General features: G+C 33.3%; 3 protein-coding genes across 3 annotated transcripts; 1 reads left to right on the top strand and 2 right to left on the bottom strand.

Moving 5' to 3' along the window:
• Positions 1–5,853: 5,853 nt before the first annotated feature.
• Positions 5,854–26,096, bottom strand: LOC129216683 (uncharacterized). The gene is made up of 3 exons (XM_054850899.1): positions 25,952–26,096; positions 21,455–21,493; positions 5,854–6,062 (listed from the first exon to the last, which is right to left on the bottom strand). The coding sequence occupies exons 1-3, from the start codon at positions 26,067–26,069 to the stop codon at positions 5,854–5,856; spliced, it is 366 nt and encodes a 121-aa protein (XP_054706874.1). The 5' UTR covers positions 26,070–26,096.
• Positions 26,097–77,117: 51,021 nt separating this feature from the next.
• LOC129216181 (atrial natriuretic peptide receptor 1-like) lies at positions 77,118–101,896 on the top strand. The gene is made up of 10 exons (XM_054850360.1): positions 77,118–77,243; positions 86,359–86,535; positions 87,816–87,984; positions 88,918–89,067; positions 91,627–91,750; positions 91,839–91,907; positions 96,110–96,284; positions 97,824–97,922; positions 99,246–99,337; positions 101,763–101,896. The coding sequence occupies exons 1-10, from the start codon at positions 77,207–77,209 to the stop codon at positions 101,820–101,822; spliced, it is 1,152 nt and encodes a 383-aa protein (XP_054706335.1). The 5' UTR covers positions 77,118–77,206; the 3' UTR covers positions 101,823–101,896.
• A 2,989-nt stretch (positions 101,897–104,885) lies between these two features.
• Positions 104,886–143,274, bottom strand: LOC129216180 (poly(A) RNA polymerase, mitochondrial-like). Its single transcript, XM_054850359.1, has 8 exons — positions 142,955–143,274; positions 131,004–131,200; positions 128,829–129,032; positions 120,507–120,713; positions 119,266–119,480; positions 114,198–114,424; positions 108,363–108,452; positions 104,886–105,314 (listed from the first exon to the last, which is right to left on the bottom strand). Exons 1-8 carry the CDS (start codon positions 143,190–143,192, stop codon positions 104,923–104,925), a joined length of 1,770 nt encoding a protein of 589 aa, XP_054706334.1. The 5' UTR covers positions 143,193–143,274; the 3' UTR covers positions 104,886–104,922.
• Positions 143,275–144,179: the final 905 nt, after the last annotated feature.

Here is a 144,179-nt window from a genome sequence, read left to right as displayed (position 1 = left end):
ATTCATTCTTACTGTCAAGTCCTTGTAAATCATTTTGAAACGGAACATCATCCAATCTTACACACGTTTCTGTCAATGTTTACGAAACGCAATATCATTCATTCTGACACTCGAGCTTCTGTCAATTATTCTGAAACACATCATGTACTCTCCCACTCCAGAGGTGCCCATCCCCCTAAAAGTAAGGGCGCACTCCCCTAAATATCGAGATCATTATTAGCGCTACACAACTATTTTGTACGCATGGACATAAGAACGTTTGCCACTCTGACCTCCGTTCGTGACACTCGTGTGGTAGGGCAGAATTATTCTCCCTCAATTCGCATGAAAACGGTACCAGTATACTCGATTATCAGTTTGTATGATGTTCAAGAAATTAAATGTCCTAAATCTATTTTTAGCATGCACTAGAAGTGTATAAAAGAACTTCTCTCAAGTAGCGATAACAGATTCATTCATTCTTTCAACAAGTGTGACTCATTCAGCAGCACTAGTTGCAATGAACTTGTGCGAGAAGCAATAACTTGAATAATTCATAATAATTTATCTCGCTCATCTTATTTACGAAAAGTAAAAGGAAAATCTACTTCAAATCACACACGTAAACGTTGGTATTCTAAAAGTTTAAAAATATTATTAAACTTTTATTTTTTAAACTCGGTTTGATTTTTGGAATAATCTGAAAAACAAATTTGAATACGGATCATAAAAGTACTGCTATAACGAGGGAGGGGAGAACCTTTATTTTCAACTACGTCTTCTAAAATGTAACTATCTCCAGATATTCCCTGCTTATGTGTTTTGTAGTCAGTGGCGGATTGGTTGAAAACATCGGCCCTGGCATTAGGAGATATAGCGGCCCCATAGCTCTTATAGATATTAAAATTTACCTAACGACTGGGATATCACTTAAATATGAGGAAATGATGCTTAACTACTAAATATGTTTTATTTAAACAAAATGTAACAGATAGGAACACTTCTGCGCTTTAATGGTGAATAAATTGATACAGTATTAGCAAAACCTTATTTTTGGGAAAAATTGTGATTGTAATTGTCCATTTAAGTATTTTTATAATGCCCGGAACTTGATTGAATATTTTCCGTAATGATAACACACTGCCTTGGCTAGTAGGTCCTTTTCTGCAGTCATAACAAGTAACTTAATTGCCCTGTTTATATGAAACTGATCTAGCGATGTTCATGGGTGAAAGACTAAGGCCGTCTTAGAATATGATGAGTCCCTCTACACAAACATACATAACTGGGCCCTGTCATAAACATTCCCTTTTTTATACTGCCATAATCTGACGACCCCCAGATTCGATGCGAGGTCAAAAACCTGGTCGGGTACGAGTTTAGAAGCCCCTTATTTTTTTTCAAACGCATGTATCAATACAAAAAGCGATGTGAGAGAGTGAACTTAGCTTTCTGGCTTTTGGGGAGTCATTAAAGTATTAGCAATATAAACTTAATTGAAAGATTAACATTGAGTCTGAAAATAGGGGGGGTCCGGGGGCCTCTCCCCCGGAAAATTTTCAAAATTGTAGCCTTAAAAATTCAATTTTAAACAATATTTGGTGATATTAGGGGGAGCGTAGGTTCAGGGTTTCTCCTGCTGCAATTTTTCAGAAGTGGAAATTCAAACAACAGAATCTTAAATTATCTTCGAGTACATGGTATGAAGAGCGGTTCCGGGGTCTCTCTTATGAAATTTTTAAAAATATATTAGCTCTGAAAACGCAGTTTTAGAAGATCTTTGGTGATTTTGAGTCGAGATAGGTTCCAAGGCCATCCATCAGAAAATTTTCAAATTGAAAGTCTTAAAATCCTTTTTTTCGGTAAAGACTAGGACACCGGCAGTTACTCGAAAATTCAGTTCCAAAAACGAAATTTTTGCTGACCTTCAGTGATGTTAGGAAAAGGAGTTTTCAGGAGGCTCACCCCGAAAATTTTTCGAAATTTGATGCACTAGAAACGAGATTTAAAACTTTCTTCATTGATGATGCCGAGAGAGAGGAGGAGACAGGGCACTTTCCCCAGAAAAATTTTTTAATACTGTTAATTTAAGAACACAGTTTTAGACCATCTTTGAGAATGTTAAAAAAAATGGGAAAGGTTCGAGTACTTTCCTCCAGCAAATTTTCGAAACTGGATGCTCCCTCAATGGTATTTTAAGATTGCATATTTTAAAATAATTTTACGGAAAAAAATATTTTTGTCACTTTTATTCCAATTGCCTGAAAACAGGGTCGCCGAGAGCAAAAGCGGATCCGGGAAAAAAATGACAAAGGTTCATTTTTTCACAAGCCTCCTTCTACACATTTCACCATTAGGATATTTTACCCTCTGCACGAGTTCAATTCCGAGCCGGGCCCCTATTCACCAACTAAGCTGACATGACCTCACGTCGGCCCTTGTTGTAAGTTGCATTTTATAGCAATTGTGAATTGTCATTTATAAATAAAAGCGTCAAAGAGACCAAAAATATTTTAACTTTTTTCAGCCAATAAGGTTTCCTTGTTTTTTTTTTTTTTTTTTTTTTTTTTAATTTATTCATTTATTTTTTATTACACCATTAAAACTATATTCGCAGCCCCAAGCCCGACTAACTAAAAGTGAGGCCCTAGGCCTACACTAATTTGGAGGACCCCTGAAGACTATGCAGTGTTTGATTTACATTTTTAAAGCACGAATGCGCTGTTGTAGGCCTCTTTGTCTAATCACACAACTATGTGCATTTATGAATCCCCTTTGGGCTCCCTCATAATCGTGACCAAGTATATTCGTTACTGGCAGAATGATTAAAAAATCCCCTTTTAAAGAAGTTTAATTTCCAATTAATAAGTCATTATTTTTTAAAAAATACATGTATTTTTCTAATACATGCCTAATTTTTTAAAAAATGTGGGGCTCCTTAAGAACATGGGGCCCCAGGCCTAGGCCTAGTCAGCCTGTGTGGTAATCAGGCCCTGGGCAGCCCCATTTCAGAACCCCCCACCCTCACCCTTTTGTGGTGACGGCCCTATCTCTCCCTCCACCCGCAAGCTTTAACCCATGCGTAAAGAGGAGCTGAGGCTGTGTTTTGCGAATTTTTGCGTTATTCTAAACACATGCGGGCAAAATTTACATTTTGCTGTTAGTTGACAGGCCCGAAAGACTTTGCTGTTAGTTGATCGGCCCCAAGCATGACCGGCCCCACCGGGCAGATGCCCGGTTGCCCGCCGGCTGTATCCGCCACTGTTTGTAGTCAAACGAAAATGCGTTGATAATAAAAACAAACATTGGAATTTCATTCCTTCACAAGGTTTTTTCTCCCTTTTTTGTTCTTTATTCGCAACTCCAGAGCTTGGATACGCTACCTTGCGGTGATTAACAATACTACCGAAAAAGGTAAAACATTCCATTCCACGTGTTTTCTTTCGGGTAAATTACAGGCTTCAGACAGTTTCTGGTGAAATGTAATTTCAGAAAAATAGAAAAGAAAGCTTCCCACAAACACGATAAAAAAATACTGTCATTCACAAAGCGTCAAAGCAAGTTATAAGTTACAGCATTTGTTTGTTTTACCTTTTTCCTCCGCCATTAGACAGTGGCTGCAGCGATCCCTATAGTTTATTGGAGTTGCGAATTGAATCAAATATGCTACAAAAGATATTTCTAGAATTTATATATGCTGCAAAAAATTTATATTGGTGAAAAGAACACATAATAACTTTGAATTCCATTTGAAACTTCTCCAACAGTTTTAAAAATAGAATTATTTTTTGAGTTAAAATCTAAAAAGAAATTGCATTGAATTTCAAAGTGAACAATTTGAACGAGATGTTATGAGAAGAATTTGATCGCTAATGCAAATGCATGTTGTAAACGAAGAAATCTTTTGAAAAACTGAAACTCACTTACTTGTTACAAAAAAGTACTGCATTACAAACTTGGCAGGGAGTGTCAATATTCCTAAAACTCAGTAAAGCATAAAAAAAAGAAAACGTTCCACCGCTGCCACTGTATGATATTTTTACGTAGTTGAATTCGCAAATCACAATACACAGAACTAACGCACGGAACATGAATTCAGATTGTTTATAATTATATTATAAAATGGCGGGAAAAAATTGTTACAACGCGTACGCACCACAAATCTACTGCAGTTGTTTTTGAGTGCGATACACTTGCTGCACATGCGCGTTGTCATGAAAGTTGTAAGTAATGCAGCTTCAAAGCAATCAGATTCGGAGTTTCGTCTATTTCTATAATATGGGTAGCTTTTTTGGAAACTGTTAAAGGATATGTTCCAGTAGAGTTGCCGGTCGACCGTGGTTGGTTGATCATATGACAGCTAATGAGGTCCGGAGTTAATAACCGGTTGGTCACTAACCGATTCTTTATGGAATACGTTTGGTTAATAAAGCGGTTACTTTGCGCAGACGAGTAATGAGCAGGTGAAAAATATACGTATATTATTGGTCAAAAATGGCACGTGATTCAATCAACTAGCTTAAATTGCAGTCAACCGTTGAAGCTATTGGCACAACTTCGGCAAAAACCAATTGACCGGTAGCTCTATAGGAACACTCCTGGTTAACCAAAGTCAACCGGTAGCTCTATTGGAACATACCCATTGACGTTAAGCGTAGCAGAATCTAATGGAGCTATGCGAAATTATTAAGGATATGGTTTGAGTCAGCAGAAAAATTACTTAACTAGTTCTTAATTTGTTTTTGAAAGGCCTTTTTTTTTAAATTTTATTACTAAATACAAAAGGGCTTAAATTTGTTTTTGTTTTTTTATTATTTACTTTTTTTTTTAAAGAAATACAAATTTGTGATAAGTCCTTCATAAATGGCATTCACATTTCGTTTCACAGTACTTATTTTTCATGTTAAACTGCAGCTAGAAAGGTATCTGACTTTTTTTGTTTAAGAAAACTAGATAGATATGAACTAATGGTGATTGCATAAGCTGACAGAGAACCTTTGTTCGCAAACGTGAATTTTTTAACGTCTGTCAATAGCGTCAGTCTCTGGCAAACAGAGTTTAACTGAATTAGAGTGTAGGACTCTCTTCAGATATTTTAATTTCAAGAAAAATGATGGAACGATTGGAGCAGTACTGCATCAAATTTTAACAAAAACTGGGTCACAATTAGGGGAAACGATTCAAAAGATGCTGACGGCTTTCGGTTACGATTTCTCAACACATTTCTCGCACGTTTATCGACGTTTTTTGCAAAATACCAGGCACCTGCAGTTCAATAAGCTCTTTACGTTCTTGATATGACCCCTTGCGACTTCTGGCTGTTCAACACTCAAGAAGCGATTGAAAGGTTGTGCTGTTCAAGTCATTTCGTCCTTTTACTTGAGTTTAAAAATTCTACTACATTTTACGTCAACTCCTTTTACCAGAAACTGACGCTATTACGCTATTCACCCATGCGCAGAAAAGATCAAAGTCGACTTATGCAAGCGAGCTTGTTTAATATTCGTCAGGTTTTCACACACACACTTAAAAAAAAACGGTCGGATGATTTTCTATCAGCCCTTGAATATGTTGGACTTTTCTTTAGCATGTTGGACTTTGAAATGAAGTACAGCCGTAAGTGATTTAGCTCAATATATATGTACGTATATAATTAATTATTTACAAAGTCCAAAATGATGCCAATGCAATACTACCATTAAATCAGAAATTTAAAATTTTTACTTATGACAGTACTGAACTGGATGTCAGAGGCATACAAATAAATGAAATAAAATTATACCACCACAAATTATAACAAGAAAACACATTTTTTTACTCTATGTTAAACCATTTAACGGTACATTTAAAATAATCTTTAACGATTTCGTCATTTCATTCAAAAATATTTTTTTCAATAACGTCTCTCTCCGAGTTCCAGTCGTTCGTCTGTTTGCTGGGATGTTCCCAGAAATCTCGATTCTCCATCATGGCATCTGTATCCGCATATGCTATATCGAGAGACTGTTTGGGCTGATGGGCCAGTTCACGAAGAAGGTACTTCATCAGACGAGATGGCTGGTTCTCTGATCTTTTCCCGTGGCCTGAAAAGCGAAATTTGTACGTAAGCCATAAAATACGTTAAAAAAATGCCATAATGATAAAAAATGAGCTGATGTGTGCATCACATGACTTCCTTTTACTCCACTTTAATGTCATTTCCCCACTACTGGCAAATTTAATGTGATTCAATAGTTTACTCTCTAAATATCACCAACAATGTGCAAATTGAAACAGATTTTTAAAAAAAAGAAAAATTGCCAAATTTGTCATCAAGTTGGCGACAAAACTTGGCGACCAAAAGAATGGCAATATATCCCCAAGTGTCCACCAAATCATAACATCACTTGAGTTCACATCGAAATTAACAATGATTTCCCCTCAAAAAGGGGCAAAAGAACCCTTTAGAAACAGCCGAATGCAGCCAAAAAGGGAGGTGCAGAATTAGATCCCACTAGAAGTCTACGTACCAAATTTCAACTTTCTAGGACTTACCGTTCTTGAGTTATGCGATATACATCCGCATATACGTACATACAGATGTCACGAGAAAATTTGCTGTAGTTAACTCTGGAATCATTATTTGGATATTTCGCGTGTCTATACGTTCTTAGGCACTTATCCACGCGTGGTCTAGTCGAAAAAAAAACTCAATATTCATTCGGGATTGAGTAAAATGGATATTAAGGTCGATTTTTGAGTGAAAATTTCTTCGCGAATACAATACTTCCTTTTGACTTCCTTTTACAAAAAAGGAAGTATTGTATTCGCGAAAAAAAATTCACAGAAAAATCGACCTTAATTTCCATTTTTCTCACGCCAGAATGAATGTTGAGTTTTTTTTTTTTTTTTTTCGAACCGACCACACGTGGATATATGCCTAGGAACCTACAGACATCCGAAACATCCTTTTTGACGACCCCCGAGTTAATTACAACACATTTTCTCGTGACGTCTGTATGTACGTATGTATGTGCGTATGTGTGTATGTGTGTATTTATCTCACATAACTCAAAAACGGTATGTCCTAGAAAGTTGAAATTTGGTACGAAGACTTCTAGTGGGGCTTAGTTGTGCGCTTTTTCTTTTCGTTGCATTCGGATGTTCCTAAGGGGATCTTTTGCCCCTTTCTGGGGGGAAATCATTGTTAATTTCGATTTAAACTCAAGTGGTGTTATAATTTGTCGGAAACTTGACGATATATCGCCAGTCTTTTGGTCGCCAAGTTTTTTTCGCAAAATTTTGGCGATGGTTTTTTTTTTTTTTTTTTTAATTCGGTTTCAATTTGGTCACTGTTGGTGATATTTAGAGAGTAAACAATTGAGTCACATTAAAATTGCCAATGATGGGGAAATTACATTAAATTGGAGTAAAAAGAAGTCATGTGATGCACACATCAGCTCGTTTGTAAAAGGAAGTAAAAAAGAATAAATTAAGAAACTACAAAAGGACAAAAAAAGTTAAGCAATGAAAAATAAAGCCATTCTGATGATACGTTCTGGTATGATGCGCAAAATTGCCGTCGGAAGGTATCTCCAAAAAAAAATTTTTTTTTTTTTTTTTTTTTTTTTTTCATCTATTGTACTTTTGGTTAAGTTGTGCAACCATGCTTGTTTGTCTTCCACTGAAAAGACAGTACTAAAAAAACGTCAAATTCTAGTATTTTTTTCCATTTTTAGTACGGAAACAAAACGCCTTTCTGCAAATATGTCAGAAACACATTTCTGCGGATACTGCCCTTACATTCCCACGTCGGTATATCAATAATCGTCAAGTTCAGTACATCTTTGGGAGCCCGTAGTCCGTAAAGTATTTTTTTAATAAACGAAAAATTATAAAGCATTCACACTGTAGCTGAGGCAAACCTAACCTGGCATTACTGTGAAGGCTACGACGCTGCCAGGTTAGTTTTCACCCAACTATAGTTGACTAAAGTTTATACATAAATGTTTCTACACATCTTTTTTTAATGTGTAATATTAAATATTTTAGACATCATACAGCACATCAACAAAAATGCAAAATACATACAAATCACAAAAAAGAAAAGAAAGATTAATGACAGTGATACTATGAACCAATAGTGGTTGCATCGCTCCCAAATAGGAATATTAAGAAAATCTGGTTATTTACATAGTTGAGACAAATCTACATATTTAAACAAACTACACAAGGGGCAAAGAGAATCAGGAACGACTTTATTCTATGGAGGTGTTTGTGCAAGCGAGATAAAAGACTAATTGAAATAATATGTAGAGATATTTAGTCACATTTTATAACTAATAAGAAACTTGTTATGTGGGTTGCTAGTCAGTTTTGCAATGGTGCATTAGTTTCAGAAGAACAAATATTTGTATAAAGAATCTACACTGTTTTTAAAAAATGCAAGCACTACCCAGTTACTAAATAAAATGAAAGCACAAGTAGCATCTGAAACTCGAGTTACCAATTCCAAAGAATTAATTACATGAATTTTACATAAAGTTTTCAGTGAAAAAATGCAATATTTTTCATCAAAATCTTTGCTTAATGTACGTGTATGCATATGGATCTACTTTGCATATTATTTCAGAATATAATATTCTAAGAGTAGTCCACGAGAAAACTCATAGATGTTTAAAATATGACAAAAGGGAACGCAAACTTGTTTGTTTAAAATTTCAGCTTAGGCCGACCGATTTTGGTAAAGAATTATCAGAGCCCTTGCCATCTTCTCCGGCAGCTCTTAGAAGAGAATGGAAATGGTGCATCGGAGATCTCAAGGGATGAAATGGCACATGAAATGAATGACGTCTCGGAGACGTCAGTTCACAATAGTGCTTGAAATTAATGGCATCTCGAAGACACCAAAGTCATCAATGGCGCATGAAAGAATAACGTCTCGAAGATGTCAGTTTACAATGGTGCTTGAAATTAATGGCACCTCGAAGACACCGAAATCTTCCATGGCGCAGGAAACGAATTAAGTCTCTGCGACGTTACTTTACAATAATGCTTGAAATTAATGGCATCTTGAAGACACCGAAGTTTTCAATGACATTACAGATTTCATTGTATGTCAAGAGCTTAAACTTACTGAAAAAATATCGCAAGTGGTTTAAATTTCACATTAGAACGCGGGTTGAAGCGGTTCCCGCAATATTTTCTAAAATATCGCTCAAAATAATTATCCATTTTAATGCTGTTCTAATATAATTGCCACTTAAAATTTAAGCCTAGGTTAAAAATCCCACCTTGGAATTTTCATTAACAAGAGCCCTAAATGACTTGATTTTATTTGTTTACTATGTGGTTAAAACCTGAGTATAGAAATCATTCATTATCTTTTGAAACAAATTTACTAATGTGTTTTTTCAAAGAGAATATCTGTATAGAAAAGGTTTCGAAGAATGAAACTGCCAATTATAGCATTAATAAATAATGATTATTTCAATAAAGTTACTTTTTTTGTTTTATAGGGTTGCTACTGGTAAAATTGAATCATCTAACGCTTCATTATAATTCAAAACACTTCTGAACGGATTACACCTCCCCCCCCCCCCCCGCTCCCCCACCAATGCCTGAACTCTAGCTAAAAGGAGTCGCAAACCCCTATTTAAGAAACGATACCATAATGTTTCAGTTTGATAAATTTCGAAAATTTATTGGGCTGCTTTAAAAGTCGAAAACTAATTCATATTACAATTGACTGTTAACAGAAAACCTGATTTGAACAAAGGGAGATTAAAAATTACTGCTGGAAAATGAGCTTGCATCTTTAAAAAGCTGTGAATGTGTACGGTTCTTTCAAAGTCATGTCTCATTTTCATCATTAAATACAATCGCAAAAATTAATACATATATGTATACTTTGCGAAAATAGGCAATTCAGTTGTGTTACTAAATTAGAAATGTTAACATAAAAGGTCTTACTTAGAAATATTTCTAAAATTTTAACTTTTAATTAGTGGATTGTGCTTGATTTAACTATTCAATTCAGCATTTTATGCATTTATTTCAGAACTCTATTAATATCTAAATGAAACAAATGCAAACACGATTCGTTGAGGGATGTTTGTTGAATAAATTTATAGATTTTAAATCATTTCCCGTAAACAAACACACAAATGGGCAAATATTATCCTACTGCAATTTCATTACCAAAAGTATGCAGTGTTAGTACGTAGCAATGCTACAAAATTCGGAGAGTAATTCATAAAATGCCTTAATTTAAAGTCACATGCTTTAAAGGAAACCTAATTCAAATTGAATAAAACTTCAAGATTTAGCTTTCAACCATAATACCTTAAAATTTGTCAGCAATTTTTGAAAGAATTTTAACTTAGAAAGATTATTCATTGTCCTAGAACTTAAAAAGTACTTCCTTTGAGTTTCGGGTTTTCTAATCACCGAGTATAATTTCATGTTTTCATATGGAAGGAAGGGGAAAGCAGTAAAAAAAAACGATATTTGTGTTACCCTTTGCTATCTAAAGTATTATACATTTTAACAACTTATGTCTGATGTTTTGAAAACGCAGTAAAAATTGTCTTTTATAACTTACGCAACAAATGTTCTCCGACCTGTCTTCTTTGTGCTACTGGACGGGACATGACTGCCTCGCACTAAGACGAATGCCCTGCTCTAAAGCTGACCACTGAGAGATGGCGATGACCTTGAAGCAGAAACATCATTGGCATCATTTGTAATAGGTTGTTTGGTTTTATTTTGTGATAGATAGGATCAGCGAGAACGCGCCCCTTACTACTTGGTGTTTTTTAAATGATTCTACCAATTACAAATGATACAAATGATGATACGCTTCAAGGTAATATGCCATCTCTCCGTGGTCAAATTTATCTGTTTTTTCCTCTCGTGTTTCTAAATACTGGAGAGCCCGTAGTCTAATATAGGGACGAAGTGATGTAAAACATACAGTTTCAATAATTTCAAAGAGGTAAAAAAAATAAGATGGATTAGATGTTTAACGAGTACATGTACACATATTTCAATTTTCAAACTTTAGTACTAGTTTTTAGTGTAGTTTTCTTCATATTTATAGTATTTCTTAATAGTAATTTTAATTACGTTCCGTTATCGTTTCTGTTTAAACTACTGACTAAACTTTTAAGAGTTTTAGATTTTCTTCCTATCTCTGGAAAAATCTTATAGAGAGACCAGACACATACAGTTCCTTACTACGTGTTCAACCAGTGGTGCCCAACCGTTTTTCATCCAAGGGTCGCACCTCATAAAGATGAATCTCGCGGGCTAGAACACATTTAAAATTAAAATACAGTGGACTCTCTCTATCTGAACGTTCCCTAATGTGAACATCCCGATATTCTGAACACATGTTGATGGTCCCGGTGAAACTCCATAGACTTAACATAGGCTGACCTCTCTGTATTCTGAACACCCCAGTAATATGGACGCTTTTTTTAAACTCTCTTTAATAGTTAACTCTCTATATACTAAACATTATCACAATCAGTACTTGGAAATTCCTATGATCCAAATTGGAAAACCTGAAATACCTTCACAACAATGATTGAAGATTATTAAGAAGATGAAGAGAAGAGGAAGAAAAATTATTCTTGCCGATATTGCTGCATTACATAATGTCATTCAGTTTATAAATATGAGCCTGAAGTTTCTGCCACTGAACTGCGTATTTCAAGAATCCAACCATTGTATAAAGTAGCATTCAAGACCTTTAAAGTACGATTACTTATAAGCGATATGCGACTGAGAGTCACCTGGAAACAATTAGATTTGAACACGCACCTTGCATGAGAATACATAATGCAAAAGCAAATTAAATTGCTCGTTTTTTTTTTTTTTTTTTACAGGTAGTGTACCGATAACTGTATTGTAATATTTTATAGCTAAATGGAACGTAAAATTTTTTAAATTAAGAAAGAAAGAAAAAAATGCAAGGTTTTAGATCCTACTGAGTTTAATTGGATATTGCACTTGCTGCCAATCTAAAATTCAACGCTTCTTTCTCAAAAACTGGTATAGCTCACTTGGCTAAGAGCTGAACATAGTCCACCAGAATACATATGCATGCATTTCTAGACTCCCTCTATAATGAACATCCCCATAATCTGAACACATTTGTTCGGTCCCATGAGTGCTCAGAATAGAGGGAGTTCACTGTAGTTTCAATAGTTTTTTTTATTCTATAGATAACATGGAAAAACACGAGAAAGAAGGAAAATTTCAATTTAAGAACTGTTATTATCATTACTACATGCTTATTTTGTTGATACGAAGTTTTCATCTGTTTCTTAAACTATATGACTTCAAACTTTCAACAATCATTCGTAAGTAATACCAAGTATTACTTACGAATACCAGTATACCAAATGAAAGATATCTGTTGTTTTGGAATGTTGCATAATCTATTTTTTGATTCGTTACATCGAAAATAACAACGACCTACAGAAATCGGCTTTGCGGACTACATCTGACCGTGGGTCGTAGGTTGGCCACCATTGTGTGAGACATATAACGGCTGCCATATGCAAGGCGTTCTCCCTACGTACAGGGTGATACCAAATGATCTCTGGATATCTGTCTCTCTGGATGTCTGTTACGCGCATAGCGCCTAGAGCGTTCGGCCGATTTTCTTGAAATTTGGCACAAAATTAGTTCGTAGCATAAGGGTGAGCACTTCGAAACGATTTTTCGAAAATTCGATTTTGTTCTTTTTCGATTCCAAATTTCAGAACATTTTAACGAGGAAATTATCATAACGTGGACGAGAAAATTACCATAACGTAAACAGGTAAATTACCATAACTTTGAAGAGAAAATTACTATAACATGGGCGAGCAAATGCAAATTGGCGAGAAATTTATCATCCATTATTTTTAAATATACAGGCGAGCCAAATGACCTTTTAATTTTCTACTACGGGAAAAGCCGTGCGGGGTACCACTAGTTAAAATAAAAAAAGGAAAAAATGGCTTCGTGTATCGTGTGGTAAGCTCTAGTGCAGACCTTTGCCCTTCAGTTACTACAGTGATACGGTTCTTCAGTTTATCACCACAGAAAAAATTAAATGGTGGTAAATCTAAACATACAGTGTTCAATCGCGTCTCCCTTGATGGCCTATCCAATGCTGAGGGAGTGTTGAGTTTGAAAAGGTGCGCTCCTAGAAATGCCAATAAGGTAGACATTGAAATTTTACAGGTTTCCCTTTTAGTAAAATTTCAGCAGAGAGCTTGAGGTTTAAAATTCTCGAATCAATAGCTGCATGGAACCCCAGCCATTCTTTCTGATTCACACGGTGTTTTATTTCTCCAACTTAATTTTCAGTTTTGCTTCTGATGCATCTACCTCAGTAATGGATTCCTTTACTGCCAGCAAATAAGGAACGGGGCAGACCCATTGAGAAGAGATAAAATGGAGGGAGTATTGACTTTCATTCGTGAAGCAAAGACCCCAAGTCACGTGATATATTTTAAATAAAAGCATTTAAAGAAATGAGTTTTCCTTCGCTAGCTTCACGCGAAACGTGTCAATCATTCGTCGTTATTGAGCCACGTGACTTGAGCTGTTTGCCCAAACTTTTGCTTAGGCAATGATTGAACTAGCTCTCTCCATTTACTAATTAATGTTTTAAGGGCAGACCTGTAACAAAGTTATTTTATAAGCTACGAGCCCCATAGCAGGAACCAAGGCAGAATTGTAGGCAAATGACGAACCTCTCGTTACATCATCCAGCTACGGCAGTTTCACTGCTGTTTGGGATTGTCAGTCTGTAATAGGTCTTATAGACGTGTTGCCGCATCTCGTTTGGAGACTTTTCGTAGACGTACTGAAAACCATTTTTCTACCAGTGGGAAGGTAATCGTAGGCTCTATGAGAGATCTTTTGCCTTCAGCTGTGTTGGGGCTATTCAAGACTGACGACCTGAGGCAAAGGTGAAACTGCCTTATCAGTATCTAGAACGAGCTGTTCAGTATTTGCTTGCTAAGTTGTTTGTATCAGATGAACATAAATGTTCGGTAAGACCATCAGAATAAAGAGACGTGAAGTTGTTGTCAAGGCTAGCAACAAATAAAACAGATCGAGTTTCATACATCTAAAGTAACAGCGGTACCGAATTTTCACAAGAAAGAAAATTGGAAGAGCTTAAAATAAAAATTAGTCAGGGAAATAGAAAAAAACACAGGTTCCAAATGGGGTTGTTTCCTTCAGTCAAAAGTAGTACTTTTTGTCACTGAAATTGATAGAATAAGCAAAAAAAATAACATGGACTCAGAAAATACTTTCATTTTCCAACAGTTATTTTTTTAATTAATCTTTTAAAATGTCCGATTCTTCAAACAAGGCGTGATCTTTATGACGTCACAAATCATGCACTATGGCGCATCTTTCTACCGCCTTTCCACGTTATGATAATCAAAAAGCGAATTACAATTGCGCTCTACACTTGCTATCTACCATATCGTTGGCAATACACGTGAGTAAAGATACGAAATAAATATTTTGGACCGTGAATGGCAACACTGATTGGCATTTCATCATTTGTGATGTCATCGGCAGAAGCGTTAAACGATGAAAGAGCAGCGATCTAAGTAATTTTTTAAAAATATTAAACTTAAAGAAATTATTTTAAAAAAAATGGTCAAATTCTATGTTTCTAAGCATGCGCTTTCAGAAAAAAATACTTTTAAAATTTTGGAAACGACCCCATTATTAGAAATGTTTATCCCACCAAAAACATTCTGTAAAAAACTAGCCAAGTCTCGATGGAGCTGTTTGTTTATCTCTAAAAAGTAATGAAATCTAGACAAAGTTATGACAAGTCGAAGGTTCCTTACTGCGATTTCTTTATTGTCATAGTTAATGTAGTGTGACTTGGCCGTTAAACATTCTTTATACGTTAGTGGGTACAGGTCAATTTTGTTTACACGTTTTCCAAGTGGCAATTTTCCATCGTCAATGGGTAGCGGTTCTGGCGACAGATTGGTGTAATCGTGTCATGGAGCACCTGGTTTTGTACCCTTGTGTACCCTTTAACGGCCAAGTCACACAACATTAACTATGACAATAAAGAAATCGCAGTAAGGAACCTTCGACTTGTCATAACTTTGTCTAGATTTCATTACTTTTTAGAGATAAACAAACAGCTCCATCGAGACTTGGCTAGTTTTTTACAGAATGTTTTTGGTGGGATTTCACTTCTTTTTGTAGAAACATTTAATTTGTGTAATATTCGAGTAGGCTAAAGTTAGGCTAAATTAAATTAGAAGATGTGTCCCACTACGCTGGACTTTTGCAATGACAGTCGATTTTTTTATGCACCAATAGTAGAAGGGGGCATTACCATATCTCTAATACAGCTGAGACCAGCTGAGGGTTCTTCATTAGATACTTCAGACTTTCGATTTTTGACATCAAATGAAGCGGCCAACCAAGTTGAATATTTTTTGTAAAGGCGGTATGTCGATCTCTAATAGTTTGGTCTAATAGCCAGATCTTCGATTATCCTAGTTTTTATAGTTTTCCCTTTATGTGCCCATTAAACCCTAACTCTGTACCAAATTTCACCTCTCTGAGTTTATGGGAAGTACTAGTTCTATTTTGATGATCATGAGTGAGTGAGTGTCATAAATGCGAAACTTTGCTTTCGCTTAACTTCGGAACTAAATGACCTACAGACTTGAAATTTCGGATTTTAAGTATGTGATTATAGCTTACTGGAAGACGAAAATTTCTGCGTTCTGGTCTCATCAGAAGGTTCTCAAATAGGGGCCTGAAAATGCGACGAAATGGTTCCAGTAAAGATGGTACGGCAGTGTTTGCTTCGCGCTCGACTTGGCGGGGGCACTGCCGTGCCCCCAAATAGATAAAAGACTTCTTCCAAATAAAGAAAAACATCTTCTGGCAGTGAGATAAAGGCAATCAAGAACTCCCATGTTTAGATAAATGTTGGATTAATTTATGCAACAATCCTTCAGTTATAAGTAAAGCTAACAAAATCGAAGGTAGAGTTAATTGCTATGCTCAAGAGCCCTCCAGCTATATTCAGATAAATTGTCACAACGAAATTAATACATTCACCTCTCATTTTCAGCTACTACTTATTTCCAGGTAAGAATAGAAACAAATCTATTTGCTCTAATTTCTCGCGTTATTATTTAATAAGCTTAAAAACATGTTTTAATGTCACTAGTATTCAACTCTTAGCTCATAACGTGTTTACAAATAAAATCCAAAATAAATGAAAATGAGAGAGGAAGAGTTTTGTTCGACAGAGGGTTCGAAAATAAATAATAAATCTAAAGCTTTTTCCTAGCGTTTAATTTCTCTTTGCTATCAAAACAAAACATCGTGTTCATCCAAATTGCTCAATTGTTTGTTTTCATTCCAATATTTTCTTCCCTGATTGTGTTTTAACTTTATAAAAATAACAACTGTTTGTCTAATACAATAAGCAAACACAGTATTTTGATTCAAAAGATATATTCGTAGGCGGAGGAATTTCTATTTAACTATTAAATGGAAACTATAATTGTATTGTGAAAGTAATGTTCAAAATTTGTGAATGTTAATTTTTTGCACTACTGAATTTTAAAATAAAAGCTAACTACCCGCAGAGTCAATCTTCAAGCCGGTCACTCCTGCATTGTTATTTTTATTATTTTTTTTCTAGAAAAAAGGAGTTTTTTCATTCACCTTTTTTCCTCCTAAAAGTCAATTCAGGAAGGGTGCAAACTTTTTTCCAAATTTAAAAGAGGACAAATCGAAGATTAGATTTTCATTTGATCATTTTTATGGTAAAAAAATTGGGGAGTGTGGGGCTAAGTGAAGTAGTTAAGTTAACTTTTTTAAATCAACAAATTGGAAACTATCTTGAAAATTACACAGTACATCAAGAAAAAATCATATCTTTTGTAATAAAATTTGCATTGAAATATTATTTTTCACTTTAGGTAGTAAATTAGTACCTTTGAAAAAATAAATAAAGATTATCAATTTGCCCCTATGTATGGGACAAAGCGATAAATAAAATATTTTTCTCTTGAAATATGTTCTATTTGAAATATGTCTCTATGATTCTATTTGCTGGATTTGTTTCCGACCTTGAATTGCGATGTGCTTTCAAATCGGCAAGTTTGAACAAATAGTTCTGGTACAGCGTGTATATGTTAACTAGCTGTAGTCTCCTTTAATACTGTAAAGTATTTGCCATTTTGAAATTATTTAATCTTCCAACAACAATCCGAACCTTTCGTTTTTGAACACTGTTCAGAAATCAAGCAGCTGCTTTGCCAAGAATTTACTGAATCTAAAATTGTTTATGCATGCAAAATGAATTTAATTCATAGATAAGTAGTAAATATAAGCATACAATTATCCAAGCACTGGCTGAATTCTTCATTCCATTCTTAAAACGAAATGCTTCTGGCATAGATGGCTATCCCTACACACTGAAATATTTGCATACTATTTCGATAAAACCAATCGATATTCCAATAAGAAAGGTAAAATTAGGCAAATTAATTAGTTTCTCTGCTTTTGAAATTTCATCTGCCTTCTTATCGACCAGTTTATGGATAAATCGAAAAATCTATAAATGGATAAGAGGGAAGTGAGTACTTTCATATCTCTTTGTGTCAGAAATTCGCAGCGTAAAGTCTCCATTACCAGGTCATAAACTGAAAATGACGCTGAATCTGAAAATTAAACAAAACGAATCAAGAAGTGGAATAACAGCAGACAGACAGTGGACAACATAACAGAAGTGGAATAAACAGACGACGTAATTACATTCATTTTTCAATAACATTGAAATGAATAAGAAACATTAAATAAATCAAGAAAATAAAATGTTTTGAATTAAATCTGAAAAAATAAATTGAAAAGAAGTCATCGAAGCAAGAAAAATATGATTTTACTTCTCGCTTCATGATAGTTTTTCTTATTCGTATTCGGCATAGTAAAATAAATTTCATTTTTGGAAGCAGGGATGGGTAAAGTTTTGGTATGGTGTTGCTTCGTGCGTGCTAGGTCTCGTGTTCAAATCTGCGCAGGTTGTATTCTTTTCAAATGTAAAATTCGTACTTTTCTCTTGAAATAAAAATGAGAGAATAATATATGAGATAGTAATTATTGTTAGGTATAATTATTATTATATGCAAATGCATTTGCGCATGCATTTGCTTATATTACTTTTTTTGACGTTAACGCATGCAGAAAACTGCAAAATTTCGAAACAAATGCATATTTCTGCGTTTTTCACTTTTTAGATTTTTTCGTGAAAGAAGGACTGCAAACAACTATTTGGTTCTTCATATAGAAGAAAAATCGTGCGACCTGTGGGTTTTCCATGGGTCGCCCGATTTTGTGAGCATACTATTAATGCGTATATTATTTTCTGAACGTATTATTTTCAGAAATTAAAATTTATCACCAAAGTATTTAAAAAATAAATGAATAGAGAGGCCGTTCGTGTTTTCATTTTTTTTTTGGGGGGGGGGGGGGCAATCACATTGCTTATTGTTTTCATTTGACCTTTGAATGGCGTTCCTATGATTTTATTCCCCCCCCCCGCCTCCCTCTGCAGCACCACCGTCGACCGGCCCCTCCCGATGCTCTACTGCTCTAGCGATCAGCGTCTCCAGGTTGCGTCCATATCCTACACACTCACGCATACATACACACACCTGCACACACACATACACACACACACTTATACCTGCACACACAAAAACACACACACACTCATGCCTGCACACAGACACAAAAACCCACGCGCATACATACGCACTCACGCATACATGCACACACCTGCACACACACATACACACACTTATGCCTGCACACAGACAAAAACACACACTCATGCCTGCACACAGACACAAAAACCCACGCGCATACATACGCACTCTTACATACACACACACACACGTGCATACAGACACAAACACGCACGCATACGTACACAAACACGCACGCATACATACACACACATACATACACCTGCACACACACATATACACACATACATACACCTGCACACACACATATACACACACACACTTATGCCTGCACACAGACAAAAACACACACACAAAAACACACACATGCCTGCACACAGACACAAAAACCCACGCGCATACATACGCACTCTTACATACACACACACACTCATGCCTGCATACAGACACAAACACGCACGCATAAATACACACACACACTCGTGATTGCGAAAAACATAATTTGAATTCAAGCAGCCCATAATTCAAATTAATTTATCTTTTTTTTTCCATTCTTTCCAATGGGGCTGTATAAGAGACTCACCTCAAGAGGAGTCTGGGCCATACCCAGACCTAGTGCGCTCCCCAACAATGCATCAGTCTTTCGTGTGTCACCATTAAGGCGCTGATGCATGACACAGTAGTGTTTTTGACGCCCAGTTTCCACCAGATGGAGGCACCTGGGCTCTCATTTGATGCGATTTGCACTAGGAATTTAATTTAGCCGAGGGATATTCTAAGCCAAACGAATATCCAAGAGATCTTTTACATGCCGCATAATCATACGACATGAGCGCTGAAGATTTTCTACAGCTCGAAAATCCACCGACTGGCCATCCAGGTCATGGACCTGGGTCCACAGGCGTAGAAGACCAGCGCCTAACCATCACGCCACCAGCCGGCTGTTCGTGTTTTCATTCAGATATGAAAACTGTTATTTGCGTGAATAGAAAAGTATAAGTGCATATTTTTTTAATTTTAGAGCATATTTTTTAATTTTAGTGCATATCTGCATGCATATTTTGTTGTGTTTTTTCGTACTTATAATCCGGGTTATTATTTATAAAAAGAATAATACGAAGGACTAAGAAGATCCCTACCCTGCTTCCTGTCGCTCGCCTATTCTCTAAGGATTAAGTTTAACCATAGTTTAACTCACTAAGAGCACGACAGGTTGATTGATCACTTGACGATAATGACGTCAGCGGTTACTAACCGGTTATTGACGAAACAATGCCTCATCAAACGCTTTCGGTTGATCACCGGTTATTTGCGCAGACATGGCGCGGACGAATAACACGCAAGTGAAAAATTCTTATAATTGGTCAAAAATGTCACGTGGTTCCATCAACCAATGAACCAGCTTAAGTTGCGATTGACCGGTAGATCAACCGGTAAGGCTCGTAGAACGACATCGGAAGCAACCAGTTAACCGGTAGCTCTCAAGAACGCTGCGGTTAGCTACCGGTTAGTCACCGGTCGACCGGTTGAGCTCGTCGAACGCAACCTAAGACGACTCATTTATACTGACAAGGATTTCAGGCGATAGTTGTTAATCTTTATTTAAATTTGTGTCCGCCAACAGGCGAAACATTTCTGTTAAGTAAAAGTTGTGTTTGTTCCAAATGACAGTTAAGAAATTCGTCAATGCAAATCAAACTACCCACCAAGTAAACAGAAGCGCAAAGATGAAATCAGAAAGCATTAAAAACCTTAAACACAGTAGTATATTTATTGCATATTTACTTCACTGTGTTCTTTACTGGAACACGATGAAATATTACACCAAGACTAAGCCAAAGCCGGATCTAGAGGGAGCAGGCCGAGGCCCGTGCCTCGAGCAGAAGCTTCCGATAATTCGCTCGATTTTTGGGGGATTCCCTTCGAGTTTCTTCGTTGGAACTCGATGAAAAAGTTGCAGAAAGATGGGTAGGGCGCCAGTTTCAAATTTTTGCACCGGCTCAGAAAAACTGAAGATCCAACACTGCACTACACAGATCTATGCCGAAGTAGATTTTAGAAAACATGATGCAGGAGATTGCTACAGGTATTTATGTAGAGACTGACACAAATAAGATATAAGAGGTCTGCTTCCTGTCTGAGTATTCAACATTAAAGAAAAAGGTAAGACAAAACCTTAAAAACTGACTTGATGTGGGCATTGCTGAATATCTAAAACCATACGCTTTTGGTCAAATGGAAGCATAAATGACTTAATAATGTGAATTCCAAGTAAGCATTAAAGTAATTTTTCACGCAAAACGTATTACTTATTACTTTGTTTTGTAAAACAAAGTAACTTATTACATAGTGTGTAATAAGTTAAGTATTATTATAAAGTGTACTTATTACTTTCCTTAAAATGTATTTATCTAGTGTACAAAGCATTATTTTTCTAAATTTTCAAATACAATTTCCTCGAAACTGCTACGTAATTGACAAAACGAATGACATTTGAACTCAGCGTACAAAAAAAAACATACAAGTCAATCGCTACTTTTGAAAAACTATTTGTTTACTGAAATTTTCGACTTTTTTGAAACACCTATGCTATACAAAACAAATAGCGTATTCAAACCTTTCAATCAGTGTTGATAAAATGTAAAACACTTACTTAAAACTAAAAACTATTACAATTTTCCTAATTATTTTTAAATATTAGAAAAAGAAATATTTACCTCCTAGGCAAGAGTGGCCATACTGCTTGCAAAGACTTGCTGGAGCATGAAATGAAAATAAAGTATTTTATTTTCAAACAGTAAACGAAAAATATCACTGCAAATAATTGAAAAGTTTTCAATTATCGTTTTTGTTATTTTATTCTAGTTTCCATTAATTTATTTATTTACATATTTGTTTTAAATTTATGACTCTGTTTACGACGTGGACGAACATCAGAGATTTGAAAAAAAAGTTAAATTTAGTTTTTGGAAATTCTTTACCAAATACAGGGCGTTTATAGACTTTCAGGGCACATAGAGTACACCTAGACGTTGGGAAAACACACAGCAATGCATGGTCGAAAACGCTTTCCTAGCGTAGTAGTGACAACACAAATCACCAAAAAGACAAGACACGAATTAGAGAAGAAAACCATGTTTATTATCCTTAGTACAGCAAAAGACTAAGAAAAAAGAACATGGAGGAGCCAACGATCGTCATCAAAGTAGGTGTTCGAAATTACGATCTCAATCCATGATGCATGCCTCACATCTCTGGCGGATTGGAGATCGAACGTCAAAGCGAGCGCGGCAACAAAAACCGCGTGTGCGCATGCACCGTCATCTGATGCTTCGGTTTACTTAACGACGTTTATCATGTACACCAGACAAAAACTTACCAACATTTTGTCTGAATTAAAAATAATTAACATGTTTTCTACTGTTTTTTGTTGTCTATCTTTCTTGTGATTTGTGTCATCACTATCGCGTCATAAAAGCGCTTCCGACCATACATTGCTATGTGATTTCCCGTCGTCTAGGTGTACTCTATCTGCCCTGAAAGTCTGTAAACGCTTTACTGATACATCCTGTATATTCTATCTAGAAGCTGGGTTTCATTACTCACCGCGAACAACAATATTTTTCAAAAACAAAACTCTGGAGAAAATCAAGGTTTTGTTCAATACTTGTGTTAAATTACTTATTCTCAAATACTGAAGCAGGTTGGTTTTTGTAGTCAACACTAATATATAGCTAAATTTTGAAATATGTTCTACAAACTTTTGAAATATTAGTGTTTTATCATTATTTATTGTGTTATATTCAGTAAATTACACTCATTAGCCAGGGCTAAAGCAGAAATACATGAAATACACCGCCAGCTCAGTCATTTCCAGCCGAGGACTGCAGTTTCGTGCTTATTAGCACTCTTCAGCCAAATTTACTGAATATACCATGCCTTGCCATCAATCTTCGAGTTGAACCGAACCATTGCTTCGGTCACTCGTCCGGTCTGTGCTAATTCTATTTTAGCTACCAGTTTGTTTGGCACTTTTGGCTTCCTTATGTGGTTTTCCATCTCCAGCTCAGTCACTTTCCTGAGCCGGGCTGATGAATTCTAATAAGCACGAAACTGCAGTCCTCGGCTGGAAATGAATGAGCTGGCGGTGTATTTCATGTATTTATTGTGTTGTTCATGCGCCACTACGCACCAGTTATGCAAACTGAGAGTTTTGTAGCTAGGAAGGATTTCGTTGCCAGAATTTAGACTTCAAATCAATAATTATTACTACTTTTTTTATTCAACCTAGAGAAGAAAAACTAAATATGGATAAAAACAACTCATTTTTATAATAAGAGAGCACGAGTAAAAACCTTTGTATAAACACCGGATAAATATTTTTACCCTCTCTTGTACAGCGATGACGTCAATCTGACTTTGAGTGGTACAGAATTTATACGCAATCTCTTAAAGCATTGAAACTGCCTTACAGTGCAATAGGAGATAAACGGAAGGAGGGAGACATAAATACATTTATGACGAAATAAAATATGAAAAACTATTTCTAACTTGCCCGGTAAATGTGATAGATTGAAACCAAGCAAGAGTCTAAAGCTGTTACATTCACTGAAAAAGTTAAAAATAAATTTTCACATTTTATTTTAGCATACGTGCAGCGCTGTTATATTATTTCCAATACTTCAAATGTATGACTGAGCTTTTGCTTAAAGGAAAAGAAATATAATTTAGAATATAATGCATCGGAAAAAAAGTAGAAATTTTCTATGAAAAATTTGTACACATATTTCAAAGAACCGCTTGCTCAATGTAAGAAACTGTAGCGATGCGATTACGGCTAATTTTTTCGCTTAAAGTTTCTTTGTCTTCCATTAAAGAACTCAGAGTAATCAATTTAATATGACAACATTTGCTTTAGTTGCAAAGGATACGTTCTACGAAGTTGAAGCAAATATAAAGGTTTTCTTTGTAAACAATTGTATATTTTTACTTCTTTTTCCTAAGATAATTCAACTAGAACATATTTTTTTTTAATTTTACTATTCCTAAAAACAATAAGTCTGAGATAAATAGGCAATATTTAGTTCATGAAACAAACAAAGAAATGTAGCATAGTTGGCACGGATGACCCTGTGATTTCAGATCATATTTAGTGTCTAGTCCAGTCAGTATTTTGCCAACTATAATACCTTCGACGCATCACAGAGCACTAATTCATCTGCTGGTTGGACTGATTAGTTGAAGAAGTGTTACTACAGTTGGTAGTGTTTCATCTGCGTAGCATTGAAAAGTTCGTTTTAAATTCAACACCACATGTTAAAGACGTGTATAAATATTGTAAAAGTATTTCCTGGTGATAAGGTTAGCAAACGTCTGGATTTTGTCCGAAGAATCCAAGTTTCAAGCCCTTTCCGGTTTGATGTTCAGATTTGAAAAATGTTCGGACTTGTAGATGATGTTTCAAAAAATGTGATTTTTTATATATATTTTTTTTAATTTTGCTGGAAAAATTTATTGTGTACTAAGGTGGAGGGAAAAAAAACGAAATTTTTTCGCTGAACCCTAATGCATGCTCTTGCTCACACCAGATGGCTAGATAAAAAAAAAGTATGATAAAAACCAAAAATATACATCCTGTGTAATGACTGCGCCCCCCCCCCTTTTTTTTGTTTATACTTTATATTGTAATCTGCCACGAATATTACACTTCACCTGTTTCTCAGTAAGCAAGAACTAATTAACAAGATCCACATTGTTCTAACGCTATACAGCAAACGAACTAACATGGAACACCGACCTATCAGAAAAAGAATTTTAATTTTCAAAGTACTGTCATTTCTCATCGCATTTTCAAAATTCAAACGCTACATATAATTTTTAAATTGTGTAAAATATAAAAATCGCAAATATTTTTTTAAGAGTATTTTCTTGAAATTTAATCAGATAACAAGTTACAGAAAAAATAGGAAAGAAATGTTGCAGTTTGAATTTTGCTTTAATAACTTCACTAATTGGAAAACTTCTAAAAAACACTTTCAATTTTTCCAACCCGTTTCTTTTTTTTCTTAAATCGTCAATAACGTGGGTATTACGCAGTCAGTATGACTTAAATCTGATTTCTGCGTAACTCGTAACCAACAAAACAAACCACAAAACTAGCTTTGGTGAATGTAGAATTAAATCCTTCGTAAAACTCACAAACGTCAAAGTCATAGCATTTTTAAACCTCAAAACTACTCATGTTTTATAATTTAAAACTTTTTAAATTTTAAAGCATTATCAGTTTACTGTATCTATAAGCATAACAGTTTCATTCGCTAATATTTCTCTAAATTAAGTATTTTACGCCAACTCACCTTTTTTACTTTTTAAGAAAAAGAAAAAACCAAAATTTTATCGTTTCGCAAAACCCAAATGCTACTTAATGTTCATTAGATTGAGATAACTAGAAAATACTGAACACAATACTGCATGAACGAATTGAAGGACATTTATTCCGTAGGCAGGTAAAGGGCAGCAAGTGCTTTCGGTGAGCAATCACATTGATTATTGCTCTTATTTGACTGTTTTTATGTCCTATGATTTTATTTTCCCCCCGCCTCCCTCAGCAGCACCACCCTCGACCGGCCTCACGATGCTGCTCCTCCAGCGAAAGCCGTCTCCAGGTCGCGTTCATATCCTACACACACACACGCATACATACACACATCTACACACACACATACATACATACACCTACACACACATACATACACACACCTACACACATACAGACACAAGCACACATGCCTACATACACACACACACACACACACACACTCGTGATTGCGCAAAATGTAATTTGAATTCAAAATGTCAAAATTCAAATTATTATTTTTTTTTCTTTTTTGTCATCTAGTGTACGGCAAGCTTGCTCATTTGGTTTAAGCTGGAAAAAAGCGCGAAATAAACGTCTAATTCCTACATTTCCCTATCATTAGTATTGAATTCAAAACGCATTTCTTCAAATACCTTGAAATCGCATTTCTGCAGATACTGCCGTTTACCGGCCCACGGAAGATTTTGCTTTTAAATTAAGAATGCAACTGAAGATTTTTTTTTTTTTTTTTTTGAGCAAACAACGGATTAAAAGGAATAAAATGTTATTTATTTACGTAATTAAATAGAGAGATTTATCACGTTCACAGTAAAATCAAGTGGTAAAAGGAACTTACCAGTGGCCAATGGACAAGCGTGCAAGAGATGAATCCCGAGGATGACAGCTACCAGCGCGAGGGAGACCATCTTCGAGGACATAATCCGCATTGGAAATGTGGATCGGAGTTGCCTCATTTGGACTATTTAAGGATATCTCCTTAATGAGCGGTGACCACCCTTTAAATCAACCACCGATCGCCAAATGCTAACAAAAGGTGGGTTCTTTTGATACCCTGAAGCGATTGGACGGAAGATTAATGAGGGGGCTGACTCCATTCTGCGAATGTTTCAGGTTTAGGGGTTTTGATCGGTTTTCTAATGAAGAGTCAAAGAAATATGCGAAAATTATCGATTATATTTTTCCTTAAAACAAAGAAAATATTGATTGTACATCATTTACTTCTACCTAAAGCTTAACAACGGATGAGTTTAAATTTCTAATAGTATTTCTCAGATCAACAAAATCAATTTTAAGTTTTCCAAATTACAAATTAAGTTACACCGTAGAAGAAACAAGGATAGCAATCAGACTCCAGTCTCGTCATCCATATAAATGATTTTCCGGAGATTAATTGTGAATACGTAATGGATTACCTTTACAAAACTACATTTGAGACAGTATTTACCCTATTAATATCTTGTGCGCGTCTGTGTGTGTCTGTATCCTGCTCTCCTCCAGACTGGCTATGTCTACCAGGTCAATACTGGTACCGTTGAATGCAGGACAACTAGGGAAAGACTCCACCCTGTATCAATGTTCTAAACCTTAAAGGGCAGGACAACCATGGGTAAAAATTATTAAAAATTATCAATTGTCACTCTCCGCAGGCGGATTTAAGTCACCACAATTAGCAAACGGGGGTTGGCGAGCAAAATGAACAAGGGATGGAGTCTCCTGGTACCTCGTAACTTCTTAGCTTTTCGATAACTTAGCTAGATGGTTGAATTAATAAGACATTATCTTTACTAATAATAAAGCGGAAAGTCTCTCTGTTTGAATGTCTGGATGTCTGTAGAATGTCTGTAGGATGTCTGTGACGCGCTTAGCGCCTTGACCGTTCGGCCGATTTTCGTGAAATTTGGCACAAAGTTAGTTTGTAGCATAAGGCTGTGCACCTCGAAGCAATTTTTCGAAAAATCCATTTAATTCTTTTTCTATTTCAATTTTAAGAGCATTTTCCGGAGAAAAATTATCGTAAGATGGACGAGTAAATTACGAAATTACCATGACGTGGAATGGGAGAGCGAATGAACATAGCCAATTGGCGAGAAATTCGTCATCCTTTATTTGTAAATATACAGGCGAACCGAATGACCTTTTAATTTTCAACTACGAGCAAAGTTCGGGTACCACTAGTTGTAAAAATATGTGACTAAATGAACGCATAATTTGTTGGCATAACTGGAAAAGATGATATTTCCCGCGCCGTTCACGTTTGAGCCCCGGCAAAGATAAAGATGTCAGTGATGTATTCCGATTGTATTTTAACGGTCCCGATCCTACTTTAAGCTACCCCTAAAATACTATGTAGGGGAGTGTAGACAAAGTGAAACGGCTAAGATGAATGAGTTTTTTTCAAAATGAATAAACCGGAAACTTGATTTGAAAATTACAGTACATAAATAAAAAACATTGTATTTTATAATAAAACTTGCGTTGAAGCAGTACTTTTCATTTTTGGCACTAAATTTGGAAAAGGTAGAATTTTTTCACTTTTTTATGGGGCTAAGTGAAAAAAATATTTTTTTTTTCTAATGAAATATTTTCTATTCGATTATAAAACATACTTTTGATCAGAAGAATCAGTTACTAAAAGGTTTAATGAATAAATGAAAAGATAATGAAACAATAAACGAATAATAAAATGAATAAATCAATTAATATATATGAAGAAAATTAATTAAGCGAGTAAAAGAATAAATGAATAAGAAAATAAGTGAATGAATGAATAAATAAGTCAATTTCTAAATGAAGGAATGTAAATGAATTAATTAATAATTGAAAACGTAAGTGGTTTATATAAAATGATTGAGTGACTAAATGAAACAAACTATTTCACTTTGCCCCATCCGCTTTGCCCCGTATGTACTTGACTAATTGTTCAATTTATTTAAAACACAAATAAACTTAATATTAATTAAATTAATACTGCATTGAATATTAGAAAACCTCAATTAATATAAAAAATATTAAAAACAAGAACTTTGTCATTTTATAACAAAAATAATTTTTGACTTACAAAAAAATATTACAGTATGAATATCAATTTTTTAAAATTTCCTGTAGTACCAAATGCTTTAATCTCAGGCGGTATTTTTTTTCCTGGCTGGAATAGACTACATATAGTACTACTGAGTTAAAATAATACCAGATAAGTGGATCTAAAAGCAGAGTAAATATTTCACCATTTGACTTTGCCCCGCCATTTCATTTTGCCCCATGTTGCCCTACTTTGTTCGTTGAACTTTTAATAAAATATTAGTGCACAATGATGGTCATGGCACCAAATATCACGGCCCTGCTCATCACTCGTGACTCGAAAAGATTATTGGTTGAATGAGAAACAGGAGAATAAGAGAGATACCTTTTCGGAATTTGATATATTTTTTTCAACTAAAGAGAAGAGCCACATGAAATAGAACACGCATACCACAGGTGAAATCTTCTTTTTAGAAAAAAGAAGTACAGAAACAAATTTTCAAAGTAAAAAAGTAGAAAACGATAACATTGAAAAATGAACCTAAAAAATCAATTATGCGATCAAAAGGAAAAATAATACGCAATTCATGTATAATAATTGTAGTTACATAAAAATAAAAAATATGCAATAATTTCAGCTCTGATTTTTAAACTTTCACGGGATTCACATTCCACCTTGTTGATCGAGAGAGTTTGGTGCCTAGGGTTCATTTAAAGTATCATACACTTTCGTCAGTTTTTGAACCAAGCTACCTAAATAGAAAACTTAATATGCGAATAAATTGCAATAATGTATTTAATAATCCGACGAGGAAAAGTGTAAATTAAACTGAAAAACTTTCATAGATCTTTCGAAAATCTTGCATCAACAAAATACCTTTTAAGCGTTAACACATTGTAATTCCTTAAAACTAGTAGAAAAATAATCGCTACCTGCATGAAAATGTGTTTAAAATGCATTTTGCAATTCATTCCTGTGTTTTCATTGACGCCAATTAGGTTTTTTACGTATGAATCAAATGCCTGTAGAGCAGATATCATTATTGTTTATTCTTTTTTTTTTTTTTTTTTGGATCTTTCTTGAAATTATCTCCATTTTTATCCCCCCTTTCGTTTAAGTTTCAAAAGACCTTTGGATTTCGTCTGTCTTCTTCGATCAGACAATGAAAGATTGAAAATAACAAAAGACAGCTGCTTCAGGCCGTATGTAATGCTTTAAATTACCAGGTCTGCCACAGATGTCATGTTTGATATTAGACTCTATCAGTAAGGCAATACTGATGCAATTCAATGTCAATATTATTAAAAAAAATTCTCTTAATACTTGCTGAGAAATAGTTGCTGAAAAATTTGAGGGATAAAATGTTTTGCCAAGATTAGAATTCACACTTTAAAATATTGATACGGTAGAATCTGAAACAAGTTTCGTTTCTGGAAAATATACCTATCTTGAATAAAGTTATTTTCTCTTCATTATAAATTCAAATCTGATTTCATTTCTTTGCAGATATCAAAGATGTCAAGAATTTTCTTTCAATATTGAATCAATAACTGTGGTGTATTGAATAAATTCCAAATTCTGGATTCACATATTTCAATTTTAAGCACTTGAACAACTTTTTGTGCAGATCCAATACGAAGATAAAAACTTGTATCTTCAATTATTTTACAGTGTGGATGCTAGATTTACTAAATCTAAATTGTTTTAAAAAAAAGCTGAGGAATGTGCCAGGTTATTACTTATATTGCACTAATTTTAACTAAAACTCATATTGTTAAAATAAATATAGAAAAAAATCACAAAACTGTTCGTAAAATATCAACTAAGATAAAACATATCGTACTAAATGTTCCCTATCTCAATTTGGCGAAAGTCCCCAAGATTCATCATGAAACCACGCCTGCTGGTGATTGACCACGACCATTACCTGCTTTGCTGGGTACTCTAACAAATTTTGCTTAATCGAAAAAACTACTTGTATTATCATTTGTCTAAAGAACAACTGGCCATCTAAATGACAAAGAATATTTTTCTGACAGGAGCTACGCCTTTGTTGAACAAATATTCAAATTTCCGCAATGCAATCAATTTGTGTCATGGCTGTTTTCTTTCAGTTGGTAACATAATACCACGATTCCCAAGCTGTAATTAGTGATTCCATGCTCCAGTTGTCAATAAAATTATGAAGAACTAAAAGCTCTTTTCTTATCTTTTTAAAGAGTCGTAAATTAGATTTGCGTCTCACTGACAGCGCAAAATCTTGATCTTTGTCCTAAAAATATTTTTATTGCAAAGATGAAAGCTGATGAGATGTTATGGTTAAAAATTGTCTTGTTCCCAAAGAATTTAGAAAAATCAATAAAGCTATTTTATCTCGCTTTAGTAATTTCATCAGTCAATAAATCCATTTTAATAACTGTAGTTCTTAAAACCAGCTTGTTATAAAAATGTTGTATTTGATTCATCAATAAAACTGCAAACACAACTTTGTTTTAAATTAAAGCCACTCTTAGGTATAACCTTTTAGAATTAAAAAAGAAAAACTATTCCTAGTCTCTATATTTTAAGAAAGGGCAAAATCTTTCCTGGTATTAAATGACTAAGAGATTTTATATCATTTTTAATAGCTTTGTAAAGAAGAACAAAGAAATAGTTCAAAGGTCAAAGTGGAATCCAAGAAAGTTTTTCTTCTTTAATTAGTTTATTTCAGCATTATGTTGCTTTACTGATTAGTGCCCGTCAATTATATTAGAATGTACAGAACTTTTTTCAGGACTGAGAAACAACTAGGTCATCAGTACTGAATATAGCGTACCTTTTATTTTTGCCACTTACAACTGCTATAATTAAGAAAGAAATTGCAATATAGAACGTAAAATTTAATTCAGGATTCTAGGATGAAGATCATTTTAGAACCGTAATCAATAACGACTTAAATTTAGCTATCAATTTAAATTCTTTCTATTGTTTTACTTTTAAAAACATCATAAAAAATTAAGAAGAGCATAAAAAGTTTTAAAAAAATGTGTTTTTTTTTTAAACCCTTCTGTTAGTATATATTAGACTTTAACATATAAGAAAGTCACGTAACTGGTTCTGACCATTGACCAATCAAAAAGACAATAGAAATAGGCACGGTGCACGGCGATTAAAAATCAGGTTAACTGGGGTAAGTGCTGCAGTAGTCGGCCACAGGGACATAAAACTGCTTATAAATATTCTGTATATGACTCAAAATCGGGTATGATGCATTCCCTCATTCCTTTACCTACCCCCAATTATCATCCAACATCAGTGAAGTAGTGGGTACTTCTTTTTACATAGTAAGGAGTCATTTTATTTTAAATGATGTGCCCATCATCCAAGTTTACGATTCTACTTATTTCATTGTTAAGAAGACTCATCATCTTTAAATATTAAGTACCCTTATTTTCTTCGTTCTACTGTAAATTTGATTTTACTTATGTTTTAATGGATTGTACAACATAACGTTTCCATTAAAAAATAAACTCCACTCAGACTCAAATATTTTTAGACGGGTGGCCGACCACTGGGTACAGAATTCTTATGCATTTCCAGTAGTCGGCCATGGCAGATTGACAACAGGTTCTATACTGTTCGATCGATTTACAGAGTAGTCGACTGCGTACTTAATATGCATTTTCTAAGTTCATCTAATAATAATTAAAATAAAGTATTGACAAAGCGGCAATTTATCTGTTTTGAGTAAAAATTCCCTTCATAACGTTATTTCTTTAAAAGAAAATATTTAAACTTTGTGTCTTAACTTTTTTTGAAAAAAGATCCATTTCGTCATTTTATTGCTTCTACTATTGATTTTAATGTAGAATTCTCAAAAACAGGTTTTTAAATGCAGTCCATCGTTGCGTTTAGACTAAAAGTTATATACTCAACATGTCATTACCAAATGGTGATTAATCATTTTTCTTATCAAACCATCTAACGTTGGTGATTTGATTTTCTAAGGCTAATTATTTCAAATATTAATACCACTTCTTATTACTGCTTCTATAACCAAATATTTAATTCCTTCGGCTTTATTTCCCTAAGAAATCAAAATTTATTTTTTGTTCAAAATAATGCTGACTTTGCTTCAAAATTGCATTACGTAGATACAAATTCCATTTTACTTTATTCATCGATTACTAACATTCTTGTTGAAAGCTGTATGATTATCTGCATGAGACCGCCCCCCCCCCCCCTTTCACAATTTACCTACATACAACCCCGTCATTTGGGCAATCAACGGGGGGAGGCAATTTACCCCTCTGGATTTTCAAAACATAATGAAGTTACTCATTTTGCTTTTTTCCTGTAAAATACATTGAACTCATACCCTCGGTCCTTCCCCCTTCACCCCGAGAAACTTTGAAAACACGGACGAACCTATATCACGGGACGCGGGGAGCGTCCCGCACCGCCAAGGAAACCAAACGTCAGCAGCCAACAGAAGCAAAGCCACCGCCAAAGACGAAAGAAAATACGACCAAGAACAAGATTACACGACAGATAAGTTGGGGTTTTTTTGGGTTTTTCTCCCCTCTGTATCTCAGCCCCATGAAGATCCCCAGAGTTTACTTTTGGTACACTCAATCTCTAGTGGCCCCTGACGCCGTAAACCAAAATACAATCCCCTGGAACGTCAGGGGGAGGAGGTATTAAAGTTATAAAATCGCTGTTCAAAAAAGTTTTTGCTTTCTTTGACAGGGCTACAGCCCAGGCGAAAAAAGGAATCAAGCTGAAATTTCGCACACACATTCCTTGTGCCCTACTGATGTGCCTTTTGTGCCAGTTGACCCCCCTCCCCTTCCCTCCTCATTTTTACCCCCCAAATTGTACCTTCCCGGGGTTCTATCACAGCCCCCCGGGGGGGCTACGGTAATGATTTTTTGTATACATATTCTTGGGGGGTCATTGAGTACATATACAAAAATTCAACCCCTAGGGACATCATGGGCCGGAGTAATTGAAGTTTGAAAATCACTAATTTTCCCTAAATTCTTATGTACTTACTCTCAGCTCATAGGGTTGTTTATCTCGGACTGCAATTGCAAGGTTAGAACAGATCTAACAGTTATTCCAAAGTTGTCTTAGGAAATGAAATTCAATCAAGACTAAAACATATCCAACAGATGCAACTAGACGTTAATTCGCGGATATCACAAATTTGCCACAGCGTCTGCGCATGCGCGCAGACTTAGCTCATTGGGCATTCTGTTTTAAGAGTCTATGTTGTTTGTTTACATTTAAGCAGAGAAGTATTAATGAATTAGATTAGAATGTAGTCCCCCCCCTCCCCCAGTTTCACCGATACGAATTTTCTTCCCTTCCTCTTTTTCAGTTTTGATATATTTAAGGGGGAAGAAATTTTAAATGTCGGCGAAACTGGTGTTAAACCATGAAACATTTTGCGTGACATATTATATGTAACTCTACGCATATGTATATGATACATCTAACTTTATAATTGAGAGCGAAGAATAGCACTTATTTATTGGTTTGCTTATTTTCTAAATTAATACATTTTTCACAAATATAACACATTATGAATTGAAATATATGATATATGTGTGTGGATATCCGTGTTTTGCAGTAATTTGTTAACAGACAAAATTTTTGCAATTAATTTAAGCAAGACTTTTAATGAGCTTAGACCGCGCGCAACATGCGCATTCGCTATGGCAAATTTGGGATATCCGCGATTTGACATCGAGTAAAGTTGTATAGTCTTCTGACACATTCAAATTTAAAATATTTAATGACTTAGTTTTTTTTTTTTTTTTTTTTTTTTTTTTTTTTTTGCTTGCTGATAACATGCGTTATTTCGTTTTTTAAATGAACTTTTAAACAAAACTAGGTATTAAAAAAGACAAAGGCTTCTATCAAGAAAAAGATCAATCACCAAACATTTAAAATTATACCATAAAACGTAAAATAATCCACAGTTTAAGAAAAAATGTAATTAAACAAAAAGTGAAAAGCTAGATTAAAATAGCCCTCAAGCTGTAAAACATTTAAAGAAACCTTCATGAAAATGTTGAATAATCTGTCAAATAAAGAAACTGTAATAGAATTTATTGCAAAGTTGTAAAATACTCGAAAACAATATAATTTAAAATATAGTATTTTGTTATCCAAGAAGTTTTCTTTGCAACAGAGAGGATACAAGAGTTGCAATAAAATTTAAACCGCCCAATTCTCGCAAAATGAACATAGAATCTTAATAATCAGAAAATAACTTGACGTAAAATTAGGCTAGCCATTATTGTTCCTTAAAAACACAAAACAGCGTTGTTTCAATTGAAAATTTTCTGACTTGAAGTTCTCAATTCTAAAAATACAGACAAAGTAATAATATCAATGCAAAAAGATGTGATATCTCATCAAAAACAACCCTGCTGTAAAAAATTCCCCTATATTCCCATGTGACCATAAAATCTAATTTCATTTTTTGTTTTAATTTTTATTTTAGGTATCTGATATAACCTAACACCTCCTTTGACATTTTTCTGCGACCTCCTAGAGTACCTCCCTGCCTCCCCCCCCCCCAGGTTAAGAACCGCTGATGTAATATTACAAGATAAATAATAAAAAAGAATATTACATGTTGCATTTGATGCATATTCAAATTGGTTAATTTGAAAGATAATAAAAAGATAAACGTTACAAAGACATCAAGAGGGCTAAATTCTTTCATAATTACTGGAATAATTAGTTTTGTAAATACACTGTTGTGCTGTAAGTTTCGCATTCAATTTTGTTTAAATTTATTCACTCATACCCATAAGAGTAAAATCCCATAAGTGAAAATGAAACGACCGACTACTGGCTCATGCATGGCCGAACACTGGATTTCTAGGACCGAGTACTGGAGCATTTTCTCGTATTAGCAATAGCTTGGCTTTTAAAATAAAAATGTTTCTGTTCCAGAAACAACTTAGTGAATCATTATCAAAAAGGTATAGCCTAAAGTCTTACAATGTTTTCATTGTTGTATTGATTGCTGAAATTTGTAGGTTGACAAAAATCAACAACCGATCTCTTAAATAGCCGACTACTGGAGCTTTTACCCTATATCAATAAACAATCTTTATTGCTCAATAAAAGAGCTGTTAGATAAAGTGGTATTACAGATGCTGCTCAGCTAACAAACGTGACATCAAAAAGAAAACTTTTGGTTCCTTAATATAGGCCTTAATTTAACACAGAAATTAATAATTTTAACAACGTCGTCCATGTTTGAAAAGTCATGAACTGTCGCGAAACTTGGCGACATCCGGCAATGTTTCGTCAAATTTAGCATCAAAAAAGTCGCCAAAACGGATTCCTACTTGTTGATATCGCTTCACTTTCTTGTCAAACTTCATTAAAGAACGCAGTAAGTGTAATTAATAAAACTTTATGTGTGAAATAATAGCTTAAAACATTTTAAGCCACGCCCTTCCTGTAAAGAAGAGCAAATTTCAACTTTAGAAATGTCAAGTAAATTGGGACATTCAGCAATTGAACATTTATGTATCAATAATAATAAGCTCAGTTCTGCAGTGTTTCTATCTTCCACCTACCAGTTTCTGTATTTCGTTAAATGCTGTAACAATAATAAATTTTAAGATGTGCTTTGACTTTCTTATATAGTTTATCTTTAATTTCTCTAAGTTAGAGGACACATAAATTAAATTAATTTCAGCTTATTTTTACACTTCTTATATCAATTTCAACTTTATATCGTGAATATAAAATAAAAGAAAACAGCTACCAAATTATCTTTACATTTCTACGTTAAACACCGAAATATCTAAAGTTTTTATGTTTTAACTGCAATTTTGCGTGTCACAGGAAAAAATAAATTTTCGAAACAAAAGATTTCTTTTCGACTCTCCAAGTAGAACAAAGAGATTATAACTATCTTCATCACGCCACTCAATGATGTCCGTGTTCAAAGCATTTTTAGCATTTACTTTGGCATTACATACGGCTTAATAATTTTATAAATCTAAAATTTGAGCACTTTGGTACTTTTCCAATGAAATTGAGCCGCTTTTACTGAAATTTTTTATCGAATAGGGTCATACAAAAGAGTCAATTTCAGCGGTGATTGCGGTGAAAATAAATGAAACGGTATAGTCTGACAGTTCAGACTGCCAACAGAAATAAAATCAAAACTCTTTTTTTTTTCATATTGGTTGAAGAATTACTATAAATAGTTTTTTTTAATTTGTAAATTCAAAATATTAACATTACCGTCAAGTGTACCCACTTTATATTAGCACATTTTCCAAATTTTTTGAGGTAACAGAATGGAAATTTTATCGTTCATATAGCAACACATAGCAGAAATATAGTAAAGTGGCTGAAAATATCCTGGTAGGAAGGACAGAGGCAAAAGAATTACCCTCAAAAGGGGCAAATGAGATTTTCTGCGGGTAAAAAATAAGTTCAAGAATTGAGTCATTGTTTGGTCACAAAAGAAAAATTATTAAAATACATGTGTACCAGAACTCAGTAATGGTTTTTTAATAAAGGCTTGAAGCTCGACTTACGATGTAAGTTAGCTGAAACCACAATCTTCTTCACTAATAATAAAGCTGAAAGTCTTTCTGGATGTCTGGATCTCTGAGACGCGCATAGTTCCCAAACCGTTCTACCGATTTTCATGAACTTTGGCACAAAATTAGTTTGTAGCATGGGGGTGTCCACCTCGCAGCGATTTTTCGAAAATTCGATTTTGTTCTTTTTCTATTCTAATTTTAAGAACATTTTACAGAGCAAAATATCATAACATGGACGAGCAAATTAACATAGCGAATTGGCGGGAAATTCATCATCCATTATTTAAATATACAGGCGAACCAAATAACCTTTTAATTTTCTACTACGAGCAAAGCCGTGCGGGTACCACTAGTCACCCGCGTTAGTTTACTTAGTTATTATTAGTAAACTAAACAATAAGTGACAAACTAGTGATATTAAACAATATCAACTGTCTCATTGACTACAACTCGATTTAATCACAAATTACTAAGAAATGGGTATTTTCTTTGACTGAATGATTAAAACTAATTAAAATATATTTTATTGTATGTAGTTAGAAAAATAACAATGCAATATCTAATTGTTTTTAAGACTGAACTTTTTTTTGGAGGGGGGATTGCTAATACACTACCCGCGTTTTGGGTGTAAATAACCCTAAAAAGATTGGGCACAGCTGGGATTGGGTTACCCTCCATCTTCGTATTATTTCCTCCTTTGGTGTTTAAACGCGTCAGATGAAAATGCTTAAAACCGAAAAATTATGTCGTACGTGAAAACAACGAGAACTATTAAAATAATAGAGTTGAGTTATGAAAACGGGTGGTACAAAATTGTTGTTTGTCACACACTAACATAGCATTTCTGTAACACATAAACAAAACAAAATGTGCAATCAGCGATTCGAGGAACACTACACTATAGAGTGTCTCCAGTGTATGAGGTGCATTAGACCGTTTGCACTTTTTGCTTCCCTCACAGCCGTTTCTCCTGTCGAGAAATTAATGAATTGAATCTCAAAACGATAATGTTACCAAAATGAAGTTTTCTAGGAGCTTTTTGCAGTTTCTTTTCACTCTTTCTTCTGTTTTTTTTTTTTTTTTTTTTTTTCCTTTTTGAAAGCATTCGTGATTTTTTTTCCTTGACTTTTTGTGATTTAATAAAGGCGGTCACTGAGCAACACGAAGGTGAGTGGTGTTTAGTTATACGGATAGGAGAAATCTTATCCACATAACTAAACACTATTCACTTTTTTCGGCATAAATTGAAACTTTCGTTTGGCACAGTATATCTTTTTATGGCGTTTGCGCAATTAAAACCAATTTAGCCTACTAGAGCCACTACATTAATATATACGTACATATATTAGAACCAAAAAAACGGGCAGTAATTTTCATTAATCATTGTTGTCTTTTGAAATTCTGCTACTGCAACAATATTTTTATACTCCGTGAATACTCGAACATCTATTTGTAACGATGACGGGACTTATATATACCTATCTTTTTCTTTGTCTTGCTTCGCTCTTCTACCTCGAAGCTAAACTATCGTTTTACATTGGATATCAAGATGTAGCTGGATTCTTTTTCTGACTCTCGACCTTATTTTTTTCTTTACGCTTTAGACTGTGAAAGGAAATACGTCAAAGTACTTTACACAAAGCCGGTGGAGAATAAAATATGCGTGGCCCCACAAATAAATGTGCAGCAATGCCTGACAATAGTTAATATATGCATGCTAAACTACAACAAAAACAATGTAGCCACTCAAACTCCACCTCAAAAACTGCCGCGAAAGCCTGCGGCTACCCAAAATATAATTTTGAAAGAGCTTGCAGTTTCTGATAAAACAACTTGCACACACAGCTCTGGTTACCATATAACTGTAAAAATTAACATTTGCGACTGTATATAGTGCACATAGATTTATTTGGCGATGGCTGTACATATTTATTTTTAATTAGTTGTTACCGATTCATATTAATTTACCAAAAATGGATTTTTTTCGAAAAATGCGATTAATTTTTAATGCTGACGATGACTGTTTACTACGTGACTATTGATGGCTCACCAAAAATGTTTACTGGACCAGTAATCATGACTATGTATAAAGTGTTTTTGCTTATTTCGTTATGAATAATTTTTTGAAAAATGTGATTGGCTTTTAATGCTACTTGATAAAACGATGACTATTTACTGCATGACTTTTGACGGCTCACCAAAAGGTTCAAGAGACCAATAATTATGTGTACATAGTGTTTTTACTTATTACGTTATGGATATTTTTTTTTTTTTTTTTTTGTAAAATGTGATTGACTATTGATACTGCTTGATGAAACGATGACTGTTTACTACGTGATTATTGACAGCTCACCAAAATATTCAATGTACCACTCATTATGACTGTATATGTAGTGCTTTTAATTATTTCGTTACGGATAATTTTATGTAAAATGTGATTTATTTTTATTGCTGGTTGATGAAACGTTGACTGTTTACTACGCGACTATTGACGACTCACCAAATGGTTCAATGGACCAATAATTATGACTGTGTATACAGTGCTTTTACTTTTTGTGTTCTGGATAATTTTTTGCAAAATGAGATTGATTTTTAATGCTGCTAGATAAAGAAATGACAGTTTACTATGTAACTGTGGACGGCTCACAGAAAAGTTCAATGGACCATTAATACGGACAGTAAGCCACTTCAAAAACAAAATAATGTTTGACCAGTCACCCACTGAAGACGACCTGTCACCCAAGATGAAAAATTCCCGATTTTTAAAAATTCATTATGACGAGAATGACGAATATTCACTATTGATGACGTGTTATGCTCACTGTTGATGTTGATGAGGATTACTATCGGTTAATTTGATGGGTAGTCGGTTACCCATTGTTGGACGGAAGTTCTATTGCTTCTCTCCGTGTCTTCAAAGTTCTTTCTTTCTTTTACCTAGTTCTACATTTCTTGCTAAATTTTGGTGAAAAAGATCATCCTTAACTCTGGACTAGCTCCAAATATATCTCAAAAAAAAATAAATAAATAAATAAATCAACGAAACGAAAAAAAAAAAAAAGCTTTATTTAAAGTGAATTTTAACACATTATGTGATTGCACTACCATATCAAAACTGCTGTGTTCCAAAAAAAATTATTTAATATATATTCAAAGCAAATTTTAGTATTTTTATCAATAATTTTATTAGAAAGTAATGCGAATAAAATAATTTTTTAGGCCAAGATTTGTCTTGTTTACGAGTATGTGTCTTATTCTCATGGAAAATAAACTTAATTGCTACATTTCAGCGTAGAATCTACCAGGTGGGAACATTCTCCACTGTGAAATTTTCTAGAGGTTCAAAAAGCTGTTCCTAGGGATTTTTTTCTCACTTTTTTGTGGGGTCTCGTTCGTAGTGTGCGGGTGGGGGACATTAGTCTTGCGATGGGCATCCCTGTAAGTTACAATTATTAAGATTTTTTAATTGGGGCTCCGCAAAACCTAGGGTCGCCACTGGGATTGGGGTTCGGAGCCAATTGCGGTTAAAATGAACGACATATGAAATTTCGAGAATTTCAAGTGTTGCATTGGTTTAACACAGAAGAGTCATAAATTGTCAAGGCCCGTAAGAATAAAGTGGGGGCATGAACAGTGTTAACACTGCATTCGCATTGTCCCATTACGTAAGAGCAAGAGCCCAAAAATTAGCTATTCTTATTTCTGTCTCATACGATCCATTTCATGTACTAGAATTCATGGAAGTTGCTTTTATACATGAGTGCCAATCTTTAGTACCTTGAAAAAATCCAAAGGATCGTACTTATCTCCGGCCAGAAAGGCTTAGAACTTCCCCTCCTTGTTTAAAGACAATACACGTCGAGAGTTTGGTTTTGTTGCCCAAAATCGCTCACACAGTCCATAATTTTCTGACCAATTTTCTCTCCGCAAAGAAAGAAATAATTCCGTAAAACTTGTTTTTCTGCCGAAAAAGTGTCAACACAGGGAAAGCAACCTGTCATCGCTGCAATGTATTTTATTAATACATTGTGCTGTTTTTTCCCCTTTCCTTTTACAACTCCCCTACTTGTATGAGAAAAAATTTCTTATCCAAGTGGGACAAAGAGAAAAAATTAAGATAACTTGGGTTTTTTTTAAATGAAAAAATTGGAAATTTGGTTTGAAAATTACAGTGGATAAAGAAAGAACAATATATTAGCTAAAACTTGCACACTGAAACGTTACTTTTACGTTATTTGCGGGTGTGACTTTACAGTTTCAATCGCAACACACATAAATCTTTTCTTTTTTTTAATTACAAAAAAGAAAGATGAAAAGTTGATACTTTATATTATAATACCACGGTTCCTTGTACTCAAATATATGGAAATTAAAAGCCAAAGATTAAAATTTGGGGAATTAAGTGCAAATGAGAAGGAGAACAAATTTTATTCATCCAGATGGATGTAACATCTTATACTCGTACATATTTTGCTTTCATCAAGCCGGTTTAAATGACGTATTTAAAGTAAGGAAAAAGTAGCCATATTTCGTCCTCATTTCCAATTCCGTCCCCCTAAGTTTTTCTGATCTGACACAAGGTGTCGGCACCGGTGGTATTCTTTCTGGTTGCGGTCAATAACACTATTTATTTGTGGAGGTTTCATGAGTCTATTCCGCTGCATTGCCGTTTAGGAGTATTTATTCTGAATTTTAAACACTCAAGTTATAAAATTTGCTCAAGTTAATACTATTTGTAAATGCGCTTCTTGATTTATTAGAAAGTGTTTATTGTATTTGATACATTTCCTTAGGGTAAACTGTAAACTGAATAATCTGAGAATTTTGCTATGTTAGTTTTACTTCACGTAAAGCAGAAACACACCATATTGGCAAATGGGTCATTCCATACGAAATGAGCAAAATTCGCAAAAAAGTGGTGGCCGCATGGTAACAGATTTTTATGAAATTTGGTATACAGGTTCCTTTTATGTCTATATAAAAATATCTAAAATATTTTTGCTTAAGATTTTTTATTTGAATAGTTACATGCGATTGAAAATTGGTCAAATTGAACAGCATTCTCATAAATGCTAAATGTTGCATTTTTGAAGGCTTGTATCTTATTAACTATTTAATGAAAACATAAAAGTTATATGTTGTTGCAATCTATGGAGTAGGGTAATTAATCTGATGTCAGTAAAATTTTCAAAGTTATTATAGTTAACTTTTAACCGAGTTTCAAACACTGAAAATATTTCAATTTTCTCATAATTAAGCATTTTATTTTTTAATCTCAATCTTTAAGGAATGCATTAGCTTTGATGAAATTAATACCCAATAACGTGCTAAAGTATCATAAAAGAAATACCTTACTTTTGAAGTTGTATTTTAACTCCTTTGTCTTCAAAATCAGTTTTAAACTTAGTGCCATTTTGTAAAATGATGATTTTCCCCTTCACATACACACAAAAATTCAAATGAAGGAAAACTCAGACTACTTCAAAATTTTACAAGAATATAGAGCTGTGTTTCTACTATTTGCTTGAAGAAACTCGAAATTGGTTTTTGATTTCCAAACGTAAAATAAAATTCAGAAAAGTAGCATTTTCTTTGTGTTTTATGGGTCAATCCATACAGGTTCGATGGATTTGTGCGCTCAACCATTTTTAATTATTTTGAAATTCATATCCCTAAAAGCTGGATATGAAAAATGTTTAAAACCACTTTTATTTTTTCTCTCAACTGGACCTTTGATTTTTTAGAGGTCATCAAAAGTGATTTGTCGTAGTTAAAATGGTACTTTTAGATCTTTGCATTTTGGCCAAAATCTATTTGAATTACATTTATGACAATTAATTTAACGCTTTGATGTTAAAGTTCATAAATTGATAGTCTTACATGCTGAGTTACGTAGCTGTAAGTTAATAATTAAAATAACGGCAACAGGTTAAAGTTCAGGGTCTAATGTAAAAATTTTGCTCATTTCAAAGGGAGATAACTCGCGTAGGGGACGGAAACACAAAATGAAATACGGCAAAAACTAATCACTGGAACCATGCTAAAAAGAATATGTAACTGTTGTTGTGTGTTTGTGCACCCTTTATAGATTACAGTCCCTCAAAAATCGGAAAAATGACAAAAACGACATTTTTAGATCCCTGTAAACCAAAAGGGGATGGAATTAAAAATTAAATTTCAAGCCAATTAAATATTCCATTCAAGTACTATGCATGTTATGCATATTGTTTTTCGTATTTGGTTTGTAAAAAAGATACAGGTCTTTGAAATTGAGCAATTTTGCTAGTCAATTCACACACTAAAACAGAAATAAAAAGTGTGAAAACTTCATTGCACCTTCTTAAATTACGTATATTGTGCCCTATATAATACATTATACTGAAAAAACATATTGTAATTTTCAAAATAATTATTTTAATTTTATAACTTAGAACTATTTGAACATGAATGAATAGTTTATACTGTATGGAACCTGTATGGATTGACTCTTATGTGAAGTTACGAGAATTCAAAACACTAGATACACGACTCAATGATGCAAAAGCAAGTATATCTAACATTTATTTCGATTTTAAAAAAATGTACATTTTAGCAAATACTTCATAAACATGCTTTTGAGAAAATGAAACACGAAAGAAATGTTAGTTTTGCTAAACTTACAATAAAAAGAACTAACTAATGAAATTTTGCCTAAGTTCAAATTACTCTAGTAACAAAAATACGCTGATACCAATGATTAAAATTTAATAGCATCTAAAAGACACTTCAATATATTATGTAAAAAAAATTGAGTAAATCTAGAGCATTCCCTCATCTTCAAAAAAACATCTGAAATAGAGGAAAAAATGAAATTTTCGACTTTTTAAAGTACGATTTCGTCATCAAGAAATCCATAAAAAATAACTAAATTAGAGCAGATAGTTAGTTATAGATAGTTTTTCAATCTGAATCATTTTTACTCTTATATTTTCATTAAAAGAGCTAGAAGAGTGATTTGAAATCTGAAGTAAATTGGCAAAATTTCAATATTTGTTAATATCTCAGATTCAAAAAAAGATCCGAATAAATTTTACTTTGCTTTTTCCCAATAGACGTCCGTATGTACGTATGTATGTGCGTATGTGTGTATGTGTGTATGTATCTCTCATAACTCAAAAACGGGATGTCCTAGAAAATTGAAATTTTGTACGTGGACTCCTAGTGGGGTCTAGTTGTGCACCTTTAATTTTGGTTGCATTCGGATGTTCCTAAGGGGGTCTTTTGCCCTTTTTTGGGGGGAAATCATTGTTAATTTTGATGTAAACTCAAGTTGTGTTATAATTTGTCGGACACTTGCCGATATATCACCAGTCTTTTGGTCGCCAACTTTTGTTGCCAACTTGGCGACAAATTTGGAGATTTTTTTTTTACTTTTATTTTTTTTTTAATTTGGTTTTAGTTTGGCCAATGTTGGTGATATTTAGAGAGTAAACAATTTAATCACATTAAAATTGCCAATAATGGGGAAATGACATTAAATTGGAGTAAAAGGAAGTCATTTGATGCACACATCAGCTCGTTTGGTAAAGTAATAGAAATATGTAGAACAATCAGGTTAACTTTTAGCGTCATTTAATAGTCACCAAAAATATCTCAGCTTTTGGAGACTATCTCTTTAACGAAAAGGAGTGACAGACCGCTTTTCAAAGCAGTGGGGGGGGGGCGGGCATTTTCCAAAATATCCCAACACAATTACCCCGAATTTGGTATCAATTTCAATCGCACCAAGAAGCCACAATAATTCAAGTTTCCTAAAATAATTAAAGCAAGTATTGGTCAATTACGGACGGCAACAATTGTTTTAACTGGTTGTACCACAATAACCATATAGAGAAGATTTTAGACGCTATGTTCAAAAAAATAATAATAATAATTAACAGATGAATCTTCTTAAACAAGTGAAGTAACAAGTGAGGGTGAGGGTGATACAACTTTTTTTCGTTCATATAGATAAAATTCATTCATTTGATTATCTATGAGATATGTGGCATGAACAAGCACCCGGGTAACGACGGGTAGTAAACTAGTTTAAAGATAATTACTCAGAGTTTGAGTTAAACACACGAAGTTTAAAGTATTGCTTAGCTTACAAAGTAGCAGCATAATCATAAAGGACCTGCCTCATTTAGAGGAAATCCCCAAAAGCTTCAACGATTATTTGAGTTTTCCAAAAATTAAGTTCAATCTTTGTTTCTATACCCTTAATCGCAAAACGGCTCGTTAAACCGTATGGAAGTATACTTTGATTTATTTCATCCAAACTTTTGAGCCATCAAGAACTTCTGAGCGTTTCAACCATTAGATCCTCGCTTCCTTTCCTCCGTCACGCGAGAGGTACAATCTCACGCCATCTGCGAAAGAATTGAATATCCTTGCGTTCTCAAAGTAGCATTTGGAGAACTTGGGGGTGATGCGATGAAGGAAACTTATTACTCTGAGCGATATCCAAATGGTGAAGGATTTTAATTCCTTTAACTGTTCCTCGCCATCGGACGAAAGAAACATTTTCCTTGAAACTTACTTTAAATCTGCGAATTCCTGGAAAACTATTTTTACCGTATCTTGAAATATCCAAATTGCTGAGTTTCTGTATTATTAGGTAGCATAATTTAAGTGTCTCTATTAATAATTATTATTAATATACTACTTCCTTAAATATAGTAACACTTCAATAAAGTTCACTGCGCCTAACTTATTTTCTTTATAATTGTACTAATTGCATTTTCTAATTTTTTCCAGTGATGTGAAGTACGCTAGCGGAAAAGAAGAAAACATTTTTAAGTAACTAAAATCAAAATTGAGTTAGTTCGTGCTAGTTTTGAAAAGAGCAATTTTTGCAAGAATAAAATTATTCTTGTTGTTGAATATACGACCTTCTTTAAACATGTCTTAGTTATATAGCTTTTTCTTTCAATAAACATCATAAATGTAGTTTGTGGAAAAATCAGTCATAATACTGAAAGGCTAATTGCCAAGTTTTTGAAGACCTTTTATCTATAATTAGAGCTCTCTAATAATCTCTAGCCACCTTAAACCATAGTCTCGAACTTAATGCCAGTTACCTATATATCATAATAAAAAAATTCAATTGATATTTTTTGTGTAATTAAAAATTTTCCAAAGGTTTTTTTATCCTTTACTTTAAGTCGGAATTAAAATCATGCTTTTCTTTGCCACCATTCCGAAAACTGTTCTTTACCTTGCCGTGTCCTTTCTGCCGACGTGTCATTCGCAGTCAAACTCGACTTATGACTACGAGGCAGATATCGTGGCAATTTTTTCCTCGGAGCCAGAACTTCAATTAAATGTAGTGTCTTTGCAAGCGGCCGTCTGGCTGGGTGTCGCGGAAGTCAATAAGAAATACCCCAACATAAAATTCAACCTGAAGTTCATCAATGATTCTAAGAGCTGCTTCGGGAACCAGGCAGGAGTATTAGCAGCTGAAGAATTCTACACGAAAAGAGTAACTGCTTTTGTAGGTCCGGCATGCAGTCAAGCACTGGATCCGGTAAGCCGGATGGCTGCCTATTGGAACGTCCCTATCTACACAGCAGGAGGTCTGGATACATTGTTTTCTATGAAGAGTATTTTTACAACTTTAACGAGGCTTTCTTTCTCATTGGACCAAGCCTGTAGGTTTTTATTGAAAGTAAGTTCTCGTTTTTAGTTCAAAATTGAAATTTTGCTTGTAGTAAAATATATTTTACCGTGAATGTGATATTTTGTATTGTATTAGACAACTCTCATTTATCGCATTTTGTCCCAGGACAGTTTTATCTTGAATCAGAAATTTACAGCGGATCTCTTTTTAAGGTTTTAGTCTTGTTTTTCAGATTTTTTGCTTATTTCCATGTCAATCGTTTTTTTCCCTCTTTCTCTTTCAATTCGCCCTTTTATTTTAGAAACTGAATGGCAAATGTAATAATTTGAGAAAGTATTAATTTTTCAGTATCTATGCGAATGTATTTAACTACATCAACTGAAGAAAGTAATACTTTTTTTTCGAAAAAAATATAAAAAAAGCCATAACTGACAAATTGTGTTCATTTATGCTACTATCAACTCAAATTCTTTGGTTATTAAAATTATAAACAAATGTGATTAGAGAACAAATTTCATTTGCTGGAATGGATAAGAATTTTTATTCCTTAGAAGGTTAAATAAAAATTAGTTTGAAAAATCAACATAATATTTGCAACTACATTGGAATAAAAACAATACAAAAATAATTGAATTATTCGCCTTATTACTATGAAAACACTTACATTAAATGATCATGTCGTATTAGTTATCTACTGTACTGTACCTCAATTCAAAAAAAAAAAAAAAAAAAAATAGAGCTTTTAGGAAGAAAATATTCCCGATGAAACTGATACCTTTGAGTTTTATATCATCATTATTTTAAAACGCATACGTTGTGATTATATTGTCATCATAAGAATCAACATGATATTCATTGAAATTCGTTTAAAGCGGTCGTTCACATATAACGTATGCTTTGAAGGGTTCGTGAAATTTAGAGTTTGTGACAGCGGGAAATAAGGAGGTTACAAGAAGTGTGATAGCGCACATTTTCTATAACAATATGTTCATAAAACATTGCGTGACATTGACGTGTGGCAAAGGGAAGAAAGAAAGGGCACAAGGTGAAGTGTGACACTTTGGACTAAAGTGAGGATATGAGCTTATAGATGAAAAGACATCCGACAAAATCCGCTTTTGTCGGATGTCTTTTCATCTATAAGCTCATTATTTTTTGCATTGAAAAAGGCGTTTCCTGTAACGCCGAAACACGAGTCTGCTGTAATTTGCAAATTTGTGCTTCTTCTAACGTTGTTTTGTCTTACTTTAAATTTCTAGTTTCTTCATTTTGAAAACAGAATGAATTAATCTTAACTATTTCACTTTGCCCCACATTCCCCTACATAACATTTCAGCCAAATAGCTTTTCATAGGTATTAATGGAATTTGAATGGCAACACGTGGCTCTTTTCGTGGACGAATCAGAGACTTCTGAAGTTCTTCTTCGGCAAAGCTTCTCAAAGATTATCAAAGAAACCAATTACACCATCTACCCATCATACAAAGAATTCAACTCTGGTGTAAACCCAAAATACGTTAGAATGCTTTCGGAAGCGAGTAAAGGAGCTCGAGGTGAGTAAATGTTTCACATTTTAAGAAATGCTTTCATCATCTATTGTGTAATGTGATTTTATGAAATAACGGACATCCTCACATTAGAAAAACACATTTTCATGCATCATACGAATCGAGAGTTATCCAAAACAGATGTAAGCAGTATGCTTAACCCTTTCAGATGGAATTTTGAAATGCTTAACCAAAAATGTTTTTATTTGGTAGACAGTGTACTACGGTAAAGAGTATCTTATATGAAAATTTTAAGCTTGTGGATGAAAATTTAGAAGAGTTATGATGTGTCCAATATTCCGAATATACATTTTTGAAGTACATATTTAAGATTAACAATTAAATTTAAACATAAAACAAACTGAACCAAACAAAATGAGATAGGCGGACAAAAACCTGGGAACTTTTCTGCAAGTTTTGTTTTTCGAGTAAACACTAACTTTATTATTCAAAATACATTTTGGTTCAGAAAAAAAAATTTAAACAATAAATAAGGTAAAATAGGTTTCGTTTTTCGAGTAAATGCTAATTTTATGGTTTAAAATAAACTTGTTAAAAAGACAACATTGATTTTATTTATATTTTCATTTATTGGAAATTAGGTTATTTCATTGCAAATCCCATTTGTTTTCAGTGTTTTTACTGTTTGCGTGTGGAAGAGTGGTACGAGAACTACTGTTGACAGCATACGACTTGAACATGGGAAGCGGAGACTACACATTCCTGTCTTTTGAGCTCCTCAAGAACAATATCGAAGATAAGGAATTCTCTTGGTTCAAAATGGGAGATAAACGAAATAAGGTATGACAAATTGATCGTTAAAACAATAAGAGGTTTTGATCATAGATTCTTCATTTCATTTTTATTTCGAGAAATTTCCTAGTTAGTTGATTCCCTGTGATTGTAAACCAAATGTTACTGAGAATCTGTTTTCCCGAAGGTTACCAAGCAGATGTAAATGTATGTGGGGGCCTGAAAAAAAGCATAACCTTTTCTTAAATCAGGAGGTTTATTTGAAACTTTTTTAATTGATTTTTTTTTTTTTTTTTGGAAGTTAGTTTAGGTTTTATCTCTTCATTTCAATTTTGCTTTTTTATCTTTCCGCTTATTGTGTCATATTTCTCAAGAAGTACAATGTAAGTTACATCCCCCCAAGCCACACACCCCTCCCCTCAAGCTAAGGCAGAACCACATGCAATATACTAGACAGCCTGGATATCACATCCAGAGACTGCAGTTCTGGTTAAGGCCAATGTATATACGAGCCGACGCATCAGCTTAAGATTAGCCATTTTGGATCGGAGCGCGTGTTTGAATGGTTGTCTTTTCTGGCGAGTTATCGCATTGCTGATTCATCACTGCGAGCGATTATTAGCGGCACGTGAATTGTTTATTAAATTAAATATTATTTTCGTCAAATTTGACGAAATCCAAAACTTTGCTCTGGTAACCCTAACACTGCAACAATTAAAAATCTGATCCAAAATGGCTAAACTTAAGCTGATGCGTCGGCCTATCTATATAGCGGCTCTAGTTCTGGAGAGATAAATTTACTTTATCTACCAATTTGTTGGAGCTCTTAGCTTCAAGGAGATAAAGGAATTTTTAGCATATTAGACTATTTACACCACCATATTAATTTTTTTAAGTACGTGTATAAGTTCTGAAGAATAATAGCTTTCCTGCATTTTTAAATTCCTACCATTAGTTCACACTTCCCTATTCGCAACTCCAACGAACTATAGGGGGCACTGCAGTCACTGTCTAATTGCCGACTTAAAAACTAAAACAAACGCATGTGGTAACGAAGAAAATGCTAAAAGTGTTGTGATTTTTGTTCGTATGTATGATTTTTTTATTTTATCCTTTTTAAATCAATATTTTAAGTCCTGGGGATATTTTGGCCCAAGTAGAAAGAGATTAGAATTCAAGAAGCATTACTTAACGTCAAACATTAATGCAAACTACGTAGTTCGTAGTTCTAAGCAGCCATTTTCACGACGTTGAATTCGATATTTATCAATTCTTGATAAAACTAAATAATAATTGTGGCCTGACAAGAGCAACAATTAATGCTAGAAAATTCAATATGACATTACAAATTATTATCGAAAGAAGATGATACTTCTTTGCCTTGCTTGGCTAGCGCTTATTGTGTTGCATTTGTTGCTGAGTTATTTCTCTCGAATTCCCGAATCGGTTAATTAAAAATTTTTCTGTTTCGATTTTTCTAATTTCTGAGTTACGATTTAATTATGTCAAGTTATGCAAATCATCTACAGAATTCTTACGGATATATGGTGGTAGTTTTCTTTTCAGTTGATTGACCATTATTTCTTTTTACTTATCGAATTCTGTAATCTTACTACCATTTTATTCCACTCATGATAAAAATTAAAAATGGTTTAACTAAAAACGCGAAATCTCGCCAAGGCTACTTTGCTCGCACAATACTAAAACTATAATCCTAAACAAATTTGGTGAAACCTTTCAACTGAGAATAAAAGGAATAAAGTAAATTCTTTCTCGGTGAAACATTTTTCATTTTGTTCTACGATAATATATTCAAGAAAATATTTTGCATACCGTCCATTCCAACTAAATGCTGCTGTAAAAGATGGTTAGTGAAATTAATTTAAGATTAAAATAAAAATTAATTTGAATTTTTGGCATCTTGAATTCAAATTATGTTTTTCGCAATCACGAGCGTGTGTGTTTGTGTAGGCGCATGTGTGTGGGTGCGTGGGTGCGTAAGTGTATGTATGCATGTGTGTGAGTGAGTGTTGTGTACGTGCGTGTGCGTGTAGGTGTTCGTGTGTGTGTGTGTGTGTGTGTAGGCGTTCGTGTTGTGTCTGTGTAGGCGTTCGTGTGTGTGTGTGTAGGCGTTCGTGTGTGTGTGTGTAGGCGTTCGGGTGTGTGTGTGTAGGCGATCGTGTGTGTGTGTGTGTAGGCGTTCGTGTGTGTGTGTGTGTGTAGGCGTTCATGTGTGTGTGGGATATAGACGCCACCGCCCAGCAAAAGTGGATTTCGGGGGACAGTGCTCAAGACCAGCCGCGCCGCCGCCGGTGGACGGTGGTGCTGCAGGCCTGGTCCAAGCTGAAAAAGGCACGGACGCCAAAAACGGTCAAGTGAGAACAATAAGCAATTGTGATTGCTCAAAAAACTCATATTCTTACAAATTCATACAAAACAATAAAATTTTTTACCTTGTATAACGTTATCCAAGTTTGTTAATCCAGTTTTCGCTTTCACCATTTTCAATCAACTCATATTTTAGAAGGAAATTAGGAAAACTAACATTATTTTGAGAAGCTCGAGAATACTACTAAGGGACAAATTAATTTCTGTAGCTGAAAGCAAACTAAGACTCATCGATTGCGTTAATAAATACTCAGAACAAACTGCCTGTGTTTACGTCAACAGACACACGTGGAACGCAACGTGGCAATGTTTTAGTTTCATCGGCAATTTTGTAAATCACCGCAAGGTAGCGTATTCGAGCGCTGGAGTTCCGAATATATATTTATGTATCGTGTTTCAGATTTTCAGTCGTTAATAAAATACTAGCTGCGTCGTCCAGCTTTGCACGGTCTACCTCGAAAATAAAAGTTATATCAAGTGACGCGTGTTCAACAATCAGGCTTGAACAAAAATAAATAAATAAATGTTTAAAACATCAGTTAAAATTTGCGGCAGATTGCGGAAAATAACCAAAAAGGAAACATTTTAAATCCCCCGATTCAGGAAAAGCCTTAAAACAAAAGCCAGAAATTTATTCGAGAAAAAAATGGCAACATATCTTTCTTCTCAATAATTTTCTTCACCCTACAAATTTTAATAAAAACATTGTTACGGAAAGTTGAGTTGAAGCTCTGAATAATAATTTGAATGGAGGAAATAAGCCTTCGAAAATTAGGGCTTTTATGTCAAAATCCAAGTATCACAATTAATAGTTATTAATTGATATCTCCGCTAATCATTATCGGAGGATTATGTTAAATATCCAAACATAAAGACGAGAAAATTACGAATCTATCGATACCAAGTTCGATGGTCAGTTCACTGGCGTTCGGGAGAAGTAACTCGGACATAAATACATAGGTACATACACTCAGTTTTTAATTATATAACGTTTTTCATTCGTCCACTCAAGTTCAAATACATTTTTTTAAACTTGTAGTAGATGATACTTGACGGTAATGCACTTTTTTTTCAAATATTCATTCACTAATTAAGTTTAATTAATTAATTTTAGCTTTATATGGAAGAAAAAAAATTGTCTTATGTGAGAAATTTAGATTGATAAGACTTGCGTAGGAATTGACTTTAAAAAATATTCTATGTTTCGTGTTAAAAGACATTGATACCTGGCTGACGATAATGAATAATAGAGTATGACGAAGAATAGGTCACAGCATAATACTGCCATGAGAAGATAAAGAGCAGTAACTGCAAAATTTGTCATTTTTCGTCTTTTTGCATTTCTATCATTTACTGTACTGAAGCTTTATTTTAAAAGCTTGCTTACTTGTTTTCGCTGAAAATAAATCGCAAAAACATGTCGGATTCCATTATTTCCCTATTGTTAGTATGGAATCCAAAACTCGTTTCTTCAAATGTCTCAAAAACTCATTTATAGAACGTTGAACATCTGTATTATTGATAATATCTGAATCTTTGACCGGTTTGCTAAGTTTACTATCAGAAAAACGAACACTGCTAACAACGGCTCGAAAAGTGAAATTTAAGCCTATTAGACACGTATTCAAAAACAAAAACCTTAACAACAACAAAAAGAAAAATCCCACAGCTTCTTTTTTTGTTTCTAACCAGAATTTTAAAAGTATGAGAGCTTTTTTAAACTGCCTATTCAGCAAAGTATCATGATGATCACAAGAGAAATGATTTATTCATAGAAAAATGTTAAATAATCTAAGTTCTAAGTTAAAACCTCAATTTTCTTAGATCCAAAAAGCATTAAAAATAATTCTGCTGTAATATATTTAATACATTCAGCTTTAAAAATCTTTACTTATGAATAATCTAGGAAATTATTGGAAAAAGAAGTCATTAAAAATTATTTTGATAATCCCATAATTCGTGTATGGATTAAACCTTTAAAAAAAATATCAGTTTAGTCAGAAATAAGACAAAAAGATTTTTTTCTTTTGTAGTTCAGCGTGTTGTATCTCGTAAAAAAAATTATTATTGATTCACACTATCCATGCCGATTTTCATTACTTTTACGATATTTTTTATTGAATTGAACGCTCAGAAAATATATTGTACAAAATGAAATTGAGATACGTTTGAGATGGATTTATTAGTTCTTTGCTCTTGCAGGATGCCCGTAGAATGTATGAGTCTATGATGATAATTTCTGTCCGTGTCCCAGTCGGACCTGAGTATCAGCTCTTTGTAAAAAATCTACAAGACGTTGCAAAAGATAAATTCTCCATAGCCCTTGAATCTTCTGCAGTAAGTGTTGAGAACCAGATGAAAGATGATTGTACCATACTTGTTTTGTTGATATTTTACTCATAAATTAATTGGATTACAAAACAGCAATGTGAGACTTTTTCATTTTTTTTAATGTCTTGATTTGCACTTACTAAAGCATTTTTGCCCCTAAAACTGTAGTGTTGAGTCAGACAAAAAGTTTTGATTTATTGTTAAAAACGCACTTTTTCCAGTTAATTATGATGATCAGCATTTGTGTAAGTGTTACCGTGAAAGACCGAAATTGGAAAATCTCGTCTTTCATCGGTGATTCATAGGAAATATTCGGTCCTTCGCCGATATCTTTGGTAGGTGAATGTTAATGTTCACCGGTCGACATTTACCAGTTTTTGGACTTTCGTAACATACACTTGAAAAATATTACTCACTTCATTCAATGTTCTATAAGTGTCCTTAAACTTAGCATTCGATCATTGAATACAAATAATTGTTAATGCTCCTTACTTAGCCAGAGGCTATGCTGAAAGAAAACGTGCCATTTTCAGTGCTTGCGGCGTTTGTCTCATTCAAATTTCCCGCATTCTAATTGTGATAATACATTAAAGTGGTTTGGGGTAAGACGTCATATTATACAAAATGCTGTCAAACGTGGTTCACCCCCAAGCATGAACAAAAAGAGATTGCTGGTCAGTTGGTACCAAAACGCATGCGCGTCCAGAGTACACAAATAATGTTAACTGATTAATAACTGTTTGTTAATTGGTTAAGTTTAAGTGGTAGTTTTAGATAATTTTGTCATCGCGAGTTCTCTGGAGAGTACCCGAAATCATATCTCCACATTATTTACATACATAGTCATGCTAGCCGTTGTTTTTGGTAGTAGAGAAAACTCGGTTAGTTTTAATGAGTTTGAAGTATGGACTTCCTATAGATCGCCTAATGGGGTGCGCCTGCATCTTCTGCCGCGGCACTAGGTGAACCGGCATCTTGTCCAATACTTTGGTGACGGTGACAAATATTTTTTCGGGCATAAGATGCCCGTAGTTTTTGGACACGTTCTAGAGATTGAAATGATCCTACTGCAAAACAAAGTTCCGGGGGGGGGGGGGTATATAATTAGATAGATTACACTGCATGCATCTAATGGCACCAAGAAGGGTTCTATACTTGAAAATAAATGTGGAGTCTGTAGAAGGGCGAAAATATTACTGAAATGAAAAATGGAGCACTAAACAGTGATGTAACTTGGATGTACAATGTAATATTTTCACTAATGTTTTTCATTTTAATAGATTGAAATCGATTTAATAACACTGTGCATTAATTTTCATGCGACATCTTAGCTCAAGGTATTGGTTATCTTCCCATAGGATTGGGGTAATGTGCCGAAATGCAGACTTTTACAAATTATCAATGTTTTCTGGTAAAAAGTGGTCTTTCAAATGGAAAAATATTTTTTTAACGCGAACTAGACCACGCAACGCTCAACTAAAAAATAATATTTTTTACATGATATGGTAATGTTCTGAGCATTACGTCATAAAAGTAATTCTGTGACGAAATGAACATTTGTACCTGTTTTAGATCAATCCTGTTGTGAGCTCATTCTACGATTGCGTACTTTTGTATGCTTATTCACTAAACAAAACGCTGGCTGAAAAAGAGAATCCAGACTCAGGCGGCCTCGTAGCACGAAAAATTTGGAATTCAACCTTCTATGGTGGTAATACTTTAAGTAAATATTATTATAATCTTTGCTTTCTATAATTATAGCGTAAATATTATTATAATGTTTGCACTCTATAATTATAGCGAAAATATTATTATAATCTTTGCACTTTATAATTATAGCACTACTATTTCGATTCAATGTTGCTGAAAATGATTTAAGTAAGTGTGGTCAAACTCGCGACCCACCCATTCATTTTAATTGTTTCCAGTCCTTCTTATAGGAAAAATATTTTAACTTAACGTTTGCAGAAAAAAATCTTTTACTTAAGATTTTTTCAATGTTTACGTTAGCAGGATCTAACAACCTCCCTCCGCCTCTTTCACGACCATTCATAAATTTACAGAAGTTAATATTGGAGCTCAATCTGCATTTCATTTTTTACTGATATCATTTTCCAATCAATCAATCAATTCACTTGCCAAACTTAAATGTGACTTCAATAAAACTCGGGACCTCCGTGACTCTGTGGTAGAAGCTTCGTCTTCTAAGCCAGAGGTTGTGGGTTTGATTCCCGCCGGTGCCCTGGGTGTTATTTCCTTCTCTTGTATTGTACATCTTTCCTTTATATATCCGGAGGCAAGACGCCTGGCACGCACTCCTCTATGTATGCGAAGCTGTTTATCTTCTAAATAAATAAATAAATAAATAAACAATAAAACTTACCAACAGATGTACAAGTAAATACCAAAGAACGATGATGAACTGAAAATGTATGTTTTTTTTTTTCAAACGCTCAAAACCTAAGTAACAAACAAGCAAAATACCACCTGTCCGGTTAGAACATCCAGAGACTGCAGTTTCGTTCCTTTTTATGAACTCATCAGTCTTTAATAGCCAATAACCCGAGCGGGAGGCTCATACGATGTCCTCTCATTGAAGCCGAGATTATCTAGCAGACAAAATTAATTTACCAAAACCAGGGGGTGGTTCAACTCCAATATCGAAAGTAAAAGCATAGGTAATATGAAATAAGTTTTTGCCCGTTAGCTAGGGCAAAGGCAAAACTGCATCTGAAATAGTCAATAACCGAGTTAAAAGCAGATGTCCTCTCCAAACTGGTAGATAAAATTAATTTACGAAACTAGCAAACGTCCGCAAATAATAGAGCGGTTCAACTCGAAGATTGAAGGCAAAAGCTTAATTAATTATGCAGTTAGTTGCCGCCCGCAAGCCAGGGGAAACTAACCAGGGGGCCTAACTACATATCTACAAAGGAGAATCTGCCTTTGCCCTGGCTTATTGGCGGCTCCCATATAACTTACTGGATGTAAGTAACTAACGTTAGTAAAAACTAAAAAATATTAATTTGTGGGGAAAAACAACATAAATCGAAAAATTGGGATAAAGAGAAGTTCTTGCAAATACAAATTAGAAAATAAAAATAATAAAGCAATGCAAATCACAACAACAAAACCGACTTCAAGTAAATAAACAGAAAACAGTTTGATGATCAAAAGCGTTTGAGAAATTCTTAATACAATGATAGAATTATAAAGATCTATGTTGACCAGAAGCCAACCAAAACCAAGCTGTCTGGCCTTGCTTATCACATATAAAGCCCACAGTACCATTAGGGCCAGAAACATGATACCAAGGATGGGATAGCGAGTGTTTCCAGGCGGAGAAAATCTCACAGAATGACAAAAGGGGTCATCAGGACATTGCGGCAAGAATGATCCCTTCTAAGCCAGTCCCATCGACAACATGGGCTTTATACTTTATACTCGGCATTATACTTTAAGTTAAATTGGGATGGTACGCATTTGAACTAAGATAGAGGACTTTGACTAAACCTTGAGATTTTCAAAAACAGATTCTCCTCTAGTCTCCAATATTCCTCCAGCAAACGAGTCCACTGTGGAGAATCTGCCCTATTGTGTTGCCTAGTCGCATGAGGACGCACCACTGGATAGACCTGGTCTGGTGTTGGAGGGATTGAGGTAGAATGAACTCATTATGACCTGATCTGATTTCAAATCAGTGAGAATTAGCACGAAGACAAGCATTTGAAAATATCAGCGTCTATTTTAATGTTTATTATGACGTTAACGTAAGAAAAACTGTAACACATCTTTTAGGCTCTCTCTCTAAAAAAAAAAACCACGGAAGCATTGCAACATTACTTTATATAAAATAAAAAAATAAATAACACGCCAAAAGTGTATTACTAGGTTTTTAAAGCATAATATATAAAGTGATACTTTTTGATTGAAATGTTTAAATAACTCTATTTCATTTTGCTGAATATACTTCTTACGATTTTAGGACTATCTGGCGAAATTTACCATTAATGAAAATGGTGATCGCGAAGCAGATTACACATTGAACGACTTAGATCCAGAAACAGGTCTCATGGTGGTAAGAAGAAATCTTTTTTAATTGCATCAATTTTCGTATTTTTTCAGTGCTCAAATAATATGCCTTATTCAGCCCGTAGCTACGTACTTTGGCAGCAGAAAAGTCTATGACAAGATTTCGAACAGGGAGATAAAGTGGCCAGAAAACAAGGGACCTCCTCTCGATGAACCAATCTGCGGATTTTCCGGGAATGATCCCGTATGCAGATCTACATGTAAGTACATCATCCTCATTTATATAATAGCGAACTCACTGATCGAGTAACAGTTTGACGTCATCAACAATGAAACTCTCACCATAGCATGATAATTTGATAATATTTTTTGGTAATGTTTGACATGCAGGAAAATGCTTTATTTTGACAAGGCTGAATTGGATCGGTAACTCAACTGGTTTACTGGTAAAACTGTCGTTTTAGGAGAATGAAGAAACGAAAAAGTGATCAACAATTAACGCTATCAACTGGAATTTAGGGTTAGTCTACAGGAGTTAAGATTAAAATTTCAACTATCAAAATATCACCTAACAGGCAGTTGCTTCGTTCAATTGTAGAAGCAATTTTCACGCGTCATAGTTTGACGGGCGATTTTCTAGTTTTAATTAATGGAGAGATTGCAAAGAATTGTATGCAAAATAAAAATACAATAAAATGTCATTAAATCAGCTGCAAACATTTTCAAAGCATAAAACATGCACACTTCGTCTGAAATTTCGTAAGGAAGAAAAGAGCTTTATCAAACGCTTCCTTCAAAAGATTCCTTGCTTGGAGAACATAAAAAGTCCACAAAAAACTACCTCCTATGTTTCGTAATAAAAATATATATCCGATAAAAAAAAGCTAGAGAAAAGAATTACGTCGTATCGGATGTACGATGAAAAGCCTTAATAGAAACATGAACTATTTGCATAAGTTGACGTAGAAAGATCTTCAGAACATCCATTGCTCATGTGGAACAGACTTAACGCGTTTTTTTCTTGCATCGGATGTGACGTCATACTGTTCGCTCGCATTGTTTGAGCAATCTCGAATTGCTTATTATCCTTACTTGACCAAAGTTGATATTGCTCCGATTGTTCAGATTGCCCTGACAATGGTTTTTTTAATATTTATTTAGAGAGTGAAATATTCATCGTCATAGTTACAATTCATCTGCGGTTTGATTTCATTTATATTTTTTTCAGGGCTTAACTCAAGCAGACTTTACATTAAAAAGAGGTTTTTTGTGTAAAATTACGTTTGTTCAGGAAAAAATACCTATAGAGATGAACTTAAACAGCAAAACTTCATCTTCATAAAAAAAATTCCAGATTACTAATTCCCATGATTTAAGATTGATAAGGAATAAAAATACATAAATTTTAACGCTGTAAATAATATTTATGATAAGTGTACTGGTGGATGTCGGTCATAAAATCTTTATCTTTATTACTGCATCCTAATCACGATTAATAGAAAATCACCAGTCATAATATTATGGGTTTAAACTTCTTGGGCATTTCCATTCCATTCCATTTGTAGAAACAAGAAACCCAACGAGGAGAGTCCTATCACAATTTTTGACTGCGAAAAACATAATTTGTATTCAAAACGAAAAATTCAAATAAATGCTGGATTTTTTATTTTTTTTAATCTGTTTCAATTTGGCCACTGTCCTTTCAGAGTTTATCCGGTGTTAATGAAGTATTTTACATACATAAAACAGAGAGTCTGGATGAGTGCGTGTGTTTGTTAGTTGTCTTCTTAGCTGAAAAAGTCTTGAAGTACGAAATCTTGATTGCAGAGCAATTTTGGGTCATGTCGAAAAGGTGACGCCTTGCACAAGAAAAAAAAAAATTACCATGAAACATAGGGACGCGTTCCACTCTGAGGTGCATAAAAGAGGAATTTCCACCTCAACTAAAATAATGTTTGGAAAGCGAGTAAGCATTACTTAAAACTACAGACCGATTTATTCTTCGGAGATAAACTCAAAACAAGTGCTCAAAATGTTGGCCAAGCGTCTTATGCTACACAGTTCACATCAGCAAATGGAAGATTTGCTCTGATTTGCTTTCTACAAACTTCTTAGAAAACTACTTCTTACTTCTTTGAAAAACCCAAAAACTGCTTATTTTTACTGGAAAACGGTAGACGACTGATTTTCTTGCTCAACAGACCTGCTACGTTGTATCTCATGGTAATTAGGGACTACCAGTTCTCTTTTTTTTAGACTAGTCCTGAAAAAACAAAGAATGATATTTACCTACTTTTATTTCTCTTCTTTCCTTTTAGATTTCTTTTCTATCGAAGGAGTTGCACTCAGTGCTGTAACTGTTATGCTGCTCATAGGCTCAGTTATTGGGTACATTATCTACAGGTAATATAACAGAGCTCCAATTCGTCTTTCTTTCAATCTCATATTTACATACGCCAAAGAAAATTGTTCTTCGGAAAAATACTTGGATTATTACGCTTGAGATTACAGCATTTTAAATTTGCTTTTCGCTACATTATCAGCTTGGAAAGAAAAAAAAAGCATATTAAGGTTGTTCGCAAAATTTAACCCTTTATGATCTGACGAGACTCGAAAATTCTAGAAAAAAATGCCTAAATTTTCAGTAATTAAGACTTTTTCATGTCCTAAGAATCTCACCTTAAATTTATTTCTCAGCTCCCATTTTTTAATTAAAAAAATTTAATGAAGCGTTTCTAACGCATAAGGATATGCAAAACATAAGTTTCGAACTCTTTTTTTCAATGTTAATTTCAAATATAAAGGAGTTTGGGTTATAAAGGGTTAAGGCATTTTGGTCTTAGTTTTAACACATCCTGCTCTCAAAGAAGTTATTTTCCATATTTTAAAATCCTTTTACTTCCGTGTACGAATAAAAGAATTAATTGTAATAACGAATTCGATTCTCTTATTAAAAATGCTCTTATTCTCTCTCGAAAGTTCTCTTATTAAAGTTTTAGCTTGGATTTAAATTTTACTCACCCACGAATGAATTTTGACTAGTCTTTTTCGGCACAGACAACTGAACTATTGCTTTTGGGCATTCCCAAGTTAATCATCACGAATTTTCTCGTGACGACTGTATGTACGTATGTATGTGCGTTTCTCTTAAGATAAAAAATGGTAGGTTGTAGAAGGTTGAAATTTGACTTTCAGGCTCTGTATAAAATTTAGTATTTCACCTCCTACTTTGGTCGCAATAGGATGCCCTAAAAGAGCTTTTTACTCATTTTTTATGGTAAGTCAATATTGATTTCAAAATATAAAGGAATTTGGGTTATGAAGGGTTAAGGCATGTTGGTTTTAGCTTTAACACTTCATGCTCTCAAAGAAGTTATTTTCCATATTTTATAATCCTTTTACTTCCATGTACGAATAAAAGAATTAATTGTATTAACGAATTCGAATCTCTTATTAAAAATGCTCTTATTCTCTATCGAAAATTCTCTTATTAAAGTTTTAGCTTGGATTTAAATTTTACTCACCCACGAAAGAATATTGACTAGTCTTTTTCGGCACAGACAACTGAACTATTGCTTTTGGGCATTTCCAAGTTAATCATCACGAATTTTCTCGTCACTTCTGTATGAACGTATGTACGTACGTTTCTCTTAAGATAAAAAATGATAGGTTGTAGAAGGTTGAAGTTTGCTTTCAGGGCTCTGTATAAAATTTAGTATTTCACCTCCTTATTTGGTCGCAATAGGATGCCCTAAAAGAGCTTTTTACTCATTTTTTATGTTAAGTCAATATTGATTTCAAAATATAAAGGAATTTGGGTTATGAAGGGTTAAGGCATGTTGGTTTTAGCTTTAACACTTCATGCTCTCAAAGAAGTTATTTTCCATATTTTATAATCCTTTTACTTCCGTGTACGAATGAAAGAATTAATTGTAATAACGAATTCGATTCTCTTATTAAAAATTCTCTTATTCTCTCTCGAAAATTCTCTTATTAAAGTTTCAGCTTGGATTTAAATTTTACTCACCCACGAATGAATTTTGACTAGTCTTTTTCGGCACAGACAACTGAACTATTGCTTTTGGGCATTCCCAATTTAATCATCACGAATTTTCTCGTGACGACTCTATGTACGTATGTATGTGCGTTTCTCTTAAGATAAAAAATGGTAGGTTGTAGAAGGTTGAAATTTGACTTTCAGGCTCTGTATAAAATTTAGTATTTCACCTCCTTCTTTGGTCGCAATAGGATGCCCTAAAAGAGCTTTTTACTCATTTTTTATGGTAAGTCAATATTGATTTCAAAATATAAAGGAATTTGGGTTATGAAGGGTTAAGGCATGTTGGTTTTAGCTTTAACACTTCATGCTCTCAAAGAAGTTATTTTCCATATTTTATAATCCTTTTACTTCCATGTACGAATAAAAGAATTAATTGTATTAACGAATTCGATTCTCTTATTAAAAATGCTCTTATTCTCTCTCGAAAATTCTCTTATTAAAGTTTCAGCTTGGATTTAAATTTTACTCACCCACGAATGAATTTTGACTAGTCATTTTCGGCACACACAACTCAACGATTGCTTTTGGACATTCCCATGTTAATCATCACGAATTTTCTCGTCACGTCTGTATGCACGTATGTACGTACGTTTCTCTTAAGATAAAAAATGGTAGGTTGTAGAAGGTTGAAATTTGACTTTCAAGCTCTGTATAAAATTTAGTATTTCACCTCCTTCTTTGGTCGCAATAGGATGCCCTAAAAGAGCTTTTTACTCATTTTTTATGTTAAGTCAATATTGATTTCAAAATATAAAGGAATTTGGGTTATGAAGGGTTAAGGCATGTTGGTTTTAGCTTTAACACTTCATGCTCTCAAAGAAGTTATTTTCCATATTTTATAATCCTTTTACTTCCGTGTACGAATAAAAGAATTAATTGTAATAACGAATTCGATTCTCTTATTAAAAATGCTCTTATTCTCTCTCGAAAATTCTCTTATTAAAGTTTCAGCTTGGATTTAAATTTTACTCACCCACGAATGAATTTTGACTAGTCATTTTCGGCCCAGACAACTGAACTATTGCTTTTGGACATTCCCATGTTAATCATCACGAATTTTCTCGTCACGTCTGTATGCACGTATGTACGTACGTTTCTCTTAAGATAAAAAATGGTAGGTTGTAGAAGGTTGAAATTTGACTTTCAGGCTCTGTATAAAATTTAGTATTTCACCTCCTACTTTGGTCGCAATAGGATACCCTAAATGAGCTTTTCACTCATTTTTTATGGTAAGTCAATGTTAATTTCAATGCAAACTGAAGTGTGAAGTAACGTTATCAGTTATCGACAACTTGTCGATATATCGCCACGTTTCGATACCAAGTTTTTGTAAAAAGTAATCATGTATAATAGTAGAAGCATGACATGATTAATGCAGATGTATTTAATTTAATATGCTTTCAAAACTGTTATTTTTTTGAACACTTTTTCCTGGATATCATTAAGAGGGATATTTCAACAACATGGGAAAAATATAAGGTTCAAGTTATATGTATTCAATAACTTAAAAATAAATTTTGATCTTAGGGGACACATATGAGGCGGAGAGAAGCAAAGATGTGCAAGTGCCGAAGTTAAAATTTTCGAGATAACCTGATCAAATGGTAGGAGAACCTCTCCTCTGTGTTGGTGAAAGTAGCCCTGGTAGGATCTGCCATACATGATGGTTTAGAAAAAAATTTCAATGAAAGACTACTAGGACAGGAACTTCAAACGCGTTTTACTCAAAACTTTAAAATGTCCACTGACATCCCTTTGCTTCTCACTGCCTCATATACGTTGTATGGTCTTTAAAAGGATAACTGCACTGTTCCTAGCAAAACATAACTGCGTTTAATAATTGCTCTTCATCAAAGAATCAAAAATCCAAGAGACTAATCGAACTAGAACTTCTGACGAAGTTGTATTTATTGTTGAATGTTCGACCATTTCAGTTTCAAATATAGTTGAATTTTTCTTGTATTTTTTAGAAAAATCGCTTTTGAAAGTAAACTGGCTGACATGTGGTGGAAGGTCGATTATTCAGAGATTGAGTTCCTAGAGCCTAATCACTTGGGGTCTTCTACCAGCTTTCCGAAGAGTCATCACAGCAAGTCTACGGTATAATTTTGGATAGTTCATAGCTTTCGTGGTGAAAAGAGCTAAGCCACATTTTTGGGTAAAATGAGTAGCTGTAGCACGTCGACCAAACGTTTTTAAAAAACGGTTAAAAAATGCAGTGGAGAAGAAAGTTAACTGATTCTTTGGCTGTGTAACATCGAATTCCAGTAAAGTACGATGGAATTGAAAAATAAAAACAAAAACTTGGTACATTTTCTGTAAACAGTAGTTTTATGGTTTAGCTCACTTTTCCACCACGACAACGATTTTTTTCTTTTGTACCTTATCTGTATAACTGATAGCTGTACCGTACAAGAAAAAATATTTTTCAGTCGTTATACGACCAAGGGAAATTTTTTACATTCTTTGAACAATGTTTCGCAAATGCTTGGTATGTAAAAAGAAACCATTATTTTATTTTATTTATTCATTTTTTTAAAGCAACCCAACTGTACATAAAGCACTGATACCGTCAAGCACTGCCGAATATTTGATTTTTTTCGTGCCTTGAAACTGCCGCCCTTGAATGCCGCTTCGAGTCAAACCGGAACCCTTGTCATTATGGTTACCGGGATCTTTTCCCATAAAACTTATAAAATTGATTCTACTTGGGCTGTCTAGTTTCCGACTAGGCTGACATGGTTTCTCGTTGGCCCGGCCACCCTTTCTATATCTTCCTTCAAGCTTTTATATCAAATTTCAGCGAAAAAACGCAGAAAGAGGGTGAACTTGTCATCCTCTTCCCCAAGAGGTTGCCACCCAGGGCAAGGAAACTGGCCTGTTCCCCCTATATCTGGTACTGTTGCTAAGCTGTGGCTTGGAGAGATTTTTTGATTCATACATAGTGAGCCACTATTTCTTCATGTGGCGAGTAAACTTTATCTGAGGCGAAGTAATGTAGCAGTTGGGAGTTGTGAGTGGGGTTTCCGTCGACTGATTTATCTGTTCATCTTACAGTTCTGGCCAAATTATTAGACTAAGACTGTTTTAAAAGCAAATTCTTTATTGATTACATAACTATAGACACATTAACGAACAGTGAAATGATTATCTAACATTTAGTATGCATTCCCTTGTTCTTGATGAGCATTTTAAGTCTTTTTGGCATATTTTTCACAAGGTTTACACCATTTCTTAACTTTTTAAAAAATTGTTTATACTCACTATTATATATACTCACATACACATACTCACTAATTACCTAAAACGTAACTTTAAATATAACAGAACACACTAATAAAAAGAACTAATGAACTGTTTAAGCTGATGGAAGTTATGTTCCTGGCAGGTAGATAAACAAAGAACATAAACAAAGCAGACAGTGCTGCCAACTGCAAACATTAAATTATGCTAAAATAACGTAATAATCAGTGCACAGTATGTACTGTACTTAAACAGTAAAATAAATAGTATTTTAGTACAAATAGTGTACAAAAAAAAGCAAAAAAAAAATCTCTTTAGTCTAATAATTTAGCCAGCAGTTTTTTTTTTTTTTTTGAGTGAGTGTGTGTGTGGTGTGTGTGAGAGAGAGAGTAAATGTTAGTTAGAAACGCTTTGATAAAGTTTATAGAAGATTTAAAAAGACGCTGTTTTATATTACGCATAAAAGATTGTTTAATTACTTATTTTTATTACCATTTTGTTTATTATGTTTAATTTTATGTGCTTTGATTTTCACCAATTTTATACCCACTTTTAGAAAAAGTCTTCAATGGGAGATAGTGTAATTGTCCTACCGTCAGGAATGGTCGTCGGGATGCATAAGGTATGCTGTAGATTCCTATATGCTTCCTCTCATCCATAATGTTAAACGAAATGTTTCGTGCTGTTTTGCACTTCGAAATAAAAGAATTTTTTGTATTTTGAAAAAACAGCACAAGAGACTTTTACTTTGACTGCAAATTTAATGAAGGATATTGTACTCTTGTATACTAACACCATTTGAGTTCGCTATTCATTTCCTTTTTTAGCCTATTTTTCCATCAAAGTTTTTTTAAGTGTAAAATAATACTTAAATGTATCGTAAAAATGTCACTAGGAACAAAAATAAACCATAATTTAAATAAAGAAACAAATATTGAAAAAATGAAACAAGTTTTTGGCGATGGGAAATGTGTGTCTGTAAAAAAAATTTAATGTTAGCATCTAAGGGAAAAATTAAGGTACTGTAATACCAAAACTAAGAGGCGTCTTTTCTTGGAACGAACTTTGCAGGAAAAATGCTCTTGACGAAGAACATATGAGGTAGTGAGAAGCAAAAGGATGCAAGTGGCAAAATTAAAATTTGGAGATAACGTAAGAAAATGGTAGGTGAACCCCTCCTCTGTCTTGGGGCAAGAGATAGTACTAGTAGCCCTGGTAGGTACTGCTGTATAGCATGATTTAGAAAAAAAATTCAGTGAAAGCCTACTTAGGACGTAATCTTTATGCGCGTTTTACTCAAAACTTGAAAATGTTCACTTGCATCCCTTTGCTTTTCACTGCCTCACATGCACTTTCTTTTTTGAGGGGAGGGATTTTAAGATTTGTTTTTGAAATCACACTGCGGATTGAAAGTTATGTTTGGAAAAAATGTGCTTGGGTTGTTCTTGACAGATGCTATTTTGAGAATCCACTGACGGTTTCCTGGAATATCGTTTACAAATTTGATAGTGACAATACAAGACACACCTGCCCATTACTGGGTTGAGGGCCCATAACTTGCCATTTATCTTATTAATAAGAATTTGCCTAAATAGTATTGCTAAGTTTTAGTCTCAAAAGTCATCACTTATTATTTTTTCTTTACTTCTTGCGAAAAGTATTAGGCGAATTCCAGCGGTAACGGAAGGACGGTTTTTACAAAAAAAAATCGATCGATTTCTGTCTGTGAGCATATCAAAATACATATTTTTTCAAAAACTGATGCATAAACTTTTATACACATCATAGTAAGTTGCTAAAAAAGCCAAAGCCAAATTTTTTTTAAAACCAAACTTAACGAGCTGATGTGTGCATCACATGACTTCCTTTTACTCCAATTTAAAGTCATTTCCCCATTACTGGCAATGTTAATGTGATTCATTAGTTTACTTTAGAGATGTACCGAGTAGCACTTTGGCCGAGTAGCCGAGTACGGAGTACTCGGACTTTCACTACTCGGCCGAGTACCGAGTTACTGAGTACTCGGCCTTTCACTACTCGGCCGAGTTACCAAGTACCAATTATGTTTTAAGAAGAACCACCGACACACATCCGATGAATTTTGAACTTATTGGAATAGTAGTATAGATCTTCTTGTCCATATAATAGTTTTTAAAACTAAATTCCTGCTGAAATTCAATTAAGCATTATATAAACAATTTTGTTTGTGTCAAAAATTTTACAAAAAAATTTTTTTTTAATTAATAAAAAAATTTTGAAAAAAAAATAGAACCGACTTCAAAATTGCTCTAAAAAGTGAAAAATAATTTTATTCTTTAAACACCATCGATAATACTTTTAAACATAATTTTTGAAGTTGGCGCAAAAACGATCGATAAAACCATTCACAGCCATAACTCAACTACAAGTATAAATTTAACCAGGTCCAGTTTCTTCACTACCACATGCATTACGCATTGATGACAGCATATTTGAGTAACGATATAAATGTTTCGTTCCTAAGTTTGGATGATTTTTTGATAAAAATATGAACGAAGCATGGTTACAATGGATTTTACTTTTTGTTTTTGCGCCAACTTCAAAAATTATGTTTAAAAGTATTATCGATGGTGTTTAAAGAATAAAATTATTTTTCACTTTTTAGAGCAATTTTGAAGTCGGTTCTATTTTTTTTTTCAAAATTTTTTTATTTCATTCTTTTTAGTGTAAATGTAGATATTTCAGTAAAAGTAAGAAGTTACCTAGTAAGAAGTGCGGCTCTATATCACTGTATTGCTTTAGAAAAGCCTTTATTCAAAATTATCATTACAATTACTATTAATGTTACCGTTATATGGCACCAAACTTTTATAACTATGAGTTTCATATTGTCGCGTAGATGAAGATAGCGAAGACAATGTGAAAGCCAAATGAAGCGAATACTCGTTAGTCTCAACTCGAGATCTTAATTCAGAACCACGAATGAACGTTACATCTCCTTATATACAACTTGAAAAAGTGCTGGAACTTTCCAGACTTGGAAAGATACAGAAATTAATAGAACATTCGAGAAAATACGGAAAACAGTAGAAACGAAATAAATTTTAGTAAAATTCACTTTGTCCGAGTCGGGATTTGAACCCAGGTTGCTCGTGTGGGAGACGAGAATTCTACCACTGAGCCACCGTTATCCACGGATGACAGGTGCGAACTTTGCTACAATATCATTTTAATCATTTAATAGGGAAATTTACTGTTTTTTGCCCATAACTTTTTTTCTAAAGAACAAATATGGTCAAACAAAGTAATGGGACCTAAGTTGAGCCATCCTCTATCCATTAAAAAAAGAATCATCAAAATCGGTTCACTAGGTGAGACGCTATGAGTGGACAAACAAAAAAAAAACATACATACGGTATGAACTGATAACCGCCTCCTTTTTGAAGTCGGTTAAAAATAAATAAATAAAAGGTATGATTAATCAAGTTGGAATTAAAACAAATTTATACTAATCATAGTTTTAGCCTAACATAAATAATTTTAATACAACAAATGTGCATTGAAAAAGGAATTCCCTGTAACGCCAAAACACGTGTCTGCAGTGTTCCTGCACTGTGCTTTTAACGTTGTTGTATTTCATTTTATTTTTTAAGCAAAGGTATTTTTATATTTTTATACCTAATTTTTGTTTGTAGCAAAAATCCATCCTTAATATTAAAATTCCATAATTTCTATACTTAACTGTTTTGCATAATTTTTAATAAATAAGTTTTATTAACTTTGGGGACATTAAAATAAAGGTTTATTCCATTGAAGCATTCATTACAAACTTCATTATTCTCAAAATTTAAATTTGATTTATAAATTTTAATTGTAAATGATTGCAGAATATAATGCTTGCTTTTATTTTATAAATTTTAGTATCTGCCTTGGACAATATTCATTTTTTTGCAACTACTCGGTACTGGCCGAGTATCTAACCAGAATTCGGCCGAGTACCGAGTACTCGGCAAATTGGCCGAGTAGGCCGAGTACCGAGTAGTTACCGAGTACTCGGTACGTCTCTAGTTTACTCTGTAAATATCACCAACAGTGGCCAAATTGAAATAGATTTAAAAAAAAAAAAAAAAAATTGCCAAATTTGTCGCCAAGTTGGCGACAAAACGTTTCGACAAAAAGACTGGCGATATATCACCAAGTGTCTGCCAAAATATATCACCACTTGAGTTTACATCGAAATTAACAATGATTTCCCCCCAAAAAGGGGCAAAAGACCCCCTTTTGAGCATCCGAATGCAACCAAAAAGGAAAGTGCACAACTAGACCCCACTAGGAGTCTACGTACCAAATTTCAACTTTCTAGGATATACCATTTTTGAGTTATGCGACATACATACACACATACGCACATACATACGTACATACAAACGTCACGAGAAAACTCGTTGTAATTAACTCGGGGATCGTCAAAATGGATATTTTGGGTGTCTGTACGCTCTTAGGCACTTATCCACGTGTGGTCGAGTCAGAAAAAAACTCAACATCATTCAGGAGTGAGCAAAGTGGAAAATAAGGTCGATTTTTGAGTGAAAATTTTTTCGCGAATACAATACTTCCTTTTTTGTAAAAGGAAGCAAAAAGCGGTAATGGAACGACATTTTTGCGACATGATTTTCACGCTACCATGTTCTCCCCAAAAGTTCAGCTAAACTATAAAAGGGAAAATTGTATAAAAATTAGAGCACATACGGGAGTGTTCAATCATTACAATTTCACCTCTAGTTTTAAAAAATAATTGTTTTAAGCATATAAATTATGCATTTGTTAAGGGTAACGGGAGAACAAGAAATCCAAAGCAATTAAATTTGGTAAATTTCAACTATAAACATTTATTCAGCTAATACAACAGTCTGAAACAAGGATATCTAATGAATGACCCATCTGTTACAATTCTGAATCTTTTAAATACTCAATAACTTTATCAGAATCTATAGAACATTTATCTTCTTTCTCAGGAAATACAAAGATTATTCCCACAATATTATGCATTCTCAAACAAACTACTTTTATTCCTTTATCTTCTATATGAAGTACCTATCCAATATTTATCTTTGTTAGTTTCTTTCCCCTCCATCCAACTAACAAAACTTGTCCAAACGTTAATGAATCATTGGCATATTCTTTATGATTTGGTGCTTTTGATTCAGCTGTATCTTCATTTTTAACATTATTTATAACTGTCTGCAGACTTTGAAGTCAAATCTCCTTCGATTTGTTGAAGTACATACTTACTACTTCAATAACATGTTACAGGGCTTAAATAGTGCATATTTTGTGTGTCAGGATGAGAATGAATATTACTCCATCTTTGTGAAAGTTGATCTTTGAATTTACTGATTTCTTCGTAGTACGTTTAACAGTTAAACCAGTGCTTTCAACAGTCTTTTCCTGTGACTTCTGGCAACAAATATGAGAGCAAATTCAATACTGTATTGTTCCAATATAAATTTCAAGTTTGTAAACAAAGGTTTCTGCTTGAATTGGCTTGTCATATTACAAACATGTCATACCAAAATGATTTTCACATACTTAGGAACTTTTAAGTGTAGTTTTCATGATTTTCATCACATAAAATTAAAAAAATAAAATCGCAAAACATATTTTTTTAAGTTTAAATAAAAGTTTATTTTTTAAATAAAAGCACTTATAATATTTGTTCAAATATTACTTATATATGTTTTAAATGTGACTACTTACTTTAAACAATAGTTTGTTTTCTACTAGCATTCGTAAATATTACCCTGTATCAGCTTATAGATAAATGTCATTCCGTTACCATTAAAAACCATATAAATGAAACATCTATTAAAATTTTAACTATGCCTCCTTGACAAGAGACAAATTTCTTCTTTGTATAAAAAAACATTAGTTTCTATACCCCATAGGTTCTTGGTGAACTAATTGAGATATAGTATTTCGGTAATGGAAGGACATCAAATTGTCACCTCAGTAATGGGCCTACTTCATGGTTGAAATAAAAGAAATTTGAAATTACTTACCGAAAAGTTTAACTAGACATTCAAAAGATAAAAGTTAACCTAAATATTATTTGCTGAGATAATAAGTTTATTCAAAGTACAGTATGTAACAAAACAGAGATTTTTTGCTCTGTAAAAACATAAAGAGAAAATTTGATTTTGCATTTGATTTTCTGAAGGCCATCAAACTATTTGGGAAAATCAGGTTAAGATTCGAGAAATTCATTTATTTCTGAAGAGAATGTTATATGGCAAATGGCAGAATATTAATTTTTAAAATTCAAGTGTCATGTCTCCTTTTTCCTGGAATTTACATTAATTCAATTCATGTAAAAAAAAAAAGCTTTGTCGACAAATTCACTGGGAGGTTGTGTCTTAACACCAGGAATCGTCGTCAGATTACATAGGATTAGCTGTTCTTCAGACCCTTACCACAACATCTGCTGCTCATTTTTAGAAATAAAAAAAATAATAATAAATTCTCATGGCCAGCTTAAATTTTTTCATAGCCTCCATTGAGTGAAAGGAATCAAAATGACGACACATGAAGTGTAATGTTTCTGAAATCGAGGATATATTTTTCCTGATTTATGTTTTCATGCTGAATTAAAATAAGCTCAGTGCGCAACAGCCCATGGGAGCCAAGGTCTACTCTGCCGTGCTAAGCACAAAAGTCGCAACTGAAAATGAACTCAAAATGAGAAACTGCTTTTTAAAGTTTTACGCCTCCATGTATTTGATTTAGATTACACTTTTTCAGAATTTTTTGAAAAATATTTCCCTTTTATAAATGACTATAAAACATTATATATAGGTAAAATATGTTATAAAGAACCACCTCGTGACAATCACTCAATTTTGGTAAAAAATGCAAATACGACTTTTGTGCACAGCACAACAGTATAATACCCATCGCAGTTATTCCAAGATGAATTGCATTGTCATACTCTCAGTTGATATTTTAGCAGTAATTTTTAAGTAATTATGATTCATGAAAATAATTTTACGATTTTTTAGGGAGTTAAGGTAGCAGTAAAGCAACTCAACATGAATAAAGTTGATATTTCCCGAGTTTTACTTCTGGAATTGAAACTAGTAAGTTCATAGTATTAATTTTCATAAAAATGCATTTTTTATTTACTTTTTTTTTATTGTGCATGTTTTAACTCTGGTATTATAGTAACAAAACAACATTTATTGATCGACATAGTCGAATAGCGAATATCCTACTTACCTTTCCTTTCTACTGACTAATGTGGAGTACTGTAGTGGGCAGGTAAAGAGCAGTAACTGCATTTTTTTTCATTTTTTGGCATTTTTGTCATCTATTGTACTCTAGCTTTATTGAACAAACTTGCTTCTTTGGTTTCCATCCACTGAAAAAAAGGCGCGAAAAACACATCCAATTCCAACATTTTCCTATTGTTAACATTGAGTCCAAAACTCGTTTCTTCAAATGTCTCAAAAACTCATTTCTGCAGATACTGCTATTTATCTTCCATGGCAGAGGATAGAAAATACGCTTCAGGGTTCCATAATACACATATTACTGCAAGTAACAGTCAATCTTTAAACAGGTAGCTAAAAATATTTTTCACAACAGTGAAAAGTCTGCTTTTGTGCAACTTGTAGCAATACTTGAAACTTTTTTGCAAAGATACTTGATTTTGCTGGGAAATAGTCGAAATCCCGAAACGTTCCAAGGAAATAATCAGTGACGTTACGGATTTTTTTTATAGTGTATGTACTGAAATTATAGATGGAAGATATGGGTAACTTGGATTGAAATGTAGAAAATAGGTACTAAAAATTTTAATTTTTCTGAAAATGTCCCGTAATGCAGGGAGTGACGAAAATTCACCTCATCCTCACTCCATTTTTAATTGTGCATCAGTTGCTTAGCTGTGATTTGTAAAATGTGATCTTAAGGTAGATGAGCCAAACGTGTCCAGTGTTTCTAAGGTAGACCACTCCTAAAAAGTAGAATTAATTTTATATTCCAAAACGATGATACTGCACTTACTGCAGAAAACATGTATCTGCTGCGCGAATGGCCGAATTTAAGGAGATTATACCTCCAGTTGCAACTGTGTGCAGTGCTTTCAATTTTGAGGAAAAGTAGTTCTGATTTCCAGGACGGAATATATTTTAAAACGTACGCGTGTTTAATTGTTTAATTTCTGAAACTATGTATATATATATATATATATATATATATATATATATATATATATATATATATATATATATATATATATATATTAAATGCCTTTTGAAAACTGACTTTTTCCAAACTGTCACACATTCCATTAAAACTAGCACCATCGGGAAATACATTGCAAAAACGTTTTTTAACAAAATGTAATTAAGTTATCATCTTCATTTATTGGCTCTTATTCGGAGACATTAACTTAATTAAACCTGGATCATAAACCGCAATAAAACATTAAACTGAGATCATAAAGTGCATTAAGGCATTAAATCGAGATCATAAAATTGTACTTACGCTGGAGTATTGTGCTGTTACAATTGTCCAAGTGCAGCAGAGAGTAATTCAACTTCCAGAAGTGTTTCATTTTAGTAAAATTAGAAATGAGCGAATGAACGAAATCGATTTAGTTGTAACCACGAATCGCGGAGCATTAATTTTATTGGCATAGGCTAGATTATAAAATAGGTAATCATCTTGTTTGACTCAATTATGGCGAACGTATAAGTTTACTAAATCATAAAATGGAATATTTTAAGGCGGAAATTTATAACTTTGAATATGTATACTACAATGAAATATGTTTTATATGTATTTTGCCTTTTTATTTCTCATTGTTAGGGTTTTTTTTTTTTTTTTTTTTTTTTTTTTGATTCAAGATGCACTATTTGCATTTTTTATATTAATATTAAACTTTAGACTGAAAATTGCTCCGTTCGTAAAAGGGATCACGTTAGAAAAACACTAATTATACATTCAAATATATGCCCCAGCAACAACATCCGGAGATGACAGTTTTGTCCTTGTACTGGACTTGTCAGTCTGGAATAGTCATAACCAAACTGGAGGCAGATATCTCATTAGCCGCTTTCACAACACTCTTTCGTACCTCGCAAATCCCCGCTCCGGCTCCGAAAAAAAACCGGTTGAAAAATTCCCCGTTTACGTGTAAAAAGAGGTTGTCCATAGTACCAGAGAAAGTGGTTTTTATCCAGCATCCTTAGCGGCTACTCCCAGCAAGTGGACGAACTTGTTTTGCGTAATGAATTCTTGGCAAAACTCTGCATTTACTCCAGAAGGAAGCAGGAGGGGAAAAAATCCACATTTCACCAGTAAATAACCATGAAGCGGTGAAAAGTAGGTTATTTGCGGAGTCGAAACTGTCCATGTAAACGCGGCTATTGAAGCTGAGCTTACTTTCAAACTATAGTTGGGACAAACCTAACCTGGCAGCGTCGTAAGGCTATAATTAGGATCTGTATATTCAAAATGCTGCCGCATTAGGTTTTCCCGATTATAGGACCAAAAATTAATTTTGCACACCTAAAATTAGTTTTCCCCCCAGCTCGGTTTGTGACTATTTTAGACTGATGAGTCCATAACAAGGAAGAAACAGCAGTCTCTGAATGTCGTAACTAGGCTATCGGTAAATGCCGGTAGTTTTGCTTTATCCCCGACATGAGGGAAGTAACTTGCAACTAATAAAATTTACATTATTTTTCATTTAGTATCTTTGACCTTCTGGCGTCTGTTCTCCAGTTAGTGCTTTTACTAACAAATTTATAATCGAGCCTTATTTCACACAAGACTTTTTCTAGGTCAAACACAAGAAAGTTACTTCAAAATTTTTCTTTGGGAAGATTCATCAACTATTGATAGAAAACTCGTGAGGTTTTTGAAAAAAAAAAAATTCTTTTTCACCTCAAAATTGAGTGAATTTGCATTAGATAAAGTACCAAATTTTGAACTGTTCATCACTTGATATTGTTTTTTTAATTCATATTTATTTACCTTACAGATGCGAGAAATAACACATGAGAACTTACTGAGATTTGTGGGACTGTGTGTGACAAGTCCCAACTTCGCCATTGTGACAGATTTTGCGACAAGAGGAACTTTATCGGTAATACTTTCAAGAATTAGTTTGTATACAGTGTACACCGTTCTTAAATGGAGTCAACGCAATAACGACCGTAAATTTAACTCAGCCTCCATTCTGAAACACCTGACTCTAATATCAAACTGCAAAGTCAGTTGAGTCGTTGCCTTGCAGTTAATGTCCATTATTGTTCATTGATTTTATCTATTACATTTCTCCTGAACAACGACAAATGGATCATCAAATGAGGCAGTGAGAAGGAAAGGAATGTGAGTGGAGTTTTTAAAATTTCGAGTAAAACGCTTTTAATGTTCAGATCCTATAGCTGCCATTGAAATTTTTTTTCTGGCACTTGCATACTATTTATTGAAAGGCCCAACTAACTAAAATTGAGCCCTAGGCCCACAAAAATTTGGAGGCCCCATGAAGACTCTATGGCGGAATGCAGTGGTCGATTTACAGGTTTGGGACCTTTTTGTCCATCAAACTATGTGAAACATATATCATGTGAATTTATGAATCCCCTACGAATTATTGTGATATGATAAATTCGCTATTGATTTAGAATAAATAAAAATTCTCCTTTAAGGAAGTTTTTTTTTTCTCTCAAATTAAAAAGCTATGCACAAATTATTATTTCAAGAATACATGTATTCTTTATATAGTTGTGATGCTATGCATGATTCTTTAAGTAATTTGGGCGCCCTTAGGAAGATGGGGCCCGAAGCCCAGGCCTAGTTGGCCTGTGCGTTAATCAGGCCCTGTCCCTTTGCTTCTCATTGCCTCAATTACAGTTTTGAAGGCTCGTTAAAAAACGCATCATTGCCAGGGGTGCCCCCCGCCAAGAGTAAGGGCGCACCCCTCCCTTCTATCAAACATCGCAAAGACCTCCCAAAATCAAGAGATTCCCGTCCCCTCTCCCCCCCCCCCCAAAAAAAGAGAGAAACACCCCTCGAAACACCTTCCCCTAAAAGTTCAATGGCTCAGTCTGCGCATGACCCCCTTCAAGGCAGGCACCCTTGTCATTGCTTAACTTTTTGCAAGTCATTGTCTTCAGAATGCCATCCTCTCAAAGATTTTTTTTTATTTCCTTTGTGATGAGTTTCATTTTTATTTATATATTTTGTTTATTTATTTATTGTGTTTTTCACAGTTTGCTTGTATTTATAGAACATACTTGATCAATCTCATGATTGAACAGACAAGAGAAAAACAATTTTTATCGATAATTAAAAATTTCGCACATCAATATATAAATTGGCTCAGCACTAAGGACTTTTCGGCTGCTTGCTGAAAACTCTTCGAAACTTATGTGATTCTCAACATCTGAATTGGCAAAAAGGAATCGTTAGAGAATACGCATCATCGCGATGAATACGTAGAAAAGACGTTTCACTGAAAAAGAGTTATGTATCTGAAACACACAGAAAAGATTCAAAATGTAATTTACCATTTTCTCAATGGATTGCAACTTTTAACTTCTCCACTTCTTTGTATTTTTCTCTCAGAACCAGATTTTGTTGCAGGACATGCTGTCGAATGAAGCCGTGAATATCGACTGGATGTTCACTTGCTCAATTATCACAGACATAGCTGAAGTAAGCAGAGACTCTATAATGAAATATGTTCTGGTTTTATAATTTCATGTCCCTATTTGTATTATGTCCAACAAAAAGTGATAACGAAAGTAAACATAAACGGCTGCTATTTCATTGCCAGCATTGCCACATTTGTGTCTTTCTCGCTGAATGGGTGGTTCTGTTCGTATTGAACAAGTATTTTAGGCGAGTATTTTACTACTTTGAAGGTAAATTGCAATTCAGCCAAAATAGAAAGACATGAAATTTGCAAAAAAAAAAAAAAAAAAAAAAGCTTAACTCTTTCTTCTTTTAGACACTACAAAAAAATTTTTATTTATTTATTTATTTATTTTTTAACTTTTTTATTTTTTTTTAATGTTTTTTCCAAAGAAAACACTACAATCGAAAATATTTTATACTTTCAAAGTTTTGCATTCAAAGTGTCTTTGCTCATTATCTGTACAGCGCTAAACAGACAAAGGTCCAAACTAGTTTAACATGATTTTGTTTACTTTTGCTATCATTCCTGTAGGACATACAGTTATAAGAGATCAATTCTCTACAACACTTTCTCTCTTGTTCAATACAAACAATAACAATGTATTTGATCTCATATCTTTACCGATGACGAAAAAGTTAAACAAGAAATTTCATAATTACAGTTTCATCTGAAAATCTGCTAAGCGTCTTGAGATTATTTTTCAGGGAATGAATTTCATTCATGGAAGTAAACTGGAGTATCATGGAAATCTGAAGTCCGACAATTGCTTAATTGATGGTCGATTTGTTGTTAAGTTGAGCGGTTATGGACTCCACGACTTAATGAGACAAGTTACGCCACCTGACGCTGAGGATGCATGTAAATAATTTTTTTTGTTGAATCTTTTGTCTTAGTAGCAACGCCAAAAGAATAAAATTAAATAGGTCATTAAAAAATATATTTTTGGATCGCATTTCTGTATACTTGCTCAAGTAAAGATTGTCGATTATTTTTTCCTCCTATTACATTACTCACTTTTCTAACTTTCAGCGTCGGTATTGAAATATTTTTAAATGCAGTTTTTCTTTTTTCTAATGTAGCAGCAATTCATTTTTTTAAAAAAATATAATTCTTGGAACAATGTCGAATTGTACACACTGTTGAAGGTTAAAATATGGTGCACATAATTTGAAACATCAGTTTATATTTCTTTCTAATGTTTATATTTTATTTAGTGTAAAAGAATATATTAAAACCATTTAAACTCAGAACCATCCATCACATTCATACAATTAGAGGAATTATCGTAAGAAATAATGAATTTGATCTCTTTCTCTGCAAAGTTCTTCCCAGGGAACCTCACGACTTCAGTAATTATGGAAAAAGTTCAAAATGGTCGCATTCGAAAGAGCATATTTAGCCATTTTTCTGACCTGTAAACTGTGTGCCCTCGTCTTTTCGTTTTCGAGATAAAGGGGGCTTAAATTCGGCCGAAATATCAAGAAAAATCGCCAGATTTAAAGACTTGGCAAGAAATTTAAAACACCGCGCGATTTCATTCGTCTGCATCTTACAAGACATCTCATTGCCATTTTGGGTCATATGCTAAGCGTGTGAAAGATGTCTTGCATTAATCCCTTACTTGTGCGTGTTAAGTTAAAGAAATCACCATCAAGCCTATGAAGTGAAAAGTAGTAAACTTTATCCAGAGGACTAGAGGAACGGCAACTTTACAATGAAATTAAACATAAATTGTATCATTTCATTCGTGATAATAATACATTTCAGAATTTTTCTGTATTGTAAGTGTATTTAACTTAACTTATTTAAGTGTTGATTCTTATTCATAAAATATGTTGTAAGTACTTCTTAATAATCTGGAAGAATTAATATGAATAAGTACAAAAAGCAAACTAGGTCGAACTCAAATACAGATAATGAAACGAATAATCTTTGATGTTGAAACAAAATGGTCATGGATTATGGTATCAGTTTTTATTTTATTTTTATGTGATAATTAATACATGAAGTTTTATTGTTTGACCACTGTGAGGACTTAGTTTTTAATTTAAAACAGAAAAAAAATTCTAAAAAGAAAACAACGGATAAAAAAGGTTAATAATCTGCGCTTCAAAATTATCGATATCGGAAATTACATCATGGATGGAGAGAAATAGTTATTTTTGTTCCTAAAAACTGGTAATATAATCGACGTTCATTACAACAACCTCTGATATCCGAACAAAATCTGCCACTACAGCTAAGAGTGGGTATAAAGTAAATGCATAACATATTGCATGTTTTTTATTCATTTTCAAAAATACTGGAATAACTTTTACAAGTTATGTTTCAATCAAACAATAACCACTTATTCATTTCCAGATTATTACAACCACAATACTCGGACATGATACTATATGATTGCTATAAGTCTGGGTAATTGAAAACTCGACTATCTCCATTTTAAACACCTTTGCAATTTTGCATTTCGGGGGAATTTGACGGTTGAAATATCTGTACACAGATTAAATTCATGACATGCTTCTTTACAGGGTTAGTACTCCATTTCGGAAATAAAATGAAGGCGTTTTGGAGGAGTTTTGAAGGAGTAAAATTAGATTTTAAAGGAGTACTAATGGGCTGTCATTATAAATGATGTCGGGTCATTCCATAGAAATGTCAACCTCAACCTCCGTAATTTTTTTCCCACAAAGCCTTAATTGTGACCTATCATTTCATTCAGCATACTTTCTAGTACATAAATCCAATAACAGTTTGCAAAAATTTCATTCGGTTTTTTTCTTCTGGCTCTAAACGTGCGAGGTTGTAGAAAAGGCTTAGCATGTGCAAAAAACATGCGTCTACGTTTTCTTGTGTAATGTAAAATATTTTACAAATTTTTGAAAGAACTATGTTTATTCTAAATGAATAGATGTTGGCCCAATAAAATTGACAGTTCTTTTTGCATACATTATAAGATAAGTCTTTTAATTAGTTTGGTTTTTTCAATGAAAATATTTACGTTACGTTAGTCACGAAAATGTACTAATTTCTGCTTAAAAACTAAACCAGATGATTGAACCAAACAGAACTTTTTATTTTCTTACATCTGTGTCATATCTACTTAAAAAGTGCAAAATATTTATTTTAGTATCAGTAGATATAAAATAATTAGTGTGACTAACGTAACATTTGAGCTGTGACTAACGTAACAGTTTGCCTGTGACTAATGTAACATTTTAAAAATGACTGCTAATATTTAAAACTTATTTAATTTAATGTAAATTTTCATGGGCAATTTTGAATATGTAGGCATTCTATATTGATTAAAAATATAAAGGGTGAAAAATACCAGTAATATTACATTGTAGACCTTCTGTTTACTTAGAAAAATACTTTTTTAAAGGTCGTTATAAAGATGCTTCCAATTTAAAGAATTATTAAAAAAGAAAAAAAGTGAGTAAAGCAAAATGAGTACTCTGCTGAATGTGCACTCAACACAAGAATCCAAGTTTAAGAAGTAAGATAATAGAAATACAGTCTTAACAAAGGAGAACGTCTCTATTTTTTAGAAAATACATCTCCACCTATTATTAAAATGAAGTAACGGCTGCTCGTTGGAAAACATTTAAAGATGTTACATGATACAGTGACGAGACAGATAAGCGCTGCTGCCATATATTTCAGAAAATACAAGAATGATCATTTAAAAATTCAAACATTTGCGGTGATATCTGGAATTAAAATGCATTCTGCAAAAACGTTCGAATATTTTTTTTCTCAATATTACATTTTAATTCAAAAGGATGCACAACACTATTCGTTCGATGAATCAGTAAACCTTAAAAAATAATATGCCATTGAAAAGTACTACGGAGTTTCTTATAACGATAACTAGTACATCAGCAGAAAACTAGAATTCAGTGAAACTACCAACTTGCAAAAAGTTAATTTTTTAAAAGATAGATATTTAGGATTTAATTAGTCCAAGAATGATGTTATTTAGTTTGTAATTTTTTTTTTTATTTGTTTATTTTTTTTCGCACATTCAAATTACGTTAATTAAACTGAATTCTTCCATTCAATTTTTTACACTAATATAGGAAAAAAGTAAAGAAAGAACCATAATACAACACAAAGAAAGTTCCTAAAAAGTATAAAAGTAATATAAGAGCAAGAAATTAATTATAAAAAGTTTTTTATATGCATTCATTGCTTGCTATTCGATGGTTACGTTAGTCACGTTACGTTAGTCACACACAGTTTTTCGGAAAAGTACCATTTAGGGCCAAAAAAGATTCGTCTGTAACAAATCTGTAGTACGATTTAAAAAATAGATTGTTTACCTCTTACAAATATATCGGCCAATTTTAAATGTCTGCGTAAGTTTCAGAAAAATTTGCCTCGTAACATAAGCATTGTTTCTCAGGGTTGCAAAAATGTTACGTTAGTCACGATGCCTTTTTTGGTGAAAAAACACCTGCCAGCGCTTATTTTGCTTCAAATTCTTGGTAGAAATGAAAAATAGTCACCTTGTACATTTTAAATCTGTATATTAAACGAAAACACATTTATTTTTACTCCCGATGTAAGTAAAAAGAGTTTGAAAATCAGCTGCGAATGTTACGTTAGTCACTATGGAATGTCCCTGTCGCACTTTTTTTCAACATATTTGACTCCCTTCCCCTTTTGTCACACTTCATCTTACTCCAAGGGCGCCCATATAGGGGCAAGGGGGTGCTCAAGCCCCCCCCCCCTCCCTTGAAATTAGAACTTCCATGCTATTAGTACTTTTTTCTTTGCAAAAATGTAAAAACATTTCTTCTCCAGCCATTAATGATTAAGTTATTTAAAATGTCAAATTTTAATGACTAATTTGCCCTGAAATCAGGTTCCACGGGGAAAATATCCAGCTAAACTACGGGGAAAATATTTGAGCCCCCCCCCCCCCTTGCAACTTTGCATATGGGCGCCCATGCCTTACTCCTCCTCTTGTCACGTCGTATTTTTCATAATCATATTGATATAATAACTGCGGGATGTCACTTTTTGAAACCCTCTCTCTTCCCCATGTCAGATTTTCATGAACTTGTCTCCGCCTCACTTGTGGATGACCCTGTTTACAATGTCGGAACTGCGATTTACTAAACAGTTGTTTTTTTAATACAGTCACTTAATATGGCACATCTTATGTATTTTTAAATAGTTAAAAATAATAACTAGACAAATTGACTTTTGCTGCTGAGAGTATAATGGAGGGAAAAGCAATAATAATAAAACTTGGAAAAATAACCAAGCACCATTTAAGCATGTTTTACTTCATTTATGAAATGCCTTAGTTATCTAATAATATTTTCACCTTCAACTTTTACATCTTCTATGCTCAATTTGTAAATCACATCTTTGTGAAAAAAAAAAATATATATATATATATACGAAATTACTACATCAAAACCGTCCTTATACCTTTGTCCTTGTGACGATGTTAAGTTGTCGATTCAAGTATTTTACGTCACTGTCATAGACATAGAGGAAAATTATGTAGTCTTGAACTAAAAAAGAAGGAATTTTGAAGGAGTTAAAACCATACTGAAGGAGTTTGAAGAGCCTTTCAAAAAAATTTCCTAATTGAATTAGAGTCGGAGGAGTTTTGAAGGAGCGTACGAATCCTATCTAGTGCCACAATTTTCTATCTTTTAATCATTATTTTGTTCAGTATCATATTTGTCAGAATCAGTAGCATATTTTTTTTTCCTTTCAACAGACTTCTTTAATTTTTATTTTACTATACATCTTATTTCTATTTAACATCCATCTGCTAATTGAAATTTCTGAATTAGAATTTTTTTTCATTTATATTTCCTTAAGTATACAAATTAACTTATTAATTCATTGCTATTTTACTTTAGCTCTTGTCTGTATTTAAATTAATCTGTTGATTAAAATTTCTGAATTAGAGGTTTTTTAATAATGTATATTTAATTGCCTAATTAGCTTTGCACAGAATCTAAAAGAAATACTCATAATTAATACTTGTCAGAACTATAATAAGAAATACTTAAAATATATTATTATATCAATAATATTTTAATTAACACTTAAAGTACTAAAGTAAAATCTACTTAAAACCTATTAAAATTCAAAAATATACTTTTATCCGGCTCGTCTCTTCGAAATTTTACTGGGGAAAAGGTCAATTCTACCGTGGGAAGTTAAAACGCAGTATCTGCAGAAATGGTTTTTTAAGATATTTGAAGAAAATCGTTTTTTGGATTCTAAAAAGGGAAACGTTTGAATATGACGTTCTTTTCGTGCTTCATTTTCAGCAGAAACCAAGTAAGCAATTTTTTACACTAAAGCTAAGGCAGAGGTGGCCCAACTCCCCCCCCCCCCCTAAAGGCAAGGGCGCACCCCAAAATATCACGAAGACCCCCCCCCCCCCCCCCCCAAAGCAAGAGCCTTCCCCAAAATAAGAAAATACCCCTCAAAACATCCCCCTAAAAATTTCAATGGTTCAGTCTGCCCTACGGCACCCTCCCCCCTCCCTCCCCTAATTGGCACCCCTGGCTAAAGTACAGAATGTGGCAAAAAAGCAAAAAAAGAAAAGTTTGCTTATAATACGCTTTGCTTACACACACAAGTAAAGCAGGGGTGCCTATTTCCTCCCCCAAGAGCTTTAATGCCACCAGCAAAACTGCACGAAAGTTTCAAACACCCCAGAAAAGCATGGAAATATGCATACTAGGTTTACTCCGAAGTAGAGACGTAAAATTTCCGGAAATTTTGAAATGGTGGGAAAAAAACCGGTTTTTTTCCGGAAAAATTGGAAAAAATGGAAAATTTGATTTTTTTATGAATAAAATTAGGGTTTCTTAATAGCTCTGTGTTTCTTGGAACATATAAAAGGTTAAGTATTAAGAAATATATAATATCCACATATCTGCTTGACAGAAATACACATAAAGGTAAGATTAATTAGAAAAAAAAAATTTTTATAACAGAGCTTTAATGATCAAACACCAGAAATAAGTCAAGTCGTCATTCAACCAATAATATTGGGTAATGTGTGTCTAATCGTAACAATTACGTTTTCTATTTTAGATTGCCTTTGAAACTTGAAGTATTAATTGAAATTTTCGACTTTCAAGCATGATTTTTTTTTTTTTTTTTGAAAGAAAAATAAAATAATGTAACTTTACAGTCTGAAAATGAAAACTATTGAGTTTTGATTTTTTTCCAATCCAGTCTCAAACCAAATCAAAATTAAATTGGTGTTTCTTAAGCTGAACCAAAACTTAAACTAGTTTCAATTGATTCACACGGCCGTGCTAAACACAGTAGTAAAAGTCATACCAGCACTTTTAAACAAATTTGAGTTATTATAACCAAGTTGTTCTCTGTTTTGTATTTTACTTAATAAATAAAATGTTTTAGGGTCATTTGATTAAGAACAATTGTTTTGAAAAATTAAAAAAAAAAAAAGACATTTGATTCAGATATATGGAAGAGCCACACTTTAAAATACAATATCTCAGCTTGAGCCCAACTGCAAATTCCCCTTTTTTGCTTAGCACGGCAGTATACAGGGTGCGGCAAAAAAAAATATCGGACAAAAATTGTATCATCCATTGGAAGAAAGGTAATTTCATTTTAATGAGTGCCTAATTTATTTTTGTTTCTCACTTCATTAGAAAATAATTTACAATATATTATTTAGCTTATGTTTTGTTTTTCGGTTTTCTTACAATTTTAAGCAAAATACCTGTTATTTAAAGTTGTTTAACCAAGTAGAACGACAGTTCGTTTGCTTCTTGACCCTCGACAAACAGTATTTGAAACGGAATGCCGTTTCAAGTGGCTTGGAATTGATAGTCGGGAATGTGTACAAAAACGAACAGTGAACATTTCAGTTAATCATCAGGTCATCCAAAACTGAGTTCAATGAAATCCTTGGGTTTCCACAAGAGAAGTCCTTCGTAAGATTTAAATTTGTGACCGATAAGTGGGACTAAGGTAAAAAGCAGCTCAAACAGAAGTTTTAAGAGTTCCAAAAAGTTCAGTCATTCGTATGCTCCAAAGATGCCAGAAACGTTTGAGACGGGCCGCAAGTCTACGCTGGAAGAGATACCTTTCACTGATTTACCGTTCAACCGGCTCACATATCCCAGAACCATAGGATTTGGTCTGTAGACACTCCAAGCACCTTAGAAAGGGTTAGATATCGCCAAAATCCGAAGTCAGGCTTGGTCTGAGATAGAATCGGCAGAAGCGACAAAAAATCTGGTAGTTTTTTTGTGGATGAGGGCCGTAAAATGAATCAAAAAGTGAACCAGAAGGACATTTTAGAGGTTATTGTACTTCTGTGGGCCTAAGAGCACCTCAGCATTGTAGAGACTGGACATTTTCCTTTAACTCCACACCGATTCATACGGCCAAAAAGACGAGTGGTGCAAAACGCATTTTTTTTGACATGATATCATTTTTCGAGTGCACGTTCTACTCGCTCAACCTCAATCCCATTTATTACACTGTATGGCCTTTTTTGGAGTCAAAGGTCTACCCTAAACACACATAAAATTGAACTCTCTAAACCAATTGCTTTATAGGGAATAGCAAGGATTTTTCATAGGATTGATTACAGGACTCTTGCTGCTATTGAATGAAAATTTCAATAAGCAGTTGCATCTCGTATTACTACAAAAGGCTGCTAGTTTGAAACCAATTAAATTTATTGATTGCTAAAGGACTTCTCATATTATTTTTTGTGTTTTGTTAGTTTATTTGTTTTCAATAGAGTTTCTTGAGAAATTGCTTGCCCGTTTTTTTTTTTTTTTTTTTTTTTTTTTTTTTTTTTTTGCTGCACCCTGTACATTTGGTTCGCACAGTCAGCAGAAACATAGTTTTGTGATTAAAGTTATGCTAGTTTGTTTTATGAAGAAGGAAAATAAATTCTTCACTAAGGTTATTGGTTTAAGCTATTTTGCAAAAAGTATTATTAAACATTTTTTGATCTATATGCAAATTATATTGCCATACAACAACTTGCATTAATGTTAGACAGTATTTTCATAAAACGGGGGGGGAGAGGAAATTGCACCAGAATTTAGGCGTGAGAAATTTCTAATCGCTTTTTGCTAAAAATTTCAATTAAAACCCTAAAAAGTTGAAAGAATTAATTAATTTATTTATTTTTTTTTTTCAATTTTTCCGAAGTGGAAATTTACTCCTTCGGAAAAAAAACGGTTTTTTCCGTTTTTTTTCGGAAATTTTCTGGTTTTTTTCCGACTGTTTTCATCTCTACTCCGAAGAGACAAAAACCAGAACATTTCCAGAAGGACAGATGATAGAAGGACAACCAAAATCCTATACTGGATATCAATAGGTAAGAAAACTCCGGGGAGAAGATTACGGCGGGTGTAGTTGGAGAAGTGAGATTGTGAAGTTTTTAAGAGTAAAGCGTTGAATTGCAGAAAATAGAGCAAATTGGAAGCATTTAGGAGAGGCCTTCATCTTGCAGTGGATGGCTAAAGATTTGAAATAATGATGATGATGACAAACAAAAATCAATTTTGACTTCAAACAAAGAAAATCGTACAAAGCTTCACAATTTTCTAATTTGATTGCCTATAATTTGAAAGTGAGATCACAAAAAGGAATCTGAGTATTAGTTGAATACTACCTGTTCCGTGTAAAATATCTTACGAATCTCCTGTTTTAAACATTCAGCAATTTTTTTAAGCATTAAAAAACCTAACGAATTTTGCATTTGTTCTGAATTTAAAAGAACATAAGAGGTCCATAGAAATATGCACAGTTAACAAAGTAAAGTAAAATGATGAAAGTTGGCAATGACAATATTCATGATACATTCTATTGTTAAGCTATGTGGATCTAGAGAAGTGTTACCTTTATCTTCACTTTCAAAAACTCTTGTAATAAACTCCTAAAATACTTCAGTTTTGAAAATTTTACTTTGTGTCAAAATTATTTTTAGATTCTTTCCTGTGGACGGCTCCAGAACACTTGCGGCGAAAAGATCCCAGACTAGTTGGTTCTAAAAAGGGAGATGTGTATTCTTTTGCCATCGTGCTGCAAGAAATCGTCACACGAAGGCCCCCCTTCGAGGAAAAGGAACGAAGTGGCTACCATCCCACTTGTGTCAGCACAGAAGGCATGTATGTTTATATTAAACACACAAACAGCAATGCATACCTTTAGTAGTAAAATATGCAGAAGTAGACCATTAATACAGACATACTAGGATAATTTATACAACAATGTGAAAGATAAATCATATTAAAATGACTCGAGAAAGTCGCTCACGGCCTAAATTAACATCAATATAACACTAAGTTGGAAACAAATTTCACAATAACAATATGTTTTAAAAATACTAAGCACTTATCATAATACATTCAAAAGGATGAAACAACTTTTCTGGGTCAGAAAGGACAATTTAAGTATTCCTGTAGTTTTCAATTAGTCATAGAAAAAGACTTCACAAAAGAAGAAAAGTGCGGCTCAAGTCATGTAGAGAATGCTTTATCATTACCTAACTTTCAATCATAAATTTGAGCGTTGAAGCATGCATATTTTTCTTAACACGAAAGTTCGGCTTGAAATGACTTGAGCGCATTTCTCTGTTTGTGAAGTCTTTTTCTTGGAATAATTGAAAACTACAGGAATACTTAAATTGTCCTTTCTGATCCAGAAAAGTTATTTTATCCTTTTGAGTGCATTGTGATAAGTGCTTAGTTTTTTTTTTTAAACATTCTGTTATTTTAAAGTTTTTCGTTTTCAAACAAAATTTTATTTTAGATTTTCATTTTTTAGTGTTAATTTTCTTATGGTTTAATAACATTTTCCAGTAAATGAATATTTACATACAATTATATTTTATCAACATTAAAATTATAGTTCTTAAAGCTTATTTTCAAGAAAAACCTAAACTAAATCACAAGAAGCATCATCAACAATTCAACAGAAGTTCTTGAAAACATATGAACAAGAAAAGAGCTGTTGGGACAGGTGGCAGATTATTTTAATGAACAGTAGGGGATTTTTATTCTTGAATGCCACCTTAAGACAGAAAAAATAATTCGCTAAATAATTTCTGATTTTCAACGTATTACGTCGAATAAATATTTTCTATATTATTGTCGATTGTCGGTAGGATGAAACATAAATTACCTCAGTCACTAGTTACTCTTCAGTGTCTCCTAAAGGAAAAGGTTTACCAAATTGCAATTGGTGCCAAGAGGCATAAAAATCCTACTGTAAAAAGCGGGAGTAAAGCAATTTATGCTAACTCACACAGTATTGTTCAATAAAAAAGCTAACTGGTTACAATCAAGCTATGTATAATACTTGCATGTATATATTTATTAATATTCTTTTACCAATTTTCAGTTAACAACTAACGCATTATTATTTTCCTTCTTAATTAAACAGATATATTAGATCGAATTCGGATGGGCACTAGGCCACCCTTTCGGCCTGAAATTGGTTCTGATGAATGTCCAGCCGACATGCTTGATCTCATACGACAATGCTGGGAAGAGAATCCTGAATACAGACCCACTTTTCCAGAAATTAAGCAGAAGTTAAAAAGAATTACCAAGTATGAAAATTCGTGCTCTTTTTGGGCAATTGTTTATGCATATTACCATTAATGTGTTATTTATTTTTAATTAAAACTGCCATTAATAACGTACTAATGGTAGTGATTATAGGCACTAATTTAGAGCAAAGCAGAGGAAACGGCAGAATGAATGAAAGAAGAAACGCATTTTTTTTTTCTTTTTTGAATTGAATACTGCTAATCCTCCTCCCTTCCCCACTTCTCAAGGAGTAAAAATACTTCTTGACGTTTTCCAGTGGAATGATATTAATTTTGTAGGGGTGAAATATACCGAAATTTTAACGACAGTAGTTATTAATTCAATCTCAAAAAAGAAAAAAAAACTGGGCTTTCTAAGGATAAAAGGAAAAGACCGCATGTAAATTTGACATTTTAGTATTTAGAAAAATAACAAAACATTAAAGTGAAATGTTTTTCAAACGTACGTACAACGGTGAGTACACAAAAAACGAAACTTATAGGGTTGTAAAATCGTTTTCAAATAAAAATCTGAAATTTCTTGAAGTGAAACTACTATTTTTATCGTAACAAAACGACTCAAATTCATTAAAATGAAAACGGCTGAATCTTTGCTTAATTTCTTTACTAAACAAATTATGCTCTTGATGCAACAAGTTATCAAATTTCTTATGATTAGTGAAGAAAATTTAATTTAGCTCTTATAAGTCAAGGTTTGGCACTTAAATGAGAGAATTATCAATAATTATTCCGTATCGTTTTAAATGTACATCATTAACCAATGAGCAGTGTGTACAATACCACTTCAATATACGTATGTCATTAATACATTACACGAAACATACTGAAATGGTACCGAGCGCTTTAGAAATGTATTGTAATTTGAAAAATCACTTAAAACATCCCCGGTCAGTTACACTTTATAACTTAATTGATTTTCTTTACTCACCTCAGGGGAATGTCCAGTAAAAACTTTTTGGACAACCTTTTGAACCGAATGGAACAATATGCGAACGATTTGGAGAGCTTAGTAGACGAAAAAACGCAGTCTTTATACGATGAAAAGAAGAAAACTGATGAACTTTTATATCAGATGATTCCCAAGTAAGGAAATTTACTTTCTCATTGCACGTTGCTATATCAAATACAGTGCTGTTAAAAAAAAAAATTGCATCCCCCTCGTACTTTCACAACAATGGGATTGTGTGAGAAGTTTTGGTCGACCGATTAACGATGAATGTATGTGAAATTTTGCAAGACTTATGAAATAAACATTTAACAGCAGGGATCCGATAAATGTTTACATAGATCGGCGCTGTTTCCGGGTCAAGGCAAACTGCTGACCCCATGCTCATTTTTCTATTTCTGAACCTGCGTGTGAGTTTAGAGAAAAAAAAAATTTAACCCCACGTTCAGTTTAAGTCTAATGGCAGGATAAAGGTTTTTAAGTTGTTACTTACCAGTTTTGTCCTATGGCACGGAGCAGAATCATCCTGGAAAATGACGTTTGGAACGGAAGTAAAGTGATCCTGGATAGTAGGAAGCAATTTCTCCTCCAAATTGCCATTATACAGCTGAGCGTTTACTGTTCCTTGCACAAAGTGAAGCCCACCAATTCCTTAATCAGAATTACATCCCCAAATCATCTGGGATACGGGATGCTTGACTGTGCGTTGAAAGCAGTCGGGATGATATTCCTATCCTTTGCCGCGCGGGTGATGCATTTTTCTTTTTACCACCACTGTACATCATATATTGATAACATTTGCATGAACGAATTCAAAACCTTTCATTTCCGGGAAGGAATAAGTTACTATTGAGAATTTATTTCCATATAAGGCTATTAGGATAAAAAATGTATTGTATAAGAACCATATTCAAATGTACTTTCTTTCGGCCGAAACTTTCTTGTACGAGAAAGCTTCGGCCGGACATCGTGAAACCCGACCCTTATGAGATAAATAAATACCTTTGTGCTGAATAGTAAAGTCAGAACAAACAACGTAAGTAGAAGCACAAATTTGTAAATTACAGCAGACACGTGTTTCGGCGTTACAGGGAACGCCTTTTTCAATGCAAAAAATAATGATGTCTTTTCATCCATAAGCTCATTATTTTTTGCATTGAAAAAGGCGTTCCCTGTAACGCCGAAACACGTGTCTGCTGTAATTTACAAATTTGTGCTTCTACTTACGTTGTTTGTTCTGACTTTACCGACCCTTATGGCTGATCTCAAAATTAAGATGAACTTCGCGGGTCAGAACACGCATAAAATTTAAATACAGTCAATTTTTTTTTTCTAGATGAAATGGGAAGCACGGAAAAGAAAAGCCAATCACATCTAATGAAATTTGTTAGTCGCAAAAGCAGACTTAAGAGGAAAAATCCTTTTAAAAACTTTTCTTATATGTTGAAATGTATTTTAAAATGTTATAACTCAAGTTCTATATAATTTTGAAATTCCAGACTGGAATTAACAGTGGAATTTTGAAATTCCACTGTAAGCGGAAAAACTCGTTCTTTCTATTGGTACTAATTTATTAAATGTTCGAGTATGTTTCCACAACCAAAATTGAGAGAAAACGATAATTTTCCAGGTTTCTTACTAATATTTTTGGTAATTAAAAACACACAAAACCGATACCTAGCTAAGAACACTCTCGATTAAGTCTTCTGTAAGATAGAACTATCAAAATCGGTTCATCCGTTTAGGAGCAACAGGGCCGCAAACAGATTACACACATACACATACAAGTCTAACTTATCTCATCAGAAACAACCCTGTTGTAAAACTTTCCCCGGCAAAAAAAAAACCTTTAACTCTTCTCCAAAAAAAAGAAGGCCTTCATCCTAAACCCCAAAACCCTCATCCTTAAAAAGTTATGATATCTAGTTTGTCCGCCAAGTATCTGCCAAACTATCATCCTCCCTATTTTCCTCTTTTATCACACCTACTTCCGTTAGAAACTTCTCCTACCTTCAACGCCTCAGAAATATGGATAGATCCTTTAAATAGTTTGTCCTGTTTGCGGGAAGCTTTTACAAGGTTGCTTGGTGAGCAAAAAGCTTCCCTTCTCACTCTTTTTTGTTGGGAAGAGTTAAACATGTTCTTGTCGGGGACATTTTTACAACAGGGTTGTTTTTGATGAGATATCACATCTTTTTACATTGATAATATTACTTTGTCTGTATTTTTAGAATTGAGAATTTCAAGTCATAAATTTTCAATTGAAACAACGTATTCTGCGTTTCTAAAGAACAATAATGGCAAACTTAATTTAACGTCATGTTATCTTCGGACAGTAAGATTTTATGTTAGTAAGATTTTATGTTCGTTTGGCAGAATTGGGCCGCTTAAATTTTATTGCAATCCTTGTATCATCTCTGTTGCAAAGAAAAATGCTTGGACAATAAAATAATATATTTTAATTATTTTGTGTTCGAGTATTTTATAACGTGGCACCCGTGATAAACCCTTTCCTTGTTGCTCTATGGGGCTAAAAAAATATGTAAGCCAACTTCTAACACGCTAGGTTTCGAATAAAAAAGTTTCGGGTGATGGAGGTTCTACTGTAATTGATGCAGGACACAAAAGGTTTGACATAAGGGATAGTTACAGAATGTCTGATGCCAATTTAAAGAAGAAAATCATTTTATTTCCAGATATGTGGCAGAAGAACTTAAGAAGGGCTGTCATGTAAAGCCTGAGATTTTCGATTCCGTGACAATTTTCTTCAGTGATATTGTCGGCTTCACTTCACTTTCTGCTGAAAGCACGCCACTCCAGGTAAAGTGTAAAAAATAGCAAACAATATAAATTCCTTCATAAAGTTTTTATTTTTATCTTACGATGTTTCTTCAATGTTTATCTACAGGTAGTTGATTTCTTGAATGATCTATACTCTTGTTTCGATTCCATCATCGAAAACTTTGATGTCTACAAAGTAATTATCCTTTGATTTTAGTATTTTATTCTTTCGAATACTTTCACATCATTTTTCATTAAATTAAATTCAAAAGTGTGTTGTGGAAAACCACTGCAAAACTTTCGTTTTAGAAATGGTGTCAAAAGTATTCTTGAATCAACGGGAAGAGTTGAAAGGCAAGTATGGGACACTAATTTTGCTTCAAAAATGACATTGACCAATTAGCTAACAAGCTCGGTGTCAACAATAAAGTAACATTGTGTTCTTGAAATCATCGTGACGGCGACGAAATACACCAGCCTAAACGTGGGGAGAAAGAAATAATCCGCTGATGTCAGCCGGTAAGGGGAGCAACCAGTTAAAACAACAAAACTGAAAATAAACACTTCATTGTTTTTAAGTCACGTCATGTTCATATGACTTGTGAGCCATATTTCATCATTGTTGGTTCGACAAATTTGTTAAGATCATACAGACACAGAGAAAGCTGTATAATCCTCATATATACAATAGCCAATGATCGAGTAACATGAGTGTTTCAACAATGAAACTCGCGCCACGGTCTGATAATTCGATAATACGTTTTGGTAATGTTTAACATGCAGGGAAAGGCTTTATAGTGACAAGGCTGAACTCGATCCGGTAACTTCACTGTTTTACTGGTAAGACCGTGTCATTTCAGGGGAATGAAGAAACGAAAAAATGGCCAACAATGAACGCTACCTACTGGAGTTTAGGGTTAATCCACTGGAGTAGGGTTACCATTTCAACTATCAAAATATCACCAAACAGACAATGGCTTCGTTTAAATGTAAAAGCAATTTTCACCCGTCATACCTTAACGGCGACTTTTTAGTTATTTAATAAACAGGATTACAAACAATGTTGGCTCATTGTTCTGAAAATACCAAAAACACCTAATTGATAGAGAGATTTTATTCGAAGTTGAACTTGATGTGAACTTTTGAAAGATAAAGATTTTTTAAATTTTTATAACGTCACAATCGATAAAACTTGGTCCAGATACAAAATGAAAGCCAAAGCTCGTTGAAAAAAACTCCTGATGAAATGAACTTGAATTAATAAAGGATTATGATAGTATCCAAAAATAAAAGGCATTTCTTTATAGTATTCATTTACTGCCGATGCTTTATGCAAAAAAAAAATTGAAAAAAAAAAAAAAAATAGAACCGACTTCAAAATTGCTCAAAAAAGTGAAAAATAATTTTATTCTTTAAAAACCATCGATAATGCTTTTAAACATAATTTTTGAAGTTGGCACAAAAACAGAACGTAAAATCCAGTGTAACCATGCTTCGTTCATATTTTTTTCAGAAAAGCATCCAAAGTTACGAACGAAACATTTATATCGTTATTCAAATATGTTGTCATCAATGCATAATTTATGTGATAGTGAAGAAACTGGGCCTGGTTAAATTTATAGTTGTAGTTGAGTTGTTGCTGTGAATGATTTTATCTATCGTTTTTACGCCAACTTCAAAAATAATGTTTAAAAGCATTATCGATGGTGTTTAAAGAATAAAATTATTTTTCACTTTTTAGAGCAATTTTGAAGTCGGTTCTATTTTATTTTATTTTTTTTTTTTTTTTTCAAAATTTTTTTATTTCATTCTTTTTAGTATAAATGTAGGTATTTCAGAAATAGTAAGAAGTTACCATCACGAAACTTCACCTTGTTTTTTTTCATAAAAATGCTCCATACTAAAAAAAAAAACCTATAAACACGCTTTAAACTTTAAGCGATTGGCACTAAAAACTTATCTTTGTTCCTCTTTGGAATTAATGTGTAGTTAATTTAATTATAACCATTTAAGTATTACGTTTTTCCTAACTAATTTACATTTCACAGCATTTAAGTTGCTCATGATGCAATTCTGTATTTTCCTTACTTAGCTCCCATCATTTGTTATTGGCATAGATAACGAAAAAAAATACTACTGTGTAGTCAGGGGCGGCACTTCAGCATTTCATTTGGGGGGTCGAGTTTCTTAAATATGAGTTACCTCAGTATGGTAGGGTACAAAACACACACTAACAAGAGGTGGTCATAAAATGGGTCTAATATTAACAAAAAATAATGTTTAAAAAACATGATAACTTATAAAATGAATTAAAATTTATGACAAAATTTTAATTCGTTTTTTATGAAACACCTTGATACAACAGTTTTTACCTTTTAGTGAATTTTTACTGCATACTTTTCAGAATTCAGAAGAACAGGATAACATGCACTAATCCATCATGCCATGCTCCTTTGCCATTAGAGATAAGATAAAAAACATTTTGACCCATGGTGCTTCGAAAGTAATTCTCTAAGCACCTGAGACATAAAAATGATCTTGCTCAACTAGCGGAGCTGGTTGGAATGGTTAAGCAAATAATTGAGGGAACAAAGTTATGCTTAAAAATATACTTTTCAGATCTTATTCTTCAAAACCACCCAGGCAACTTTAAAAATTGTAAGGGGGTTCATTTTTCATCATTCAAAAACTTTCCACGCTATAAATAAATTAAATAAAATTTAAACGCAGCCATTTATGTTTAGAGGGCACCACCTTTCTCACCACTGAAAGAATCGTTTTGCAATAATTCTGCCAGGCGTCAAATCACTGCTTTGAAATTGTCGAGAAATACTTTATGGTTTAACTATTGAAGTCACAATCAATAACTATTGAAGTCACAGTTTCACTCAAGTCACAGTTAAAGAACCCCAGAAGAGAAATTTTTTGATGCGCGATATTTTTTTTTTTTTTTTCAAAAATAGCATGTATTTTTAGAAGTTTCTGCAAAAGAAGGCTATACGTTGAGTAGCTGTAATGTTTCTACTTGAAGAAAGCAATACATACTCAATAAATAAACATACACTTAAAATATAAGGGTAACAATCAATGTGAAGTCCCAAAGAATTTTCATTTGAAAATCATGCATACCACTTACTTGCACGAGCCGCTCATACTGTACATACCATCGGTCCAGATCCAGGCCCGGATCTGCGTTCCCATAGATCCCGCAACGAGGGGTGGGGCAAGTCCTTAAGGGGCCCAACGGCCCAAGATATTGAAAAAAAAAGAAAAGAAAAGAAACTAACACTAAGGCTTATTAACGTTGCAAATATACACTGATGGCCTTTGGGGAGAGCCCCTACAGATTTTATTGCAGGGGATCCGAAATTTATAGATCCGGGCCTGATGGGTGTTTTGTGTATCCCATTGGACACACAAAATGAAGAATTTAGCCTATATATAGGAAAATTACTTCTTTAGTTAAAGCTCACCATGGTTCTACGTCAGTTTTTCTGTGCTGAAAAGGCCAGAAAGTGCTCCATGAATTCAACGGAGAACACATGCTTGTGCCTGGAAATGTGTCAAGTTTCATCAACTACTACTGAGAACGAGAGAGATTTTTTTTTAATGAACGTTGATTTGGAATTTATAAAGATTGAATTTACCTATTTTTTATCATTCTGCTCAAACAATTTGGGGGTGCGATCGCCCCCTCTTGCCCCCCCTATTTGCCGCCCCTGTGTGTAGTTGAGGCAAAATTTATGGTAGCATTGTGAAGGCTAAGCAGATCCTAATCACTGCATCACTTCGCTTCCAGGTTAGGTTTACCCCCACTATGGAGCAATAGCACTGAAGAAGGGAAGATTTCGATAATTCACATAGGGTTCTATAAATCAGCAAGGTTACCAAAATAAAATTATTTACGCCAAAAATGAGACGACAGCGCCAGATTCCCGATTATTATCGAAATATCCCCCTGAAGAAACTTGATGCTTGCTTCAGAGAAGCCTTCATTCAAAATTATCATTACAATTACTATTAATGTTACTGCCGTATGGCACCAAACTTTCATAAACTTTTGGGGCAACAATGGGCTTTAAATTTAATCATTTAATAGGGAAATTGCATGAAATTTATTGTTTTTTGCCCATAACTTTTTTTCTAAAGGACAAATATGGTCAAAGTAATGGGACCTAAGTTGAGCCATCCCCTATCCATTAAAAAAAGAATCATCAAAATCGATTCACTAGGTGAGACGCTGTGAGTGGACAAACAAAAACAAAAAAAAAAAAAAAAAAACATACATACGGTATGAACTAATAACCGCCTCCTTTTTGAAGTCGGTTAAAAATATAATTCAAAATAAAATACATTTTTTCGAAAACCGTTATTTCGTTAACTAATGGGCTTTTTCAGGTGGAAACTATTGGCGATGCTTACATGGTTGCATCAGGATTGCCTATACGAAATGGGAACGAGCATGCTCGTGAGATCGCCCGACTTGCCCTGCGACTTCTGACTGCCCTCGGTGGTTTCCGAATTCGGCACAAACCGGACAGGAAGCTCAAGTTACGAATAGGAATCCATTCTGGTGCGGATAAGTTTGACACTTATATTGACACACACGTTTGGTAATAGCTGCTAGAATGGTTTCTAAAGTGCTGAAGTTGCACTTAGGAAACCATTCTTAACACGAACTTTATTGGGAGACTTCGAATAAATTAATTAGTTTGACGCTTTTACAAAGCCACAAAATTAAATGTGCACTTCGAAATCCATTTTAATACAAACCATAAAAGAAAGCTGTGATCTGTGATGCAGCAAATTAATAGGAAGTTGCACATTGGAATCCATTCTGGTACGGGTAAGAATCCTTCCGAGTTTGACACTTTTAACAACATAACGTTGCTGAACTTGGAAATCCATTTTAGTTCTGACACGACTTCGACCTAAGGAATGAATTTGACGTTTTTACCGAGCTACATAATAAAAAAGGAAGCAAAATAAGCGGATTGCTTAATATAATAAGGAAGTTTCGCATTGAAATGCATTTTGAACGGAAAAGAATCTTATCGAATTTGACACTTTTGCAACGTAACGTAGCTGAAATTGCAATTTGAAAAGAGTTCCGGTCCTGGCACAAACCTCATTGGAAGACTTTTAGCAGAGAAACAAATTAGGCATTTTTACAAATCCACACAAATGATGCTTTGGAATCCATTTTAATGCAAACATGAATTTAACCAGGAGGCTGTGATGTAACAAATAAAGTGGATCGTTGCATATAGTAGCGAATTGCGCATTGGAATCCGTTTTGATACAAAGAGGAACCTTACTAGGAAATTTCGACCTAACAAATTTATTAAATGTTTCATAATATCACATATAATATCATTGGGCAAATAAAACTTTTAACTATGTCTAAAAGGTAATAACTTTTTCAAAACAAAACATGACCACTTTTAATTCTATATATGTCATATTCAAAGCAATTTTCAGAATAGTAATAATTTTTTTTAATATCTGCAAACGTGTTATCCAAATCATATTTTCTGCTTAAGAAACGTTGCACAATGGATGCATCAAAAGTTCTGAGCTTCATTTTTTACAGCAATAAAACTAACTCCTTCTGAAGCAAAAACCATGCAAGAACACAAACAAAATAAAACGACTTTAATCATTTTATTTGCAAAATTATTGCATTGTGGTGATATATTTTGCAAGAATAAAGAAAAGAAAGCGCAACTGATTTTTTTAAACCAATTCTGTGCATTCTGAAACAAATGAGATATCAAAGTGTACTTTTTAAATATCTGAAAAGAAAACGAAACTAGAGCATGATCCAAACAGTGATGTGATAACTCTGACTCTCACTTCAATTTCCAACATTCCCAACAAATCTAAAATTATTCTCAATGTTTTACAACCCCATTATTTTTATCCTTAATATTATATTTCATCCTTACCCAACATTATTACTCCAAGACTCAAAATTTGAGGGGTACTTCAAGTAAACTAGGAGCAGTTAAAGCAACTTTTATACATTCTGAAAAGAGTATTTTGAATTGAGGAGAATGCACACCATTGCAACAAAAATAGTTTTTGGCTTAAGAGTCCCGTTTTATTACAGGTCCATGTGTTGCTGGAGTGGTCGGTTTAAAGATGCCTCGCTACTGTTTATTCGGAGATACTGTTAACACCGCTTCAAGAATGGAATCAACTAGTGAAGGTAGGGGAAAAAAATAACCCTCCAGGACTCTCGCCGTGAGCATAATAATAACGTTAAGAAAAAATGAAACTTTTTATTTAATTTTGACTTATCATATATTTCCTTTGTTTCATCAGATGTATCATTTTTTACAACACTTGGTGCTTAGAATGAATAGTAAATGAAGTATTTTCAACTAAAAATATTTTTTGAGGGTGCGAAAAAAAATTTTGCACGCAAGTACTCGGGTCACTTATTTTGATGCGAGTACTGGAGGGTTGAAGAAAGTTTTATTTTGTGGTGCATTGTTTGAACCTTTTGAATTGTACCTTAAGTTTCCTTAGAAAACCATAGAACTACATACCAATTACGCCAATTTTAAACTTTAAGTATCGTAGTCAAAATAAAGAATCAACGTACCAAGATAAAAGATAATATTTTAAACAAATTCAAAACATGTAAAATGAATGTTCATACCAAAATCCAATTTGTCTCATAGAAATAATATTTGTAATATTTTGAGATAATTTTAACAACATCAACCATTTTACGAGCAATATGTAGTTCTGCCTGAACCCTGGCTTAGGGGCAGTAACTTACTGCTAAATCAACTATTTTATTAACTTCTTTCGAAAAAAAAATCAACCATTAATATTGAAAAGCTCTTAACTCTTAGTCTATGCTGTATCGAAAGGGGGAGACGCCGTTTCCCGAAACAATTGGTTTGCGATTGTAAAAACAGTGCAAATTTTTAATGTAAATTGGTTTCAAACATTTTTTCTTTCTTTTCTTTTTTTTTTAATAATATCAGCTTTTTGATTTGAAACTAGCTAAGTGACCTATACCGACCTTTTTTGACGTAACAAAGAACTGTCAACCAGGACATCTACTCTTTGGAAAATCGACTTAACCCAATTACCCAACTACAGCATTACTCTGAGTCGGTCATTTCGTTCCTAACGATGAGGAGGGGTGGGGGTAGAAAACATTTAAAGAGGGAGATTGAGATTAATTTGAGAAATAAAACTCGTTTAAATCACAAAGTAAAATTAATTGCCCAACCTCATTCCTTGGGGCGAGTATGCTTTCCGCATTTAAAAATTGAAGTATACTTGGCGTAATATTTTCAACAGCCCAATTTGCCACAACCAATCTAAAATTAGCTTGCTATGAACATACGATCATGTTCCCAAAAAGCGGCCTGTTCATGTGTTAGCCTTAAATATAGTTATGTTCAATCTAAATGATAGCTGCAGTATAGATCATTAATATGAAAAATTAACAAGAACGCACTGTTACACTTAAGGGTACTTACTTTGTGATCATTTCTTTTACTTTGTGTAGCTCTGAAGATTCATGTGAGTCATCAAACCAAGACCATACTGGAAGAATTTGGTACTTTTGTTATTGTGCTCAGAGGCGAAATCGAAGTAAAAGTAAGAAATCAAGTTAAAAATTTGGCTTATAATTTTAAATTAAAAACTAATTCATAAATGGGCTCCGTATTACATAGTACTAGAAAATTGCTTATTAAGTATGATGGGTTCTACATTCGAACCAAGCAATTGCCTGTTTGGTGATATTTTGATAGTTGACAGTTTAAACCCAACACCAAACTCCAGTAGATAGCGTTCATTATTAATCACTTTTTCGTTTCTTCATTCTCCTAAAATTAGTCTTGCAAGTGAAACAGTTAGCTATTGGATCCAAAGGGTGGTTTGGGAGCTCGCCAACGATTTTTTTTTTCTAATTGTAGCTCTAAAAATGCAGTTTTAGAAGATATTTGATGATGTTAAAGGGACACAGTGGCGGATCCAGACGATCCTGTTAGGAGGGACGAATGAGTAATATCTTATGGGGGGTGGACTAATGAAAATAAAGTTTTCAAACATTTTAAGAACTAAACATGTTTTTTTTTTTTTCCTTGAATGATGTGTATCATTCAAAGAATTTGAATGAAAATTTCAAGTGTTTTGGGTACCAAAAATAAAAAAAATTGAAAAAAAAGGGGGGGGGGAGTTTCTACAAATATTTTGGATTCATGATTCAAATTAAACCCTTCAATTTTTGATTCGTTTGAGGACTTGTGAAGCATTTTCAGTAGCCATATTGTACTTTGGACCGTGGTAGCCCGATCGGTAGAGTGTCGGATTCCGGGCCGGAGGGTCCTGAGTTCGAACCTCGATGGTTGAAGATTCACCGTCGTCATTCATTAAAGGGGACTGGGCGACGTTAAATATGCTCGTGCTCTCAATGTCCTCCAAGTGAAACGATATCTCTGGGGGTGCTAGCACCAGGTAGCTATTAGCTCCTGAACTAGTTCTAAATTCTCATTAACTGTACAATACGGTGATGGTGCTGCCATCTATCGGTATAAAAAATAATAGAGGCAAGGCACTTAGTATGCAGTCCTTGACATAAATACAGTTGTAGTCAGCTCGGAATCGGAATATTGTACTTTTCTCCTTGTAAAAGAAAGGTTGCAGCATCAAGATGGCATCTTTTTTACCAGTTTTCGTAACGACAATAGTGAAATACAAAAATTCCATTTGTAAATCAAATTTGAAGATACTTCTAGATTTGTTTGTTTATTGAGTTGTTTAAAACTCGCGCATAAATAAGAGTGTTTGCGGGTTCTCCCCCGAAAATTTTTGTTAGGAATGTATTTTTAGACTCTTTGGTAGTTAATAGGAGAAAAGGAGGCTTGAAGGTCTCTCTCCAGAAAATTTTTGAATTTTAAGGTAATATTTTCGAAAACACAATTGTTTGCAATCTTTTGTAGTTTGAAGGGAGAGGATGAGATTCAGGAATTCTCCCCAGTTGTTTTTTGATATTAAAGCTTCAAAAAGGCAATTTTAGATATTTTTAGTGATGCCAAAAACCAAGGGCTTTGTGAGGGCTTTCCCCCCGAACAACATTTCAGAATCAAAGTCCTAAAAACGCAATTGTAGGCCCTTTGATAATGTAGCATAACACATGGAGTTCAGAATTTTTCAGAATTTTAAGTCAATCTTCAATGACGTTGGCGAGTGGGGAGAGGGCGGAGAGACATTCCTCTGACAAATATTTGAAATTAGCTTTTAAGACGATCTTCGGTAATGTTAGTGGAAGGAGAGGTTTGAGGACCCTTTTTCAGTAATCTTTGGGGTGCTCCAACGGAATTTTTTTCGAAATTGAAGCCCTAAAAACGAAAGTTTAGATGATCTTTGGTGATATTGCGGGAAGGGGGGACACATTTAATTTTTTCCGAATTGCTGTCCGAAAAACGAATTTTTTGACCGTTTTTTGTGGTATGTAAAACTTGAACATTTTGGGTCTGGGTTTCTGCCCTCCCCCCCCCCCTCTGGCTAGCTATGGCATTGCCTCACTGCAATAAAGAATGAAATGTGGATTATTAGTTAGCTGATCCGTTGAAGCAAACATTGTTTCTAATTTAATTTTGCTCTATGTCACAAAATAACTCAAAACCAAAAGACATTTAAAATGTTGACTAACATAAATTTCATTTAGAAAAATATAAGGCTTTTTTCAAAGAAATATTCAACATCCTCTCATCAAAGCAATTATGGCTGCATCATTTGAACACAATAGGACTTGCGCAGAGTTATGATAGAAGGTGCTGAAGGGGGGGGGGGGAGAGAGAGAGAAAAAAAATATGTTTCTACCAAAGACAACTTTTTTTTCTTTCTTTTTTGCATACTTTGTAATCCACAGAGTAAGAGTTAGTATCGCTAATTTCCTGATATTGAGAAATATGATGCCTAGAACACTTCAACGTATTATTAAATCTTAAAATTATTGAGAATGTTGATCATGTTTGGCAACTAAAAATATCATTAATTTTTCATTTTTTCTTTTCAGGGAAAGGGAATGATGAAGACATACTGGCTGGAAGACGAAATCGACAAGCCAGATTTGTAATCCATCAAATCCTGTTGCTTTTGAAAAGTAACTGCCAGCTTCAATGTACAATTTGTCGAAAATTTCCAGGTATCAATCTTGTTAAATGGTGTTGAAATGCACCCTGTAGCAATGAAAAGCATTTTAGAAAAACATGTGCCCACTAACCAGAAATAAAATTAATATAAAAAAAAAACTGAATCTTTAGGAATATCATAGTTCACTTGTCTCTGATAGAAAAATGGATCAATCATTGTAAATAAATTATTATAGAACTGATTGAAATGAAGAAAAAAATGCAAATAAAGCAGTAATTGTAAAAAATATATAGCATATAGCTCTTTCAAGGTTACAATGAAGCCTCTTTATCAGTGCAAAAATGTTCAAAAGTGTTCAAAATCAAAAAAAAATCACCAGAGAACATACTTCCACTAAAAGACACTAGTATATGCACCACACGAGTCAGGTTCAATTGGTATTTACACCAGTGCCTTTTGCAAATAGGATTATAAACGTTAAGCGGTAAGCAGCATTTACCTTTGGAAAAAACACCCCAACCCTTCAGAAATTTCTCTTCTGGCATGCTGAACAATTCCATCATTTATGATGAGGATCACCGTTTATAAAGAAATATTGTATCATACAAATGTCTCCGCAAGTCAACAAACCAAACTTACATATGAGGAATTATTTCTTTTTACTCCTTCTCATTCTTGTGAATGTTATTCACCTTCAAGAAAAGTGTGTGCCGAAATTAAATGAAACTTTATACATACATAAAAACAACATAAAAATTAAAACAATATTCGAAAATTTATAAAACAACAATTCTGCCACTCCAGAAAAAAAAACTGAAAATGGTTAAATAAAATGAAAAGAAAATACATTTTTAAGTAAAAGTTACCTAAGATATTTCCAAAAGGTTTTTTAGAGAGAAAATAATAGAAACCTTAGTTGCAACTAAAAGTAATTTAAATAAAAGGCCATGGTCACATTATATAATGTTAAGCTTATCTCTAGTGCAGTCATGGAAATTTTTTTTTTTTTACTAACGTCCAATTCAACTAATAATTACAGGTACAATATGTTATGACATGTTACATTGATGCATATAAAGGTAACCCTAAAAATTCAAAATTTTAGTGAGTCACCAGTGGCTGGTAGACCCTTTAAGTTTAGAAGCAACTTTTTTATCACTAGTAGCCAGTTGTTACAGGAGTTTTTTTAAAGAAAGCATTGGCATAGAAATGAAACCAAACTATAACGTAAGAATTGTAAAACTTAGAATAATAGAAATTTAAGATTTAATATTTCTACTAGAATAAACTTTTTATTTAAAAAAATATTAAAATGTGTGCTTTATTTTCTTATTCATCAGCGATATGGAATACTGTGTGAGAACTTGACATTTTTAAATCAAACTAAAAAATGACTAGCTGAAAAAAAATCAAAAAAGATAACTTTCTATGGCTGGTAGGATTTTAAGAAAGTGGATGGTTGGGTGTTTTAAAAGTAAGTACTTTTAGTCACCAAGTGGCGAGTGATTATCTTCAGGTTATGCAACGAAATACTTAGCAAAGACTCTTCAATTAGTATGGTATAGTGAATCCTCTCTGAGCGACCACCCCTCCGTTTTGTGAAATTTCGGCCGTTCAGAGGGGGTGGTCGTTTTAAAAGGTTTCTGTTATAGTTGCAATATACAGTGAAACTTCAATAAGTCGAAGTTGCAGGGAATGCGAAACAAATTTGAGTTATCGAAAATTCATCTTATCGAATACAAAAACAAATACCACCATTAACACTCGTTAAATTTATAATATGAGCAAAATAGTGATAGAATAATGTATCAAAGATAAAAAATCGTCACCTCAAAGTAGGCTTGCCAGATTTCTGAAATGTTTAACCGGGACACCGGAAGGGAAACCTCTTTGCCCCCCTCCCCCCCCCCCCCAGTGTCGAGGGATATTCAAAAGGGGTTCACAATCTTGGTTGGTTTTTAGATGGTAGTTCATTCTCAATGCTATGAATAAATGGATACTAAATTATAAACTAAAACCAGGAGTAATAATATATGATCCAAACAGATAAATTTGAACATTTTATTTTCAACACGTTAATACTTTCAAGTTACTTAAGAAAGGAGAAACACTTTGAATAAGGAAAAACCTTCACAAGCTAATTCAATATTAATTTTACATATTAATGTTGCAAATGACAAAGTAATTTTTCTAAATAATCCTTCACAGTTAATTATTTTTCGACTAGTTTGGTCATCTAAAGTCAAATTTATCATTTTCCATGACGTGAAGTAAACCGGCCGGGATCTCAAATTAATATTAGATTTTATTGCAAAACGCTTATTTTCGCTGACTCGTTAACTAGAAGACGTTTCTCTCAGTTGGCACTGTAATTATCAAAGCATTGGGCAGAGCATATCGGCAAAGGAACATATTGAAGAGTTATGATGAAAAAACAATCATTATGTTGTTTGACAATTAATCGCCCCCCCCCTCCCCCCGAAATATGATGCTGAAATACAAGAGATGCATGTTAAGCAATAAAAATATTTTTTTTTAAATCAAAATTTGATTGCAAGCTAAGGAGTTAAAATTGAAAATATGCATTACATCAAGAAAATTCCCTTTAAATGAAGCAAAATTTAATTTCTTGAAAGTTTTGTTCAATTCACCAATTTTTTCTTGATTAAACAACATTTTCTGACAATTATCAATTTCTAGGTTCAGTGGCATTGCCTTTGAAGTGTTCAGCTCATAGCCTGAAGGTTCTCTAACATAGTATTTTTCCTTAAACGAAACAAGGATTTTTTTTGGAAGAGATATTACACTATTCTCAAAAAATTTTATAATAAAAGCTTTTTGATAAGCATTTGGGTTCTAATAACACTTACCTGAATAGTGAACTGATACTATTTTTCCTGGCAATAAGCTTCATTAGCTAAAACATTTATTAAATAAGATGGAAAAGCTGCAGAAAATTCAATAAACTTGCAATTTTCCTAGGAAGCATGGAACTAATAAAGTCAACTTTTTACCAAAATAACGAAGGGGTGTTGTGTTTCATAAACTTATCATTTGCTATATAAAACATAATTTATTTACAACTAAAAAGCTCTTTTCTTTACTGGTTTCTTTTTCACATTTTTGTTATGACTATCATTCATTAACAATCCTACATCTAACTTGGGTGATTTTTTGAATTCAAGTCTTTTGATGTTTGGTATTCCCAAAAGTGAAGCCAAGTCCCGTGTCTTGTTGACTTTGTAATTCATATTTGAAGCCAAGTACTTGCTCGAGGCAAATGCTTTTTCACACAAGTCCCACATTTCATGATGCGATACATTTTTGGTCACATTAAGATCTTCTTCCATAGGATATTGAATCCAGAGGGGACTTCCATCATTTCTGGGAAGGGCGGATCCAGTGAGCAGAGAAATGTGATTTTCATTAAAAGGGTATGTTCCCACAAATGTAAGGAATTCTTGTAATAGAACAGCTGGAAAAAAAATTAAGTTATATTAATTTTACTTGCAATTAAAACATACAACTTATGTCATTGTTAGCATTATTTGCTTGAGTAAGCTTTGATTTAGCCCAGTGGCTCAGTGGAAGCACTTTGCGCTCCCACACCACAGGCCAGGGTTCTATTCCCAGGTTGGGCATGGTAGACTCAGAAATTCATTCCTTCAGCGGGTCGAGAAAATGAGTACCAAGTATTCTTGGGAACCAAACACAGGGGATTCCGCGTTAGACTGACCACCTAACCGAACCATCTGCCTTGCACCCCAGAGCCCCTGGTCAGGAAAGCTGAGTTGGGCACAGTAGACCTTGGCCCTCACAGGCTGTCGCGCCACAGGGTTTGGTTTTAAGCTTCGATTTAGACTAGTCTAAACAGTAAGGAAAATTTTGAATTTTTAGGTACGAAAACCCAGTCAAAATCTGAAAGCATAGACAATCATTCAGGTTTTTCACACATAGCAATGTTGACAAAATTATAAGAATCTTGCAGCATATAACCTTTTTCATCATATTTCCCAAATTTCCAAAAGTTAATAGTGCGCTCCACCTCTTGCTTGCTAACGTTCGTCAACCCCGGGAACTGCTGACATAGTCCCTTAAAGATCATTATGTGATCTCACTGGTCACTACAGTTTTTAGCCTAGCCTAAATGACCCTTCTCAACTCTTTAAAACAAGAATTACAAAATTGAATAACTGATTCTTATGTTTATCAATACACCCTGAACAAAAGCATGTTATGGGTAATTAATAAATTTAAATGTATGGCTGTTAGCATTTACCGAGAAACACTACAAAATGGACAATGGAAGATGCATTTTCAATTTGAAACTAAAATATATCGGCCATTTAAAATTAAATTTAAGGCTACATCTGCCCATTAAACAAAGTGTCAGTTTTTTCATTGATTTCAGTTTTTGTCTTTGAAAGTGCTGTACTTTGAGCCACATCAGCTAGATCTAATGTGTGACATTTTTAGCTGTAATTGTTGGTCAATTTGCAAGTATTACCATTTGATGAGTTGCAATGAGGTTTTTTTTTTTTAGCTTCCACACACCGGTTTTATACATATAAATGTTGATAATATAAAAATATAATCAAAACTATAAACAATGTGCATTTTTTAAAAAAGATGATATGAATAAATGAAATGTACCAGAAGAGTCGATTCATCTTTATAAACGGTTGCAAAAGAAAAAGAAAACACACACATTTTGGCATACATTAATAAATGTGAACTTTAGAATAATGATGAGAGCAATTGAATGCGTTACATAAATGAATAATTAGCATTATTATGAAATATTGGAAAATAAAAAAAATACATACAAAGTAAAAGATAAATGTGCTTAAAAACAACTAAAGGGTATAGGAAATTTAAATTTTTCATCATAAAGATGTTGCAATTTTTTTTCTCTAACACAGAAACAATTTTTGAAATAACATTTTCAGTATTTATACGACTAAAATACAAAAAACAAAATATACATATATATATATATATATATATATAATAGTAAAAGTTCTACAAATAAAGTAATTTTGAGAAGAATAATGATGTTGAACCAATAAGAGTTCATTGGTAAAGACAAATATGCATAACATAATGCTAACATTTTTGTAAAATATAATTTGTATTTTTTTTAAGCATCAAACATATTTAAGCAATTTAAATTTCTAAAATAAACTTTTCTACTGGCACAGCTGTAATATTAATTATTAATAACTAAAAGTATACAATAAAGTTGCAAATGAAACTTTTCATACTTGATGCTTCAAAAATATCTAGAAACAAGATTTTTTTATTTTTAAATTTACAGTTGGTTCTCTATTTAACGACTCTCAAAGGACCACAAAAAATCACCCTTAAGTAGAATGCATCCTTAAATAGAATGCTTCTAAACCTACAGTGGAACATCCGGGACTGTGAAAAGTCATCTTTAAATAGAGAAAGTCTTTAAATAGAACATCGTCAATTAGAGCAGTAATTCCCAACCTGTGGTCCGCGGACTGTTTTCATGTGGTCCGAGAAGTGAACAGTCATAAAATAATCAATTTAAATCTTGGCTCTTGAGACGTAAATTAATGATTAATGCGTCTGCCAAATTTTTTTTTAACTCTAAACGTTTGCAGTATTGTGTTGACCAAACGCGCCTGAACCTGGCGCCTTTGATCGTGCCACTGCTCAGTGACTCAGTGCTGTCTCAACTGTCAAGTGACGAGCATGCGTGTTTTTTGCTTGGTGATTGTAGTTTACTAAAATGAGCAAACAGATGAAATTTTCCAGTTTTTTTAAGGCTAAATGAAGGCTTAAATGAAGATGTTTTACATTCACTGGTTAAGTCCTGCATTAAATCACTCCAAAATTACTTTGAGAAGTACTTCCCTACTGATACAGATGTGAGGAAAAATAATCTGTGGGCGATTGATCCCTTTTTAGCTACCCACGATAATAATCTGTCTATTCAGGAAAATGGACAGCTTATTGAAATTTCATCCGATGATCATTTAAAAGTGATAAAATCTCACTGCGAAAATGTTGCAGATTTTTGGATAGGATTACTTGATGAAAAACCACTGCTCAGTGAAAAAACTTTGGAACTTCTTCCTTTTCATTCCACTTATCTCTATGAGGCAGCATTTTCAACATTATGTGTCATCAAGAATAAACACAGAAATAGGTTGCTAAATTTGAATGCTCTTATGAGACTGGCATTAACTTCTTTTGAGCCAAATATTGAGAAACTTTCAAGTGAAAAGCAAGACTAAGGGATTCATTAACGTGTTAATTTGGCGCTATCTATGTCTTTTTTTATTAATAATATCTATGTGGTTCGCCAAGGATTCTGAAAGGTACAAGTGGTCCTCAGTGGTGAAAAGGTTGAGAACCACTGAATTAGAGAACCAACTGTACTATTGGCAGTTTAACAAAAATATTTACATGCAAATGTACATTTAAGTGTTTGAATCGACATTTTTATGATGAGTTAATAAAATTTAAACACCTTATAAAATCTTATACTCACCTAAAGTTTCTTTATTTAAAGAAGCTTTACTTCTTAAGTCTGAAAGTGATTGCTTATAAAGGACTTTTAGCTGTGTTGATGATTCTTCATCTAAAAAACAAAGAAATACCCTGCATTGAAGAATCTTATAAATAAACACATTTTGTATTTTTGTTTTTCTATAATTATTTTTTCATAGAACAATTATTTCTCCTTTAGTTATAACTAAAAACAATAATAGTGTATACAATAGCTAAAATTTATGAATAATACTCACAGACATTTAAATTATAGCTAAAAACATTGCTACATTGCATTCACAAACATTGAAGGTTATACATAAAAGCTAAAAGTGAAGAATAACACAATCATCAGTTTAAAAAACATTTAATGACCGTTAAGAAAAAAAAATGTGAAGAGACTCACGGATAATCCAACCACTGATAAATTATCGGCGATTAGTTGGGAGCTTACTGTACACCACACATTACTTCCGTAGAAAGTTAAGGAAAATTATGCATTGCGTAAAAGAACAACCCTCTCATCCTATAGTAATATTCTCTATGTCAATAAATAACCAAAAATAATTTAAGATAATAGTTATGAATAAATTTAAGGATCATGTTTAGATTTTTCAATGCAATTCTTTCTCTGTTAGTAGAGAAATGTGATTATTTTGTTATTTTGAAAGTAAAAAAATGCTGGCTTTGATACATTAACCCAAATCATGGCCCCACTAAATTTCGCTTACACTCGTAGGCTGTGGCAATCGCTGAAACTCATGGCAACAAAGAAGGCATTACAGAGAACCTCTGTTTTCCATTCGTTGACATTGATTGGTGGATTGGCAACAAAGATGGCGCTACAGGCAACCCCTGTTTTCCATTCGTTGCCATTGAGTGGTGGATTAGCAACAAAGAGGGCGCAACAGGGAACCCCATGGGTGCAAATTTGGCGATGTGTTCAAGACGGAAAATATTTTCAGCCTCCCCCCCCCCCCCTCCCTCTCGCATGCAGGCTTAAGGAAAAATTTATGTATACAAAGGTTGTGGATTTTAACAATGCCAGTTTTGGAATCTGTGTTTAATTTAAATTTTAAGCCTTTAAATTATAATATTTAAGCATTTTGACATCAAATTCCAAAAAACCTAAAATCCGGGAATAAGGAGAGGGGTGTCTTGGGAGCTCTTCATCAAAAATTTTTTCATATTGTAGTCCAAAAAACGCTATGGTAGGCCATTTTGGTAAAGTTCAGGGAAAGGAGGGGTTCAAGGGCTCTTATATCAAATATTTCAAACAGACTCAAAATCACAGTATTGGGCAACCTTCAAAAATATTAGAGAAAGAGGAGGGTGGCGCTCTGGGCTCTACCCGAAATTGAAGCTTTAAAAACGAAATTGTACTCCATCTTTCATAACATTTATACGCTTTTTGAATTCACTATTGAAGGGATGGAGTTCAGGAACCCTCCTTCAGCAATATTTCGAAATTGCAGTTCCAAAAACGCAATTTTAGACGATGTTGGAAAAGGTTAGGGGTAAAAGCGCTAGCAGCTCCCCACCATTTGTTTTTTGCCGATCGTAAACATTTTTATCCTAGCAATAAAATCGCTTAGGACATGAGATTTTCACTTTTGCAACATAAATCAGTTTTGATCGGAAAGTCTACCCAAGTTAACGCCAACAAAGCAGAAAAGAAGGAAAGGTGGGGGAAGGGTATGGCCGACTAATGATAATGAACTGGCACCATTCCCCCACACAGTCTTCATTTGAAAAAGAATGCTTTCATAAGATAGCAGGTGGTGAAAATAGCAATAAAAAATCGCTTTAGTGAAGTAGATATATTTTTTAAAGAAGGTACCCTTTCCAATATTCATTAATTAAAAAAAGAAATAGGGGAACTGAATCCTAACCCCAGGCAGAGTCCCCGAATCACATCCCTCTTAAGACACTCAAATATAGCTTAAAGTGGCGCTTTAAATATTTCAGCATCAAAAATTTTTCGGAAGAGAACTCCAGAACCCCTTCATCTGAGTTCAGCACAAATACAAATGTCCTAAATTTCAATTTTTAAGGCTTCAGTTTCCATTTTTTTTTTTTTTTTTTTTTTTTTTTGTAGGAATAGTACCCCCCTTACCTATAAACATGACTCATGACAGCCAAAAATTTTAATACTTTAATTTTGGAAACTTATTGAAAAAATCTCCCTACGTAAATCATCCAAAGATAACCCAAAACAAAGCTCTTAAAATTTCAGAAACGGAAATATTTCGCGCTGGGGTACGGAATACCCCCCCCCCCCCCATTGTGTTTACTAAACGCAGTGTAAATTTTTGTGTAAGATTTATTTTTCTACTGATAGAGCAACTCCCCTCCACACATCGCCAAAGACAACCCAAAGTTTAAAGACTTCCATTTCGAAAATGTTTTGAAAAAGACCCCTGAATTCCCTAACCCTTAACAACTCACTCAAAAATAGCCAAAATAGCATTTCAATACTTCAGAACAGAGAAATTTTCGGGGAGAGAACCCCCCCCCCCCTTCCCCTAAGTTCACTAAATTTGACTTAAATTTGCGGTTTCCCTTTTCATTACCGAAGATTTAAGAATTTAAATTCTAAAACTTATTGAGAAAAAGCCTTCGAATTCCCTCTTCTAAAGCCTTTCAAAGATTACCTAAAGCTGAGTTCTGAATACTTCAGCTTTGAACATTTTTTGGGGAAGGGGAACCTCGAACCCCAAGACGGTCTAAAGTTGCGCTTTAAGACTCCAATTTCGGAACTTTGTCTAAAGAGATCCCCTTCCCTCCCTCTTGACATTGCCAAAGACAGCCTAAAAGTTTTAGGACTTCAATTACAAACACTTTTCGGGAAAGGGCTCCAAATGCCCTTTCACTTAAGTCATTTAAGTATATCCTCAAGTAGTTTTAAATACACCAGCTACAAAACATTTTCATGTTAGAACACCAAAATCATGTCTCATAAATTCACCAAAGATTGCCTAAATTAGTGTTTTTAAGACTCCAGTTTTCGATTTTTTTTTAAAACCGCCCCACTTTTACATCATTAAAGACAGCCTAAAACTTTTTGACTTTTAAATTTTTAAGAGTTTGCAGAGGAGAAATATCAAACCACTCCTAGCTTCAAAAATGGCTTTCAATTCAGTTTTTCGATATTTTATACTGGAGCCCTTGATTAGCCCTCCTCCCCCCTCTTAGACTGTCCAAGATATAAACGTTTTAAGACCTCAGTATCGTGGGTTAATTTGCGGACTTAACTCTCTAAAAAACGCAAGAACAGCGTTTTTTCGCAAACTCGTGCTGCAGTAATTTTTCTCCTTTCCTTTCTCTCCCCCTCCCCATATCTCCATTCCAGCGAGTGTTAAGTTAATTCAATGATATAGGAATTTAGTGATTCCGCCTTTGTCAAAAATGCAGGAACGGTTGCCCATCGGTGTTTCCAACTAGCTTGAAATGTCCCCCTGATTATTTCCAAAATTCCCATTTTCATTAAAATCTTCAAAATCTCTGATAGTTTTCATTTTACCTGGTATGTGGATGCCCTTTGCTGTGGCGAAAACATTTCATCTTGTCAGCAATTACTCTCAATCGGTGATTCAGATTCAACTCTTAAGACATTTTAAGAGCGTAAATACTTTTCATTTATGCGAGTAAAGTTTGCAACAAAAAAAAACCGCAAATGAAAAAAACGAAAGGCTGATCGAAAATAGCATAAGAAAAGGCTAAATTTTCGGTTAGAGCCAATTATTTCGAAGGCAGAATAGCGAGAAACTCCTCGGTCTGCAATGCATTGAGTTGGAAATAACAGAGCTATACCTAAAAAAATCAAACGGTGCGAATCTAAAAGGCACTCCTCCAAAAGCACATTGCAAACAAAGCAAGCCCATGGCGGAAAACCGAGAGAATGTCGATGTAAATTCGTGGTTATGGAACGGTCCAGTAATATTAAAGCATATTTTTCAAACACTCAATTTTTCTTTTTTAATTAAAAACTGGAAGAAAGTCATCGAATTTCTTTCCGTCCCGACCTCCGTCTCGGAAATTTTGTCCAAGACGGAAATCCGTCCTGAGACGGAAGGTCTTGCACCCATGGGGAACCCGTTTTCCATTCCTTGCCATTGATTGGTGGAAGCAAGGGTTCGGTTCAGCACCTCTTGCAGTCAAAATGGGCGACGTCCAATCAAAAATAAACCAACTTTGAAACTTGTCATTGATTGGTGGATGCACTGAGAAGATCATAGTTGCATTGGTTTAACACAGAAAAGTCTTAAATTGTTAAGGGAAGAAACCATCAGCACCATTTAGTGGGGCCATGCTCAAATTCACTTGGTTGCATAGTTCGAAAGTTGAAATGACGGTGAGAGCTCAAAGAGTAAATTAAGGACAAAGAGAGGAAAAAAGCCTGGTAAAGATGAAAATTTTGAAAATTAACTGCAATCAGAAACAAATTTGAAACATTTTCGTAATGCAGATTTCATATTATACAATAGCATACACATGGTTGATTGATGTTGTGATCATGAGAGACGATACATTTATGCAACATCATGTGCAGATTAACACATTTGGCCATGTTAATAATATTTTCAAGCTGCCAGCTGAAAGCAAACTCTCCAATATAAAGCAAAGACCTTAAAACATAAGATAGCCCTTAACAGTATCGATTTTGTAATTGGCTGAAAAGCCATTCGATAAAACTAAATGTACAGTCAATTCACAATAACTCGAATATTACAATAACTCGAAATTTTTATCAAGTCCCGACCCCTTTGTCTTTAATTCCATACTAATTATTCTCGATATCTCAAAGATAACTTCCTTAAACTCGAATTTTTTTTAAGATGACTCGAAATTTATTTGGAAAGAATGAAAAAAAAAAGAAAGAATGAATGTATGAAACAAGTGACTATGAGAGAAAAATTAATTCACCTTCACTTGCAATTCCTGCAAAATGGACCTCTAAAGTCTAAAGCAAAAAGAGCACCTGTTGAGTCAATATGCGATAAAGGAGTCACAAGCGCTGAAATGAGTTAGCTTGATTTTTTTTTTTTTTTTGTACTGTACTATTTATACTTTGACATGTTGCTGGATTAGAAATTTGTTTTTAATTTTACCTTTATTCAAAGGCTGACCTACTCAAGTTAAGATGCGTTCCCCTTCATTCTTTACTTTGATCATTTGCTGATAAGTTCCTGTGAGACAGAGTGAGTTTTCTTTACTATTAAAGATGTTTAAGCAAATACTCTGTCAGTGATATTAAAAGCAAAAGAGAAACTTTTAAATGCATGAATTCAAATTTTAAATGAATGAAGATGTACACCTTTCCTGAAGCAGGATCATCTCTATTCAAGTGGTTCCAGCAGTATCAAAATCAGAACCATGATTTCCATTTTTTTCTCTCAGTATTTTTTTATTAAACTGTGCATATTGCGCTAAAAAACTTTGTAATGCTGTAATTTTGTCTGATATAAGTACATACTAATTAAAATATTCGATAGTTTTTAATATTAAAATGTCGAAAACCGAAACTAGTGGTAAGTCGAACTTCCGATAAGTCAAAGTTTTTTGTTGGTCCCTTTAGATGCGAATTATCACAAATTGACTGTACACTGGCTCTTCCCTTTAGCATAATACATTTAAAAATATATAAGTTTCAACATATTTCATGCCATATGAAGGTGAAGAGTTATAGGTGTTCACAAAGTCAGAAAATTGTGCATACATCATATCTAGTCAAAGAGAAACAAAATGTATTTCCCATCTTTTTTTTAACTACTATATATAACTAATTCAAAAGAAAGATTGGTATAAAGAGTTCAGAAACATAATCACAACAAACCTATTATTTGAACAGCATCATTAAAAGCAGGCAAAATAGGCAATGGTCTATTTTGGAGGAAAAATAAAACAAGCATAGACAGACCAAAATTTGTGATCCAAGTTCCAGGGCTTTCAGAAGTTATGTTTGCTTCTTTGGCCCATTTTTTTACAGCATATATCAAGGGTCTGACTCTGTGATCAACTTCACCACAAAAATATATCAATTCTGACATCAAGACAGCAGACCTACAATAAAGAAAAACTTAAAAATAATGAAGACAATTACAACTAAATCAACTACTTTTAATGAGTTTTTATATGAACTCTGGATAACAAATCCCAAATCAGCGCTTCTATATAACGAATCCTTTAACCTGAAGATTACAAATTGAAAACAAGTACAGCAAAATCTTGTTACAATGAATACCAATTCACAAAATATCTGTTGAAACGAAAAAAGTGTTCAGCCTATAACACTAATTGCCATAACATTTGCTTATTCCAGTTACAATGAACAAAATTTGCGGTACTTTTAAGTTCATTGTAATGGCATTTCACAACATATTTTTATACAAAATTCACACTTTCAAAGTGTAGCTAAAAAGATGTTCCATAACATTTCAGTTAACCTTTTTCTTTTGATAGAAATATAGGGAATACAAGGCACTTTTCACTTAATATTAGCAATTCCATTGTAAGAAATTAACCATAATAAAGAGGAAAATATACCTGTAGTTTAAAAAAAAAATCATCCAACATTCATTTGAAAAAAGATTGTTGATAGCATATTCTGACAGAAACGAGATAAAATGTAGAGTTTGGAAAAAAAAAACAGAAATTTAGGTACAGTCGAACTCTTAATATGACCGCGGTTAATACAAAATCATGGCTAAAATGAACATTTTTTTAGTTAAGTTTGGTTTACTATAGCTACATTAAAAATTTCAAGGATATTACGTAGAACAAAAAGAAAGTTTCGGGAAAGACGAACAAAACTCCTGCTCTCTCCACACATTTTTTTTTCCCTGATACTTAGTGTCATTGCAGAAAGCTCAACATGCATTTCTAATCCATTGAGTAACGCCCTACCCTTTTTTAGTTATCAAGCTGTTCTACCTTTTCTACCCCATGGCACTGAAAATTTTGACTGACAATGACTGCGGTCAATGCGGCCTCCTATGTAATTACTTTCTCATTGTCCCCGAGTCAAGCTTGTTAGTTCTCAAGGGGGTGTGAGATGCTCTGCACCTTAGACCACTGAGGGACAGCATTACGCTAGGCAATTATAAGAGCCAGGGCATTTCTCCCCTTATTGCTATTTTGAGAATGAAAGGTTTGAAACTCATGCTGTTGCTTTTTACCTTTAAAGGAATAAAACAGCATCTTTATCTTTGGGTATTTCCACTTGACCCTTTCCCTCAGTCCATTATCACCTTTCTTTGAATAGGTTCTTCAGTTATCGCTAATACCAATGGCGCACACAAGGGAGGGGGTCAAGGGGGTCAGGACCCCTCCCAAAGGTCTTGCTTTTTTTCTCCCCTATTGATTACCTTTCTATGTATTTTGTGCGTAGAATAATTTCAAACAAAGGTAACAATTTTTTCAGTTCTAATGTGCAAAAAAATAAATCATGCTAAAAGATTTTTGAAATATTGTGTACTTTTTCTATAACAAATTGCCTATAAGCAGCTTAATAGTGATTATAAACAAATACAAAGTATTAACCATATTTTTAGTTTTGTAATGGAATGCAATTCTATAAACTTGGGTCCATTTTTAATTATCAGAAAAGTAGAAGCGTAAATTATTTGGCTTTCTGATATATTTAAGTACTAGAGGACCCGACAGACATTGTTCTGTTCAAACTTTGTAAATTGAAAAGTTAAAAAATTTCAATAAACTATCAAGTGTTTGAACCGTTTTGTTGAAAAAAATAAGTAAAAAGAAAATGTTTTAAGCTGCTTGGTGTCAGAATGCGTATATTTATTACAACTTGATTTATGTAATGCCAACTGAGCAGTTGTTTTATTGACGATTTTTCTCCCGTACTTGATGATTTGTTCCTTCAGCCATACTCAAAGGATAAAAACCATCCTCAGATATTAAGTGTAAAAAACTAACTACCCATCTAGAACAAACGGGAAATCCCGCTGCAACATCATCCATATGAAAAAGAATAAAACAATCGAAAGGATATCGTTTAAAAAATGATAAAGGTAAAAACAGTTTTCTGAATAAGCGAAAATCACTCATTCCTCCCCCTCCTGATGTGAAATAAACACATTCTTCAACTAAAATTACAAAAAAATCTTTAAAAACGAAAATCAGTTCTTTGCAGTTTGAAATATTTCGCCAAATAAACAAAAAATACAATAAATTTCATTAACGGTAGCTTTAAAATGTAAACAAATGATCACGCAACTCTATTGTTTATAGCCAAAGTCGCCAAGCAACCACGTTACTGTAATCCAGCCGATCAGTGAGTGAAGCGAACTACGACTGATTAGCAGTCCGATCTTTTGAACAAAAACTTTAAAAACTTCATATATTGCATAATTTGTTATTTCCACCAAAGATCTTTTGTGTACAGAACTACCCTGTTGTAATTTATCTGGATGAAAATAAAATTTGTTTCGTCTTTAAATTCCATCATCTTTTCCTTTAATAATGTACTGATTAGTTTGATAATCCTTAAAGTATTCTTGACATTAGTACCAAAACCCAGATGGATTTGAGCGGAGAAACAAATATTGCTAGATACGGTACTTTCTGATCATTTGGTTAGGAAAACCTACACATCCGGTCACATGGTTCAACTACGACAACAGAACACACGTTTTGCATGAACCTTCCAGTACTTTACTTTAAAATATTTCTCGGGACCTAAAACTGTTGCTTTCAAGAAGTGTGTGTGTGTGTGAAGACTTCATTCTCTCTCTCTCTCTCTACGTTTTATCTATTCTCAATTGATATATCACAATAGGAAATTTCATTACAAAAAGCAGAGCTGGCTTTCCTATTGTCCTTTGGCAACGGGTTAAATATTTATTTCAGTTCTCGCTCAACAATAGGTTAAAATAAATATCAATCATTTGGGAGATATAACCATCCAATGTTTAAATTAATTAATTCATTAACAAAAACGTTTCTGATTCTTTCCATCCCGCTTCAAAACCATGCTTGCCACAATTTAATTACACACAAAAATTTTGATCAAAATTGGTCCAGCCGTTTAAAAGCCTTATTGTGACAAACGTCCGCACAGAAGATTTTTATATATTAAGATATTTCATTGCATAATGCTAATTTCTTATTCAAGAGTTTATTTTTTACTGTTTTTCGTTCTTGGGAAACGATAAAATTAAAGTCGATATGTTTGGCGGCGTATTGGGGTATGATATGAGTATGAGGCTTTTGACCTTAGATCCTCCCCTCACAAAGTTCCTGTGTGCACCACTGGCTAATGCAATTTAACACAATAAAAATGCCTGTTCCACATATTTTATTCTCCCCCAGAACATCAATAAGGCAGGTTATTTCATGTTGTAACTTAGCTTATCTTTTCTGGTTCATGAAAGAAAAAAATCACAAGTATTTATCCTGACAGTCTATGCTTCTTACAAATTAAATTGCACTTTTTCTGGTAATCCTTTTCAAACCAATGGTGGGTGGCATAAAAAGACAAGCACTATCAGCTAGCTCGTGAAACGTCAGAAATATAAATGACTGGCAATGCATTAGGTTATATAACAAATACATACATAGTAAATTATACATTTTGCAAAAGGTTTTTCAGAAAATTTGAGTTATGTCTTACAGTAATTATGAAAAAGAAGTATTTTTGAGCGTAACAGACTAAAATTGAATCCGCAACAGGCTAATAACTATCAATATACAGAGCATCTGCGGCAATTCCATTGCTTTTTCTTAAACTTAAAATCACAATAGGTAAATAAAACATCTAATGCCTATATATTATTATAAATGTACAATTTATTGGGGAAAATATTTACAGCCCAAAGTGAACTTGCTTTTGACTTAAAAATCCGTCAATTATTAACTTGTATAGTATGACTCCAATAATCTTTGCAATGGCTTATTTCTTCTTGGGGAGAAAGAACTCATATATTCGCCAATAACCATAGCTTCAAAATAGAACTAGATCCCTACTAAAAGTCTCCTTTTATTTATTTATTATTTTTTTATTTTATTCTCCTTTTTTTTAATTTTAATTTTATTTATTTCATTTTAATTATTTATTCTTCTTTTTATTTTATTTTTTTTAATTTTAATTTTATTTATTTATTTATTTTTTGGTTTCATGCCAAGAAAGAGAGGACATATCACTAAAGAAGCATTACAACGATGATAAAGAGTAAGCAAACTTGCTTTTCAGATATAGGTTACAAAACACATCAGTGCACTGTTCTATGGTTTAAAAAGTTAATTAACTACTTTAAATTAAACATAAATTATTACTGAAAAAAAGAACATAAAGTTGTATTGATTCAAATCAAAAACAGACGATTATTGTTTACGTAAAAAATAAAAAAATACCATTGTCATTTAAATTATTTTCAAATTGTATGGCTTTATATCTGCAATTACCTGTTCAAATAAAATGGTTGTTTTTTTTTTTTCTTACATTGCTGTATACCACAAAAAAAAAATCATTTTAAATATCTCTTGCGTATTTATTTAAACTATTTTTATTTCTAATTTAAGTAATCTTATGTTTTTCACTGGAATCAGAATTTCAGCAGCTAAGGCTCGGGAGTAAAGCGAAGTTTTTTCTTTTTAAGTGAAGACCTAGTTTTATAAATAATTTTAAAAGCCATGTGTATTTATCCTTTTTCTCTCTTGATACAAACTCCATTGAGGAACTTTGATTTCTCTCATTCAAGGTTTTTTCAAGGATATTACATTTTATTTAATTACAAATTTTTTTTGGCAGTTATCCATGCACGTTCATGCTACAAGTTTTTAACAGTTGTTTTAAGTATTATATATACTACAGATTATTGGTATTTAATAAAAAGAATATGAGAGTGAGGTACATCATTAATGGGAGCAAGAATGATACTTACATGTTATTTATGGAAACATCGCAATCCATTTTCAAAATCTTGTGTTTTAGTTTCATGATAGGCACTCTTGCATGGATGATTTTTTGCAATGAAGAAACCCCAGGCAGAAACGTGCGAATGTAGTCTCCTAAGCAAAATATAGCTCTTTGCTGTAATGCTCTCGTATCACCTACACAAGTTTTACTGAGGAAAAGTAGCTCTTTTTCTGAATCAATCTGAAAATATTTATAAAATAATAATACATAAATACATAGCAGCCTAAAATTTATTCAATAATGGTTTAAATTAATAGTAGAAGGATCAATGAATAAAAATCAATTATGTTTTAAAATATCGTGGCCTCAGAGCAACAGTAAGATACCTAATCACAGGAATAACATTAAGATATCCTACGATTGCTATGAGGCAATGATATGGAGAAATGAAAAAAAAAAACTGAGAAAACAAAAAATTAGATCTGAATTTTTTTTAAAAAATTACATAAGTAATGTTTTTAACTGCTGAAGAAATTCTACTAATGTACAGTTTAATAAAATTTGCAGTGTGCTGTGAATTTATAAATATAAAAAGATTCTAAAACTTATTCAATTCTAAACCCAAACAAAGCACAGAGATATTGTGTGCTCACAAAAAAGATATTTTTCTTTCCTCTTTACGCAGAACAAGCAAATGTCTAATAAAAATGCTGCAATAAAAGATTTTGATTTAAACCTGTGATTATGTGGTAAGTTTAGCAATGTCAAAAAAACACATTTTTCCCCAAACATTCGTTATTTTCAACAGAACAGAGAATAGTTCAGAAATTTAAATTTTAAAGCTTTAGCGGCAAAAAAAAAAAAAGGAGGGAGGATAGTATTTCTTTAGGGATGGTGTTTACTAAATGCCTCAAATGAAACTCCTCTGTTGTACGGAAAAGATTGTGAATTTTGTAGATTGTTGCTACAAATTGTTGCATTATGAAACAAGAAGGCAATTTTGCTTCACATAAATTATTCAGTTAAATCTTAATAGCAAAGAAATTATCTTGAAATTCTTGATGTGTAAAAGAACTATTGATAAATAATCAACTTTTTTATTAATATTACAAGTTCAAATAATGGAATTCTTTCTATGTAATTTTTTTCCATAATTCTCAGCAATTTTGAGACAGAAACTTAGCATCACAGCAGTTACAAATGATTAACTATTAATGACGATGATCCTTTGTTTATCTAAATTTTTAACACATAATTCTATGATACCTTTTTGGGATATAGTCTAATAATAACGTCCAAGTCGCATCCATGTTTTCCAACACCATTTACAGATGACCCAAAGGGCAGAACTTCACAGTATGGAAACACACCAGATACCGAGTCCTTCAACAGTAGGCAAAAAAAATATCGCAATCTGGTGTTCAGCTCAGACAATTTTTCAGTTAAGTATATACTCTCAATTAGTTCAGATATCTAAAAATAAATAACACAAATAACTAAATTGCAGAATCAAATGAAAATTAACTGATTAAATATCATGAAATTTATTGAAAACTTGCACATTGTACCATACATATGAATACATAGCATTAATATTCTTTAGGAAAATGTATGCAATAAAATTCAGGTTTAAAAAAATCTTACCTTCAAAACTTTTCATGCATTTTCATTTCACAATACAGGATAAGAAAAAAAATTGTTGGTAAATGCTACAACATTGTAAGCATTTTTTACAAAAAAAAATTGCTTGATAACTAATGTATAAAATACATTGACTAATATAGGAAGTTAGTACTCAAACTCAAAGAGCTATTGAAATCATAAAATATTTCAGAATTTTACGGTTTTGTTATAATTCTGAGACAATGATATATTTGTTTAGTAGAATTAAAAGAGTAGAGCTGTTAAAAGTACTCAAGAAGTTTCTAGTTTCCTGAAATCAGATCTCAGATACGCAACATGTATCTCATGCAGTCTTGCATAATATAGACGAACGCACGAACGGTGTTCGCAGAAAATTTTTGGCTCTGTAAAAATTTTTTTCAAACTGCTAACGTTGATTTAATTTTTTTTTTTTTAAGGGAATTTTTAAGAAAATCCCAGGGTTTATTTCTGTTAAAGCCTTTTTCCAAAAGCCTTTTAAAGCACATGTGTAAAAAAATAATGGTTTTGGATGTTTTCTTCAGTTGGTGAAAAATAAGCAAACTATATGTTATTGTAAAAAAAAAATTAAATGATTTAAAGCACTTTTTTGGTCTCTTTCATATTTGAATATAAATTTAATTTTTTATTCAAGGGTGAATTAGGCAAAATAATTATTTGCAAAAAATTTTCCAGTTAGGATTTGTGTTCGCAGAAAGCTTTTCATTTTATCTAAGTCTACTCATAAGCTAAGTACTAGTTTTCTTGAGATCAACGAATTATCGTGTCTTAGATGAAATATTTCTATTGTCAATCACAAAAAAAAAAATAAGTAACTGAAGAAAGATACAACATACTTACTATCAAATTAAATCAATAACTAATTAGATCATAATACACTTTACTTTACTCTTTATACTTTTTTTACATCTTTTGATGTGACTAAAGAATCATCATGAAGATTGAAAATCCTATGTATTCCTATGAAAAATCTTATTCCGTCTAAACTGTTATGTTTCATTTCACAGTCCAGTGTAGGGAAGAGTGTTGTATATTGCGACTCTTTTCATATTTTAATTTTTAACTTCAATTATTTAAATCAAATTTAAAATCTAAAAGTCACATTAAAATACTCCAATATACTTCTATGCAATACATTTTTTTAAATTCAGGCAGTCTGAAAATGAAATGTTACCAGCCATTTTTAAAGTAAAAGTTCCAAGTTGTCCCAAGGTAAAACATCCTATTGTACCTTGGGACACAACCTGTTGTACTACGGGAATGTGTTCATGATTCAGGAAACAGCTATATACATGAACCAATTTTGCACCAGAAAAAAAAATTTCTTTTCAAGGTAGTGTATTAAATCATAAATATTTAATAATGAATTGTGAATAATGAATTATCTAAAATTAAAGGTGTTTAAAAGACGACATAAGAATTTGGTGTAAGGACCTCTTGTTAAACGACAAACACCATCTATTTAGCATGTGGAATGAAATTATAGTCCGCCAGCAAATGGTACTTGTCAGCCATTTCAGAAAACAAGTCCATTCCTAAAAATAGGTAGTAAACTAAGAAAGAACCCCTGCCATATTTACGAGTTCAGCTTCATTTTGGCAATATGATTTCTTTTTTTTTTAAACAAGTTTTATAATAAAAAAAAGGAAATACATCTAATACATCTATGAGGACAAAAAAATAGGCAACATTGTAATAAACCATTCAAAACTTAGTCTGCAACCTTTATTCTTTTAGTTCATAATTTACTTCAATTGAGATTGTTGTAAGTATCTTGAGTGAAATAATTCATTTCTTAATTTATAGTCTGCCAATATAAGTCTGTTGGTGTTTATTTTTGCTACAGCAATTGGCATACGTAGTTTTGATGATTAATACTTAAGATTTTTAGAAACATTTGAATTTGAGAAAGACGTACTCCTATTATGTTTTTGTTATGCGATTATATCGACCTGAAATGTTCAAATTGCAGCGATAACTGCATTGAGTTTGCCAAAAAGTTAAATTGGCAAGCTTTGCGTTCTTTATTGCAACCCTATTCAAGCCCATTTTCAATTCAAACTAACTATAGGACGTGATTCAGACTCCGGCCAATGGCTGCTGAAAGAGGTAAAACCAAATCCCACCCACTTATGTAGCATATTGTGTCATTCACAAATGTGTTACGCTACGACCGATAGACAGTGTGATACTACAAAACCTGTGAAACAAGCTAAGTTAGGGGTAAGATGACCCATGTTTGCTCTGTAACAAAAGGATCACACGTAAAAACATTTATAACTAAAAAAACTTGGCACAGGGGAGGGTGGCCCAAAGCGGGTAGGCCTTTGTATGCCCCCTCACGGTGTGTAAGGGGTGATGCAAACGTATTACAGTAGTTCAAAAATATATGTAAAAAAGAAACTTTCTCATAGATAATGGGACACCCCTTAATATTTTTAGACTTGTGGATAGCAATATGCTGGAAGAATTTTAGCTTCCTATTTCAAACGAAAGAGGGTGCTCAACACCCTCCCCCAAACTTCAATAGTACGGGGAGGGGGGGGGGGTAAAAAAACTTTTTAACAAAAAAATTGAACCGCCGAAAAAACTGAAAAGCAAAAAATAATAAACCATTTTAATTAAAACTTAATAACTAAGTTTTTAAACTGATGTAAGTATACCTAAGTATATATTTTTGTAATAATTTAGAGTTTTTAATTAACCTTAATAACTCAGTTCTTAAATTAATGTAAGTATACCTAAGTAGTTTTGAGTCGGTGCCAAACAAGCAAATTAATTATTTTTGTAAAGCGTGAGGCGCAGCGGTGGCGTATGGCGACACGCCCTTTCGCCGGAAAATGCCGAGCGTTCACGAAGTTTTAAACCCGAACGTCGTCGAGTGGTCTCGAAGAAGCACGTGTTGAGTATTTGGCTGCTACTGAGCTTTTGCCTCATATACAACAGTCAAAATGTTTATATCATTGTTCATCATACTGCAGAAGGATTTCTCATCTTGTTAAAAGCTCAAATAAATCGTTTTGTGGGTCTTAGTATTATTCAGCGTAAGTATGGCATAACAACTGTAGCCGTTAATTGCATACATGATCCTGAAGATTTTTCTCACTGGTTGTTTGCCTCTCTCGTGCGAGGTCCCAAAGGTTTCAAAGCTCCAACGAGAGGTACTTTTTGTTGTATACGATCTACTAGTATTCATGATTTAATGATGGCGTGTGGAGGGAGCATTTTTTGAAACATTTATGTTTATTGCCGGACATTTCACATTACATTGCTAATTTTATTTAGTTATTTCTTTAAATTTAGGTAATTTAGGGATCTTTGTTTAATTATTGTTTGGCACCGACTCAAAACTACTTAGGTATACTTACATTAATTTAAGAACTGAATTATTAAGGTTAATTAAAAACTCTAAATTATTACAAAAATATATACTTAGGTATACTTACATCAGTTTAAGAACTTAGTTATTAAGTTTTAATTAAAATGGTTTATTATTTTTTGCTTTTCAGTTTTTTCGGCGGTTCAATTTTTTTGTTAAAAAGTTTTTATTTTATAATTTTTTGTGGCTATAAGCTACTAATGTGGCTATAATCTGTATGCTTATATTTTTGATTACTTTTAAAATGGCTACCTACCTTACTTTAGCTATTAACACACACACATATATATATATATATATATATATATATATATATATATATATATATATATATATATATATATAATCGTATTTTAACAATTATCTGTTGTGTTACATAAATAATTTTAAAAAAGCAGGCTTTATATACTAACATGGGTAGGCCTACAAAAAATGCTGCTCGGATGAGGAAACGATGTTTAGAAGAATCTATTAATGAGAAAGAAAAAAGGTTGGAAGCAAACAGAAAGAGAATTACATTAACACGTTCACAGGAGAGTTTAGGTCAGCGCGAGGAAAGACTGTCGAGAATGAGAAGCTACAATCAAATTTACATGGGACCAAATTCTAGGTATACTCTTTCCAATAAAAAAACAACTATCGGAATCAGACTATTCTGTAAAAGTTATGCGTCGTCTTACACGAAAAAAAGTAAAAAACCTGTGAGTGAACAATAACTCACCCCTGTTTTCCATCCTTTAGGATAGGAAATTTTTTTCCAAATTTATATGGGAACAACTTCTGGGAAAATTCTTTCCAATGAAAAAAGAACTATCAAAATCGGACGAACCTGTGAAAAGTAATGCCTGGTCATACATGAAGAAAGAACTTATATATACAGGTCGACTTGAGAACCTCCTCCGTTTTTTCGTCGGTTAAAAAACTAACCCTAATTACAAATACCAGAGATTGAGAGGTCTACACTGCCGTGGGCAGGTCAAAGGCAGTAACTGCATTTTTTTTTTTTTTTTTTTTTTTTTTGCATTTTGTCATCTATTGTACGTTAGCTTTGTTGTACAAACTAACTTATCTAGTTTCCGCTGAAAAAAATATATAACTCCAACATTTTCTTATTGTTAGTACTACTGAATCCAACACACATTTCTTCAAATATCTTGAAAACTCATTTCTGCAGATACTGCCGCTTACCTGCCCACGGCAGTACACACGAGAGACATACAGGTCTGAAGCTCATTCATTGTGAGCTTTTTTTTTTTTTTTTTTGTAATACCCAACTCAGAATCAAAAAATCTTGGAGTAAACAACTAATCACCCCCTCTCCCCCCCCCCCTTAGGGTAGGAATTTTTCCCTCAAATTTATAGGGGAATTACTTCAGACTATACCTTTTCTAATAAAAAAAGAATATTCAAAATCGGACTATTCTGTAAAAAGTTACGTGTGGTCATACATTAAAAAAATATATATATATATATATACGTGTCGATTTGAGAACCTCCTCCGTTTTTTCGTCGGTTAAAAATAGTATGTCACCATCACTAAACTTCGCCCTATTTTTTCATACAAATCTTGAATATAAAAAATGTTTGACGACTGGCACTGAAAACTAACCCTAATCACAAGTACCAGAGATTGAGAGGTCTACACTGCCGTGTGCAGGTAAAGGGCTATAACTGCAATTGTATCTTTTTTTTTTTTCTGCATTTTGTCATCATTGTTTGTACGTTAGCTTTGTTGAACAAACTAACTTATTTGGTTTCCGCTAAAAAAAATATAATTCCAACATTTCCCAACTCTGAATCCAGCGCACAATTCTTCAAATATCTTGAAAACTCATTTCTGCAGATACTGTCATTTACCTGCTCAAGACAGTACACACGAGAGACATACAAGTCTGCATCTCATTCATCGTGAGGTTTTTTTTTTTTTTTTGTTATACCCAATTCAGCATCAAAAAATCTTAGAGAGAACTACTAATCGCCCCCCTTTCCCCACCCTTAGGGTAGGATTTTTTCCCTCAAATTTATATAGGAACAACTTCAGGCTATACCTTTTCCAATAAAAAAAAGAATATTCTAAATCGGACTATTCTGTAAAAAGTTATGTGTGGTCATATTTTAAAAAATCTGCGAGTGAACAACAAATTTCCCCCTTTTCCCACCCTTAGGGTAGGAATTTTTTCTCCAAATTTATATGAGACCAACTTCAGGGTATAACCTTTCCAATAAAAAAAGAATTATCAAAATCGGACTATTTTGTAAAAAGTTATGTGTGGTCATACATTAAAAATCTGTGAGTGAACAACAAATCAACCCCTTTTTCCCACCCTTAGGGTAGGAATTTTTTTTCAAAATTTTTATGGGACCACCTTCGGGGTATACCCTTTCCAATAAAAAAAGAATTATCAAAATCAGACTGTTCTGTAAAAAGTTATGCGTGGTCATACATTAAAAATATATATATATATACGTGTCGAATTGAGAACCTCCTCCGTTTTTTCGTCGGTTAAAAAATACATCGAACTGAAAAAACAATGCTACATATTATAATATACACTAGAAATATGAATATATATTGCAATAAAATAATTATTTACAAAAAAAAAACAGCTGGGGAAATTAAATATTTCTCAATTTGTGGCATTTCTATGCTACAGCTAATGTAAATTAAGGTGCCATTGAGTACCGTTTTAAAATTTGAGTAAGAAGCTAAAACTTTTACAGCATAATACTATTAGTAAGTGCAAAAAAATAGGGGGTGTCCTGGACTCTAGCGGAAAAAGGTTTTTTTGAACCACCCTAATACGTATGTCATGTTTACCCGAACACTCCAGAGTTTTAATCAGTCCCAGCGAAGCAGTATAGCACAACCAAGCTGAAAATTAAAGAAAAATGATACATTTCTTTTAAAAAATGAAGTTTTGTAACTTGTGATTAGTTGAAACCCAGCTTATTTTGTTGATTGTCAATAATATTACATTATTCTGACATTATCCACCTATAAAATACTATGGTCATTCTGTTTTTTTTAATTATTAATTTAAGGTTATAATTTTTGAATCAAAATACATGCTTTTGGGCAAACTGGGTCGACAAAAAGGGTATAGAATTTAATCATGTACTTATTTATAATTTCTTGACGCATGTGCTGACCTAGATTTTCTATTTCAATAAGATAAGTATAACTTTAAAAAGTTATTTTTTATGACGGTAATTAATTAGACTATTAATTTAATCAGGTATTTTATTATGTTTTATTAACAAATTTACTGACTTTAAATTGGATAAGTATAAATTTTTTACACACAAAATTTATATTAATAATACAAAAATCACTTTTTATTTTGAAGTTCAAGAGAGAGAGAGAGAACCTGGCTAGGAAATAAAACCTAAATTGTTATGACAAAAATCCAAAAACTACAATTTTCGAGCATTCTTTGTTAACTTACCCACTTTGGGCCACCCTCCTTTGTATCTTTAAATTCAAGCAACACTTACTGTTATATGGGCAATGTTTTGAAAATATGATTTCTTTTATATATATACAGTCGGACCTCCATATATCGAAGTAGCAAATTACCGGAAAAAAATTCGATATATAGAAATTTCGATACATAGAAACGATCTTATTTTATCATAAAAATATCCTAAAACATTAAAATTAAAACCAATTTTCGTGCATGAAACCCAATTTCTAACTTAAACGAGTATCAGATTAAATGAAAGTTAATAATTAAAAATTTAACAGAAATTACATTTTTGCACCTTCATACACCTTCAATCTTCGGCAATTCAACTTGAACCGCCACATTAGGGGATTTTCGTTTGGACAATGTAATCGAGAGAAAAGTAAAAAATCAACCTCCTTAACTTGAATGATTTTTACTGAAGCTAAAAATACTAGGAATGATAACCAACAGACAAAAGGAATAACTTGAAACTGATTTTACAGTGTTACTGGTTGCAACTAACATTTGAAATAAACTTGAGGGAATGTAAGAACTCCAGAACGGAACAACACCTATCTACACACGCCTGAACCCCAGATTCCTTATGAGTTTTGTAGCAACCTTTAGTGATCATAATTTTCTCCTCTAACCTTCAATTTTCATGAGACAAACACACACACACACACAGTCTAAAGTTGAAAAAAAAAACCTACGAATAGCTCGAAAAAAATTTCGATATATAGAGATTTTTTCGATGTATAGAAACAATTTTTCTATGTAATGAACATAGAAATTTGCTGGGATTTCGATATATAGAAAATTTCGATATGTGGAAGTTCGATATATGGAGGTTCGACTGTATATATATATATATATATATATATATATATATATATATATATATATATATATACATATATATATATATATATATATATATATATATATATATATATATATATATATATATATATATATATATACATATATATATATAATTTTGTTTTGTTTTTTTAATTGGCTCCGTCATTTCTGTTCACTCTATAATTTTTTATCCCATCTATATTTTTGAAATAAGCAAAAAAAGAAAAAAAAACTCACTGTCCCTAAATTTGACTGAGATGCTTCAGGTTTAGCATCTTCAATTATATTCACATCTAGTTTTTGAAGTTCATGTTTATTTTTCCTTTTATACTGTATAAGACGGGAGAATACAGGAAAGGCATCCAAAATGTTACTGCATTGACAGGAGGAAAGTAGACGATCCACAGCTTCCTTCTTTGAGAACTCAATTAACAGGAACACCTTTTGGTCAGAAAAAGAAACAGTATGTTTTCTTCTCATGAAAATATTCATGAAAGCACAAAGATATTTTCTCACATAAAGAAAGAGGATAGAACATTTAAATGTACAAAATAGTGTATAAATAAATAAAGAGCATAAGAGCTTCTTTCTGTACGCTATTTGCAGAATGAAAATCAATTACTTTCCAGGACTCTTCATATCAGAAGTCCAAATTGTACAGATGACATTAATGAACAAATGAAACATGACTTACATTACAAGTCAGAGGTGTATTTCAAAGTATTTAATTTTATTTATTCAACACTGCATGAAAAAAGAATGATACCTGTTATGCATAAGTTTGGACCATAATCATGAAGCCTCCAAACCAGGGTTCAAGATTTTTTTTCAACCGACTTCAAGGATCTTAGATTTAATGAAACAGCATTTATGAGCATACATGATACTTTAAGCCAGTGGTAGGTGAACTAAATTAATAGCCGATTTAATTCCCAAGTGTAACAGACACTAGGATTGGCTTGCTGGGGGGGGGGGGGGGATGATCTTCCTTTCTGGTAACGGGCAACATACTGTTAAAAACAATGTTTTTCCATTCAAAAATTTGTAAACATCCGTGTCAAGGGGCCTCGGTGGCCGTGTGGTTTCACCAACTGCTTTGTAAGCAGAGAGGCGCAGATTCGATTCTCGCCAGTAGCCCTGGGTGTTTTTTCATTCTTATATGTACATCTTTCATGTGTATTGTCCTGGAAATAAAATATGGAAAAGGGTTGTGGATTATTAGAGGTAAAAGCTTCTCTGCTGAGAATAGCTATATACCCCAATGTGTGTTATCATAAATCAAATCAAAATCAAATCCGTATCAAATTTTAATTGTAATCTATAGTCCCCCCACCCAAATCGCTGCCATTATTGCATATTGTAATGTGAATGTGTTTGAATGAATTATGATAGACTGCAACAATCTTTGAAAAAAAGAACCAATTTTTCACTTTACCAATTTCAAAAGGATTAAAAGTTTAAAATGAATCAATGAATTAAACCAAGTCTTGTAAAAGTGTTTCCAACATAATGCTAAAAAGAAGTTTGTGCAACAGAGGCAGAGTTTGAGGGTGATAAAAAATACTGGAAAGGGTTTAAAAATAAAAGATAAAATTTATTCAACAACGCAGAAAAAGTAAACCTAATTAATATGTCTTATTCAAATCAGTATAATTTCTCTAAGTATTTCATATATGCTTGCTAAGATTTAAAAAAAAAAGTAATAATCTGTGGTGTGTTGTAAAAAGTGCTCATGTTCTAAAAACTATCTTAAAGTTACAAGTTCATAGGGTTTTCATCATCAAGCATGTTTTAAGCAAAAAATATTAAGTTTACCAATTATACTTTTTGTTGCCATACACTTATATTAAAGAACTGCAATTTTTACTATGTTCCTTTTATCATTTCTGAAATAAAACAGTAGTGAAAAAATAAACTATTTGGATATATTACATAAATAGAGAGATAGACATAGAGGCACCTATGTAGTTTTACTAGTTATAACTCAGGTGCTAAATGCAACATATTTGAACAACGTTCTAAAACTATACAAAACATTTTTTTCAGTTAAGGATTTAAATCAATGATTTTTTTAACTATCCAATTTAAATCAAGCTGATTTTAATTAACAAATTATGCCACAAACTAGTGAACGTCATTTCTATATCACCAGTTATAAGTGAAGCATGAAGCCAAGTACAAACCAGTGAACTAGAAAACAAAGTTATATTTACAAACATCAAAAAATAAGTTTAATTTGAATAACAGAAACCAAAAATTTTAATAAATACATCATCATGTGACAAACTATCCACTCAATTTGGACGTTGTTATTTCTTACTTTAATTGATTTACTTTTAAATTAGAAGCTCACAACAATGTTGCAAAAAAAAAAAAAAACGCGAACAGCTTTGAAAGTAATAATATACTTACATTATTAGATTCACCAGAGTAACTGAAAACTTTTTCAATATCACCGAAGTCTTGACAGAGTGCACATGCAGGTAGAGCATCTGCTTTGCTTGGTAGTTCTACTAATACTGAATGTTGGGCTTGTCGTTGTCGTAAATGTAATTCATTTTGAAAGGTAAACTCCATATCAATTTCTTTCTCTTTTACATTTGATTTTACTGCAATGAATGTTCAAATAATTGAGCATTAACATTTAATATTGTAATATGAAAGTACTAGCAAAAATACCTGCGTTGCCCGGGTCAGTAATAATTGTGAGAAACAATTGCTACTTTGTTTCGTTTTCTGTTTTAACTGAAAGAACTCAAAACACACTGCTTTGACATGATTAAAAATCGATCTTTTTCCAATAGATTAAATTAGCAATAAGTATAGTAAATTAGCAATAAGTATAAACAACGAAGAAGTATTCATTTAGAATGAAAGCACAAATTGAAGCATATAAAAATTTGAAGAATTTCCAAAATATGAACTAACAAAAACAAAGATCACTAAAAAAAACGTGCGCTTTATTTAATTAAATAATACACACACACAAAAAGAAAGAAAAAAAGGTTCTCTACTATGTTTTCCTAAGTGTGAAAAAAGAAGAGTTTCCAAATGTTAAAATGACTTTAAACTCATGTTTGCTCCGGAAAAGCCTTGATTCAAAATTTTCATCATAATTACTTTTAATATTGCTGTTGTAAGACAATGAATTTTCTTAACAATGGGTTATATTTAATCATTTAATAGGGAAATTACATGACATTTACTGTTTTCCATCACAACTTTTTTAAACTAAGTTTCTTAGGAATAAATTATAGCCTAAGTTGCTCCCTGATAATGTAGCTATCTATGGTGAAAAAATGGTTGATATCCGTCCAGTAGTTTTGAAGATTACCCCGGACATATGTACACACAGAATTTATATATTTTTTGTTTTTAATACTTTCTCCAAAACAACTATAAGAACCTGTTTCAATTATGTGAATTCTAATTTCAATACAACTAACTGAAAGAGATCAGCAAACTACAGTCTACTAGCATAGCTTATAAAATCTAGCCCGCTGCTTCTCAGCTCAATAAAACAACAAAGTCATAATGTTTAATTACACTGTGAAAATTTCTTATGTATTTATATTTAAAATTTGGGTCCATTAACAGACCCTTCACAAAACTCCGATCAACCAAAACGAACCCTTCATAAATTCTGATAAACAAAAACAGATCTTTCAAATTGTTTATTGAAAGAGCAAACCTCAAATCAAAGTAACGTATATTTCCGTGCATAAAAACAATCATTTTTGGAACCATTTTTAAAGTTAAATTAGAGGTATCAGCTTATACAAAATCTGCTAATTTTTCAAAAAAAAATTGGCACTCTTGTAAGCGACAAATAACTACCTACGATAAATAACTACTAAGGCCAAATAAATGCTTGTTGTTTGTGTCTTTGAAAGAAATTAACAGCTACAGCTGAAAGTCAGTTTGGTTTATAATTTTGCTTCTTTGTTTTAGGCAACAGTGATGTAATAAAAACTTCTCTGAAAAGTGTCGTAAACAATTTTCTCCCTGCTCATGATTAAATAAACAGTAATACACAGCGAAATAAACTTAAAACTGCAAATGATAGCAGAGGTGGGGGGGGGGGATGTGATCACTTCAGATAGAGTTACCAACTTCAAACTTATCAACTTTTAGCGTCTGGGGCTGCGCTGTTTAACTGTTATTTTGGGAGAAAGTTTTGATTTTTCAATGCTAAAAAGGATAATTAACTTTAAATAAACTCTTTTATTTACCGTTTTTTTTTTTTTTAGATGCCTACATTTTGAAAGACACAACCGTTTTACATCCGATATGAGAATCATGTTTCATTCTTCAACTGTGTCCAGATATAAATGATATGTTTATCAACTCTAAAATGCAATTCTAAAATATTTTATCAAAAATATTTCTTTTACAAGCCGTTTTTATACTTTTGATGCCTTGACCTTCAGGATTGCGTCCACTATGAGAATCGGATGTTTCGAATTTTCGATGTTTAGTACGGTTTTTTTTTTTGTTAAGAGGTAAACAAATAAAATCTTTAATTTTTGTAAAAATTACAGAGTTTATAAGTTTTAAACGGAACTCTGTGCTCTTAAACAGTGTCTTGGATTAAAAAGTTAAATGCTGCCCGAATTTTTTTTCTTACAGTTATTTTAAATACTATACAAATAACATTTCTAGTATAATTTAACATGATGTAGAATGGTAGATAAATATCAATACTTGAGGGGTGACCATCTCCCAGTGAGCAATGCCTTCCTCCCCCACCCTCCTCGAATACTAGAAAAACACTCAAGAACGATTCTCAACAGAAAAGAGGGAAAATTGTCAATGATGCAGTTTCCACTATCTCAAGATTCTAAACTTTCATTTTTACGAAAAAAAATTTTTTTTTTTTTTATTTGCAAAAATATTTGATTTTTTACAAAATTAATTGATTTTTCAAGGAAAACTGACCGTGAAAAATCCTGGACAGACCCCTGCAATTGATTATATTCAATGCTATTGATTTTTGTCAGAATTTAATCTGCCCTTTAATCTTTCATTTAAAAATTCATTACATTTTTTTTGTGCTGCATTTTATTAGAAATCAAGGATAATGAGACCTTGATTAGGAAAAGAATACAAAAGAAGACTCTAGAGGAATGGGACGGTGCTGCATTTATTCTGGAATAAAATGTGAAAAAGTTTCCCAGCTTGTCCAGTAAATATAGAAATGACACTCTAAAATGTGCTATATCTACTAGATAAAAATTTTCTCATTTTATTCCAGCATGAATGCAGCACTGTCCCATTTTTCCTGATGTTCCCTACAGACAGAAAATGTTGGAGAACATTCCTTCCTCAGTGATTAAGGCATTAACACGTTGACTGCCAACAACAAGATAACTTGTAAATTGCATTTGCTTCTAGGATGCTAACTACGAGTTATCTTGGACTTGATTACTTGCCATTTCTTAGCAGGGGGCATGGGTGCAAGTTTGGTGATGTTTTCAAGACGGAAAATATTTTCAGCCCCCCGCCTCAAGCATGCGTGCTTAAGGAAAAATTTATGTGTGTAAATGTTGTAGATTTTAACAATGCCAGTTTTGGAATCTGATTTCAGTTTTAAGGGCAATTCCACGGTTACTCTTGTTACATTTATAATGGTATATTTTTAGTTTTACATTCATTTTTAAGATTCTTTACGTAAAATCATCAACTTTTTTGCAAAATAATAAAGAAAAGGGCCTGCTTTTCCTTTCTATACAAGAAAAACATGATTAAATATTTTCGATTTTTTGAATGACTCATCCGAAGGTTACTCTTGTTACCTAAAAAGGACATGAAGTTCGTAATGTTGTACGAAAATATTTTTTTTATCTAAACTATATAACAAAATAATGAAATTTTATGCTTTTTCAAGAGAGGAATTATTATTTATTAAATGACAGTAATTTCAAACTTTTAAATTTTTATTTAAAATTTACTAGTAGAAAAATTCTTGGTTACTCTTGTTACAAATTTATTGGTTACTCTTGTTACCTATACATTATAAAATGTGATTAGTAGTTTTAAAGCATATAAGTACAAATAATATGCTTTTACTGGCATATTTATTTAATTGCTTGGAAGCAAAAATGATTTCATGAATTAACTACAGTAGGATAACTTAGTTTTTTTGCAATTTTCTCCCTTTTGTAAAGAATTTGATCAGGGACTTTAGGCCATTTCCAGTTGTTCCCTGCTAGAATCATCACAGTTACAGAGTATGAGTCTTGGACTTATCTGGTTATTTCACCTGGGAAAAATTTGTTTTCATAATCAGCCAGAACCCATTCTCCGATCTTGTAATCATCATCTTCTTTTGCCTTTAGATCATAATGAGGAGTCACTATTCGGCCCTCAGGTTTTCCAGTCACTACTAAAAAATAGTGTTTTTTTTTATCCCCATTATCGGAAAACTATCAGCAAAAATTGATTTTAAGTCTAAAAGGTTATTCCTTTCAATAATTTGTTTGGGCTCCAGGTTTATTATGTCAGTTTTTGATGACAGACTTGCTTTGATAAAATCTGAAGCATTGCGTATCATATAACGTCGATTTTTAGTGTTAAGGTTAACACCTTGTTTTGCAACAGCTCCTATTCCACCTACTGGGCCCTTGCCATGTGATGTGGGGAAAAAGTTCCATGCAATAATAACATTTATGTTTTTCTTGGATGTTTGTAAGAAAAAATGTTTTAAGAGGACATCACATACTGGTTTTTGAATTGAGATGCAGGCTCATCAGACCACACATATGGCTTGGACTTCAATATGGCTTGGAAGTTTTTCCAAGATAAAGTCCACATAGGCAATCACAGTTTCTTTACTATGTGTCAAGTCATCTAACACTAGGACTAGTGGATGTATATTGCCATCGTAATAAAGAGCTGATGTAAAAAGGCTAATTTGTGACTGGTCCCAGTGCGCAGCTTGGATTTTGTCCTGAAACATACACTTGTAGTTTTCGGAAAAATCAATTTTGTATGAGTGACATACCAAATATCTTGTTTAGCTTGCTGTCTTGTGGACTTAATGACTTGTAGAAACTTAATGTAGAATGCATATAGAACATATGAGGAGAATTACTATGATCTGCAAGAACATGTGTTATAGTTTGCTAGAGAGATTCTGATCTTAACTAATACTGAGTATAGTTGTTAGCATACAGAATAAGAGTTAAGATGTTTTATTGAGACTTTCTAGCATCTAGCTGTCATTGTAGTTAATAAAAGTTAGAAAAAAGTAACAAATGTAATCAATTAATTTAAATGCTTGTGGTTACTCTTGTTACAAAAAAATAACGGTTACTCTTGTTACAAATTTAAATTTTAAATAAGTATTAATATTTTGTACAAATTCAATTTTTTTTTATGGGCTATTAGTTGCATGCAAGTAAGCAGCATATCTATATCAGTAGTTTTGATTTTGGAGAAATATTTATTGCTCAGTATAAACTTTTACATATTTTGGTTACTCTTGTTACATTTCAAACAGAAAATTAAAATATATATATATTTTTTAAATATACATTCTAAATAAATATTTTTTTAATGGTAACCAATAGAGAAATACCTAATTATACCGTAAAAAATAAAATCCTAACAAAACAAATAAAATTGTGTTATAAATTTTAATTTTGAAATTTGCTTTGAAATGTCTTCATTTTCAATACAAAGAAATGATATTTTGTTCACCATTTTATAAAAAATATAGCATCCAAATATTTAAAATGTTTCCAGTTTATTTTTCTTTGGACTTTTTACTAAAAAACGATGTATAACACATCCATGTAGTACAAAGAAAAAAAATCACCTATCATGTCCTACTTTCCATGGAATTGCCCTTAAGCTTTTGACTTTTCTAGCAACACGAACTTAGTTTAGATTGTAATATTTAAGCGTTTTGATATTGTAATTCCAAAAACCTAAAACAGGGTTCATACTCATTTTTAAAAGTAAAAATTAAGGACTTTTTAAGGACTCTCTCTCAAAAAAAAGGACTTATCGGGAAAATAACTAGATAGCTTTGCGTATACCATTTTAAAGTTTTCCCGGGGGGGGGGGGGCAAAGTATATGATACACATATTATATATATACACATGCACAAGTGCATCAGTTTCCAAAAAGCAGGGAGAGGCCCAATCAACTGGGATGTCCCATTATCAGTGAATAAAATTTTAAAATTTCACATCATAGTGATCCAAGAGGAAAATGGAGACCCCCCCCCCCCCCCAAGAAAAAAAAGAGTTCTTAAAATCAAGCAGAAATGAGATGAGATCATGAGTGCCCTTTGAGTCCATGACATTCCAAAATTCAACAAAAAATGGCGAATTAACCAGTTTCAAACATAATACGAAAGTTTTTCCTTATTAATTAGGCTTGAAATGATTGGGTAGTAATTAATATAATAGATAGCACATATTGTTCTTAAAAAATAACATTTAATTCTCAAATTTCAGTCATAAAAAAAGATTAGGAAAATGGGGATAGCTGTAGAAAATTAGTTGCATATTAAAGCATTATCATTTAGCATACATGATTAGAATGAGAGGCAAATTGAAGGAAAATAACTAAAATCTTTTTTCTTCAAGATATTTAAACTAGTGTTTTGTTATTATTGCTTTTGATCTGTTATTGTTACTAAAATGCTATTTCGAACAAATTTGCTATATCATACTATTTCTCGCAAGTTTGTTTATTTCTATATAAATTTAAATTTTGAAAGAGAGAAAGCAATTTCTAACTCCTGAGTCCTTGAATAAAGCGGTTGATGGAGCCAGAGTTTAATCTTGGCTGTATCACTCAATAATATAAATATTTTTATATATATATATATATATATATATATATATATATATATATATATATATATATATATATATATATATATATATATATATAATTGATTATCCTTTTTCCTTGCAATGGAACTCATAGTTTGGTTTAAAAAACTTCATATTATTTCACGATTTAAAAAAAAAAAAACTGAAGTTGCTTTATTTAATCTTTAAATTCCAAAAAATTTTACAGGCTGTAAAGCCTAACCAAAACCTTTAGAGATTCACCATAAATATATTGAAAGCTTTTTCAAATACATAAAAATAGTAACCATGACAAGTTTAAATACAATCAGAGACTGGGAGTTGGACCATATTTTTTCGATAGTCTTTTGCATTTTTTCTAAAATAAATTTAAGAAAAAAAATATTATTGAAATAATGAAAAAAATAAACAGATATAAAGTAGCATATTGTAAAAAAACCTTCCAACATTTAAAAAGATTGAAATATTTGCAGGATGCAAAAAGATTGCAATCTCAAACAAGGCAAGCAATTTTCGGCGAAGCACGTGTTTAACGTGGTCGGCATGTCTCCAAAACATACGTTTTTGGCACATATCGCGGATTATAAAGATTTGAAGGGGTAAAAAACGAAAAAAATAAGAAAAAGGGGACCAAACTTGATACAGTGGTTAAAATATTAAGGAAATTTTCAGAAAATTAAGGACTTTTTAAGGGTTTTTTAGGGACCTTAATTTTGCTTGATGAAATTAAGGGTTTCTTAAGGGTTTTTTAAGGAAGTACGAACCCTGTAAAAGCCGCCAATAACGGGGACTCTTGGGGGTTTTTCTCCAGAATTTTTTTCAAATTGAAGTCCAAAAAACGCAGTAGTAGGCCATTTCGATAAAGTTCAGGGAAAGGAGGGGTTCAGGGACTCTCTAACATAATTTTTTTCAAACTGATTGCCTCAAAATCACAATATTAGGCGACCTTCAAAAATATTAGAGAGGGGGGGGGGGGCGCTCTGGACTCTAATCGAAACTGAAGCTTTAAAAACAAAATTGTACTCCATCTTTCATAACGTTTATACTCTTTTTGAATGCAGTATCGAAGGGATGGAGTTCAGGAACTCTCCTTCGGTAATATTTCGAAATTGAAGTTCCAAAAACGCAATTTTAGACGATGTTGGATAGGGCTAAAAGCGTTCGGGGCTCCCCGCCGTTAGTGTTTTGCCAATCGCAAACATTTTTATTTGCAGCAATAAAATCGCTTGGGACATAAGATTTTTTACTTTTGCAACATAAATCAATTCTGATCGGAAAGTCTACCCAAGTTAGTGCCAATTTAACCAGAAAAGAAGGAAAGGTGGGGAAGGGTATGGGTGACTAATGATAATAAACTGGAACCATTCCCCAATAGTCTTCATTTGGAAATAAATTATTTCGTAAGATAGCAGGTGGTGAAATTAGCCATAAAAAAAAAACGACTTCAGTGAAGTAGATACATTTTTTAAACGAGGTATACTTTCTAATATTCATTAATTTAAAAAAAAGCAATAGGGGAACTGAATCCTCACCCCAGGGAGGGCTGCCGACTCACATCCCTCTTAAATCACTCAAATATAGCCTAAAGTGGCATTTTAAATATTTCAGCTTCGAAAAATTTTCGGAAGAGAACTCCCGAACCCCTTCTTCTGAATTTACCACAAATATCCTAAATTTGAGTTTTAAGAGGCTTCAGTTTCTGATACTTTTTTTTTTCTACGAACAGTACCCCCCTTACCTATATACATGACTTATGACCGCCTAAAAGTTTTAATATTTTAATTTCGGAAACTTTTTGAAAGAAACTTCCAACTCCCTTCCCCCTTAAGTTATCTAAAGATATCCCAAAACAGAGCTCTTAAAATTTCAGAAACAGAAATATTTCGGGCTGGGCGGCGGAATACCCCCCCCCCTCCTCTCTTTGTGTTTATTAAAGCAGTATAAGTTTGTGTTTAAGATTTATTTTTCTATTGAAAGAGCAACTCCCCTCCCTACATCACCAAAGACAACCCGAAGTTTTAATACAGTCGAACCTCCATATATCGAACTTCCACATATCGAAATTTTCTATATATCGAAATCCCAGCAAATTTCTATGTTTATTATATAGAAAAATTGTTTCTATATATCGAAAAAATCTCTATATATCGACATTTTTTTCGAGACATTCGTAGATTTTTTTTTTTTCCACTTATAGCTGTTTGTCTCATGAAAACTGAAGGTTATGGGAGAGAATTATGTTCAGTAAAGGTTGCTACAAAACTCATAAGGAATCTGGGGTTGAGGGGTGTGTAGATAGGTCGTTGTTCCGTTCTGAAGTTCCTAAATTCCCTCAAGTTAATTTCAAATTTTAGTTGTAACCAGTGACACTGTAAAATCAGTTCCAAGTTATCCCTTTTGTCTGTTGATTATCATTCCTAGTCTTTTAGCTTCAGTAAAAATCATTCAAGTTAGGTAGAATAATTTTTTTCTTTTCTCCCGATTACATTGTCAAAACGAAAATCCACCTTAAGTTCCGGATCCAGTTGAATTGCCGAAGAATGAAGATGTATGAAAGCGCAAAAATGTAATTTGTTAATTTTTTAATTATTAATTTTCATTTAATCCGATGCTCGTATAAATTAGGTTTCATACACAAAAATTAGCTTTAATTTTAATGTTTTAGGATATTTTTATGATAAAATAAGATAATTTCCATATATCAAAATTTCTATATATCGAATTTTTTTCCGGCAATTTGCTACTTCGATATATAGAGGTCCGACTGTACTTCAATTTCGAAAATGTTCCGAGAAACACCCCCGAATTCCCTAACTCTTAACTCACTCAAAAATAGCCAAATTAACAGTTTAATACTTCAGCATGGAGAAATTTTCGGGGAAGAAACCCCCCCCCCCCCCCGAACTTCTTCCCCTAAGTTCACTAAATTTGACTTAAATTTGCGATTTCCTCTATTCATCACCGAAGTTTAAAAAATTTAAGTTCTAAAACTTATTGAGAGAAGGCCTTCGAATTCCTTCCTTAGTCCCCAAAGGTAACCTAAAGCTGAGTTCTGAATACTTCAGCTTCGAATTTTTTTCGGGGAAGGGGAACCCCGAATCCCAAGATGGTCTAAAGTTGCGCTTTTAAGACTCCAGTTTCGGAATTTTGCCTAAACAGAGCCCCCTCCCCCTTGACATTGCCAAAGACAGCCTAAAAGTTTTAAGACTTCAATTACAAACACTTTTCGGGAGAGGGTCCCAAATTCCCTTTCTCCTATGAAACTTGAGTATAGCCTCAAACAGTTTTTAATACATCAGCTACAAAACATTTTCCGTTTAGAACACCAAAACCATCTCAGCAATTCACCAAAGATTGCCTAAATTGGTGTTTTTAAGGCTCCAATTTCCGATTTTTTTTTTAAAACCTCCCCACACCATTAAAGACAGCCTCAACATTTTTGACTTTTAAATTTTTAAGAGTTTGCAGTGGGAAAATCCCGAACCACTCCTAGCTTCAAAAACGACTTTCAATTCAGTTTTTCGCTATTTTATTCTGGATCCCTTGAGTAGCCACCCCCTCCCTCGTTTAGATTGTCCAAAAATACAAACGTTTTAAGACCTCAGTATCGTGGGCTAATTTGCGGACTCACTCTCTTTGCAAGAGCAGAGTTTTTTCGCAAATTCGTGTTGCCGTTATTTTTCTCGTTTCCTTTTCTTTCTCTCGCCCCCCCCCTCCCCTCATATTTCCATTCTAGCGAGTGTTAGATTGGAAGACATTAGAATTTAGTGATTCCTCAAGTCCAAGAATATTTTACCAGAAACATGTTGAAAATGCAGGAACAGTTGCCCATTGGTGTTTCAAAACAAGCTCGAAAATTTTCCCCGAGTCTTTCCAAAATTCCCATTTTCACTAAAATCTTTAAAGTCCCTGACAGTTCCCGTTTTGCCTGGTGTGTGGATGCGCTATGTTGTGGCGTAAAAATTTCACCCGTCAGCAATCACTCTCAATCGGGGGTTTAGATTCAACTCTAAGACATTTTTTGAAGAAAAAAAAACGAAAGAATGATCGAAAATGGAAAGAGAAAAGGCTAAATTTTCAAATAGAGACGATTAATTAGATAAATCAGGGAGAATAATGAGCAACTTAGCGGTCTGCAATGCAGTGAGTTGGAAATAATAGAGCGAGTCTAAAAGCCACTCCTTCCAAAAGCAAGTTGCAAACAAAACAAGCCCATGGTTGAAAATCGATAGAGTGTCGATGTAAACTCGTAGTTATGAAACGGTTTAGTAATTAAAGCATATTTTTTAAACACTCAATTTTTCTTTTTTAAGTAAAAACTGAAAGAAAGTCATCGAATTTCTTTCAGTCTCGACCTCCGTCTCGGAAATTTTCTCCAGGACGGAAATCCGTCCTGAGACGGAAGGTCTTGCACCCATGGTAGGGGGGACAAATAAAATATTTTCGAAATTAAAGGTTCAAAAGCGAAATTTTTCATATTGCATGTATGTTCAATGCTCATACATTAATTTTGTTATAAAAAAGACCTAAAAAGTTATTGCACCTTAATCAAATTCTGGGTTTATCGGATTTTGAGCAAACAGACAAAAGATTTTGTTTTTGTGACAGAAAATTGGAGGCTAAGTTGGAAACTTATATTCAGAGTGACAAGTTAGCCAGGGAATTCTATGTAAAAGGATAAGTGTTGCCAGTCAGTTTTTTCTTTTCTCCTTGAAAATTTGCCATTTATCTTGCGTTTCGTCCAAATAATCTTTGTCATAGACATATGATTTCTCAAAATTTTAGCTTGATCTGATTGGGAGTGGCATTACTTCATCTAAGGCACAATGTTGCGTTGAGATAAATAGCATTAACGGAGTTCAAATGAATATAACTATTAACTAATGAGTACATAAATGTGGTTTATATGAAAAATACATGGTAATTTAGAGTAAAATTTGTAAATTATTCTTTCTGTAACAACCACAGGAAATGGTCAAAATTCAGGATAGAATAACCTTATGTGAAACTTCTCAGATACTTTCCCAAAATAATTTTTGTCCAAGATTTTACTACTGGTGAGGAACGTTTCCCCATATGTTATTTCCGTCACTGCGGAATACAAATCTTACTTCAGTGATATAGAAATTACAGCAACATATATCCACTGCATTGATAGCCTGCAAGATGAGCACATGAATGAATACATAACATACAAAATTAAGATCCACATTAATAAATTAAAAATAGTAATATATAACATGTTAGAGCTATGACTCACTTGTATAAAAGATGATTAAAAGAAAATTTCCTAGTTGTTTAGGTGAAAAGAAAAAAATATATAGAATTAAAACCATCTTAGGCACACTAATGACAAACATATTATCCAAGATGGAAGAATCTAAGTACGAAAAATGTACGGCAAAAATCTGTACACAGAAAAGGCGAAATTTGGCTTCCATGACCACAAGTGAAAGTGCTCACAAAATCAAGATTTTTTTTTCCCTCCCCATGAAATATAATCTTGAGTTTTCAATGAAAATGAATTTTCTCACCTTCAGTAGAACAGCGTCGCCTCGAGTCACCTGAATATTTACAGCCAAATGTGTTATAATCCAGAGAAGTATTGTTTAAACTGCATAATACACGATTCCAGAAGAAATTGAAATTTACAGAAGCAATACTTTTCTGCATAATGTGAATTCGTCTACAAAAAATATTTTCCTGTAGGAAAGATGACTGAAAATTAGAAGTAAAGATACCATACTTTCGGATGATTCGATACATAGCCATAATGGCCCAAAGTTTAAATATTTAAAAAAATGTGAACTCAGTTTCTTTTACAATGTTGTATTAACATGCGCGAGCACGAGAATCGCAGCACATAAGAAAATTCAAAACAAACAAACTACTAAATGTCTATGGAACCGGCTAATCTTCCGATTCAATTAGCAAGTCTTCATTGACTCTCTATCCTGATTGGGCAAAATCCACCTATCCTGCTTCGGCATATAGACATGTTCGAATGGTTTTTACTATTGCACAATGTTGAAGTGTCACGTGATACACTTAGTCTCTTTGATCCACGTCCCCACAAAATCAAATTCGTGGACACAAACATAATATGAATAACTTTCCGTGGTGTATTAAGTAGTTTATGAAGTATTAGGTATTCCCTATTAGGTCCCTTTTTATTTTATATTTAACTTTACTTTCAAAATCTAAGATGTGAGAATGTACTGTCCGTCTTTTCGACACTTTCATGCCTGCACACAGACACAAACACACATGCCTACACACACATACCCCAAACACACAAACACACATATCCCCCCCCCACACACACACACACACTCGTGATTGCGAAAAAACATAATTTGAATTCAAGATGTCAAAATTCAAATTAATTTTTTCTTCCTTTTGCGAATTTCTTCGTTTGGAATCGTCATCCGCAACAGCGTAGCATCAAAAATATCTGCTTAAAAACTGTGAGTACACATTTTATTTATCTTGTTCCGAGTGAATTTGAACAAATATTAGTCTTTCATTTCAATGAAAAAAAGCGGTCTAGGAAGATTGGGCGCTGGGAACTTTGGGCGCTGGGAACTTTGGGCGCCGAGCACTTTGGGCGCCGGGAACTTTGGGCGCCGAGCATTTTGGGCGCCGGGAACTTTGGGCACCGAGCACTTTGGGCGTCGAGCATATTGTGCCAGTATTCCCGGGGCCTAAAATGCTCAGCGCCCAATGTTTCCGGCGTCCAAAATGCTCGGCGCCCAATGT

This window comes from Uloborus diversus, chromosome 2 (genome assembly GCF_026930045.1).
Source record: "Uloborus diversus isolate 005 chromosome 2, Udiv.v.3.1, whole genome shotgun sequence".
NCBI lineage: Eukaryota > Metazoa > Arthropoda > Arachnida > Araneae > Uloboridae > Uloborus > Uloborus diversus.
The sequence above is the reverse complement of the archived record's forward strand: the minus strand, read 5'-3'. Positions and strand labels throughout refer to the sequence as shown.

Bases quoted from the DNA above. Each gene is read 5' to 3' on its own strand.
- LOC129216683 (XM_054850899.1), bottom strand. From the start codon at position 26,069: ATGAGGCAACTCCGATCCACATTTCCAATGCGGATTATGTCCTCGAAG. The intron at 21,494-25,951 runs GTAAGTTCCTTT...TTCATGCTCCAG, and splicing joins CGCTTGTCCATTGGCCACTG to CAAGTCTTTGCAAGCAGTAT. The intron at 6,063-21,454 runs GTAAATATTTCT...TTCGCTTTTCAG, and splicing joins TGGCCACTCTTGCCTAGGAG to GCCACGGGAAAAGATCAGAG.
- LOC129216180 (XM_054850359.1), bottom strand. From the start codon at position 143,192: ATGGCTATGTATCGAATCATCCGAAAGTATGGTATCTTTACTTCTAAT. The intron at 129,033-131,003 runs GTAAGTATATTA...TCTGACCAAAAG, and splicing joins ACTCTGGTGAATCTAATAAT to GTGTTCCTGTTAATTGAGTT. The intron at 108,453-114,197 runs GTTTGTTGTGAT...TTTGTTTTTTAG, and splicing joins TGATGCTGTTCAAATAATAG to ATGAAGAATCATCAACACAG.
- LOC129216181 (XM_054850360.1), top strand. From the start codon at position 77,207: ATGAGACAAGTTACGCCACCTGACGCTGAGGATGCAT. The intron at 86,536-87,815 runs GCATGTATGTTT...TTAATTAAACAG, and splicing joins CACTTGTGTCAGCACAGAAG to ATATATTAGATCGAATTCGG. The intron at 91,751-91,838 runs GTAAAGTGTAAA...GTTTATCTACAG, and splicing joins CTGAAAGCACGCCACTCCAG to GTAGTTGATTTCTTGAATGA.